Below are 144179 nucleotides of genomic sequence, written 5' to 3'. Positions count from 1 at the left end.
CATATTCATGACAAAAGTTTATTGGATTGTGGTGACTTGTAACTTGTATAGACTGTTAAATCTTAGAGTACAGTCCATATTCAAAAGCTCTTTTAATTAAGATTTTATGTAAACACATGATTTGACTATATTGGGTCTAGGTATTATGTAAACACAACCTCGGACAAACATACACATAACATATGCATATCTTGTTGATGAAGATTCTCAGTCATCCAGGTCATATTCGTTCAGAAGGCTGAGGCAAGGCATCTGGACTTGTAGAGTTTTCGTGGAAATGTTTCATGAGGACACCAGGGTCAACAATCTGCCCTTCTTGGACTGCACAGTCCACATTGAGGTGGACAGCAGCCTCAATGTGAGAGTGTACAGGAAACCCACACACACGGCCTAGTACCTGCTGTTTGAGTCACACCACCCACTGGAACACAAACTGGGAGTCAACAGGAGACAAAACTTCCGGGGACAAACACAGCAATGCGATATATGCAGTCCAGTGCAGTGAGGAATGCTCTGTCCTGTACATTGTTGAAACTAAACAACCACTCCACAGAAGAATGGCTCAGCACAGGAGAGCCACCTCCTCAGGACAAGACTCAGCTGTTCACCTCCACCTCAAAGAGAAACAACAATGTTCACATCGTAGACAGAGAGGACAGATGGTCTGAATGAGGAGTCAAGGAAGCCATCTATGTTAAGCTGGAAGAACCTTCCCTTAACAGAGCTGGTGGTCTCAGACATCATCTTTCTACCACATACAATGCAGTGATTCCATCCATTCCAGGAAGTTTCATTCCTAGTCACGTGTCTTAAATGCACACATTTTGTTTTTTAATCATAAGCTTAATTTATTTGTTACAGTCAGCATCATATTCCACATTGCTTCCCAGGTTTTTCCTTCTTTTTTCTGCGTTCTAGTGGCTCTGTTATGTTAAGTCTGTAGGTTGAACCCAGAAGCAGACTGCAAACAGATACAGGTTAGATGATATTTAATAAGGTTTCTCAGCACAACGAATGATCCCAAAATTAGAGTTATTACAAAAGAGTTTTAGGCAGGGTGGTGCGGACAGCTGGCTGGCTGGAGGAGCATCTTCTTCAGTGAAAGAGGTACTAGGACCAAAAGACAAAAACAAAGTCACTACAGATGAGCACAAGAAAAACACAGTGAGGAATCAGCAGCGAGAGAGTTACCAGTGACTGCTAACAAACCAGCATTGAAGTCCTTCCCAAACATTCAAAGGGCAAGGTGAGTTAGCGAGGTGCAGGTGCGCCAACCACCAGCCAGCAGGAAGCCATGCCCAGCCACCCTAAAAACAAAAGAACCTCCCACAAGGGGAGGAGGAAAAAAACACAAGGCACGAAGCACAGCACAAAAAGTACACAAATTCACCACACGTTCTTCCGGTCAGTCCAAACTAAAAACAAAGTTACTTCTGCTACTTCTAGCCAATGTTGCCACATCTGTAATGCCAAAGGTGAGAAGAAGCACCCGAGTGGAGGTCAATAGGGTAGTCGTATGGTCTGTGGTCTGGTCTTTACAAAACACAGGAGCTAGGTCATGATATTCCACAGGCACAGTAGAATGAGCTCCAGTTTATAGTGCAGGTGGGCCAGTCAATATTTGGATTGTGTCTCTTCAGCCAGGGAAGGCTGAGAACCAGACTGATTACCCTGACAGAGATTTAAAAGGCGTTTTTCTGCCTCTTGACCCTGAACAGCGTTGTAGCAGTGCCACATATGCATTATGTTTTTGATGTTGTTTTCAGGGGGGTATTGCCATATAAAAGATCTGCTGTATATTGGGAAGGGCCGATTAAGGCCAGGGGATGTTTTGTGTTTGATGTTCTGTATTGAGGGGCACGGCGGGTGAAAGGACGGCAGGGTGATGGGACGATTTTTTTCTTTTTCTTTGCGGTCAGCTGATAGGCTGAAAAAGGAAGAAGAGGAAGCGAGAGGGGGGCGCGGAGAGCGGCGTCGGAGACGACGAGGAAACGGGGAGACTATGAGGGACCCGTGAGTAAATTAAGGAATACTACGGACCGTAACGGGTGAGAGGATTCCTTTGTTATGGACCCTGACGGCGGACTCTTTCCTCTATTTTTCTATTTTCGTTTGTTGAACCCCGGACACGCTGGGGGAGAGAAACACCCGCGTGGAGCGGGGCTGGAGTGACTTTGTTTATCTGTCTGTTTGCCAGTGGACATTTGGTTTAGGACGGAGCGGACAATCATTTGTAAATATGGGTCGGGTTGTGGGGTTATTTGTGTTGTGATGGAAATATGATTTTTGAATGAATACAGCAGAAAACATCCCTCTAATGGGTCTGTGGTTTATGCAATGACAAAGTAGAAAGAGAGTATAGTACGGGAGAGCCTGATAACCCTGCTTAAAGGTAACAAAACTTTTATTGATTTTGGGAGGTTGTTACATATGGTGGCCCGTACGGGGACAGGCTCAAATGTATAGCTCGTTTTTTTTTGTACTCTGATTTTGTTTGTGCCACAGAAATTTGCTAACTATGGAGCGGTCTAACACTCATAGGACTGCATCTGATATAGAGACAGGGGCATGTGACCCAGGTTTCACTGCAGGGCCTTTTGTCACAAGAAGACATAGAGTATCTTCGACTGGGGACCTCACGTCTTTATTGAGTTCTTTGTATTTGAATGATGAATGTGATGATGATGCAGATGATGATAATGTTGCAGGGGGAGGGGGGATGGTAAAACAAACTAACAATGTGCTGGTTGACGCTAATACTGATGAGGATGCTGAAATGATTGTGACAGGAGGGGAAATAGATTCTGAGATAGAACAAAAGGTTACTCAAACCGAGTTTGGGGCAGCAGACAGCCTGGGGGGCCCTTTGCAAGACCAGCTAAATAAATTGGAGGCAGATTTTAGAGATTCCCTCACTAGTTCACTTAACCGTGAGAGCAGTTTCAGGGACTATGTCGACGCTAGCTTTGCTAAACTGGAAAAAGCCCTTATCGCCAGTGTAGAGAAGCTAGAAAGAGGCATGGTGAATAGTTTGTTACGCAGAGATGAGCAATGGAATGGGAAGTTAAAAAAACTAAGAACCGCTAGCCCACCGATAGCTCAGAGGTCCGTTGCCATCTCCACTGAGTTCAGTCCCATAGCTGTCTCCACCCCCGGCCATGCGCTTTCCCCTAGTCAATTGGGAGCAGCCTCATATTATTCCAAACCTCCTGTTTGCCTAGACTTTCCAACCTTCGGCACTAGCAGTGAGTCCTCGGAGGTCATTAACTTCATCGAGCAGTGTGAGAATTACCTGGAGCTGCGCCCTCTATCAAATCAGGAGCTGATGGGGACCCTGTCCGTCGTGTTAAAGGGACCTGCCCTCAGCTGGTGGAAGGCCATGAAAAGTCAGCTGTACGACTGGGGGTCCTTTAAGGATGCTTTCGCTGCCGCTTTCCTCCCTACTGATTATATGAGCGAGGTGGAAGAGAAGTTACGGTCTATGGTGCAACAGCCTGATCAATGCCTCAGAGACTTTGCCTATGATTATCAGGCCCTATGCCTGAAGTGGAAAAGAGACATGTCTGAGGAAGACATTGTGCGGCGCATTCTCAATAATATTAACCCCAGAGTTGCGGGATGTCTTCGGGGAACGGTCTCCACTGTCGCTCAGCTGGTGAGAATAGGCTCTATGGTGGAGAAGGACTGCTCGGGGGCGAGGGAGTATTGGCAGAGAGTCCAAGCTAACTCAGAAAAGCCATCAAGGAGAACGGTAGAGAAAAAGGGGGTGCAAAAAGGAACTGTGGGGGTTGCCGTGGTACAACCTAGACCAACACAGGAACCTAGTTTATTGCTCACTCCTGTCTCCATCAGAGAGGTGGATGGAGTTGCTGTAGTGGACACCGGCAGCACCTTCACACTTATGCGGGAAAGCTGGTGGCGGCAGCTTACTCATGCTGAGGAGCCGTTGCAACCTGCCGGGAGACCAAAGTTCGTGATGGCGGATGGCATGCTCACCCAGCTCTAGGTAGGAAGACTTTAGGCATAAGTTGGCATGGTAGGCAATGGACTGTTGAAGTCCATGTCATGGAGGACCGTCATCTTGCTTTTCAATTGATTCTAGGCCTAGATTTTCTTTTTCGGACTGGGGCAGTTCTTGACCTGGCTAGGAATAGGTATGGGTTGAGAACAGAGCATGGATATGAGTATTATTCATTTCTCTCTAGCCAAGAAGCTAAAAGGCATTGGGAAGGCACAAACGCCTCTACAGCCCCTACCCAGGTTAATCTGTATTATGCCCCACAACCAGGGGAGATGCCTCCATGCTGGGCAGAGTTATCTACATCAATAACTCCAGTCTGTAAGGACACCGATGGCCCGGCAGAGCTACAACAGCTTAAGGAGGATTGGCCAGCTGTTACTTCTGGGGTTCTGGGGAAGACCACGATGGAAAAACACACCATTTTCTTACAAGATGAGGTGCCGGTAAGAACTAGGGCATATAGGGTCTCCCCTATGAAAAAGCAAATTATTGAAGAGCAGGTGGCCAAGATGTTAAAGGAAGGCATAATAGAACCATCACAGTCGGCCTGGACATCACCTGTGGTCTTAGTTAAAAAACCTGATGGATCCTATAGGTTTTGTGTGGACTACAGACGGGTAAATGCCAAAACCTTACCTGATGCCTATCCTATGCCCATCATTCAAGACATCTTAGAGTCTCTAGACGGGGCCACCTGGTTCAGTTCCTTAGATTTGCAATCAGGTTATTGGCAGGTGGCCATGGCAGAACACAGTAAACCTCAGACAGCGTTCATCACTTCTCTAGGGCTCTTTCAGTTTAAGTGCATGCCGTTCGGGTTGAGGAATGCAGCTGCCACATTCCAGCGGTTGATGGAGAGGGTCTTGGGGCAACTGAGGGGAAAAATATGCTTTGTTTATATTGATGACATCATTGTATATTCCAAGACCCGTGAAGATCATCTCCGAGACCTGGCTGCTGTATTCCAGAGACTAAATTTGGCTAACTTGAGTCTTAATATGAAGAAATGCCACTTCTTTAAAAAGGAGATGAAGTTCCTGGGCCACATAGTCTCGGAAAGGGGAGTCGAGGTCAACCCGGAGAAAACCCAGGCAGTGGCCGACTTTCCAGTCCCAAAGGATTTAAAGGCCTTACAGCGGTTCCTGGGCCTGGCAGGGTGGTATCATAAATTTATTCCCCATTTTGCCGATATTGCGGCTCCTCTAAACAACCTCAAGAGGAAAGGGGTCACGTGGAATTGGACCAGCGAGTGCCAGGATGGTATGACTGCTTTAAAGAAAGCTCTGCGGTCTCCCCCAGTGTTAATCCAGCCGAATTTAGATTTGCCTTTCCAGGTTCACACAGATGCCAGTGACGTGGGTCTAGGGGCTGTCCTCACGCAGGTAACTCCCGAAGGAGAGCGGGTGGTCGCTTACGCCTCAAGGGGGCTCAGAGGTCCCGAGCGTAATTATTCAACCTCAGAGAAGGAGTGTCTCGCGGTAGTGTGGGCAGTGGAAAAGTGGCAGCATTATCTGGAGGGAAAGGAGTTTGTGGTGTTCACGGATCATGCCGCTCTGTCATGGGCCTTTAACTGCCCAAAAACAACATCCCGTCTTACCCGTTGGATATTACGGCTGCAACAGTTCCACTTCACAGTCTGCTACAGGAAGGGATGCTTTATCGCTGCCCCGGATGCTTTGTCCCGGATTTATGAGCCTATCTCAGAGCTACCCTCTCCTTGTCTAACTGTTACCACCAGGGGCCACTCAGGTCTGCCCACCACGCTTGCGGAGATTGCGAAGGAACAGGAGAAAGATCGAAAGGTACAGGAGTTAGGGGAATCTTACGATACATCTAAAGTTCCCCCGGGCCGCATCCGTTTTGTGCACCATCAAGGAGTGTTATACCGGAGAATCCCTCTAGGGGATCAAGGGGAGAAATTCCAGCTAGTGGTGCCTCAATCTCTGGTGCAAGAGTTCCTGCGATATTTTCATGACAATCCCTTGGGGGGGCATCTTGGGCAGTTGAAGACTCTCCTGAAAGTGCTGGAGGTGGCGTGGTGGCCAGGGGTCCGAAAGGAGGTGTTGGCACAAGTTAAGGCATGTGAGACCTGCCAGAAGTTTAAGGCTGCCAACTATAAGCCTTATGGGGTACTCCAGAACACTGCCCTTACGGCACCGGGAGAGATGATGGGCATTGACCTCATGGGACCATTCCCTAGGAGCAAGAAGGCCAACACATTTCTCTTGGTGGTCGTTGACTATTTCTCTAAGTGGGTGGAAATGTTTCCACTAAGAGACAGCAAAACAGAACGTCTCAGCAGGATTCTTAGAGAGGAAATCTTCACCCGCTGGGGGGTACTGAAGTTTCTGGTCTCTGACCGAGGACCCCAGTTTACTAGTAATCTCTTAGAAGACCTCTGTAGAACTTGGGGAGTGATACAGAAATTGACCACGAGTTACCACCCACAGACCAATCTGACGGAACGGGTTAACCGGACGATAAAGACTATGATAGCTTCCTTTGTGGGCCCACAGCATGACACATGGGACCAGTGGATACCAGAATTTCGCTTTGCCATTAACACCGCCCAACATGAAGTTACAGGTAAAACCCCTGCAGAGTTGGCACTGGGGCGAAATCTCCATGGACCCCTTCAAAGGCTTCTCGATAAACCACCGTCACCTGATCAGCGTTCCGCTTACAACCTAGTGGAAAGACAGCAGAGGTTGCTCGAAGAAGTAAAACGGAGAGTAGGGGTACACCAAGCTCGACAAGCTAAGTATTGTAATGCCCGCAGACAAGATGCGCACTTCCTGCCGGGAAACTTAGTCTGGGTTAGGTCCCATTCACTTTCCAAGGCCACGGATAAATTTGCAGCTAAGCTCGCGCCCAAGTGGGAAGGTCCAGCAAGGATTCTGAAAAGGTTAGGGCCAGTCAATTACAGAGTAGGTTGGGGTAACCCACAAACCAGAGAGGATACCATTAACATGGTCAACTTGAAAGCATATCATGGTGTCTTAACTTAGGAGCCTTTGGCTGGAGGGGGGGACTATGTAGCAGTGCCACATATGCATTATGTTTTTGATGTTGTTTTCAGGGGGGTATTGCCATATAAAAGATCTGCTGTATATTGGGAAGGGCCGATTAAGGCCAGGGGATGTTTTGTGTTTGATGTTCTGTATTGAGGGGCACGGCGGGTGAAAGGACGGCAGGGGGATGGGACGATTTTTTTCTTTTTCTTTGCGGTCAGCTGATGTCGGCTGAAAAAGGAAGAAGAGGAAGCGAGAGGGGGGGCGCGGAGAGCGGCGTCGGAGACGACGAGGAAACGGGGAGACTATGAGGGACCCGTGAGTAAATTAAGGAATACTACGGACCGTAACGGGTGAGAGGATTCCTTTGTTATGGACCCTGACGGCGGACTCTTTCCTCTATTTTTCTATTTTCGTTTGTTGAACCCCGGACACGCTGGGGGAGAGAAACACCCGCGTGGAGCGGGGCTGGAGTGACTTTGTTTATCTGTCTGTTTGCCAGTGGACATTTGGTTTAGGACGGAGCGGACAATCATTTGTAAATATGGGTCGGGTTGTGGGGTTATTTGTGTTGTGATGGAAATATGATTTTTGAATGAATACAGCAGAAAACATCCCTCTAATGGGTCTGTGGTTTATGCAATGACAAAGTAGAAAGAGAGTATAGTACGGGAGAGCCTGATAACCCTGCTTAAAGGTAACAAAACTTTTATTGATTTTGGGAGGTTGTTACAGCGTGATCAAAAACCTTACGCAGTTCTGACACAAAAATCTCGTAAGATTGTAAGGTTGGGGAGTTACTCTGCCACAGGGCCGTAGCCCACTGACTAGCCTTGCCACGTAGGAATTTAACAACATACCCAATCTTTGCTTTACTGGTACGATAAGAAGAAGGCTGTTGATCAAAAACAATTGAACATTGTAATGGGAAACGACCACACGAACCTAAATCACCACAATAAGGCTCAGGAGCAGGAACAAAGGGCTCACATGTGGTAGTGCTGGTTGGGCCTGTGGCCTGCACATGTGGGATGGATAGTTGCTCCTCACGTCCTTCGATTAGCATTTTCAGAAGGTTAACTTGGGTTCGTAGGCGAGTCATCTTGGTAGTCAAGCCACGAAAACTGTCAGATAGTTCCTGGATTTGGGTGTCGTGTCTTCTAAGCATTATCGCTTGAGCACTGAGGGCCTTGGCAAATGTGTCTGAGTTGGCTTGGTCCATGTCTTTGTTGGCTGGATGGTTCTGTTATGTTAAGTCTTAGGTTGAAACTTATACAGTGTAGATGATAGTCAATAACATTTCTCAGCACAAGGAATGATCCCAAAATTAGAGTCACTAGAGATGCACACAAGAAATGAGCACAAGAAAAACACAGTGAGTAAACTGAAACACAAGGAATCAGCGACAAGAGAGTCACCAGTGACTGCTAACAATCCAGCATGGAAGTGAGGTCCTTCCCGAACATTTGAAGGGTGAGGTAAGTTAGCGACACAGGTGCACTAACCACCAGCCAGCAGCAAGCCACGCCCAGCCACCCGGAAAAAAAGAACCTCCCACAACGGGAGGAGGAAAAAAACCACAAGGCACGAAGCACAGCACAAAGCACAAAAAGTACACACATTTCCCACACGTTACAGGCCCCTCTTTATATTGGCTGTGTGTAAAACCTAGTTCTTTTTCTCCAGATTATTATAATCACAGTTGTAGAACTCTTTAGGGCAAACTTTTAAAAATCATTTTGTTATCCAACTTGTATTCTTCTCATCACTATCCAAACTCTCTTGCGTCTCATGATCTTTCGCTGCCTGTTCTTCCCAACACCTCCTGAATTCCAGGCCACCTGAAGCTAGCATCCTCAATCCACATCTTCCACAGATAGCTACACTATATCTGTGTCCGACATTTGAGTCCTGTAAGAAACAACCACCTGCATTATATAAAGAGGAGACACTCCTGTAATATTTAATGGAACTTCTACCACTGACTTTGTTCAGCAAATCTGGACATTTAGAAAATGTTGACCTTTTTTAAATTGCATTCGCTGATCCCTACACAATAACAGTATACTTTATAGTACTGGTGTTGGAATGCAAGCTTTCCTCTGTACCTTATCTTCTGGTGGGTTACAAATGTGCTGTATATTAATACCCATAAATCCTTTCCATCTACTGAGGTGGAGTGAAGAGCAGAAAGTGTGACCTGGGTGATCTCAGAGAAATTGAAATGGATTTTTATATTTCCTTGTCTGTTTCACTCTGTTCTTTGGTTAAACTGTATCTGTCGGTTTTCAGTCTTTTTTGTGTGAGTGGTGGATTCAGGCTTCAGTGCTGTGTGTGATATGTTGCTTGTATTTCTGCTATTGTGTACTGTCTAACCCTACTTATTACCAGCCTGGTCTTGTTTCTGTTATTATTGAAGCTCACACTTGCCACACTTACCAACTGAGCCTAACACAGTACTAGTGTGGTGGACATGGTCCAGACATAAGCAATGTAAACAGGTGCCTCTTCTCTGGACTTTCAGAAACTTCCATGAGTTTTACAAATTCTTGCCTAAACATAGCTCAGTCACCATTATGCGTGTGAAATGATCTCCAAACTTTATTATATGCCCAACATATTAGCCAATCACATTTCTTAGCTGTTTAAATATATATGCATATGGTGTGAAACAAATATATATGAATCACTGTTTTAACACTGACGTCTTGTTTGATTTTGTCTTCATATAATTGTAGAGGACGTCAGGCAAGATGCTAAAAGCAGGGAAGGCAATTAAGATTTGGAGCAATGATGTTAAAATATTGACTCTACTCCAGTTATTTATTTTGAGACCTATCTCTAGCTTTCAAGATAGAAAATACACTATAGCAATTTGCTTTTAACCTGCAGTTTAATTAAAGCTCCTCACACTTGTTGTGTTTATCACAGTACTTTGGTTGTCTTTGACTTTGAGTTAAATTTGCCTGGTTCCAAACATAAGTTCACAAACAACAATAAACAACAGAAACAATAAGTTCACAGCAGCTGTCAAAGGAGATACTGTGTTCCTGAATATTACAGAACTAAAACTATACAAGCAACTTAACAATGAATAACGATGATGGCTAAGGGTGCGTGCTTTAGGTGATGACAGCAGCTATTGTCGTGACCTTCCCTGGTCACCCCGGATTGTCAGATTCCATCTCCTGTATTCAGAACATTGAGTGAAAGAAAATACCCTGGGTTTTGTAGTTTCACCTTTTGCAAAAGGGAGAACTCCCGTCCATAAGTGTTCTGCCCTTCCCCTGGACACAGGCTTGTTTTATTGAAAGTTGAGGTACATTTGCATAATAGATAAACAGTTCTTCAAGACCCTCGTAGGTATTCCCATATTGGGACATGTTGCCCCTTTATCTCCACCTACTAATTATCATAATTGGTCTAACATATTTATGACTATGAAACCCTTTGTCCCTTCTATGTTGGATGATTTATCTTAGTCCATGCCTCCTAGTGCTTCGGCCTTCACCGCATCAAAGAGTTCCTCCCTAACTCTCTGTAAGAGTTATAGATGTGTTTTTCTCTAAGTGTAAGCTTATATAATCAAATACAAACGTGGTCTGTATCATGTCATTGCGTAAATAACCTTGTATACTTCACACTATACAGGCTGAAGAGTTTCCTGTATTGATGGACCATCTCCATCACTGTGAGACATTCAACAAGAATTCACTGATACAGCAGACTGTGACTGGATACACAAACATACACATACACTCATACACATAAAACCTTGTACGGTTATTTTTGTGAGGACATACACAGGCTGAATCTTTCCCAAGCCCCTAACTTTTACCTTAATCAGTCAACTTAGTACACCATCACAGTTGGGAAGACCCTAAACAAATCCATGCTTCAATGCTGTTTGATAAAGGTACAACTAGAGCCATAAATGTCATAGCAGCCTCAATAAATACCTAATGTCAGGACATGGCTGTTGGGGCTGCTGGTTGTGCCTTGGGCTGTGTTTGTGTTTTCTTTCAGGTGTGCCAGGGACTCTTCTGTGGCTGCAGGATACATTAGAGCTGAGTGGATCTACCTGTACCACTTGCACCACCTGTCTCATATCTCCTGATCTCCTATCTGCATTTAAGGACAGTTCCTGCTGTCACTCGGCACCAGCTCTTCAGTAACCCTTATGTTGTAGTAGAGAACAAGCCCTTTTATTTCTCAAGACTTTTTGCATTGTAATTACTGATTTTGTCTCACAGCCTGCCGGCTCGGGTTCCTTTCCTTGTGGTTGCAGCTCCCCTCGGCACACACTTACCTGTTGGACCCTGGATCTCACTAGAGAACACCTGTAGTTGTTTGCTTTTTACCTTCTGATCACTGCCTGTAATAAACCTTTGTTAATCTGTGAGTCTGCATGTGGATCCTTCTTTGAAACGGCTACTCACCATAACACCTAATGGCAAAGTAATGGCAAATTAGCTAAAAATGTGACGACAAAATATATATAAAATATGATGAAATATCCCAAAACTTGAGGGCATGCAAAGGATAAAAGGGATCCCATTTTGCAGTAGGGTGGAGTGTGCACTTGCTCCTATCCTTTTAACCGTAACTCTAACCCTCATCCTCAAACAAAGTCTTAACCCTCAAAAAGCCATTTCAAAGGGTTTAAAAAGTGAGGACCAGCCAAAATGTCCTCACTTCAAACAATTAACTGGTTCCCACAAAGACAGCTGTACAAAAACACACACACTACGGGCTGAAGTTAAAAACAATATCCGGTGATCAACATCAGCAGAGACTCACATCTATATGTAAATCCACTCCCTGATTTGAGACTAAAGGGATTTCTCCTTGAATCTTTGATTAAACTTGTCACATGAAACTGAGTGAGAACCTATAGGTACTTGGTTAAAACTGCTGTTATTGCTGGCTGCAATGCCTGAGAAGACAAGCTTACTGCTGCACTTGTGATTTACTTTCTTTTTTATTGGTTTAAATTATTTTACACTGAGAATTATAAGAAATGAATGCTTATGGTCCAGTGCTGTTCCTGGCTATAATTATCTTTTTATTTAATTAGTCTTTTTAAGAGGAGAGTACCAGGAAGGGCCCACTCACTCTTGTTGTGCACTATTGCATAATGATCGATGTCTTAATTTTCCTTTTCCTGTTTCCTGTTTCCTTACAGCTCTCATATGCTGCAAAAATTTGTCAGCAAGTAAAATTTTCTTCCACTGCTTTGATCATCTTGATGAGCACAGAAATGAAATCAGGAAAAGAAACTTCTGCTCTGCTTGTGATTAGGATTAAAAACACCAAAGCTTCTGAAAAATAAAATGACTCCATGGGGGAAGCCAACCAATTCTATGAGAATCCACTAAACACATAAAATCCCATATCAGCAGCAGGCTACCATGTACTGTAGTGGCAGATGGGTTCTTCCTGCATTAGTGAGGAGCAGATGATGACATCTGTTACAAGGTCACTGTGGTAAAAACATATAAAGTCACAGAAGGTTGTGCTGGCTGTGCCCACACAAGCTTGTTATTTATCCCTGTAAGTTCAAGTTAATTTCTTCTTTAAATAGTAAAGATTGCTATAAACAAATAACAGCACGGTTGTGGTAGTTATCATGCTAATCTACTAGCTCGTGATACATATATTTCAATAACATGAGGTGGGATGGTCAGTCAGTGTAGTTTAGTTTCCCTCAGTCCAACACTAAAATTGATATTAATATTATAATATCAACTCATCAGCTTGTTATGTCCCAGGTCTAGGGGCACCCTGGATGATAGCTCCACTCACCTTCACTCTCCAAAAAGAAAAATGCCATCAAGGTTTGGTAATACTCATTTTACAAATATAAACTTAAATATGCCGCCAATCAAAGAGGAAACAAAAGAAAACAAACAAAACACAACATGTGGCTGATGTATCACCGTAAGGTAATTAGTCAAACAAAGTTCACAACAAGGCTACAAACCACACAAAGGCCCAGGAAGGAGAGAGCGCTGCTTCAGCTGCTGTTTATAAACGGCCTCCTTCCTCAGAGCTCCAATCCAGTGGCACCACAATTAAGAGTCTGGACCAATTGCTGGGCAACACCTGTTCCTATTTTCAGTGTCTCGCCTGCATACGCATGCATACATCCACACACATACACAGAGGGGGAGGGAGAGCTGCCAGCCCAGGTGTGAAAACCACAGTTGTTCATGCATGATCCGGCCATGAACAAAGCTTTTGGCTGTCATATTTTAATGGGAGGCTATTAAAATCAAAATTCTCTATTCCAGTTTAGACAGTCCAAACCAGGCAACAGGAGGTTAGGGTGAAACAACAATCAAAACACCAAAAATGTAGCCAGCAAAAAGTCAGATACAGGCCCAAAAACACAGGCGATCACATAAGAGACAAGACTGGAAGCTAGGCAGAAATGTAACAAAGACAATCTGGAAAGGAACAGGCAGGCTATATATTCATTAGGAACAGGTGTGAAGAGCTCAGTCCAGAACATACCTTTCAAAATAAAACTTGAAGTTAAAAAAAAGAATTGCACTTTTTGCTGATGATTTAGGTCATATTTAAAAATTCTAAAGGCTTCACAAACCTTTCGGAACCACTGGACATGTACTCCAAACTGTTCTCTCTGCAGCTCAGCCAGTCATCTCTGCTTTTATCTATTGCTTGACATGAGTCCATCACAAGCCCCCAGTGGACCTCATTTACACTTCACAGGCAGACCTCCTACAGAGAGCTGCTTTGCTGCGTGTGTGATGTGGTATAATCTGTTCTTTCTGAGTGCATGTCTTGTGATAAGGCTTTGACTGACACACTCTGTAATGAAAATGTGAACATTCTAAGATGTGCTCGACCCCTTGGCTAGCTGAGCATTGTAAATTCTGCAGTAAAGTCAGGATTGATATTTTAGCAGCATCTCAAATTAATTTCCCTCTGTCTCTCTGCACTTTATCCCCATTATCTCCACAGTTAAGCATGCCTCTCAGTGTACAGGAATCCAGTGCACAGTGCTTATGTCAGCAACATTAACCTAAATCTGGGAGCGGTGTCCACATTTGTTTTCACAGTGCTACCAATCCCAAACTGCTCTGATTAGCTATTCTGAAGTCATTTCTCACAGCCCCCTCAAGGAAATTCAGACCGTACATCAGCTGCAGGCAGAGCTGACTCTTGGCATAGGCGACATAGGCGGTTGACTAGGGCGCCATTCGCTGGAGGGGCGCTGCTGCAGGTAGAGAGTCTGTGAGATTTTGGAAACCAAAACGACTTCATTTCTGTATGGATGTGGCCTAAGACAGAAGGGCTGCAAGTACAGAAAAGCTGACATGGCTGTTTGTGATGTGCTGGCTGTCCCAGTGATGGTTAAAGCTGCTGGGTGGGAGACGACAGCCAGCCCATTTATCGCATCCTCATCCTCCACCTTGGGCAGATCCGACATGGCAGAGAGCCGTCACTGGCCTGAAGGGTGACAGAATTTGGAAAATTATCCCAACTATCCCAGAAATGTCCATCAGACAGACTACAAACTCTGGAGTAGAAGGATCCACCCCAGAATTACCATATACACCATATCAATAGAACAGCCCCCCGCCCCTTACTAATACTTTTGGAGATACTGCAACAAAATGAGAGGGACAAACAATAAGAAACTCAGTAGCACAATTTCTTAAGCATACCATATACATCAGGTTCTGAGCCTCTGTAAAGCGCTATACAAATAAAACTGAAATGCCCAAAACTACAAACCTAAAGAAAATAAGGATATAATCATTTCAGTCAGAGTCAGCGACCTGAAGGAGAAAGATTTATTAAGTACAAAGTTTGTGCATTGGCGTCCTAGACCCCGTCGTGAAGACCACATCCGAAAAGGGGGGAAACACAAGAGGAGAGGCCGCTGGATCAGAAGATCCCCCCGGGGTCTAGACCTGGTGGTGGTGGAGAGCTGGAGGGCAGGAGATAGGAGGCCTGAACTGACATGGACCTGGTGGAGCTTGGGGTGGAGGAGGGTTGCCGGGGTCGATCAGAAGACAGTTGAAGAAGAGACGAAGACTTTTAAATTTCGTGCTAAGCTGTGATTGGTCAGGAGAGGGATGGAAGGTGACAGCTGATTGATGAGGGAGGTGCTTTCTATTAAGCACCTGACTAAAGCTGTGTCTCATTTCAGGGTCTGCATCCTTCGGAGTGCGCATTTTAAGGCCGCTTACGTCACAAAGCTGCGCGAAGGCTGTCCCAATTCGCTAAAAGTCGAAGGGTCCTTCAAATGCGTCCTCCAAATGCGTCCTCCTTTTGCCTGAATTTGGAGGATGCATCGCTACCATCCTTTGTGGCCTTAAATATCCCACAATGCTTTGCGGGCCTACTTTTTGTCCAATAGTACGATGACGGACCAAGCGAGCGGCACCGGCAGGAGTGCCGAATTCACATTTAAATGTAAGTAAAGAGCAGTAGTTCCAGAGTTTTAAAATGCTAGTAGTGACAGCGGCATTAAAAAAATGAGTTTTTTTACAAACATGACGTCCTGTTGATACGAGGCGCTGTAAACTAAACGCTTTGATTGGATGTTGTTTCTGGACTGTTTACTGTAGTATAGTATAAAGCAGGGGTGTCAAAGTCAAATGGACGGCGGGCCAAATAAAATATTTTGCTACAAGTCGAGGGCCGGACTGTCTGAATGTTCATTGAAATCAAAATTTGACCTACTGAAAAACTAACAAATATATTATGATTAGATAAATAAAGCAATATGTTCTTATGACTCTGTCAGTAATTTTTAATTTTCAACAGGCTGGCACAAAAGACAAATATGTCAATACAAAAACACCTCATAACATGAACATTAAATGAACAAAGTGATATTATTCAAGGCACCATCAGCTATATTTTCTCATTTAGCAAAAGTGGGCTGAATTTAAGCAACTTCAAAGAAATAAATAATATCAGCAATTTTCTGCCATTCACTCCAAAAAAAATATATATTGCATTGAAATACAATAAAATAAAGTACAAAAATCTATGAACCAGAAACAAGACTTTCTTCAAGGAAAAGTCATAGGTGCAGTGAAAACAAATATTATTTAACTTTTAAATTTGAACAGAGTAAAACTCTAAATATGTTATTGCACAGTAATGTTCACTTTTTTGAGGCTGATGATACTTGGTGGTGTCTCATCTTTTGTACAAGCTCATCAATGTTCGGGGTCAGGCTCTGAGCTGAGGAAATCCTCAGAACTGAGTGAAGGTGTTCAGCAGTAAGTCGACTTCTGTGTGAGGTTTTGTTCAGCTTCATTAATGAAAAAAGTTGTTCACACAGGTATGTGCTGCCAAACATAGACAAGGTTTGAGCAGCCTGGGTGCGCAGCTGGGGCATCGTGTCGGGGAGGAAGCGTGCAAACTCAGCAGCGCCCACTGCTGCGTATTTTGCCTTCAGCGCATCATTGCATTGTAGTTCGATCAACTCCATTTGGAGGGTTGGCGGTGAGCTTTCTACGTCAACTGCAAATGGATTACTGAGCAGTGCAAACCTGCTTTTTTGTGCTTCAAAGTCCGCAAATCGGCGTCGGAATTCAGCGGCGAGTACACTAATTTTATCAGCAAACTCTGCACTCGGAAACACACTGGCAGAGAGCTGATCTTTCATGGTCTGACAGCTAGGAAAGTGGCTCAAGTTTTCTTTCCGCATTTGTGCCTCCCATAGAGTCAGTTTGGTTTGAAACGCCTTGACAGCACTGTACATATCAGAGATGACACGACCCCGACCCTGCAGCTGCAGGTTCATTGCATTCAGATGGCTCGTAATGTCACACAGAAAAGTCATTTCACACAAAAACCCTTCGTCTCTGAGTTGTGTTGTGTCTTTCCCTTTGCTGTCCAAGAACAGACAAATCTCCTCACGAAGCTCGAAACATCTGTGCAGCACCTTTCCCTGGCTTAACCACCGCACCTCAGTGTGATAGGGCAAATCACCATGCTCCGCCTCTAACTCGCTCAGAAATGCCTTGAACTGGCGGTGATTTAAACCTTTGGCTCTGATAAAGTTAACTGCGCGCGTGATGGTGCTCATTACATGTTCCATTTTCAAGGCATTACCACACAACGACTCCTGGTGAATGATACAGTGATAAGCTGTCAGCTCAACTGTGACGTTTTCCTGCTGCATCTTCTCCCGTATCTTTGCCACCAGTCCACTCCTATGTCCACACATCGCAGGTGCTCCATCTGTTGTCAAACCCACGAGTTTTTGCCAAGGCAGCTCCATCTCGTTCACACATCTTGAGACCTCTTCATACAAATCATGTCCTGTAGTTGTGCCATGCATAGCACATAACGCCAGCAACTCCTCTGTCACGTTTAGGCTAGAGTCCACTCCGCGGATGAAAATTGACAATTGGGCAATGTCAGAAATATCGGTGCTCTCATCCACAGCCAGGGAGTATGCGATGAAATCTTTTCCCTTTTTAACAAGCTGCTCTTTTAGATTTATAGACAACAGGTCTATTCGCTCAGCAATGGTATTTCTGCTCAGGCTGACGTTCAAAAAGAGCTGTCTTTTGTCCGGGCAAACTTCGTCACAAACTTTAAGCATACAGTCTTTTATGAAGTCCCCCTCTGTAAACGGCCGGGAAGATTTAGCGATCTCCTCTGCTAAAATAAAACTGGCCTTGACTGCAGCCTCGCTTTGTGATTTGGCTTTTCTGAACAGACCCTGGCGAGATTTGAGGCCTCGTTTTAATTCCTCCACCTTCTGTAGCCTTTGTTCCATGTCCATATTCTCGTTTTTGTCTGCGTGTTTTGTTTCATGATGTCGTCTCAGATTATACTCTTTCATCACCGCCACACTTTCTCCACACAGAAGGCACACGGGTTTTCCAGCGACGTCCGTGAACATGTACTCAGACTCCCACCTTGTTTGAAATCCCCATTTCTCAGTGTCCACCTTCCGTTTTGCCATTGTTGATGGGTAGGCTTTTTGCTGTTATGCTAATGACCCCTAATAATTAAGGAAATGAAGCTGCCTCCCGCTCGGTACATCACCGTTGCATTGTGGGAAATGTGGTAAATGTAGACCCGTGGGCCGGATCTAATAATAAATTAATATCATCACGCGGGCCAAATAAAACCCACTCGCGGGCCTGATTTGGCCCGCGGGCCTTGGCCTTGACATATGTGGTATAAAGTATAGTTCACGTGAGGAGCAATATTATGGTTATTATATCAAACGGTCATTCTGCCTGTTGTCATTTTGTTGTAGGAGGAGCAGAGAGAAACAGAAGAAACCTGACAATTGATAACGGAGGAGATGAGGCTGGAGGCCTGGTCAGCATATTTTAATGCAATTTCCCCATTGTGGGACTAATAAAGGTTTCTTAATATATATGATGCATTTTAAGGCCGCTGTCACTACCTGGATAAGTAACACCCTTCACAGGAAGATTTCCTTACAAGTATGCTGGGGAGACAGCATTAAGAGAGTGACACCCTGCATTTGGACATGCTGGCGAGGAAGAGAAGAGGGGAAGAGGACCCTCGCTATGTTACTGTCCATCCTGTCCTGCTCAAGGTTTCTTCCTCTTAAAGGGAGGTTTTCCTTGCAACAGTGCTCTTAAGAGGGTTCAGTCTCTGGGTCTCACGCTCGTTTCTGTGAAGTGCTTTGACAATTTCTGATTGTAAAATGTGCTGTATAAATAAAACTGAATTGAATTGAATTGAATCCTGGACAGAATCCTTCATCTTCTGCACAACACCATCACCAGGCAGAGAAGCATCTTTAGTGGCAGGCTTTTATCTTTGTCACACAGACTCAGGAAGTTGTTTGTCCCTAAGGCTATATGGAAGGACATTTTAGGCTAATGGACACACCGTTGGATAACACTACTTATTTGTTTTTGCACATTCAGCCAGGAGATCTGGGTTTTTGAGCTGTTGCTTTTGATATTTCTCACTGTTTTAGGTCTATGTTTTGGTTCCATATGGACTGACCATAAAACAATCTAGTCTACAGCTTGGGTAATAAACTGTTTAAATCACTAGTCTCCTTTTTTTGCATCTGCACTTGGTTTCAGTTTTGGGAATCACATGTCGCACGTTTCTAAGTGGATTTGTGTTAAAGCATGGCTTGCCACTGCAACCCTCCTACATGAACAGTACTTAATTTACAGTAAAATCTGAACCTACTCAATAGCTTTATCTAATCATGTGTGCCTGTCCTCTGGACACACATACATACACGTAGGAAGGAGCGATAAGCCTCTTCCAATGACAGATCCAGCCCATGTGATGGAGTCTTAATTTGAAAATCTTGAAAATATTCCAAATGGGAGCACATTAAAGCATAACCCACCAAACTGGGTCCGAAGAGTAATAAAAAAAACCTCTCAGCTGTCATGGTTTCAGCCAGGACTTTTTTATTTCCTGTTTTATTTTGTAGTCCCTGTTCTCCCTCTTGTTTCTGGTGTTTTGACTTCCTTCCTCGTGTGTGTTCCCTCCTGTTGATTACCTGCTCCGCCCCAATGTGCCTGACCTGTATTCTATTGTCTTTCCGCCCTCCTGTGTATAAAGTCTGTTTCCTCCCTCTTGTTGCCAGTTTGTTTTGGGAGTAATCCAAGTGTCCCAGCCTTTCTTCAGCCTGTTGGTTTCAGTGAGTAATTTGGTATTTCAGTGTTCAGCCCTGTGTTTGGATTCTCTAGTGTTTTGAACCTGCTTGGATTCTTGTCTATGGTTTTGCCTTTTGTTGTTTGTACCTTTGCACGCTGACTGATCACCCGTGTACCGAACCCTGGCTTTAAAAGCATTAAAGGAACTAAGTTTGTTTTCACCTCTGGCTAAGTCTGCATTTGTGTCCGCCATCTCACAATCCCTGACATCAGCAGACTGATGAGAAGTCATTTTCATTTTACATTGACATGTCAAAGTTATCCAGTCCTCACTAGGAAAAGGTCAACATTTCAGTCCTTAAAAATTTACCATGTGGATGCATTTCTCTGAACACATCTCTACATGTTCCTGGGGGCAGGGACTCGTCCTGATGGAAGCTGAAAACTGAGACCACCTGGCAGGAGCGGTTTTCCTTGTAAAATATGTTTAATGTTATAAATTTGATGTATGATCTCTAGCTAAAAAAAAGGAAGTTGTCAGTCCAAATGCAGAAAACACAACAAAATGTGAGCTTTTTTAAAATAAAACCTAAACTAACAAAGAACGAACAAAAAAATATAATAAATACACAGCAAGAGAGTGATGAGACAAGGGCAGAGGCAATTAGGGTGAAACCATAAAAATAAACAACCGAGACATTCTTCAATGACAACATAAAACCAAGGACTATAATGGAACACAATACAAAGGATGATGACAAATTCATTTTCTCCCCTCAAGAAAGAAATCACTTTCCATTAGGGACTCATATCCTCCCCACTGCAGTGTTCCAATGGGGACTGTATTTACAGTGCAGAATATAGACACAGAGCACAGTTTAATTATTATGATTCCTCGATCACACAGTTAAACACAGTGACATAGCAAACTATTGAACAACACTGAGGGTGAAGCAGCCATGCCCCTCTGCTCTTTAATCTCCTGGAAACTGAACTTCTCTAAACACGTTCGCTGAAAGCTGAAGAAGTTTCAGAGGTGCCGTCCAATGTCAAGAAACCGTGTTCACCAGAACTCTCTACATGAGGTCGGGCAGCAGAAACACTGGGAGTGACCAATACAACAGCCTGGAACATTCTTCAAAGGAAGGAATGAACTGACCAGTTGAACAACAGCAGAAGACCTGGACGAGCACAGAAGACAGCTGAAGTGGACGATGGCAGGATTCTGTCCCTGATGAAGAAGAACCCTTTCACAACATCTAGTCAATAACAGGAGGAGGTAGGCGTGTCTTTGTCGAAGTCTACAGTCAGACAGCTTCATGAATGTAAATACAGAGGCTACACAACACGCTGTAGACCACTGGTCGAGCTCAACAACAGAAAGTTCTGGAATAAGATTGCTTTTGACTGATGAAAGCAAGATGAACCAGAAGGACAGCAGAGAAACGTATGAAGAAGGAAAGGAACAGCTGATGGTCCAAAGGAGCACATCTTCAGAAACTGCATTAAGGAACTGTGGATATTATCAGTAAACTGCTGTTGTCATCTCGTAGCCACTCTGTAAAATCTGGACTAATCCTCCATGTTCTCTCAGCTATTACCAGAACAATCACAAAAACATGTGCTAAAGCATTTCATCGTTTGATGCTGAGATCAGACACAACAAATGGCAGTAACAAGCTGCCTCAGTGACACAAATCAAACCCCGAAATGCATCAAATTAAACTTTACTGCGACTTACATCAAAGAAAATGAACAGCACTGTACCTGCATTGACTGCACTCTGATTATATAGAAACTGGATAAGACCTTCAGTCTGATTACAATTGGTGGCAACAAGTTTAGTCAGCAGGAGGAGAAAGAGTGGCAGACAGACTGAATAAAGACAGCAAAGGGTGCGAGGCAAAGGAAGAAAGAGACAGAGCAACGGGGCAAAGACGCCATCAAAGAATGGTCGGTGGGAATGATTGAGAGCTGGGAGGATGTTTCTGGAAGCTTTTTAAGAATTAATCCAACACTGAGCAGTAAGCAGAGCACAAATCCATCTCACCCAGCCGCAGAGCTCCCTTTGCTGAAGCAGCTGACAAGGGAATATTATAAAGATGCAAATGTGGCCCATTTACTGAGGTGCAAGAGTGCAGATTGAAATTTTGGATGCGTATGCTTTCAATGTGCATCGAATCAGAGACATGGATGGGGAGACAGATGCACAGGTTTCGACACACACCACTGATTAAATACAAACACACTTCTATAATTGTGAGGACCTGTGCTGACACTTTGGATACCTTAGCTTCTTAATCAGATGCTTCATTTTTAGATTCTATTTTTATTTATCAAAACTTAGTTATAACATTATACGCTGAGAAAACTGTGACAGGCACTGTACTACTTTTGTTCGGAGTGAAATACAAAATAACCACAACATTTTTCAGGGCAGTTGTGAAACCTTAAGTGACTATGTGATAACTTTGTGGTATCTCTCCAGTCCCCACACTCCCTCTGACATTTATACTTAGTCCAGTTGTGGAACATACAGATTCAGGAGTTGTGTCCTGGTGAAGAATGGGACAACACTTTGCCCACACCTTGTCACCTCCCTCATTGAATCTTGATTTTCTTATAGCTGATCTGAAGGATCAGGGTCAATAGCCCTCATAATAGTGTGACCATTTACAGGGTAGTCCACTAGCAGCACTTTCTTTGCATGCTAGCAAAGACTGGAGACTGTGGCAGTTGCCAGTTAGGATTGTTATTTTGTGTCTTGTTGGAGGCAGTGGATCATTAACATTTATTGACTGCTTTGCAAAAGACTCAGAAGTCACTATGCTGAAAGCAAAAAGCATTAGGCTGCAATGAATCAAGACAAATAACAGTTTTGTACAGGAGGTGTAGCCCATGGGAATTTAGACTACCACTTCTTATAAAGCTACAACAAATCTAATACAGATTTCTGTCTTAATTACTGTGCAAGTGAGGAACATTCAAAGGTGAGAGATGTGCAAAAAATCTAAAAATAGACAAAACAGAGGCTGCCATAGATCATAAGTCATATAAGTATCTGCAAAAGAAAGGTATGACACCCAAGGAAGAAGTGTGCTGTAACTGTAACCAGTCACAGCCGGTATAAATGGGCCAGTGGGGCTAAGCACTCCCTACATTGTGAAATAAAGAGAAAGTTGTTATTTGGTTTGCAAGATCCCTTCCAGGCTGACCCTGAGAAGTCCCACCGCAGATTAGTAACTCAAGATAAAACTTTGAATATCAAAGAGTCATACATAGCGAATGAAGTTCAAAATGTATGAAACTTAAACTGGTTCTCACAAAGACAGTAATCCTTGAGCAAACACACCCAGCCCCACTTCAGGCTGCTCCGAATAGATTACCCCTCCTATATCCACAGGCTCGAGACATTAGCCATTAGCTCTCTGCAACCCAATACCAAACCCTAAAGCAATCCAAACATTGCAGCAAGTCTAAAAAGTATAGGAGTGCTGTGGGGAACAAAACATTTCCCCACAGGAACACTGCTTCAGTAAAGAGACCCCATATTTTCACAGTGTGCTCATTTTCTCAGGCGAGCACTCAATTCCACTGAAGCTTTGGGGTGTCGTCTGAATAAACTTTCATTAAAGGGTTTCAGAGAAATAGTGCCATTTCAGCTGTGCTGCTAAATAAGTGATGAAGATTTAAAGCAAGTCGCCTTCTCCGGTGCATTGTGTTGCCGTCCTCTTAGCGCTCTGATTGCTAAGCAACAAAGAAATTATACGAATCAAAAAATGGCAGTTACGGTAATTATTTCAGCTTTAAAGTGTTGCTGTCTTTTAGTGGCAGCTTAATGCCCCCATTAGAATTATAATTAGTGTGAGAAGCCATCCCACCACCAGAAGGTCACCGATTTGATTCTAGGAAGTATCCGCTGCCATTAAAGTATCTTCAAGCTAAAAGACTGTATACAACTCATTCTAATTGGAGGATCACATTGCAGACTGTCACCCTTCTTCCAGATTATTTTCCAGGTTTTATATACAGCCCCTAAAATGTCAGACCTCTAAATGCAGCTTGGCTCGAATCTTTAATTAATTAATGTAAAAATATATTACAAATATAAAATATTTAAATAAAGTCATATTTTTGTAAGTGTCTACAGAAAAATAATTATCTGTTATTATGTAACATTAGAACTAAAAGGAGTGGGTAGTTTGTGCAACCTTGAGGGGAAAAAGGTGGAGATTACACCACATGGCTGGGAGACGGAGGGCAGTAATTAATTAACCACTATGTGCCGCTCTAAAATGGAAAACACACACTTGGAGAATTGGTACCACTCTCTTAGAAGCCTTAGCCATAATGGCAAGGCATTCCCATGAAAAAACACCACATTTGGTTGACAATACATCCCCCACATATGACAAGTGGTAACATTTAAACCGGGGGTGTCCAAAAATGTTTCAGTGAGGGCCAGATTTGATAATGCAAAAGTATGTGATGACATTATGTTAGACAATGACAAAATGTGTATGCTGTCATTTAGTTACTTTATTTCACAGCAAATAAAGCGACAGCATTTGAGAATCCAGATAACCAGATCAAAACATACAAGTTATCTGAACTTACAGCATAAATTTACAACATTTCGGAACTATGTGTGATTGTGATAATTGAGTTATTGACACTACTGTGAAGGTGAGATCTGATCATATGTGGCAGGTCTGTCAGTTTCTCTGCAATTCTTATCCAGCAGCTGGTAAAAAGGCAGAGTACTTCACTTGTACAGCACAGACACTCAGGTTGCAGCATTAGCATTAGTTATATACATTAGCATGTTTAGTCTCATGGTGAATTGGTGTTGTGCACTTTCAGAGCCCTTTGCATTGTCGTAACCAATGCTCAAGCCTTAAGCTGGATCCATACTCCGCAAGACAAAGAACTTTTTCCCCCGTGCAGACGTTACGCCCACAAAATGACGTCATTTTTTGTCTCTGACCGCCCGCTGTTCCGCAGTCTTGTGCACAGGGTCCGGGCCGAACTTTGTCTTTCAAGGCTGTGCCGCAACCATGCTGTGATTGGTCGGAATTTATTGTGGGCGTGATGAAAGTGGAGAAGCGCAAGAGCCTCTCCAGGTATATAGGTAGGTGTATAAACAGCACTGATTCAACAGATTTAATTAATTCAACAATGGATGTTTTTGAGGAGCAGCTTGCTGAGGCAGTGAGGAGATACGAGCATCTCTACAATACATCGCTGAGGACCTACAAAGACACGCTGATGGCCAACAACTCCTGGAAGGAGATAGCAACGATACTTTGCACAGAAGAGAGTGTGTGTCGCAAAAAGTGGCGCTACCTGCGCGACAGATTTGCAAAGGCAAAACGCCGTGTGCAGAATAGTAAAAGTGGTGATCCCGGTGGCAAGAAATTCCCTGTAGTATACACGGCGTGCGCTGCAGTGGGCGGGCCGTATGAGGAGTTCTGCACACACACGTCTCGCGGAGTATGGTACCTCAGTGCGGAAAAGACCTTTTTTTTTATCTCTTACCACCCGTGGAGTGCGTTCTCCGCTCTTTGTCTCGCGGAGTATGGAACAGCCTTTACAGCACCGTTTGACACACCATGATGACACAGACAGCATGAGCCGACAGTGGTCAGCTCAGAACAGTTAAAAAAATAAGAATTACCTGTTGATTTTTTATGATTTTTTTTGTTTAGCTGGTGGGCTAAAACAAACACATTTTAAAACAGAAGCTGCAGGTCATATTGGCCAGACTTTGGACACCCCTGGTTTAAGCTGACAGAATATTCTGACATCAGTAGATCATGGGACCAATGCAGCCATAGAAGTCTACATTACGCTGGGGACAATTGGTTTCCAGATGGCAACGCAGTCTCCTTTGACATTCTGAGGGCTTAGGGTAAGGGCCTAGGCAAAGATGATGCTTTGTCTTAAAATGCACACATTTTACAAAGAAAACTTTTACCTTCCACCATCACAATTTTCAGCTAGCAATGCAACAAGTGCATGTCCCCATGAATACATAGAGATCCAGCCAGAAGAAATAGAATGTTCTATTTTTAAGCACTGAAATATTAACTTCATGTAACATGTTTCTGTATAGGATGTGCTATATAAAGCCTATCTAACCATGGTTTTCAGGAATTTGCATTTTTTTTCCCATAACAGCAAGTCAATTTCCAAGTTTAGAGGCAGGTTACGGTTCTTTGTGTTGGATGCTAGGAGCTGCTATCTAGTGTTTTCACTCTTTAGAAAGATACCAAAACTATCCTGTGAAAATCAGGAGCTACAGTTTCTGAGATAACTTCATTTCAGATGTGACTCTGAGCAGAAAAACAAGGTGTACCCCACTGTAAGTCTAAGAATCCCTAGAGCGAGCTTGGTGCTGCTGTGATAGTGTGGGGAAGCTTGTCTGAGTGTTTTACTGACTGTATTTCACCATCCAGTAGACCAGCGGTCCCCAACCTTTGTTGCACCACGGACCGGTATCATGTAAAACAATACTTTGACGGACCGGCACAGAAAAAAAAAAAAAAAAAAACAAACAAAGTGCATAAACAGACTCTTACTCTTATGCTTAATTAGTGGGAGCCTTTGAGCTTTCTCAGCAATGAGGCGGTCCCATCTGGGGATAATGGGAGACATGACACCCGAAGTGTGTTTCTTATGTCCAGTCCACTCCGTAATTTTGTTTTGGCCGTCATTAATTGCTTCAGTCGTTCTTGTTCATGTTTTCTTCCATGGCTCGTCTTTTAATGCAGGGTCCTCGGTCTCGCAGGCTTCGATGCCTCATTTGCGAGTCTGTCGCCACATCACTCAGAGCGGACTTGGTGTGTGAGAATCACCTGTTGCAATAAATCTGTATTTTAAATAGGACTCCTGATATAGTCTTTTAAATGCGGGTTTCTTTTTCTTTGAAGGGGTAGGCTCCTCTTCTTCTGTCTCCTCGTTAGGCCTTTTCCCCTTTCTGAAGAAGCTCTCCAAAGACGTTTGTTTTTTATTTATTTTTGCTGCTTGTGATCTGATCGATAGCTGAATGTATATTTGCCATAATCCTTATGTAGGAGAATTCCCTAATGTAATGCCAGGCTGATACCACTGGGAACTGCGCAAATATTACATGCTGTGGAGAAGTGTATGAGCTCCCTTGAGTAAGGAAACTGGAAAGCACATGAAATGTAAAGAAGGAAACCAGCTGCTCACCTCACTTCACACACTTTTTTCAAAACACACTCAGTTCTATCTCATTAGTAAAACCGTGCCTTTCTGTTCTGATCTGACCATTGTAGAGTTCAGCACCACGGATAGCTCTCTGTGGCTGCACTCAGCTGTGTCTCGTCCCTTACAAACACAGAAATGGACTGTATACCAATAAATAATACGTCTTGTCCTCCCTTTATCTTCAGCAGTTATTATTCTTGAATACTGTCTCTATTTTGTGTCCATCACTGTCAAAGCTACAGGAACAAGGTCATTTATTGTGAGAGATACAAAGATCTTAATTAGGCCGTTGGCAGTCGAGAAGCGTGCAGCAGACGTCAGCTGTCATCCAAACTCTGCTCTGGTGTCACTGAGATTGATAGTGATGGTGTAATTAATTTTTGATGCAGCTTACTTAGATGTAATGGCCTCTAGTGAAGTAGGCAAGTTTTTTTTGTTCATTTATGTCATACTAGACATTGAGCTCCAGATATTCATACAGACTAAAAGATAATTTTTGGATTAAAATACATTCATGTAAAGATATTTACTTTATAAATAGCAAGCTATTTTTAGAAAATGGTCACATTTAGCAGATTTTTTGATCTATTTCTTTCTTGGAAAAGTAAGCAGCAAATAAGGTCTTTGCAGTTTGTACACCTTCTTTTTTCATTATGCCATTTTTTATTTATGTAGATTAGCTGCTGTGGTTTGGATCATTGTTCTGTTGTATGACCCAGTTTCCACACAGCTTTAACTGTCAGACAGATGGACTCTAGAATACTCTGGTATACAGAGGAGTCTTTGACGGTGACAGTGTATGAGGTGGTTTTCACAAGATATGGAGGTGAGCATTAAGGCCGAAGTGAATAGTTAAGCACATTGGCAGTGGCTGTTTTTATAAACGTCATCATGATGATCGGCTATTCTTTAGCCATTAGAACTTACAGTATCAGTCAGTCAGACAAAGTTGTCTGTTTAAGTTGTAGTACCATTCCTCAGAATGGGTGGGGCTGTTTTTTTCTCATAAATACTTACCAGTAGAAACTGAATCTACATATAGTTACACATACTGGTATTTACACACTCAGGTATTTGTGGGATTACAAAACACAGTGTGTGTGACCTGCACTTCACCAGTGATGAGTAGTAACTCAAGATATGGTGAAAAGTGTTAAGTTAATGCAAACCTTACCAAACCTTAACCTTATATAGATGGATCTGTGGTTTTAAATCATTGTAACTCATACACTCATGTTTCCTGCCTTTTCTAGTTTTTACTTACTTTCTATTTCTGCATTGTATTACAACTTTGTGTATTATTTATTTGTGGTATTAGCAACATGCCGGGATGTGTTTGGAAGACATTCCGTCTGCCCTTTGTGTTTTCACAGTGTTCCGAGGAACAGTTTGGAGGGACACTGAGCTGCTGTGTTCTGTAAATAATAGATGCCGTTTCTGTTGTTTTCTTCTGAACTGCAGCCTGGAGATAGCTTTCATTGCTGCTCCATGCTCCCAGCAGCCTGTTTGCACCAGGACTCCTCTTTGGAAAAGTGAATCCCACAAATCTGTGGTCAGACGGACAGGACACAAAACGATGGTAGTTTTTCCAGCTCACAGGGTTTTATGCTGCGAGTTGTGTATTTTTATGAAGAGCAACACCTGAGTGTTTTGTCATTGGTTCAATTTATTGAGGTGTCGAATTTGTATTATTGCCACATAAGCAATTTTTCTAATAATTAAGTGATGTGCCCTCTAATTTTCAAAAATGTGATGTTGCTGGAGCAACAAACATAAAAAAGGGTGTGGCAAATAGTTTTTTCCTTGGGCTCCAGTATGCAAATCACACCAATCACAGCAGTGCATGCTGACATTGTGTCCCTGAAAGTAGATATATGACAGCCAAAAAATGATGAGTCGATTCCTCGCTTGATGAATCTGTCATTATTTACCTTCATACAGGCACACAATTTGGATCTGCCTGTGTCTGCTGTCATTTCCTGCCTTAGCATAAAAAACAGAGACCACTCAAGGATGCAGATGCTACAGCCATGTTCTAAAGCAGCGGTCCCCAACCTTTTTTGCACCATGGGCCGGTATCATGTAAAACAATATTTTTACGGACCGGCACAGAAAAAAATATATAAAATAAAAACAAAGTGCATAAACAGACAACTTACTCTTATGCTTAATTAGTGGGAGCCTAGGCGGTCCCATCTGGGGATAATGGGAGACAATGACACCCGAAGTGTGTTTCTTATGTCCAGTCCACTCCGTAATTTTGTCTTGGCCGTCATTAACTGCTTCTGTCCTTCTTGTTCACGTTTTCTTCTTTCAAAAAATTCCATGTCTTGTCTTTTAATGCAGGGTGCTCGGTCTTAAGTGCCAAAGCAGTTCTGAAGGCTTCGTTGCCTCATTTGTGAGTCTGTCGCCACATATCACTCAGAGCGGACTTGGTGTGTGAGAATCACCTGTTGCAATAAATCCGTATTTTAAATAGGACTCCTGATATAGTCTTTTAAACGCAGGTTTCTTTTTCTTTGAAGGGGTAGGCTCCTCTTCTTCTGTCTCCTCGTTAGGCCTTTTCCCCTTTCCAAAGAAGCTCTCCAAAGACGTTTGTTTTTTATTCATTTTTGCTTGTGGGCTTAATTTTGGGGTTCCGTATCCCGTGACCGAGACAAGCGTCTGGGCAGGTGCTTAAAGGCACAGGCGGATGAATCTGATCGATTTATAAATGAAACAGCTTTCAGACTCAGATAATGAATAATATATGTTTTGCTCAGTCTTTCTGTGCGGCCCGGTACCAAATGACCCACGGACCGGTACCGGTCCCCGGCCGGGTGGTTGGGGACCACTGTTCTTAAGTATCCACTTTTTTAATTCTATGATTTTATCTATGTATGATCATAGTGTCTTCAGTAATAAGTCCCCTCTTCCTTCTGTCATAGGATTTAATTATGTGAGCTGCAGCAGGCGCTGCTGATCACAGCAGACCTCTATAAAAGTTAAGATGTATGTATGTAGACATAAACAATGGTGTTAGAGAATCAACAATTTGACTATTTTGTTACACCAGTTTTATTCAAAGCTTGCCTCTTTTATTTTGTCTGTCTCTTGTCTGAAAATAATAGCAGTATTTCATAATATCACTAAGAGGGTTTTACACACACAACACTTCAGTTCTGTCTATCCTTTAAAAACAATCAGTGCTCCTGTGTGTGTGTCTCCTCTCAATGTTATATCTGGCAACATGTAATCCCACAGTGTGTCTCTGAAAGATTTATGTGACAGTGAGCGGTCAACCTGGAGATGTGACTGAGCTGTGTAGTGGTCATGTCAGAGCCACATTAGTCCTTTGTTAATGTGCATCTCCCCATCTTTTTGTCTATTTCTGTGTGTGCGTGTGTGTTTGTGTGTGTGTGTGCATGCGTCTACACACACACACATATTATGTTCACTCCTTAACCCATAATCTGTCTCCCTTTTCGCTCTCTCTCTCTCTCTCTCACACACACACACACACACATACACACATATTATGTTCACTCCTTAACCCAAAATCTCTCTCCTTATCTCTCTCACACACACACATGCCCTGCAACAACACAGACTCCTGCTATTTCTGCTATTTTTGGCCATAATTAATTCATGATGGTGTTTTATGTTTCTTAGTGATGGCTGCTGATCATGTGACCTGACAGCACCGGCTGTCATGACCTGGTGTTATTTATGGTTTTGTTTTCCTTGTTTTGGGTTTTTAGTTTAATCTGTGTTTAGTTATTGTTATTTTCCTGTAGTTCTGGTGTTTTGTTTCCTTGGGTTTGTGTTTGTGTCTAGTTGTCTAGTCTTGTTTTGTGTTTCTAGTTGTCTAGTCTTGTTTTGTGTTTCTAGTTGTCTAGTCTTGTTTTGTGTTTCCTGTTTAACTTTGGTAGTCCTGTCCTCCCTGTGTATTGTCTTGAGTTTTGCTCCTGGGTTTTCCCTCCTTGTCGATTACCAGCCCTGCCCTCATGTGTGTCACCTGTGCCTCGTTGTCTTCCCTGGTCCCTTTGTATATAGTCTGTGTCTTCCCCTTTGTCCTTGCTAGTTCGTCTCGTCTGTGTGGGCTTTGTGTCCGTCTGTGTCTCGTCCATGCCATGCCATGCTATGCTATGCTCCTATATGTGTGTGTTCATTTTAGTATGTACACATTTGCATGTTCATGTTACATGAGTATTTCAAAGAGGTCCACTTACTTACATAAGAGCAGAGAGAGAGAGAGAGAGAGAGAGAGAGAGAGAGAGAGAGCTGTATTTGAAGGATGGACAAGAAAAAAGAAAGTGAAAGGCAAATGCTATAAAAACGTAATGAAAGAGCTGCTATACCCCCAAACTGTGGGTGGTTTCATCAGTAAAACACCTGCTGTGCATTTGTTTCCACTCTGGAGAGTGTCTTTAAGAGAACGCCGCCTCTTTTTAGAAGGATTTGGAAAAAAAGAACTTTTGTTTGATATAACAGCAAATGCCTACTAAACAGAGTCCATGAAGGGACTTGGTGGGAATGATTATATTACAGTGACGATCATTTTAGTGATTTCCCCCCTTTTAAAAAGATAAGAGAAGAGATTGTAATTATAATTTCTTAAATGTAGTTATGCATGTGTGAAATGCACTGCAGAGTCAGATTATGTAGTTGTTTTTTAGGTAAAAAAAGGTGCATTTAAAAAAGCTAAAACTGGGTGATTTTACAATGACAGTAAGGAATTGCTGAGACCTTATCAGTCACATTCTCTATATGTTGTGTTACAAGCACCATCCGTCTATAAAACCAATGCCAGGTTATACAAACTGTTTTTATTGATCTTGCAAATTTTTCTGTTGTGTGGATGCAGAACAATATAAGGAGTAGAGAAGCGGAGAAGCAAGTCATGCTAAATTTAATAAATGCTTTTCAAAAATGTTCAGTTATACCTTAAAATATTAGTAACACTAAATATAGACATAAGTAGAAGATTTCCATTTTAAATTTTACACACTGACATATATAAACATGGTACCTATACTCTGCTTGCAAGCTGCCTGCTTACACAACTCCCCCACCTCAGCCTACTTACACTCTACTTCTTTACCTATATGTTACAGAGAGGTAGGTGGAGGGTCCACGTATCTTTTAGTGGATTTTTTCCTTCAAAGGCTGATATTACAAGTGCTTATTTGATTTTCATTTAAAGAAAAACAATCTAAATTGAAATACGAGGCATTGTACTTTCTTGTGGGTCTGAAGGGAGTTCCCGAAACTTTGATTTTCTTTCTCTACTTAGCGTAACAAAATACAAAATCGCGAAGAGGCAGACTAAAGATCCAAACACCAGCTCTGCAGCAAAGCCTGAAGTCCAAGCAGTGGTGGAAGAATGACCAAACAGCACGCCCACCATCAATGGTGACCACCAAAAAGAAAACGATCAAAAAGGAAAGATCAGTGAAAACTAGTTCAAAGCTAGTGACTCTTCAGAAACCCGGACTTTACCTACATCTGTGACATGCATGTCACATCTGGTCTGGCCCAGCTTTTCGTCAGCAGCACTCCTCATGGTTGCTGCTCCCCTGGTGTGCCTCCTTCCTCAGCAAGTGGCTGGATCTCCTCAAGAAGGACATTTTATTTTAACCTTTGAGCACAATTAAACTTTGTAATAAAATCTCCTTGTTTTTTGAGTCCGCATCTGGATCCACCTTTGTCTTACCTGAAACTCTAACATGACACGCACACAGACATACACACATAATTTAGACTTGTCATTTATTTATAACAATTATTATCTTTTGTTTTGTCTGTTTTGTTTTGCTTTGTTTCATTCTTGTTCAACGTGTTCTTCTAATAATTACAAAATCCTTCAACTTATTCATTAATGGTGTGTCCCATAATTATCAATGATAACACTTAAAAGGGAGAGTGCTGAACTGGCTCCTAGCCACATGAGGCCTACCATTACCATCAGAAGGAACCCAGGGCCCACTGCACCAGCATATGTCTTACAATGGGTCTGAGGATTTCATCGTGGAACCTAATGGCAGTCAGGGTACCTCTGGCTAGCACATGGAGAGCTGTGCAGCCTTCCAAAGAAATGCCTCCCCACACCATTACTCACCCACCGGCAAACCGGTCATGCTGGAGGATGTTGCAGGCAGCAGAACGTTCTCCACAGCTCCCAGACTGTCACGTCTGTCACATGTGCTCAGTGTGAACCTGCTCTCATCAGTGAGAGCACAGGGTGCCAATGGTGAATCTGCCAACCTCTGTGTTCTCTGGCAAATGCCAAATGATGGTGTTGGGCAGCAAGCACAATCCCCTCTTGTGGACGTGGGGCCCTCACAGCACCCTCATGGAGTCTGTTTCTGACAGTTTGAGCGGAAACATGCATATAAGTGGCCTGCTGGAGGTCATGCTACAGGGCTCTGGCAGTGCTCCTCCTGCTCCCCCTTGCACAAAGGAGGAGGTAGCGGTGTACTGGTGTACTGGCCTGTCTCCTGGTATCTCCTCCATGCTCTGGACACTGTGCTGACAGACACAGCAAACCTTCTTGCCACAGATTGCATTGATGTGCCATCCTGGATTAGCTGCACTACCTGTACCAAATCTGTGGGTTGTAGACACCGGTATTATGGTTTGGCAACTTAAAAAGCAACATCAGTGTTAGGCAGTTACCTGGGGAAAAAGAAGTTAATTGAAATGCTCTAACCCACTCTGGATGTTCTCCAGCAATCAGAAAATGCTCCACTCAAAATAATCCACTGGCTCTGGGAGAAGAAAAAAAAAACTTCTTTGGCTCCTCTTCTCATGGCACACTCCCCCATACTGGCTTTGTCTTCTTTACACCTCACAGGTGGAAGCAGTCAGTAATTAGCTAACTAGCATTAAAAAAGTTTAAAGTTTAACATACCTCTGAAGTTATGTAACCCAGCCTGACAGTAAACCATGACATTCAATGTCAAAGAGAGAAGAATTAAGGGGGTCACATCGTGCCATAAAAATGTTGGTGTTTTGTTTTTATTCATTATAATTTTTATTTGGATGCAATGGGTCTCCTGAATTTTCCATTCACACCCCTGAGGTGCAGAGTACAATCAGTGATAGTGTGAAGTGTCTGAGCTAGTGTGTTAAAAATGGAACCTCTCAGAAGTGTCATGTCTTCTTCAGAAACTCCATTTTGAAGGGTGAACTGGTTTTTCTATTTCCTTATTTTCTGGTAGTCACAGATTCAAAGCACGGTATGCTGCTGTTGACCTCAGAAATTCTGATGAACAGCAGGACTCAAGAACCCAAGAGGGAAATTATAACTTGAACCAGTTTCCTGGCAAAAATGAACAAAAAGTATTCTCTGAAGACTTTAGCACATGTAACTGGCTGTATAGTAGAAGAGCCTGACAGCTAATGGCTCATCCCCCCATACTGCTTTTATGAATTCAAGGAGTCACAAGTAACCTGCACTCTGAGATGTTCTATTAGGAATATATTGAACTGTTAGATCCTGCAGGTATAATAGAGCTAGTCCATTAAGGGCTTTATATGTAAGAAGGAGAAGTCTATTCTGAATTTTACCGGAAGCCAATGAAGAGAAACTAAAGCAAGAGAGATATGATCCCTTTTGCTGATTCCTGTCCGAACTCAAGCTGCTGCATTCAGGATCAGCTGCAGACTGTTGATGAAGTAATGTGGACATCCTGAGAATAGTGAGTTGCAGTAGTCCAGTCTAGAAGTAACAAAAGCATGGACAAGTTTTTCAGCATCACTCTGAGAGAAGTTGCTCCTGATCTTGACAATATTACGGAGGTGAAAGAAGGCAGTCTAAGGGTCCTGTTAATATGAGGAATCAACATGTCTTGATCAAAAATAACTCAGGGGTTCCTCACAGTCATACTGGAGGCCAAAGTAATGCCATCCAGAGAGAATGTTATCAGATAATCTAGTCTATTAGCTGAGATTGTTTGGGGCCAAAAACAATGACCTCAGTTTTGTCTGAGTTCAATAGTAAAAATTGGAGGTCATCCAGTCCTTTATGTCCTTCAGACATGCCTGTAGTCTGACTAATGGTTCTGTTTCTTCAGGCTTCATGGATAAAGCTGGGTATCATCAGCATAACAATCAAAGTTTATGCCGTGCTTCTGAATAATATTCCCTAGCCTTAGACCTTCATTTTTGAGGCCTAAAACAGTAACTTCTGTCTTGTCGGCATTGAGCTGGAGAAAGTTCTGGTACAGCCACCCATTGATTGATTTGTTGAGTACACTTAGTGAATGTAAAGGACTGTAGTTATGATGACACTGAAACATAAAGTTGTGTTGTCTGCATAGGTTTGATAAGAGATGTTGTGATGTTCTATGATCTGAGCTAGGGGTAGCATGTAGATGCTGAACAGAAGTGGTCCAAGAATGGACCCTTGAGGAACCCCGCATGTGATCCTAGTGTGGTCAGAATCATAGTTACCAATTGACACAAAGCTGCCCTACCATCTAAGATTTGAACTAGTTGACATCAGATGTATATCAATCGTATCACAACCTTATATAGCCTAATGCTGTATTTTTGTGTATTCATTCCAGTGGGAAATAAACAAAGGAGTGTTAAAAAAAACTATCATGTAATTATATTGTCATGTCCCTTTATGTCCCTGTGGAATAAGAAGACCTTTGTGATAGTCATCTACTCTAAAAGACTAAGACTAAATGTGTCAGTAAAGCAGACATGAGTAACACACAGGACATATAATGTTAAGTGCAAACATTTAGACACCCGGGGATGTTGGCTTTCTATAGTCTTAATTCTTCCAATTTGCAGTAGTCATGGTAACAGCAAGTGCACTACAGGGCCTCGATTTTAAAGGCAGTAAGCAGTTATTCAGCAGATACTTTATCACAGACACAACAAAGGTGCAAAGAAACAATTGATTAATGGAATCTGATTTAATATTGTGCGAGCAGTTTCCCACACTGCAGCAGGGCTCTGTGACTCCCCTGTTTTGGCAGAGCCAATTGGAGACCTTGATGGGAATGTTAGCCCCCAACAATGAAAACGTAACGTCTCCTCAATATGGTTTGGTCTTTTTTTTTAAATATTCTGTTTCTGGTTTTATTTTGTAGTTCTAACCTCCCTCTTGTTTCAGGTGTCTTGTCTTCCCCTCCTTGTGTGTGTTCCCTCTTTCCACTGATTACCTGCCTGCCCTAATGTGTTTCACTTGTGTCTGATTGTCTTCCCCGTGTAGTGTGTGTCTCTCGCTGCATTCCCTGCCAGAGCGTCTTGTAACTCACGAGGAATTCCAGTTCCTAGTTATTTCTTGTTACCGACCTTCGACTGTTTTTAGTTTCTCACCTAGCCCTATTTGTACTTTTGCCTGTTAGCTTCCCCAGTTTGACCCACTGCTCTGATTTTGACTCTGTCTTCACTTTATCCCTGTGTGCCTTTGCTTTGTTGGACTGACTATCCATGGACTGGACTACCCCAAAAAAAAAGAAATGCATGTATATAGGTCAACATTGTTTCACCCCAAATCAAGTAGGATGAGGCTGTATGCAAAGCAAAAGGAAGGAGACCAGTAAGCATCAGAGTTGTGGTAATAGTTTGAAACAATAAACATGTAGAGTACGATGTAGAAGTACATCAAGAGCATGACCTCAAGTGATAAAGCACTTAGTGAATACCTCAGGCACCAGAAACCATTCCACCAGCAGATAGAGAAAGTGATTTGATACAGAAAGATCCTACTAATCCTAGACAAAGCTAAACTGAGAGACAGCAGAGAGGCATCATGGCAGCAGAGCAAGCACAAGATCAATGGAGTGATCTACAACACCAGGCAGGACCACAGGTGCAGGCTGATGCTGGCAAGGAGAACATACATAGACCACCATAACAAGTGGTTAGCATAGTGAACAGGCTAGAGGTCTCCCAATCAAAGTGAGAAACCTAAGTTCCAGTGGGACTTCCAGATACAGACTGACAAAATGGTAATGGCTAAGAGTGACATGTCTTCTCTAAGAAACTGCACTGCACGTGTATCATTGGGGAGCAGGAATGAGTTGTGTTGCAAGGGAAACATATGCACAGAAGCTGGAAAGAGAGCTAGTTGTGCCTATTGGCAGCAGTGTTTTGTTAGCTGCCAAAAACATAGGGTATCAGTCTTTAGTACACTCAGCCAGTTAAGAGGGTTCAAACTTAAATACATGCAAGCATTGCTTGTCCCTGAAACAATGTATGGCCCATCTGCACTTTTTAAACACACCAACCAACTGGATGTTGTGATGGTGGACAAAGAAAAGATGGAGGCTGTATGAATAGACAAAGCAATCTCAAGTGACAGTAACATCAGGAAAAAGGACCATGAGAAAGGAGCTGTAGGAAGAACTACAGAAAATGTGGAAATTAAAGGCAACAGTGGTCCCTGTGGTAACTGGGTCACCACACTTAAACAATGAGTATGCCCAATGCCCAATGGGTCAATGGCATGTTTGGCAACCTCTACAAAAATGACCTAGAGGGATATTCTTCAGTCCTCTTGCAATTATGCAGGTATGACATAAGTGAGTGTTGTCCTAAGAAGAGTCCCAGTCATGTCATGTAAGGGTAATGTGCTATTTCATTTTGGCTGTCCTATATAATATATAATATTATATAATAATAATGAACTTCTAGGCTATATGTAAATATATGTATGTAAAGGCTAAGGGCTGTGTTACCCACTCATCGTCAAGGTCTGCAAGTGCCATATATTTACAAAGGTTAATTAATGCCTATTATTACAATTAGTAAATTAATCAAAGCCTGTCTATGACTATCATATCTAACCTATCATGGTATCATTTTCACAGAGCTGCTCTCAGTATTTGACATGGTAGAATGTGGCAACACCTCAGGTTTTGTTGTCAAGACCACTTTTATTTGATTGTGTATTACTTCCAGGTTTCGATTTCAGGTCACTGCAACAGGCCTGTAATCTTCTACTCTAACAGCCGCCATTCTTTGGTTCAAGGCTCTCCATTAGACACTAAAACCTGGCCGATGTGCATGGAGGCATTATAATGTTGGAACAGGAAAATATCCTCAAAATGTTGTCACAACAAGTTTGTTCAGGTGCTTTCATGTTAGAGTAGATGAGTGTACGGCTGAGGAAAACAGTTTGATTACATGTTTCGGAAAACATTATCACCTTGTGATACCAACAACCTTGTCTGGCTGTGGTGAGTTTAAAGAAAAGTGAGCAATGTGAGCAAAATGTGAGCATTACAAATGAAAACCTAATGCTAAGGCTTTGTCCACTTGGAGACAAGTTGAGGTGTATCTGCCATCCGGCATTTTCAAGTTTCCATGTTTACACCCAGAACACAACTTTTCTGAAATGCTGACATCACAGCCCCACCCCGACACCAACCACCGTCCCACCCCCCTTCTGTGTGGATGTAGCCTAATTCAACAGATGTACAAATATCATGCAATTGTGCAGATGTACAAAGCTTTGAAAGTCAGGCAGTGTTGACTGCATTCAGGGTAAAGAAAAATACAGAGTTGTCTAAAGATCAGACAGACAGGGAGGTTTTCAACTCTACCAGGTCAGGGGTGCAGGGGAATGAGATTCATACCTTGAATATTACCACAAATGAGCTGCACAAAAGAAAAATTAGATGGTGGTCATTATGAACTCCTCCTCATGGCTTTCTTTTCAGAGGTTTTATCCAGGTAATCAATCACACATGATTCTGTGAAGGCATTTGAGGGGTTGTTCATATGTAAATGAGTGTTCAAGGGAAGGAGCTCACAGCAAGGTTTAGATGATTGTTGAATGGCATGCCAGCATACAGGAGGTGATTTCATTTTGAAAATATTAAGTGATGTATTATGCTGGATGAAGCAGGTGTGGAAGAAAGGGCTCCATCAAAGCTGAGGTACCACATGTTTCCAATAGAGTTTTGCTCTCAGAGTGCAGGTTTGGTCATGGTTTCCAGAATCTCAAAAAGTAAGATGGGAGGCTAAGCCTTTAGTTATCAGGCAGTGCTGTGATACCAGCTCCTCGTTTTGAATCAGGAGGCAGAGACCTCCCTCTCTACCTTGAAATTAAGTTCAAAACCTTCCAGTTTGATAAAGCCTTCAGTTTGTCTGAGCCAGAGTCTAAAAGGTTCATCCATAACACAACCTCCTCGATATCACACTTTTATGCTATCATGAACACACACAGAGGCAGAAAGACTAATACACATACAAGGACTGAACTATCAAACTCATGTTCTACTTGTTACGAAGGGCCACATAGATTATGGGATCTAGTTATAGCTATAGTCATCATAGGATTAGCTAGAGGCATAGCTGGAGCATGGAGTTAGTGCCTACACTGCTCGAAGACACAAACATGACCTACTGAGCAGCCCTCCCCTGTGTCATTAACTGTGTTAATGGCATGAAGCATCTCCTCTTCTCCTCCTTTACCCTGCCTGCCATCAACAGCAGCAACCCCCAGTTTATGCTTGGTTCTGTTGAAGGGGAGGCATTACTTGCCATTGTCACCATAACTGCTTGCTGGGGGATCAGGCTCTGGGTTTCTCTAAAACACCTGGAGACATTTATTATTTATTTATTATAAAAACCACTAAAAATGATATTTTTTGTTCAAAGATATCTTGATGACTGTTTTAAAATGGGTCATCTTGACCTCTTACCTGACCCTAGAACCTTTATTGACTCCAACAGTAATAAATCACAATGGCACAGTAACTACAGTAAGGGAAAGTTGAGGCAGAAAGTGGGTCTGTTAACAGTGATGATGAGCCTGTCTCAGCACAGGGAACACCACGCTCCTGCACTTGAGGAGTTCAACTTGGCAAGTCAACTCAGGACTCCAGACCCCTGAGGACAGGAGGAGTATTTGTAATTGGAACAGCTCCATTTTTGCTGACAGCAGCAGCTCAGCCGGGTTCTGATTATTACACAGTACACCTCTGCTTTACCACACTATGAATACAAAGTTCCCCACAGAGGTCCAGGAGAAGACTAAGAAAAGCTACAGACCTCACTGGTGGTTGCACTTAAAACATATAGCACATTATATAGGACACAGTACCTCTTCATGATGATGATGATGTGTTTAGAAGGAGGCAAGGCTGCCAATCTAGACTCGATGGGGACTGATGAGCTCGACCTGGTTGGTGGATACAAAGAGTGTGATAATGATTGGGGTGAAAGAAGGTCATTGTAATTATGCACTTATGTGACAGCTGACAGGAGCAGAGAGGAGAGTATTTAAAATTTGACAGCAATGACATGATTGAACGGGTGGCTGAATCTGAATGGATGATGAGAGCACTATAATCATCTGATTAGATAGAAGCTGAGGGAGGGCCCATGTTGTAATCTGATTGGACAGGCTCTTACGATGTTCCAACATAAGACTGTGTGCTGGGTTCAACACTGTTGTTGGATTTGTCAGTGTTCGTCAAATAAAATGCTAATGTCACTTGTTCATGGCTACATTTTGTTCTTGTTTAAATTAGAAGATTAGTCCATGCTGCTCAGACCAAACAAAGGTGGATTGAGACCTGGCATTTTTGCTGGCCTATATAATAGTTAATATTATATAATAATAATGACCTTCTAGGCTATATGTATATGATACTGTATGTGTTAAAGGCTAAGGGCTGTGTTACCCACTCATCGTCAAGGTCTGCAAGTGCCATATATTTACAAAGGTTAATTAATGCCTATTATTACAATTAGTAAATTAATCAAAGCCTGTCTATGACTATCATATCTAACCTATCATGGTATCATTTTCACAGAGCTGCTCTCAGTATTTGACATGGTAGAATGTGGCAACACCTCAGGTTTTGTTGTCAAGACCACTTTTATTTGATTGTGTATTACTTCCAGGTTTCGATTTCAGGTCACTGCAACAGGCCTGTAATCTTCTACTCTAACAGCCGCCATTCTTTGGTTCAAGGCTCTCCATTAGACACTAAAACCTGGCTGATGTGCATGGAGGCATTATAATGTTGGAACAGGAAAATATCCTCAAAATGTTGTCACAACAAGTTTGTTCAGGTGCTTTCATGTTAGAGTAGATGAGTGTACGGCTGAGGAAAACAGTTTGATTACATGTTTCGGAAAACATTATCACCTTGTGATACCAACAACCTTGTCTGGCTGTGGTGAGTTTAAAGAAAAGTGAGCAATGTGAGCAAAATGTGAGCATTACAAATGAAAACCTAATGGATTGAGACCTGGCAGTTTGGTGCTTAGAAAAGGTAACATTGAGGTGTACTTATTGAGTTACTGAACCAGATCTGCTACTGGTCCCTTGATCTGGCCTTGATCAAATATTGGTTAGTTGGCAAAATACATTCTGGGATACTTGGCTAGTGTCTCTGCAATGGTGCTAGTGATGGTAGCCAAAGATGGTGACAGTTTTCCTGGTAAAAATGTGTTCATATATATTTGTGTGTATTTTAAGACAAACCATAATCTTTACCTAATCTCTTACTATGATTTAAATGCTATTGGCCAGTAGTTGAGCTTCCCCAAGAGAAAAATAAATCAGCTCAGGGGTACTCTGGACTCCTGGGTGAGGAAACACTGCTCTGCCTATAGATATATATAATGTAGTATTTGTATTGGTTGATGGAAGTCCATATCCTCTTGCAATTCAGTAGTTAATGTGACTAGAAGCACACTGTGAAAACAGAAACAAAACTAAGTGCACTATGGGTGTGTTTTTCTTTATTAAGTGGTGATTTTATTTGAAAGCTCTTTCCCAATAGACTGACTATGTCTTGCTTAGTTTTTGAGTTTCTTCCCAAAGATGAGGAGCAAACTGCAAATAATGACAGTGTTCTTGCATATTTTCATGTCCAGTGGTCTCAAGACCATTTCTGGCTGTTTTCATTCTGATTTTAGAGTCTCCAACAGTTCTAAGTCAGCATTTCAGCCTAAACTGGGCACAGAGGGCAGTTCTTTTAAGCCTCACATCATTTCGTAGCTCACTAAGAGAAAAAACATAAAAGGATTTAATTGGAAATGTTGGAAAACGTTGAAGATGGCTACAGCTTTGTAAGCAGTTTTTGAGTGTGATATTCCTCGGGGCCATGGGTGAAGTCATATTTATTTTTGGACTGTCACATTCTTAAGTTTCCACTTTCAGGCAAAGGTCAGACTCCACCTTAAATTGACTTCTGTTGACTGATTGATTGATTGATTGATTGATGCCCCAGGGGCTATGCGATAATGAGCTGTTAATGAACAAAAATTGAGAAAGAAAGAAATAAAAGCTGGCAAAGATTGAGAGCGGAAGAGTGTGGGCGACTGAGTTTGGGTCTGAGAATGAGATGAAATTAGTAAATGAGTGAAAAAGCCACAGATGAAATTTAAATGAGAGAAGATGGGAGATAATATCTGGATGAATGAGCAGAACAGAGGAAGTGTGAGCTGGAGCATCAGAATGGAACATGAAAAAAGATGTGCAATTTAACAAAACAACGCAAGCGGCAGCCTGAGACGAGTCAGTGATGTGCTTTATTTTGGGACTATATATGAACACAGGCTTTCAGTGCTGTCAAGTGAACATCACTTCAACATCACAATACAAAATGTTTTCTGACAGTGTGTGTGTGTGTAGGGGGCACTTATAGAGTGTGTGAAATGTGTATAACATGCAATTCCAGGAGGTTGGCTGATCCTAGAAAGCAAAGATGGAAATCGAGGGCAATTTTACCCACTTAAATGCCGGGATGAAGCAGGAGGGACCTTTCAATGTATCAAAAGTTATGCGCATGCATTATGTACTACAGAATTAAAGGCATGCGGCCATATTGTAGTCCAAACTATATATATGCTCATATGAGCATGGAAATTCTTATCTTATATATATATATAAGATAAGAATTTCCATGCTTCCATATATATATGAGCATGGAAATTCATCTTTTCATTTATTTACAGCACAATCCAATACGGCATGTTTCCCTGTTTGCACGCTGTGTGTGTCAGAGGAAAAATGTATGACTGAGTCAGTGGCTCAATATATAAGGCAACAGACATTGTAAAAGCTTTCATAGAGTGGCTGTGTCAAGTATTTGCCTGATGGTGGAGTGAGGGTGAAAGAGGATGTTAAATATATTAAGGTGTATTCATTTTGTCTTCAAATAGGCCTCTTTAAATTCCACAAATAATTTTTTCCCTCCACTCCACTTTTACCTCTATGGTCTCTGTCATCATCTAACATCTAGATGTTTTCACTACCCCTCTTCTCTTCTCTGTAGACTCTGACATGTAGCTCTTGGGGTTTTTTTTTCTAGCATACTATTCAGACCAGACCTTTGAGGTATTTATCATTCTCAATAACATTTTAAACTTCACTAAGAACTGCAGAGGCTGACCTATACTTACACTCTGCCATTAAATGAATTGCTGTGCAGCTCTGTCAGGCATGAACCCGTGAGTGTGTGGGACTGAGTGGCAGGGCGTAGCTGACAGAGCAGGCCGGGTCAATCTTTGCCTCCACCAACAATACATGAAAGATTAAACAGTATTTCTTCCACACTGCCACGAGCTTAAGGACATAATCAGCGTGATGGCCGTCCAGATGAAGTCACGGCTATTTCTCTGCTGCCTACTCACACACTGACTCATCATAATCAACATGTCTTTGACTCATCATATTAACATGGCTAGTTGGCTCGAGTCATAGTAATAACACTAAAAGCCAATGATTCAGTGATAAATGAGTGTGACAGCCTGTCCTCCAACCGCAGCACTTCCCTCTTCATCTTTCCATCGTTCATTCATTTGAAGCACTTGTCCTCTCCTCCTCCCCCTCCCCTGCCTCTCTCCTCCTCCACCTCCGCAGTCCTGCTTTTCCTTCCTCCACTCTATCACTTGCTTCTTTGTCGTGTTCTGTTCCCATCTCAGTCTCTTCCTCCCTCCTTCTCTGTTTCTCACTCTTCTATCGGCAGCTCTACTCACTTTGTAGCTTGCAAAGCAAAAACGTTGCCAAAGAAATATATTATAAAAAAAAACAAATCCTTGTCATCTTCTGTTCAAGTACAGTACAGTAGGTGTGACGTTCCCCTGCAGCTTCTCCCCTGCTGTCCACTTTGGAAAGAAAAAAATCACTTTTTTATGATATTTCTGAGAATTGTGGGATGGCTGAATCAATAGTGACCGGACACTCATAGACGCTGCCCTGGGCAGCTGCAAAAATGAGTCACACAACAAAATGCGTCATGGCAGACATCAATCACATCTGAACTCTGATCAATACATACACAAAATCAATGCAACTTTCTGTCACAGCCACACATTGAGCAAAAATTTTTAGTGCAGCCGTAGGCGGTTATATTGCAGGGTGCTATTATTTCCATCTGTTACAAAAGGCAGCGAGGTCCTCACATATACACGGCCATCCATTTTATCTAGGCAGTGTGAAACTGCCCAGTAACCTGCTGCTACTGTGTGGGAGTCAAACAGGACCATTTTCTTATGTTACTGTGGTCCTGTAGTTCTATGTGTATATCATGGTGTACTCACACTAAACATCTGATCTGTCATCTGATCAAAGCAGGTTTAAGATTAGGCGGAGGAACAACATATAACTTCTTTTACCATGCCATTTCTTAAATGGCTTTTATTTTTGGGTGCATGAAAAAGCCCCCATACATGGGGGCTGTGGGGTTTAATTAGGAAACATTAGTTCAAGAGGAAAAAAAAATCAATATTAAGTACCCTGTTTCTGCTTCCATAGGATTTAATTGTGTGAGCTGCAGCAGCTGCTGCTGATGATCAGTCCTTGATGAACTGATCATCATCAGCAGGTGTACAGACCTCTGTATAAACAGACGTTTTGACAGTTTGCTGCTCTGGAATATTCAGGTGTGTGTTAACACAATGACAAGAGAGGATGACAAAAAAGTTATAGTGAGGCAACTGTTGCTGCACATCAATCTGGAAAGACTTTGAAATCCATTTCAAACTATTTGGAGTTCAATGTTCTGTGAGAAAGATTATTCAGTGGAAAACATTCAAGACAGCTGTCAATCTTCACAGGAGTGAACGTCCCAGCTAGTTCGCCACAAGATCAGAGAAGTACAAAAAGAAAAAACCAAGAGCTACATGTCAAAGCTTACAGACCTCACTGATCATTTCAGATTGCAAAGACCTGCGATAGGGCTCCTTCACACAGTGTGGATGGAGCAGCCTGTGAAGGAGCTGCTCACTGCCGTGACAGTGCTGTGCATGGGGTGAGAGGTGTTCTCCGTCAGTGAGATTAGCTTTGCCAGCATCCTCCGATCTCCCACCTCCTCCACAGGATCAAGTGGGCTCCCCAGCACAGAGCTGGCTTTCCTTATTAGACTATTCAGTCTCTTACTGCGATCGAGGTGCTGCTGCTCCAGCAGACCACTTTGTAGAAGATGGCAGATGCCACTGAGAATCCTCAGCAGGTGAAGTCGGCTCTGGCCCTTGTTGTAAAGTGCAGCTGTGTTGTCAGACCAGTCCAGTATATTGTTCGGATAAACACCCAGTCCTACATGCACATTTTGCATGTGAGCAAAATGTATGGGGTATTGGGGTACCCTGTATATTTTACCTATTCCTCCCATTTCCCTTGCCACATCTTAGTTTTTGCAATCCATTGACAGTAACACGCAACACCTTACAGGCCTCAGGTTCAACCAGACAAAGAAGGAGAGCAAGCAACAGACCACACTGCCCTTTTTAAAGCCTGCCCCCCTGGAGGATTTGCCAGCTGCACACACAATGGGCCAATGAGCTGCACAACCAGAATGATCAGATGGAAATCAGGATCAAGTTCCCGGATAAGTCTTCTGCACTCCCTGTCATCCTCATCTGTCATGAGGCCCACCACTGCAGAGTTATCACAGAACTTCTGTAGATGGCAGTTGTGTGAGCGGTGATTGAAGTCTGTAGTGTAAAGTGTAAAAAGGAAGGGAGCAAGAACAATTCCTTCTAGAGCTCCTGTGCCCTGTGCCCTCACAAACTGTGGTCTACTGGTCAAGTAGTCCAGTATCCATGATGTGAGGTGGTGGTCCACCCCTGTCCGCACCAGTTTGTCCCCCAGGAGAGTGGGCTAGAGGGTGTTGAAGGCACTGGAGAAATCAAAGAACATGATTCTGAATAGAGACCTTTGTAGTAGGTAGGTGACAGCATCATCCACTCCAATGCCAGGCTGATAGCCAAACTGCAGGACGTCCATTTATGAGCTCACCAGGGGGCGCAGGCGGGAAAGAGCCAGCCTCTCCAGGGTCTTCATCAGATGGGACGTCAGTGCCACTGGCCTGTAGTTGTTTAGGTCCTTAGGCACCGGCACCACATATGATGTTTTCCACAGGAGTGGTACCTTTGCCAACCTCGAGCTTAGGTTGAACATGTGCTCTCTGTTCACACACAGCTGTTCTGCACAGGACTTCAGGAGCCTGGCACTGATGCCATCTGGACCTGCAGCTTACCTTGCCTTGATCTTTCTCAGCTCCCTATTTCAGCTGGCATCTTGAGATGGTCAGGGGGGCTGTGTGGGGGTTGGGCACTGGACAGAAGGTGCAGGTGCACTGTGTTGTTTAGCTGAGTGCCAGATGATGTGGGGGGGGGGGGGTTAAGGCGGTGGTGGGGCAGTCTCTGTCTATGGGTGGTTTCTTCAATCCCCTCGGATCGCAAGGTGTGCAAGGGCCCGCAATGCTGCTGCAGCTTTAATTATATCTTTGTCATTATATGCAATCAAATTAGATTGGATTCGGAATGTGAGAGGTTTTTTGGAGAAAAGACAGAATGACAGACTGTTCTGAATTTCAGTCATTATAATTTTACATTTCTTAATTGCCATCCAAACTGAGCATGGCAGATGATAACACACCGCCAAGCTTTAGAATAAATGCTGATCCAAACAGTGCTCCACAGTGTGCCTGATGCAGAGAGAAACCCAGATCTCTGTCAGGAACGAGCACCTCTTACACAACTGCTTAACTGTTTGAAATATTTGGCACTGAATAAGAACTGTCACTGAATCATCAGCATATCACACATTAAAGACATTAAAATCATAATCACACAAATGACTGTATGATCGATTAATTCATTTTCCATTCACACATAATATTTCCTGAGGACAATGTACGACAGGAATCTGACTCCAGCCTCATGAATCTCCACAGTACAAACTGCGACTGCCGCCAGCTGTCAGCTTCACTCGCACTCCACCTCTTTGCCTGTATTAGGAGTATAGATGGATTTGATGTTCCCCACATAGTGACAGCCAACGGCTGCATCTGAAGATGAACGATAGCACTTGATGTAGGGGAATAACATGTGACTATACATAAACACTTTTTTGCATATAGACCTGACAGCATTACAGTTGCTGCAGATTTGTTGGCTGCACATTCACAAGGTGAATCTCCTGTTTCACCACATCCTAAAGGTGCTCTGTTGGAGTGAGATCAGTGAACTCATTATCATGTTTGAGATGAGCTTTGTGACATGGTGTGTTATCCTGCTGGAAGTATCCATCAGAAGATGGTGCTCTGTGCTCATAAAGGGATGGACATGGTCAGCAACAATACTCAGGTAGACTGTGGTCTTCAAACCATCCTGCTAAGGGCCCTAAAGTGTGCTAAGAAAATCTCCCCAACACATTACAGCAGAGGCAGCCTGAACCACTGATACAATCCAGGATGGACCCATGCTTTCATGTTGTTTACATGGCACATAGGTCCTAATTATGTCATGTACATAAGGACATATTTATTAGAAATATTCCTCAAACGTATTTTACTGTGTTTTTGCATTTAAAGACAAACCAAATGACATTTTATTTAAATTCATTTTAATTTCTGTTTGAGCATAGAACGAGACTGTGGGTTTGCGCTGAATTTTTTAGTTGGCTTAAGGGACATTTCCTAACTTTGAGGCTAGCTTCCTATATCAAGCCATCACTCAAAACGCATTGCAGACGCTTCATCGCATAGTGAGAGCAGCTGAGAGGATCACCGGCGTCCCTCTCCCTCCAAGACCTCACCGACAGCCGTCTCACCCGAAAGGCCCTCCGCATCACAGGAGACCCCACCGACCCTCACACCGCTTCTTCGGTCTGCTGCCATCAGGAAAGAGACTGAAGCCTCCGGGCCAGGACCAGCAGACTGAGGGACAGCTTCATCCACCAGGCTGTCGGGAAGCTGAACTCTCTCCCTGCTGGGCCCCACTTTCTCCCCCTTCCCTGACCAACCTCACGCCAGACCACATCTGTGACCTGCTGGACCTCTGCCTGACCACCACTTACTTCCAGTACAATCGGAACTTTTACAGACAGAAGCACGGCTGTGCGATGGGAGTGGAGAGTGGAGAGAAGAGCCCTGAGCTCTTTTTCTGGAACCACCCCCACCCACTGGTTCAGATATGTGGATGACACCTGGGTCAAAATCAAGACCCATGAAGTGGAACGGTTCACAGAACACATCAACGCAGTGGATAACAACATCAAGTTCACTCGGGAGGACACCAAGGACAACAATCTGGCCTTCTTGGACTGCACAGTACATATTGAGGAGGACAGGAGCCTCAATGTGGAAGTGTACAGGAAACCCACACACACGGACCAGTACCTGTTGTTTCTAAGTTTTTTTTACCCAGACCCACCCACTGAGGTCTGCAACCACATATAAACCATGTTTCCCACCAAACAGTTAGAACTGATGAAGCTGCTTGGATGAGCAGCGAAACGTCTTCAAGAAAACTCTACAAGTCCAGACGCCTTGCTTCAATCTTCTCTACGTATGATGACCTGGATGACTGAGAATCTTCATCAACAAGACTTGTATGTTAACACTACAGCTGCTTTGCCTCACCGTCTGCTCCACATGTGAGAAATGTCTGTTTCTTTGGCTCCACTCACTGAGATTTCTACTCAGCTAATTAATTATTTGTTAACCCTTCTTATGGTTGTCAATTATTTCTGCCCAGAGTGCTACTCTGTTTCACATAAATATTTGTAGAACTAAAAATCAATCTGCAAAATTCAAACAGCACCATCTGTCATCTCTTGACAGAACAGCCCTCTCTTATTTCAACTCTTTGCCCACATGATCGTTCTTTTTGCAAATTAATGTGAACATTTACATCTATTTTATGAAAGGAAACAGTCAGCAGCATTACATAGAACACTTTTTACGGTTTCATGTTTTTTAGCACACAACAGGGAACCAACATTATCTCTACCTTTGAAACATCACAAACAAGTGTACTGAATTTGGAGCTTTTTATTAGAAACAACAACCCTTTTCTTCTTCTAATCATTTACAGGCTGCTAAAAACACAACAAAAACAATATGTACAGCGTGTAAAATATATTTACATTTCAAACACATCTAACGCATTTTAATTGGACAAAAGAATACCTTGATTCATCCGTCACAGCAAATTCAACATAACAAGTCATTTACTGCTTGTATTTTGAAGTTTTCTTGACCACGCTTCACTGTTTATGGTTGTTACTAGCTTATGAAAGATCTTGGTAAAACTGCTGTTCAAGTAAAAGTGAAATAATAAGATCTCCCCTGATGACAGGTTTTATTGCCCTATCTGACTTAATTGTTTGGTGCTAACAAGGAAACTGCGATTTGATTGGCCAGAGATGCACCGCTTCAATATGTACCATAAAGCTTCACTGGCAGATGCCTGACGGATCGTAGCCCAGCTGCTGTGGTCAGGGAAATGATGGAGTCATCTTTTTTATATCATAACACATGTGTCACATCATAAATGCTGTACGTACAGTATAGTGATATACATAACATGAAAGCAATGTTTCCCTTCAGGACATCTATCTTTCTTACAACTGACTGTATGAAGTTCTACAGTAACAACTGCTTGAGCCCACCTGAGGGCGAAACTGACTTTAAGCTACAGCAGTGGCAATGTCCAGTTTACAATGGCAGTAGGAGCCCTCTTTAGAGGGGTCCCACCTTAATCCACTTACTCGCACTGCTACAACTGCAAGTGAACTAGTCGGATACGTCCCCTGTGATTTTTTTTCCTAGGGCCCCAACAGACTCTAGAGGCACCTCTGATAAAATAATAATCATTTCTCTTCATGAGTTGTGTTGTTTTTTTTTGTTGTTGTTGCTCATTGTTCACAACATCTACAATTAATGTGATCTTCCACCTCAGAAATGACAATCCTCACATGCCGGTCACGTTGAGTGACACAGCCCTTCTAGTTGGGTCTTTCAGATCTCTTTTGTGCTGTTGCCCACAGAGACTGACTAGTTCAATAAGATACTTTTGTCTGTGTTTGTGGGCTGCTCACCTCAGAAGGTGGAGTAAGAGAAAAATTCTCAATTACTTTCAGTGGGAGGGAACATTCTGTCACAGCTAGACATGTAATCCGTTTGGTACGCTTCTTCTTTTCATTTCCCAACACATCAACTATTGTCTGTTTTCCCCAGATATATGATATGATGGTCATTCAGGTTTCCACCAGTGCACAACAATGTCAAATAGTTGTTGTCATCATCCCAAATAGTGTCAGTCAGTCTGTTGTATGGGTCCTCAGAGGTTTTTGGCTGCTGTTTTGGAAATATGTGCCCCTGTATATCGACTGACACCCCTCTCCATATTCTCTCTGACAGGAAATGGAGCTGAGCCACCATGGCACTGAACCCAGAACAAGCACAGTTCAGTGCTTCTCAAACTTTTCAGCTCATAGCCCCACAAAGTGAACTAATTCCATTAGTTACAAGACTAAAAGGCAGGGCTGTGCAGAGCCATGAAGTATGACAGCAAAAGGATGTATTTACTCATTTCAGCCTGGGCTACAGCTGGCCTCCTCTTTTTAAAGAACCTGTGTGCTTAATGTAAAAACTAAACTAAAAATGTAAAAACTGTTTTTGTGTCCTATTCCTCTCAGGCTGAACTTTAGTCATTTGTAACTTATAGAGTGAGTGAGATCTCCCACCAGTGATCAAAGCCATTTCATTTTAGAGAACTGGGTGAATCTACATCATCCCAGTTTTTTTTGTAAATCCAGCACAGAGCAGCTTTAATTAATGATTAAAAGAAAAAGGCTGCAAGTACACTATTCACATTTCCTCGGTAATAAGAGAATCTTCTGAACCCGACTAACTAGTAGCTACTCATCTTCACACAGATTCAAGTTAATGAGGATGCATGTTCAGCAGCACAGAGTGTGCAAAGGCTAACAAAGAGGACATAACTGCAGAACCTAAATGAACACCCTTTACTATTTTTGTCTGTACATTACAAATGCTGCCATAAATAGGACCAAGCCGCTCCCAGCTGTCTCAATATACGTAAAAGCTTATTCCTGTCATTGCACATATTTCATATTTCACACATTAACATTAAATTACTTGAATTGCGGCAGCTTTATACACCTTCTCAATGCTCTAGTGCACAGAGATAAACTTGTGCTTTAGAATCACCGCTCCACCAGTTTAAACAGCTGCTATGATCGGCTTTCTTTCTATCCAAACATGATTTCTTGTCAGGTCTTACATTAGAATAATAACCTAGGAGACTGCTACATTAGAGTCTGGAATCAAATAGAATTTCATAATAGCAGGAGGTGAAGAGGTAAATGTTATTACTTGTTTCTAACCATTTGACACCTCGGGTGTCATATAATTAGGACTGGAAGTGGTCAATCAAAAGAGGATTGATTGAAATCTGATTGAATTCATTTTTATGCAGATGATGTGTTTTTCTTTGCTCAGCTGTTTACAGTAGGCAGAATTTAATAGAAGAACAGATTTTGTTTGTTTGATCAAAATAAATACAGGAGGCTGAACCACCTTTAGACTGTTGATGTTCCAGCCGATGCCAGCGGGGGCAGGTCTTTGAACTAGTGAGTCAAGACATGGGCAAAGGCATGAGTGACACTTGGCCAAGCAGCTGTCAATACTAATTCCTTACAGCCTGTTACAAAAACAATGATATTTGTTTTTTTCCAGCATCTGTTTCTCTTCTGTTTGTCTTTTATGATACTGAAACTACTTCTTTAGGGACTTTTTTTTAATTATTATGGCTTTATTTTTGTGCTAATGTAATTTCATTGCCTTTTAATATTTTCTGACACATTAATCACAAAACAAAGCAACAGACTACAGAGACTAATAATAAATTAAGCAAGAACACACAAACAGCTCAGTGCTTTAGCATGATAAACTCCTGACAGCCACTTTATTTTGGCTCTTCCCTCCATCATGTTATGCACAATGAAGCTAAAATGGAGCCACAAACCAGGTGCATAGTTTGAAAAGAAACGTGTGTGCTTGAACAAAACCCTAGATGGAAAAGGCACAGGCATATTCAGAACATATCCCCTCTCTTTGTGGCTGAACTGCCATGCTAGAAGGGAAACCAATGGATCAATACCACATTATGATGTGAAAGGTTATTATAACAGCACGTTTTCATGGTATAACAACTTATTGACACTGTATAACAACATATACACTTATTATGTGACTACATTACTTTTGTTGTTTACAATATTGTATATTAAAACAACAACACTATTTATAATAATTGAATGTCTGTTATAACGTTAAACATTTCACATACACAAACATGATCATTTAAACCAATGAAACACACCAATGGGTTTAAAAATACACTTAGGTGAGACACACCACGATTTCTTTGAAATCTCAACAGTGATTTATCATAAAACGTTTAATGCTATAACAGGATGAATAGTATGTTGTTAATTAAGTTTGTATGTTGTAATAACATGAACAGACTTGTTGTAAAAAACATAATTATAATAAGAATCTGTTCACATTTTAACACGATAATGATCCATTTTTCACTTTCTAGTGTGGCAGTTCAGCACTTATGTGTGTGTGTGTGTGTGTGTGGTGAGTACACAGGAAAACGCGACACATAATATGAACATCATCTAAACTCATCAGAAGCAACAGAACAGCAACACATTTGGACTATCGACTTGTGTACATCATTTTTACATGTCAGTGGGTTTTGATCGTGTCTGTCCATTGAAGATATATATCATTAGAAGCAGTGAAAAACAGAATCACTGTGAAAACCTTGTACCATTTCGGGTGAACACATTTGGTGTTTTAGCCTATTTGGAGAGCTAAGCTCCAAGATTTCTCCATTTCTGTTTGTGAGAGTAGGTTTTACTTGGCTCAAATTGCAAATACAAGACACTGGCTAGTTAGACAATGTCCATTCGTGGCAGCAGCTGAGATTCAGTGTATAGCTCCAGATGCTTGTGTGACATATTGTTCAGACGGCAGCAACCATTTTGGAACTTTGCTGTAGGTTCAGAAATCATTCCGTTTTTCAGACAATGTGAGCCCACAGCAAAACATCTCCCTTAAACACATTTAGGCTTCTTCTGTGCATCCAATTATTCACAGCATCCTGCCTCTCCTTGCCTCAGCAAGCTTTGTACAAATTTGGGGAAATAACCAGTCTAGCAGCATGGTGGCAGGGTTCCATGTTCTAAGCCTCACTGGGTGTTTTCCCCTGGCTGTCATTGTGGCATATTGCTGACTGACAGACCAACAGCTTTACACGTCAGTGTCTGGCTTCTCCACCAGTTTCAGAGCCTCGTGCATGCCAGCTGCTGACAGCTTCCGATTGATGTTCCTGTAGCGGCACCGCAGGAGGTTGCTGTAGGTGGTCCTCAGATCACGGTTGAAAAATGCATAAATGAAAGGATTAATTAGGGAGTTGGCGTAGCCGAGCCACAGCAGAGTTCTTTCCAGCCAGAGTGGCACACAGCTGCACTCTACGCCGCAAACAAATGGCCTCGCAGTGGAGACCAAAAAAAACGGCAGCCAGCAGAAGGTGAAGGCGCCGACTACAATGCCCAGAGTGGCCGCGGCCTTCTGTTCCCTTTTGAAGATGGACTGGTTTTTCCTCTTCCGACGCTGGTGGTGCTCGCCCGTCTTCAGGAGGCGGGAGACACGAGTGCTGCACTCCTCCTCCACCTCTCGCTGGAGCTTCAACGCTGCCGCCACACAATCCAAACTCTCCTCCTCCTCTTCCTCCTCCTCCTCTTCTGCTTCCTCATCCTGCCCCACCTCTGTTCTCTCAACACTTCCTGTTTCTCCTGATTCTGCCGTTTGCTGAATTTTAGGCCCTCCTCTCCCCCCTCGCAGAGCCACCCCTGGACGATGCTCGCCGTCCCTGGGAAACCCGGTAATCGTGTGCTTAGCTGCGCTGAGTTTGGCGGCTCGGAAGATCCTATGATACATGATCAGCATCACTGACATGGGGATGTAGAATGCTACAGCTGTAGAGTAGACAGTGTATCCAAAGTCCTGACTGATGAGACAGACTCTGCCGTCGTTGACGTTTTGTGCCCAGCCAAACAGAGGGGGGAGGGTGATGGAGGCAGACAGCAGCCACACTGACAGGATCATCTTGGCCATACAGCAGCCGTTCTGCCGAACAGGATAGGTCAGAGGTTTTGTGATGCCCAAATACCTAAAGGAAAGAAAGAAATATTTTAACAATTCCTGGCCTTATTATCATCTCTCCCCCACCCCACACACAACACAAGGTGCCCTTCACTGAACCGCTTCACTACAGTCTGTGGTTGACATATGCAGCCCTCAGGTAGGTCATTTTATGAAAGAGAAGCTGAGGGTTACCATATGGGATCAGGAGACCTTTCAATGTTAGGTAAAGCTTCTACAGCAGATCCTTTATTAGTACCCAAAAAGAGAAACTTACAAAAATAAAAATTCAGTAAGTAGGTGACAATGCCCTAACCGTGTATGTGTTGCAGCCACAGGGGCCAGTTCCATTCTTGTCGGGGTTTAGTGCTAACCTTCTCTTCTTTCATAAACACATTGCCAAGGTTTATGAAGGTATTTATACTACAGTTATATTGTATTATAGTATGTATTTTGTGCAGTTATAAAAAAAAATACTTCGTTTCTGTGACAACTTTATCTCACCTGTCAATGCTGATTACGCACAGGGTCATGATGGACGCGGTGCAGCACATCACATCCATGGCGATAAAGACGTTACAAAAAAACTGCCCAAAAATCCACTGACCACCAATCAGGTCCGTGATACTGACGAAGGGCATTACGGCCAGAGCCACCGACAGGTCCGCCACGGCCAGAGAAACGATCAGATAGTTGGACGGCTGGCGCAGCTTCTTGACGAAGCACACGGAGATGACCACCAGTAAGTTTCCGCAGATGGTGGACAGCGTGAGCATGGTGAGCACACCGCCGATCAAGACCTTCTCCACCCTGCCGTAGCTCAGGATCTGCTCGCCACATCGTGTCCCGTTCGTCTCCATGACCTGCGGCTGACTAGATGTGGACGGAGAAGTCGCTGCCGCTGCTGCCGCTGCTGCTGCAGCCTCTGCGGCGCCCTGCGCAATCTTCAGCAGCCGGGGCGCAAGAGCTTCGGAGATCATCATCATGTTGGTGGAGCCCCCGGGATCTCCACCGCCGACTCTATCCTCTATCATAAGCGAAGACCTCATGTTGCCACTACCGAAAGTTCCGTTACTCGTTCCCACAACAACCATTCTGCTGCCTTCCGTTCCGTTTTATCCATGGACTTGGAGAGCTGTCCGGAGGTGGCATAGACGCGCACAGATGTGCTGGTGTTGGTGTGAAAAATGACTAATTCTTTTCCATACTCACCCTCAGGATAAAACTACTCTGGGATGCTCTTTTTCTCTTGATAAAGCCTCGGCGCCTTAATTCATCTATTTGGAGACATACTCGTCATTACGCACGTGGCGCGCCGCGGGCATACTCCTAAAATACCTGACCTATAAAATACCGATTTTATTTCCTGTTGTATGTAGACACCCTGGCTACCAACCGACTTCCCAGCCTGATGTTCAGAGAGACAAAACCTTACTCCTCATAACGCGCACATATATGTCACAAAAGTTGACGTGTGACGTAAAAAGACAAGCTCAATAGCCTATAGGCTGCCGATCACGCATTATAGATACTTGCACACAAATACAGACCAAAATCTCCTGTGCAATTCTGACGCTCATACTACTGAACAGGGACTGTCCCCGCAGGTCACCGTGCGTATTTGCGCAGAATGCAGAAATGTTTAATCGATTTCAAAGTTATTAACCTCCACTCTCACACACACAAATACACACAAAGACAAAATATAAGATTACATAGAATGTTAATGGACAGTCCAACTATTAGATGAAAGATGCCTCAATTATTTTGCTATTTACAATTCAGCTTAATGCGTAAAATTATGAGTGCTGTAACAAAAAGATTCCCGCCCCCTCCAAAGACTTCTGACATTTATGTTCCTGGAGGTGAGAACAAAGCACTCTGAAAGCCTTTTTCATGCTTCTCTAACCTAAAACCAAGCGCTGAACGGTAACTCCATGTGAGTGTACTTCTGATGTGGTAGGTAGCCTTGGATACTGGCGCCTCCAAGCGGCCACAAAACGTATCTGCATGCTGTCAGGCCTATGATAATGGATTTCCTATTATGTGCACCTATACCATATATGCATATAATAAGTTGTAACCTTGTTATGTGTTTGTAAAGGACTAATTTAGACATGTGGTTCTCAGATAGGAACCCACGTCCTGCAGAGGTCGCAAAGGAGTCTACATTTACTTTAATTAATGTGTTGTCTTATATAAAATCATACATACTTTTTGCACATTTGCACAACAGGGACATATTTATGTGTTGTTGTGAGCTAACCTCTTGAAAGTGGTTAACTTTTAACCCAAAGTGGAGCACTTACAAATTTGCTTTGTGCATTGAAACCGATGAATAAGAGGAAGGTCACAACACCCCAGTATAGAAGAAACACTGGTCCTGACTCAGTGTTAACATCATCATCCTTCATCATCATTATTTTCAATACTTTATAGTTAGTCATTAGGAAAAAGGGCGATCATCTCTGACGTGGAGGTTAACAAGGGAAAAACAAGATTCATTTAGCCAGTCATTGAGTTTAAGACTACCGCCTCTTCAATATGTGCCTCGTTTAAAATCGTTATTGCATTTTGACATATAATACAATTGCAGAAGACATATTTCAAAGACAAATCCCCAAACACAGAATCATGCAGAGAGGCCATCTAAAGCTCTGTTAAAGGTCGGGTAGGAGATTCTGATGCACTTTGTGTTAAATTAGTGTAACTTCTCTTTACAATCCAATAGCAACCGATTAGTTCGTCAGTTTCTCTTTAAAACGAAGAATATGAATCATCTGAAGCTATAAAACATAAAAACATCAGCCAGTCCTCCGGGTGGACCCTGTAGGAGTATTGGCTGGTTGTCACTCTCTTCCTGCTCTGTGCACCAGAGAGGTACGTGCATGATGGGCGAAGTCACAGACTGGTTGGAGGCGTGGCTTCAGGGTGAGCTCAAAGAGAAAGGGGCGTGAGTTTACTTTCCAAATCTGGCTGACTCACTGAGTTTTCAAAATCCCCTACCCTACCTTTAACAATAACAATACATTGAGTAAGTCGTTGCCCTGAACATCTGATGGCAGATTGAATATTATAGCATTTTAGAATCTAGTAAAGTCCATATCTTCGACATCTACCGTGAGGTTGGCCTTATCATAAACTGATGTTGCCACTGATTGTCTTTTTAAGTCTTTGTTGGACAAAGCATGTCAGTCCAATGTACCAAACCTGCCAGGCTTATGACCACGCTCATCTCTGTGCACTGTGGTTTCAGCCTCTGTGCACCTGCTGGGACAGTTTACTATCTGTGATCAATGCATTCATTTATAATCTTATTTTCCTTTTGTTGCCTTATTACTGTATTCTAATAGGCGCTGGCAGGTTGAGTCAATGAATAAATGAGTGAAAATAAACTGTTTACCAAGCACATTAGGCTGTATTTATAAGGCTCGTGTTCCCATTTTATTCCAAGCCCTTTTGTCAGATTAACAGGACTGCCAAGCAAACAGCTACAAAGTATTAAACGCTGATGAAAACCATTGTTAGGATAAAGTTGCAGCTTATTCAGAGTCTGCAGTTTGTTCACCTGCAGTATGCATGTGATTGTCAGAGTTTGAAGAAGGAATAACCACACACAGTTCAGTCCAATACCAGTGTTTTGAATGGGTTATAATAACAGAATCTAGAATACACAGTGGATCATAGCAAATGTATTAGCTGCATGTATTTGATGTTTTTATGCACGTTGTTTATAGGACAGTGAGTGAGCTGGTGAGCTACAGAGAACAGAAGGCAAAGGAAGGGAAGAAGAAGAGACCCCCACCACTGTGACGTATACTTTTAAACGTTTTGTCTCTTTTTCTGCCAATTTTACTTCATTATTATTTATACATTATTAAATGTGTCTTTAGAAAGAGAAGAAGAAGAAGAAGAAGAGGGGCTGAGCACGAGACACCACTTCCATGGTGAGTTAAGATTATTAAGATGACAAAGTTAACAAAGTTTTGTCTTTTAGAAAGCCAGAAGAAGTCAAGGCCGAAAGACAAGCGGTCAGCATGGAGAGCCCTCTTTTTTTAATTTAAAATACATTTATTTGATTCTAAATACTGTTTAGTATTTCTTTTTTATATTGTTGAACAGTGAAAATATATATGACTGCACACTTTAAAGACTTTTTAACTTGTGGCATGTTACAATACACGCCTGTTCTTTATTGTGCATAGGGCAGCAGCAGCATCACCGTCTGCTGTGTTTTAAACTCAATAAATGTAAAGTTTGGATTGACACAGGCTTTTTTCTTTAAGGGATTCATTTCACAACACAAAGTACAAGGTGCTCAGTTAATGATAATTGCTTAGATACACTAGAACAATAACTACTAATAATTAGCCTTTGCTAATAACCATCATTTTCTCTGTGTTTTAATGTTCCTATGTCTTTGTACCAGACCTTGTTGTCCAGTAGTGTGCTTTGATCAGTGGTTATCCAATCCAACAGCAGTCTCTGTTGGTACATGTTACATGTTTTCAACATGCATGAAGCATCTATTGTTTCCTTTATAGAGACATCTATAAACAATAATGTTTATAATGTATGTTATTTTCACTTTAGGCCAGTGCAGTTTGCCTCAACTCATTTCATTTCAGACTCGCAACCCTATGGTTGAGTCCTCTGACAGCCAGACACGACCGAAACGGAGACAGAGCTGAAGGTCCCCAAAGTCAGAAACAGGGAACAGCTAATACACTATAGGGGCCCTAGGCAAGAAGGTACCACACATATGAAAATATTAAGGAAACTTTGTAAAACACAATCAAAATATATCATAAAAATATAGAAATATGTACTCTGTACAACACAGTCAAAGCAAGTTATCAAAAACGCAGCTCGATGTTACACCGTGTGGGCGGGGCAACGCCTCGAAGGTGACCCTTCTATCATAACATCACCTTTTCATATCACCTCATCGTCATATGGGGCGTGGCCACATGGCTCAGCAGCGCCCCCTGGATTAAGATCTGAGTCCCTGTTTGACCTACACACATGAAACTCGGTACACGTATGTATCACCTCTAGACGAGAAAAAAAGTCTCTTGGAGGTACCCTCTAAAACACACAGGAAGTCGGCCATTACGAACTCCTCCTAGGAGATTGGTCCAATCCAGCTGAAACTGGTCTGCTTACTCTTAAGGCATTAGGGACCAAAAGTTGTTTGTGAGATTAAAATGATATTTTTTACTTCAGTTCAGTAAACGGCACAACTTGCCCCCAGTGTGGGGTAAATTGTGCCGTTGATAACTGAAGTAAAAAGATCTTTAATCTCACAAACAATAATGCTGTATAAAAGCAAGACAAATTCATTGTTTAGTTAAAGTTTAAACATCATCAGAGGCCAATTTCATTCAACAAGGCCTAGTGCCACATGAACACATGCTCCGAACAAACTTAACCCTCTGGGCACCCTTCGATTTTGGCTACGTTCGGACCCCTAGGGCCCAAATGTGTACCTCTCTTAAAAGTGCTATAACAATGCCATATATAAATATTTTTTTTTCATTTTTTTATTTCTTTTCAGCAATGCCAGACCTATCCATAGATATACAATTTTCTATATGTTTTATGTTTTTGTGTTATTTTTGTCATACAAATATGTAATTCATAAACAGAACAACTGAAAATATGCAAGATTTTTAAAAACTGAGGTGCCAGGTAAGTCACTTGATATGAGGAATTTACAGCCTTGACTAAGTCAATAATTGATAAAAAAATTGATTTTGATGCATTATTATTATTGCAGTAATAAGCCATTATTCAAAAAAACTCACACTCGGACCCCTAGGGCCCAAACGTGTACCTCTCTTAAAAGTGCTATAACAATGCCATATATAAATATTTTTTTTATTTTTTTTTTATTTCTTTTCAGCAATGCCAGACCTATCCATAGATATAAAGTTTTTTATGTATTTATTCTATTTATGTCATAAAATGGATGATTTTTTGGAAGAAAACAGAAAATACGAAATATTTTTAAAAGTAATAACAATGTCATTTAGAAATTCAAAAATCATTTTTTTAAATAACTACAGATTTAATTAGACATAGAACATTTATATATATATATTTTATATATATTATATAATCATATTAATGTGTTTTGCATGTGTTTTAAGGCAAACAGTGCAGATGACATTCATCATCTTCTGACCCGCTTCATCCTGCAGTGCGGGGTCACAGGGTTGGGGGGGTGGGGTGGTGATGGTGGGGGGGGGGGTGATGGTGGGGGGGGGGGGGTTCTGGAGCCTATCTCAGCTAACTTCGGGTGAGAGGCGGGGTACACCCTGCACAGGTCACCAGTCCATCGCAGGGCAACACAGACAAACAACCATTCACACTCACACTCACACCTACAGGCAGTTTAGAGTGACCAATTAACCTAACTTGTCTTTAGAATGTGGAGGAAGCCTGAGTACCCGGAGAGAACCCACGCAGGCACAGGGAGAACATGCAAATTCCACACAGAATCGCCACCCCAGTCAGAATGGAAGCAGGAACCTTCTTGCTGTCCTCTTGCAGTCCTCTGTGGCAGCACGGTGGTGCATCATGATGCATTTTGCAGACATGGGCCCCGCATTTGGCACAGTAGCTCCACACTGGAATGCATGTCCTCAGGAAAACAAAAGGTTAAAGGTGCTCTAGAGGCTGCTGATCATCCTGACCTCAGAGCAAAATGTGACAAATAGACACCTTTGTTCATTAGTGGGAGCATCACTTTGCAAGGGTGTAGTAGCATGGACGGACACCCTACACCCTTGTCACTTTACCATTTTTGGAACTCCAGTGAAATCTCCAGTTGCTGTCATCCATTTCCTCCGCTTGTTCTTCTTCCTCTTCCTCTTCCTCCTATTCTTCTTCCTCCTCTTGCTCTTCTTCTCCCTCTTCCTCCCCAGTGGTGCTGCCAAGGTCCTCCTCTGGACAAAATTCCTATGCGGATACTTCCTGGCTGTCAGAGGATGATGTGTTTTCATCAGTGGCCTTGGGGGACCTCAAAATGGCAGCAAGTGCCTCTTCAAAATTTAATCTCCTCTTCATGGTTGCTCGTGGTGGCATGACTGGCCAGATAAACTGTACAATGTTCTTCTAGACTTCAAAGATGCACCTACATAAACATGGTGCACACATCCAATAGGAGAACGGACCCTCTGTATGATCTATCTTTTCATCATTTGAATTTACGTGCACGCACACACGTGTACGCACACATGCACACACGCGTGCACACATGCACACACGTGCACACACACATGTGCACACATGCACACAATATATTCTCAGCAACACTAACACCACTTGTTTATCAACAGAGCTTGATTTTTTAGACTTTGATTTAACACACACACACACACACTCACACACACACTCACATGCACGATATGATTCTCTATTGTCTCTTTTATATCAAGCTGAACACACCAAAACCATTTTTATGAAGTTCAGTTATTTTATTTCCTTGCATTTTGCAAGGTAATAGAAGTAGGTCTTTATAAAAACTGTGAGGGAGCTGTGCCCCCCCCCCCCCCCCATTGTGGGTTAAGGGGTCATAACACCTAAAATGTGTTTTTTTTTTTTTTAAAGGAAAAGGTTCAGAACTATAAGGGATATGTGGGGAAAACATAATAATATGTCAAGATTAGAGTATATCAAAGATTTGCTGATATAATGGGAGTCAATTGGCCAAACGTGTACCTAAGGGTGCAGAACGTAACAAAAAAGTTTATCTCCCATTGTGTACAACTTGCGAAAGTGGGGACAATTGATTTTTGTAAATAATCATAAAAAAATATCCCTGGCCAAGTTTTGTACATTTAGCCTTTAAACTGACGGATATATTGAGAACCAAAATACAAAAAAAAAGCAAAATGTACACGTTTGGGCCCTAGGATGCCCAGAGGGTTACACTTCCAGAATCTTCACTGATTCAGCCTCCTGCTGGACATTCCACTTGTCAAAGCTGCATCCAGCATCCATCCAACTCTCCAACAGCTTATACTATCAATATCGAACATATCTGGCCTGCTTTTGGCCTCTGATCCAGCTGGCAGGCACATCAGTGTTATTTCTTTGTATTATATGACACCTGAGCCATGAACCACTGGCACAACCTAACCCAGGCCCTTTGGCACAAATTACCCCAAGCCTCCATTTGGAATAAAATGCCATTTGTCATGTTTTTGTTTCTAAAATAAATGAGAGTCCATCCTGCAGCATCAGAATAATGCTTCATCTATCTAAGTTATCCTGTTTACTTCTAACAAGCTGACTTCTTCTGACGTCATAGTGCTGCCATGCTAACAGGTGCCCCCTGCTGGGCCTCCGTGGGGACCAGGCTGTTACAGGAGGTGACTCCCAGCTCCTGCTCCACTGTGAGTCCTGCCACAGTTTAACACATCCCCGCCGAGGAGCCGTGGAAACACGCTGTTGCCAGGTTGGAGAGAAATCCGCCGTGAAGCGGAAGCTCTGTCCGGGTAATCTGAGGGATAGCAGGGACCAAATCTGGTCTCCGTGAGGAACACAAGTGTTAGCTGGACTTCAAAACACGGCCGTGATGAGGAATAATGAGGAGAAGTGAATAAAGGGCGTTCAGTCATGGATGTGTTCACCGTGATTATCCGTGCCGATGAATAACTGTCAGGCAGGCGACCGTTCCGTCCGGAGGCCGTCGCCGCTTCCTCCTTCACCGCGCAGGGCTGACGGCTGCCTGACATCACTGGCTGGTACTTGGGAATGAATCATCGCCTTTATCAGGGGGGTGTTCCGGGATGCTGTCACTGCACCTTTAACACAGCCAAGGCGAACCGGCACGTACCCAAACCCACCGACCCCGGCCGCGTCCCTGCGCCCTCCTGAGATCACAGCGCTGTTTGTCTTTCCAGCCGCCATGGAGGAAATACTGCGCAGGCTGCAGAAAGACGCGTCCGGCCACAAACACAAAGGCATCCGCGACGCCTGCGTCTACGCCTGCGGTGAGTGTACGACCGCCCGGGCTGCAGGGAGGGAGGGATGGAGGGGCAGGCTCACCTGCTAGCTTTGAGGATGTAGCAGGTGCCACACTAATCCCAGACTCCCGGAGACCTGAACCGATACAGTACCACCATGAAGCTCTGAGGATCCTTTATCTGTGGTGGTCAGTCCAGGTCCTGATGGTGGGTCCCTGCAGAGCTTCATCAGAACAGTCCAAGCTGCTTTTTGTCAGTGGGTTAGGCCCTGATCACCCACTGCGTGATTACAGTCTCATTATCAGTCAGGTATTTGCAGACTTTGATTGGTGGTATATGAAGGTTTCCGCATTAATAGACCACCCAAAATGTACAAATGTGTTACACTGACTACAGGGGACACCCAAACTCATTCATATTTCTTTAGGCTACATTGCTGACATGCTGTTTCTGTTTAATCTGATTTGCTTCTTTGTAAACTGTATGTTTGAGGGGCTTCTGTTTTATGCTTCCTCAGTCTCAGGCAGCTATCATGCACAACAAAAGGACTATTTATATGAGTTATGTGTAAGTTTAGAGCGCCACAGGGCTGTCAAGTCATGGTATCACATGTAGTAAATATAGCACGAACAGTCAAATCAGATCAAAGTTCTGCCCTGTGATCGGTGGACAACTGGAGTTAACCCGTTCCCATGAACCCTTGCCAGCCTCGTTACTGTCTGCTGCCACAGTTCACTGCTTGTTCCACAGGTTCTCTGATAAGCCTCACTGCGGGCTGTGCTCTGCCAGTTGGAAAATGTCCTGGAAAATGTATTGAGCACCTTTAGAAAAAGTGGAAAACCGTGACTGACGTCAGAGGGAACGCCATCAGCACTGATGGGCACAATGTGCCTGTCTGACCTTTTCGGTGGTGAGACAGTAAAGAGTGGGTTTAGGTTGTGCTGATGAAGGAAGCACTGTGTAACACACACATTGTCCAAGGGATGTGGACCAGACACAGCATCCACAAGTGTGGTCTGAATTATTCAGTTCAAGTCAGTTTTATTTATATAGTGCATTTTACAATCAGAACTGGTCTCACAGCGCTTTGATCAAAGTGCTTATGCTTATTTCTTCTACAGACTTCCTGACACGCCCATAACATGGGCAGTTTCATCAGTGCAGTTTATGACCACCTCTGTACAGGGCAAGGGCCAGACTGTTGTCCACTGGAGCTGGAGTCCTATCTGTAGCATGAGCGCCTGTGCACAGTGCAGGAAATTAGTGTTGTCAGCAAGTCTCTTATTTCAAGGTTCTGCTTGGGAACCTGTCGTTTTTCTGTCAGTTCACTGAGGTTAAGTCAACATGAGGATGCACTTCAACATATTCACTTACCACTGTATCAATACTGCATGATATTCAGCTGGAACTACGTAAAATGTATCAGAACTACAGCTGGAGACCAAATGGCCTTATCTATGAAAACGTGATTGTTTAAATTAAATATGACCCATCTTCTGTTATTAGAGCAAAGGAACATATTTCCAAACATACTTTATTATAACAAAAAATAAACTTAGAAGTGTAAAAACAACAAGATCTAAATGATGGGGAAGAGAAACCACAACCAAGACCCAGGTTTGCTTAGGTTTACTCATGATATAAGATGAGACACGCTGAATCCTCCCCAAAGCATTATACCGCCACCACCATGTCTGACTGTAGGAACGTGTTTCTTTCTCCAAAAAGACCACATCTCTGTGAGCCAAGAGCTCTAGGTTTGTTCCATCTGACACTTCCACTCTCTCTGGGTTTCTTTCCAGAACCTTCCACATGTTTCTCTTCCTGTCTCTGCCTTGTTCTGTTGGACTCTCAGAGCTCCCTGATAAAACCTCTCACAGTTCTTGAAGCTCTTTGATAGACTTGTAGATCTTCTCCTGCTGTAGACACCAACACATTCTCCACTCTAAACTAGTTTCTTTACTTTTGTGATGATGCTATCACAAGTGTTGACAGAGACAGATAGAAGACAAAATGTTACTTACTCAGCATGTGGGAAATACAAAGAATGATGATAATATTAATTTTATAATATCTTCATAATTTTGTCTCCACCAGTTGTTCCAGTGTCTTCCAGACTGTATGTTGTGTTGGAACTCTACAGATACACCTGGGTGTCCTTTATTTTTGTTCTTTATTCAGTTATTGTATCTCATGTTGCAAACATAGGTGTCTTTATTCCTATATCATATGACATATCAATCACCATGTCTCATTTGGTTTGTTTCATTAATCTACAGAAACACTTGAGTCCCAGAATGGATCTGCTAAGATTTCCCCCTCACAGCTTCGGTAAGTCTGGCTTTATATAACTAAACAAAAGGTTAAAAATGAGCATATTAATGTGCTCGTCTGGTTTTACTAACCGTATACTGTACAGCCTACAGCTTACTGCATGGACCTGTTAACTGTTATATTTTAAATAGTCCTGGCTTCCACACCTCTGTTGTACTCAAAGGGAATCATTTGAATGGATGTTGGTGATACAATCATTTCTTTGTTGATAATGCAAACGGTGGACCTTAGCACCCAGCTGTGCAGGCTTTGTGTCATTTTAAAAACATTCCTCTGAGTGAAGAATTATACTTAAAGTTATTTTTATTTTCCATCCAATATCTGAACCTGCTTCGTCCTGCAGTGCAGGGTCACGGGGGCTGGAGCCTGTCCCTGCGGGTGAGAGACAGGGTCCACCCTGGACAGGTCACCAGTCCATAATGGGGACACATACAGATAGACAACCATTCACACTCACACCTACACAATTTAGAGTGACCAGTTGACTTAACAAGCACGTCTTTAGAATGTGGGAGGAAGCCAGAGTACCCAGAGTGTTTTTAGTGATTTTTTTTTAAATGGTATAATTTTTGTCACACTATACCCCCAGTGTATATGTGTAGAGATAACCTTTGTTATGACTCTGTTGTCAGGCTTTTGTGTTTGTGTTGCTGCTTCTTGCATTTGTGTGGACCTTCACAGCCACAATACTTTCATACTGAACACTCATTAAATTATACTGAGCTAATGGCAGCCAGATGCTGTGCAGTCAGTAAGCTGTGAATAGACAAGAGTCTGAACATCTGATCATCCATGTGTCCATGTCATAAATTCTGGATGTTGCAGATCTATATGCCATAAATTATTCATGCAATAAACTGCTGTTTTATTAGAGATGATTAGATTCATTATTGATGATGATGTCTTCATGAAACAGTGGGATTGTGTGCAGCTGTGCTCCATTGTCCCAACAAAACAGATCTAACCTTCTATTACAAGATGGGCAATGGGCCACTGGAGGAAGATGAACAGTACAATCACACTGTTATTAGAGGGTGCTAGTTATGAGATACCTATTTGAAAGAACAAAGATAGTAATTGAAGTAAGCAGCATTTGTCTTTCTCTTTGCATCCTCATATATAGACTGAATTTATTTAGCATGTTGGCAACTAGCGTGCCCAGTGTGGCTCCCTGCAGGATTTTTGAAACTGTATAGTTTATGACAGATCAGAGCAGCCTGAGAGCACAGAGATGAAGCCTGCTATCCTGCCATCGGCAGCACACAGTGAGTCAGCCAAGCACAAATAATGATGGGAAGACAAGACAGTGTGAAGACAAAGAAAGAGTGAAGTCAGGAGAAGTAAACACAGTGGTGAGGTTACATAACAGCCCTGTCTTCAACTGCAAAGTGAAGGATTTGGTGGGAAACAGAATAATCATTATTAGCACTCTGTGTTGTCAACAGGTTTGGACCAATAAGGGTCATGTGAGGAACTGGCAGTTTATATGGGCAGGTTCTAGGTGTGACAAAACAAGAACGATTATTCATAAAGCTTTCTGTTTCCTAACAGTGCCTAACAGTGCCTTTTATGCCTGTAAGCTGACACTTTGCTGCTGCAATTGGGAAATTTCCCAGCTTGGGATGAATAAAGTATTTTCTATTCTATTCTATTCTATTCTATTCCATACAAAGATAGCAATCTGCTGGTCTGCTAACTGCTACCTGCTACCTTCAAACCTCCTCAGTGTGTTTTGTCTTCTGCACATTCTTACTGTATGATTTGGTGTTAGGACCAGTTAGCCTAGTTGGGAAACCAAATAGTTGTGGTGCATTATGTTACCAAATTATATATACTAGGAACCATGTTACCCCCAAAAGGATACACATGTTCAACCAGTGTGGGTTTTTGTTTTCATAGGAGCATTCACAACTCACAAGACATGGAGGAAACATCCTGCTCATTGTGTGCATAGTAAAAAACACTGGGTGGTGAATGGATCAGATTGTTTAGATTTTAGGATTTATTGATCCAGGCAAAAACAAGGATATGACTTTCTATCATATCTTGATATGTGCAGCTTCTGTGGGTTGATGAAATGTGAGGTCAAATGAGAAATGATCAGTGAGATTGTTTCCCCTCAGATGTGATTTCATATGCTGCACTTGAAGTACAATAAGTGTAGTATTACAAAGAAAGGGAAGAAGATCTGGAGTTTATGATGAAGGTCAAGACTGATACGTTCTAATTTTCTGCTGGCTTCCCTTTGTCCTCCACAATCTCATTTCCTGTGGAAGAACCTCTAGTTAACTCTAACATATTACTTTTTCCACAGTGTGCATGAGGTGTTTCTGTGTTTGGTTTCCAGCAGACATGGTGGTGAACATTAAGACCAAACACCTCCACTGTGGTCTCATGTGTCCATAGGACATTGTTCCTCGTGTTGTTCTTTGTTCAGATGCAGTTCAGTGAACCTCAGTCCTGCTTCCATGTGCTTTTTAGACAGAAGAGTCTTTCTCCTGGTAACCCTTCAAACAAACTTGTTCAGTCTTCTAACTGTGCTGTCACTCTAACATTTAACATGCTCACATGGAACTGTGTCTGACTGCTAGAGACAGTATTACTGCACTACAAGTTGCAACATTATCTTGATTTGTGTGTTTCCAGTGAGCGCTGCCTGCTGCCTCTACAGATGGCCCTGGAGTCTAAAAACACCAAACTGGGACAGCTTGCACTCACTGGGATGCAGGTGCCACCACAGAGATATTTTACTATTATCAGAATTCCTTTATTTATCCCCGAGGGGAAATTCCTTTTTGTTCCAGACAAATAGAAATCAAAGATAAATTGAAATATATAATAAATATCTAAATACCTATCTAGGTATTTAGATAAATAATAAGATAAATTATAGTAAATCCCTGAAAATGATACTATCATATTATTATACTATTAGAACGGTTTTATTTTTTGTAACCTTTCTTTTATTCCTCTTTCCTATAAATGCATTTCTCCACTCAGAAACTCCTTTGTGAGGACAGGTTTGTTGGTGGCGTTGGCATGGAAGTTGAGGTCTTGGAGAGACAGTTGCTGAGCCAGATGTTAGAGGCCATCAGAGTCACCCCAACCCTCCATGAAGACCTGCAGGTGGAAGTCATGAAGGTAATGACTGGATGTAAGATCATGTAGTTGTGCCCCTCAAATCTCCTAATCTGACATCCTACATATGTAATTCTTACTTTCTACTGTCTGCTAGATTTGCTAGTTTCCTTTGTTGTGGACTCCGAAACCTGCTTACACCTTTTTCTGAAAAATTCCAAATTCCAAATAAATATATGTTAAACATTCTGATAGTCCACAAGGTATAAAGTTTAATGTACAAATCAAAGCTTAAAATGTATAATATGTATCCTTTTCACCACATTAAAATATATATTTACACACATTGAACATTTACACAGCAACAATTTGTAATGTATCATAATTTACCTACTGGGACTGAAGTTAAGTGAGTAAGTTTGTATGCAGAATAAAAAGTGGTTTGTGTGGGCGATAGTTCAGTAGTCATAGCACACAGAGCTTCTGTTTTTGTCAATATTTAATATTGTACCACATATAATGGAAAATGCTATTGTTGCTTGTTGATATTGATGACAGTTTATTCACACTGAGTCTTGGTGCAGGTCCTGCTGTGCATCACCTACTCACCCAACTTTGACATTAATGGAGACTCCATCCTGCGCATTGCAGAGGTAGGTCAGCCTGCAGCCTCATCGTCACAGATATATATATATATATATATATAAAAAAAAAATAACTCATGTTTAACTTTCTTTCTACGTCACAACTGTATGCCACTTTGTGTTGGACTTTCACATAACATTCCAATAAAATATATTTATTTTTGTGGGAATAATGTGAGAAAATGTGGAAAAGTTCAAGGGGTATGAATACTTTTGCAAGCCACTGTGTATATATATATATATATATATATATATATATATATATATATATATATATATATATACATATATATATACATATATATACATTTTCTCACATTATTCCCACAAAAATAAATATATTTTATTGGAATGTTATGTGAAAGTCCAACACAAAGTGGCATACAGTTGTGACGTAGAAAGAAAGTTAAACATGAGTTATTTTTTTTTTACAAATAAAAAACTGAAAGGTGCAGTGTGCAAAAGTATTCAGCCCCCTTTTCTCTGAGTGCATCCAATTGCCTTCAGAAGTTGCCTGATGATTTCTGACTGATCGAATGTTGACCTAATGACTAGATACAGTCAACCTATGTGTAATTTAATCTCAGTCCAAATACAGCTGTGTGACGGCCTCTGTGGTTTGTTGAGAGAATATTGGGGCGCAAACAGCATCATGAAGTGCAAGGAACACACCAGACAGGTCAGGAATAAAGTTGTGGTGATATTTAAAGCAGGGTTAGGCTATACAAAGTTTTCCCAAGCTTTGAACATCTCACAGACCACTGTTCAGTCCATCATCGGCGAATGGAAGGAGTATGGCACAACTGCAAACCTACTGAGACATGGTCATCCACCTAAACTAACAGGCCAAACAAGGAGAGCACTGATCAGAGACACAGCCAAGAGGCCCATAGTGACTGTGGATGAACTGCAGAGATCTACAGCTAAGGTGGGGGAATCTGTCCATGGGACAACTATCAGTCATGCACTGCACAAATCTGGACTTAATTGAAGAGTGGCATTAAGAAAGCCATTGTTAAAGTAAACCATAAGAAGCCATGTGAGTGACCTAGCAATCATGTGGAAGAAGGTGCTCTGGTCAGATGAGACCAAAATTGAACTTTTTGGCCTAAATGCAAAACGCTATATGTGGCAGAAACCTAACACTGCACATCACTCTGAACACACCATACCCACTGTCAAACATGGTGGTGGCAGCATCATGCTCTGGGGCTGCTTCTCTTCAGCAGGGACAGGGAAGCAGGTCAGAGTTGATGGGAAGATGGATGGAGCCAAATACAGGGCAATCTTGGAGGAAAACCTGTTGGAGTCTGCAAAACACTTGATACTGGGGCGGAGATTCACCTTCCAACAGGACAACAACCCTAAACATAAAGCCAAAGCTACAGTGGAATGGTTTAAAATGAGACATATTAATGTGTTAGAATGACCCAGTCAAAGTCCAGACCTAAATACAATCGAGAATCTGTGGCAAGATCTGAAAACTGCTATTCACAAACGTTCTCCATCTAATTTGACTCAGTTTGAATTGTTTTGCAACGAAGAATGGGCAAAGATTTCAGTCTGTAGATGTGCAAAGCTGGTAGAGACATACCCCAAAAGACTTGCAGCTATAATTGCAGCAAAAGGGGGTTCCACAACGTATTGCCTCAGGGGGGCTGAATACTTTTACACACTACAGTTTTCAGTTTTTTAATTGTAAAAAAAATGAACTCATGTTTAATTTTCTTTCTGCTTCATAATTGTGTGCCACTTTGTGTTGGTCTTTCACATAACATTCCAATAAAATATATTTATGTTTGTGGTCATAATGTGAGAAAATGTGGAAAAGTTCAAGGGGTATGAATACTTTTGCAAGCCACTGTATATATGGTCTGTATGGTGATATCTCTGTTTATCCAACCTTTTTACCTCATGACGAAGCAAACCTGAGGCACAGAGTTGTCTTCATGGACACAGTATTGATTTAACTGTCCCTGATCTTTTTGTGGAACATCAGCTTGTTCTATTTTTAAGCTTTTCTTTGCGTGTCCCCACTTGCTCGTGTTTCATGCTGTAATCTTATTAATTATTCAGAAGCCTGAGAAGAATTTTCCCCTACACTCACAAACGTACACAGGCATGAAGACCAGCTGATGTTAGAAACAGAACAGGATCACCAGTCCTGTGCCATGCTGGACCTCACTTATTTTTCTGATTTTACCATCCACATTCCACATACCGTAGTTACATTTCTGACACTGATGAGAGAAGATAATGAGAGTAAAGGATATACTGCAACACATGTATCAGTCAGCCTTAGCAGCCATTTTCTATCGGTATGGCTTTAAAGGTGAACTTTTAAAGATCAACACCTTCTCATTCAATAGTTGTTTTACATTGTAGATTAATACTGAAGACATCAAATGTATGATGTAACATATACAGAATTATGTAGTCAACAAAAAGGGTTAGACAAACCAGAATATATTTTATACTTGAGGTCGTCACCTGAAGTGCTTTTCCAACAGTCTTGAAGGAGTTCCCAGAATTGTTGAGCTTTGGTCTGCTTTTCCTTCACTCTGCGCTCCAACTTATCCCAAACCCTCTCAGTCAGGTTTAGGTCAGGTGATTGTGGAGGCCAGGTCATCTGATGCAGCACTCCATCACTTTCCTACTTGGTCAAACAGTCTTTACACAGTCTGGAGGTGTGTTGGGGTCATTGTCCTGTTGAAAAATCATGGTCCAACTAAGCACAGACTAGATGGGATGGCATGTCACTGCATGGCTGTAGCAACATTGCTAGTGAACAGCCTCCATGCTTCACATGGAGAACCACACAGTGTAGAAACCATCTGTTGACCTTTTCTTCTTCTGAAAGGACACGGTGGAACCAAAAGTCTCACATTTGGACCCATCAGACCAAACTACAGGTTTCCAGGGGTCTACTGTCCATTCTCTGTGTCTCTTGGGTCTCTTCTTGTTCTTCTTCAGTAGTGGTGTCTTTGCAGCAGTTGGATCATGAAGGTCTGGTTCTCACAGGCTCCTCTGAACAGTTGATGTTGAGATGTGTCTGCTGCTTGAACTCTTTGCAGCATTTATGTGGACTCTGATCTGAGGTGCTGTTCATTTGTGGTTTCTGATGCTGGTGACTCTAATGAACTGATCCTCAGAGGAACACAGAGGATCTCTGCTGCAGAGGAAGAACTCTTGGTCTTTCTTGGAGGAAGAACTCTTGGTCTTTCTTGGAGGAAGAACTCTTGGTCTTTCTATCCTGGGGTTGACCTTCATTTCTTAAAATGATATACTGTTATTTCTCTTTATTTGGTTGAGGGGTTCTTGCCGTAATATGGATTTGAACAGTAGTTTAACAAGACTATCGCTGTGAGGAAATAGATTTAAGACCAATACAAACACTTGTAGAAATGAATCTCAGCATAATCTTCCATGCTGCTTGCTTTGCACAATACCTCTCTTCTTTCTACTGAGGACGCATTGCAAACAGCTTCTGTTTTGCCAGAAATACATCGAATACATCTGACATAAACCTGAATGCAAAATGAACATGTAATCTCCTAAATACTTGTCGAGTATTTTCTTGTGATGTTGCCTCCCTCAGCAGCAGCACCAGCTGCTCCTGTAGGCAGGTGAGGTTTGACGTCCATTAACAGCTCATAAGACCTGGTAAACATGCCGTGTTAATGGGCTCTGTGCTGCCAGGGCCCAGCCATCTGCTGTGTGTATTTCTCTGTCTTGGGTCATAACTCAGGGTACCTGTAAATGTTGTCAGCAACACTGCATTATCAGGAAGATCAGTAATGCAGGTGTGGGCCATGCTGAGAACTGCAGGTGTATCATTTATCTCTAATATGACATTAATGTATATGAAAACATAGAATAAAGCTTAAAACATGCCTCCAAAAGCCAATGCCCATAGACCTCCATCTTAAAATGGCCGACCTAGCATAGCAGAAATAAATGTTTATAGATCATTTTCTCATTTATAACAACTTTCCTGTAGATGAAGTTGCCTGTTTGAATTCTGTTAAGCCTTACAGTGATGCATAAATAAGGCCCTGACCTTAGCTTCACTAACACTGAACCTTCTTAAATTTCTCCCTGTATCAGCTATCAAGTGGCAACCTCCAGGGCAAAAAAAAAATAAAGACCATGCAGAAAAATTGCAGTTTACCTTGTAGCCTCTAAGCGCTAGATTTAAAAGTGAGTCAATCTCCATTGACTTCCATGTTAGAATGGTCATGGCTTCATGGTAGATAATTAAATCGGGCTTTAAGTAGTCTGGATCCACCCCATCAGTATCGCCTCCCTGAGATATTCTGGTAAAAAGAGATTTATCATGTTCCTGTCTTCTCCTCATGGCACACACATTACAAGAATCAGCTGTAATGTTCCAGGACCAGACGTCTCCATGCAGCATCAACCATGTCTTTACCCTTACTTATTATTTGATCACAAGGAGATTTTTTATTTTCAGGAGCTGGATCCCCTTAATTACTCTTTCACTCTTAACAATCTCACCAACCTCTTATTGACCTTCCCAATCTCCCCCCATGCCTCAGGCTTTCTTATTACTGCATTTTTAGAACTTAGTTTCCCACTCACAAAGGAAAAATCGTCAGGGTCCTGCACTGCCAAAGAGTATGAAGTATAGGGTATATAGAGTATATAGGTGTTGCAGGAAGGAGTGGAACATTCTTTTCAGCACTTGTCTGCTACTTACCTTCTTGTTCCTGTCATGTATCATCCCTGACCCTGACCTCAAGACCTCAAATGTGAACATAATTGGAGGATATTGCCTTTCTTTTGACTGCACATGAAGCCAGACCTGATTGTTCACAGGCCCTCTAGGCTCCTTAAACAAAATATGTTTACTGTGTGTGTGTCTGCATGTGCTCAGTTGCTGACTGCTGACTTACCTTTTTACTTGCAGTCAGACATCTAGAGTTGACCTTTTAATCTGGCAGGAAGATGCTTGACACACTGACAATACATCCCCCGTGCCCCCTGTCGCTCCCTAGTCTGGTAACCATAGTAACCGATGATGCCATGGAAACCTTCAATAATGAGTTTAGCGTCTCTCTATGATGTTTTCGTGGCACTCTGCGTCACAGCTTGTCTGTTAACTATGACTCACATCTGAAAGATCACACACTGACAGTAACTGTAGGTGTGTGTGTCTGTGTGTGTCTGTGTGTGTCTGTGTGCGTGGTTTGTTTAGGTGTGTATCGTGACTTATGTGTCCAGCTGTCATCAGCGCAGCATCAACACAGCCGTCAGAGCCACATTGAGCCAGATCCTGGGAGATCTGACACTGCAGCTGCGGCACAGACAGGAGGTGACACAAAACATGCACAATATACTGTAGATACATATAGCAACACAACGTGAGAATATTACACACATCATGCACGTCAGGAGACACATTTTTAGTTATCAGAGTTATCACTGGTGTACATCTTCTCCTTTGTGTTGCTACAAAAAGTGACGGACAGTAAACATGACACCTGCTGTGTTCTTGCCAGGGTGCAGATGACGATGAGGTGACTGCGCCACCACTGCAGAGAAGAGGTAAATCACAACCCGTGTTTTCTGCAGAGCTCATGAAATACCCACAGCACCTCTCACCATAGAGGAAAAATATACTTATTTGAGAGAAAATTTTGAAATATCCAAATCAAAAAAGTAGAATTCCTGCGTGTCTTTATCACGTCTCCAGAGCGACTATTCCCACCAGATGTTTTCTGAAGCTTATTGTATCTGTGCGTATGACACAAGTTTCCGTGAGATTCACAAGATCACGCAGTAATCTGCCTGTTTACCTGATGGTTAATGTGCTCTCTACATATATCAGGCTGGGTTACAGAGCTCATTGCTGAAACCTCGGTTTACTCCATCAACACACATACACACAGAGCAGCCTCTCACCTTCCACTCTGAGAACAGCTGCTGCTTCTCTCCCTGCCTCTTCCTTTCTGATGTTGTCCTTATATTAACATGTTTTATCATTCTCTACTTCCAAATTGAATCTCTTCTCGTACATGACCGTGGCTGTGGTTCTCTGGTGGTTACAATGTTAAATCCGGCTTAAATGGTACTGTCTCTGCCCGCTGTATAAAAGGGACTGGCGCTGCCATCTTAAAACAAATGTCTGTGCAGCAGAGGTGGAGAGGTTACTCCCAAACACTCCCCACCCCACCCCAGCTTCATTCATGCTCCAGTTCTTTGCCTGTATTTGAAATTTAGGTAGACTGTGACGCTGCCAATATGGTGGCAGTTGGAGCCTCCCACAGAGACTCAAAATGGCCAAACAGAGATCATAATAAAGTAAAGAACAGCTAGCTAACAAAACAGGGTCCATGTCCCATCCACTAACATGAAGAGGGTGGGGTTTATGACCTATACTGCAGCCAGCCACCAGGGGTTATCCAGATGTTTGGCCTAACTCTTGGGGAGCTGGTATGTTGCCAGTTTTCATACAGCCTCTGGTCTACACATTTTATTATGGCTGAAGACTGGATTATAATGCACAGCTGAGCCACCCCACCCCACCACAGGGTAAACCCTTCAGACAAACATGATCACCATTCTAGGTGCTACTGGCAGTGAGATGTTTCCATTAAGTTTATTCAAGTTTCATGCAGCAGCTTTATAACTGTCATACAGTACAATACTTTGTATTCACCAATCTGCAGGTAGTGAGTAACACCGTACAGTAGTTCTCCTGTGTCACTATCAACAGACAGACACGTCTGTAGGCAGCAAGCCAAACAGGTTCACTGTGAAGCTCTATTAGGAGGAAGGAGGAGGTGAGGCAGTCTCTTTACGTATGCATTGAATACGATGTGAATTAGCTTTGTTATGTGTGTTTGTAGATATCTCTCCTACCAGTCAGGCCCTGTGTGAAGATGTGGTGACAGTGCTGACAGTTTTCTGTGAAAAGCTGGAGTCGGTGGACAGGTAACACTTATTATTTCCTTATTGTTAGTGTGCATAATGCAATGGAATTCAAGGGTTAATTCATCACTATTTTTTCATCTTCTTCATAACGAACTGCTGATGTAGAAGCCTTGCCAGATCCTACAGCAGCAGCCCTTGAAATGAGATCTGAGTCCCTGTTTTATCTGTGTCTTTTGGATCCATTGCATGATGTAGCTGTTCAGACCTTCAAACAGGAAACTCAGTAGCTGTTTATCCAGTCTTCCCCAAACTGAAAACATTAATATGACAGTCCTAGCGCCACCTAGTGGGAACAGGAAGTCAATTTCTTGTGACTATTGCTGTCTGAATTGAAATATTTGGCTGATAATTCAGCCTGTGATCCTCCAGCTTCACTGCAGCATCACACATTTCTAAGGAGCTGCAGTGGGCACAGTGATAGTGTCAGCTATGTGCAGGTCACCAAATGGTAATAAGTGGTAATAAAAGCATAAACCCACAGACCCACAGAAGTGATCAGAAAAAACAGCTGTTTTGATCGGTACATTTCCATCCTCCAGTGATAACCAGCTCCTGCAGTTGCTCTACCTAGAGTGCATCCTCTCCATGCTCAGCAGCTGTCCTCCCACAATGCACCTGTCCAGAGGTTTTACTGACCTTGTATGGTAAGACAATACTTTATTGTTGGAATGAGCTGATTTACAGTTTGTAAATGTATCAACAATCCTAAAACTCAGTTATACTCCTCCTCACAGGAAGCAGCTGTGTCCGTCTCTGGTGGCGATCATGGGAAATCCTGTCAATGACAAAACCATCACGTCTCACCACGGATATATGGGGACGTCAGACCGAGATCGTCTCTCAGACAGACTCAGCCTAGGTAAATGCAGAGGTGGAACGAGTTTTCTAACTAAAACTACCATTATTATGATAAAAGTTGACTTTATTATTATATGACATTACAGATAAGTACCGGTCTAGAAAGGACATACATTGATTAGAAAGTAAATACTAAAATGAACTCAGACTAAAAGTTATTTAGTGTTTTCTCCATGGACTATTTATAGACTAAAGCTGAGCCTCTGCTATGGAGCCAGGAATCACCAGCAACTGCAATTATTACTTCAAATGAACAGTGTTCCAGTTCCTTTCAACAAATGGCTGTTTAGCTTCATTCCATGCTGGATGTCATAGACAGAGTACAGTCCTCTAATGCGTTTGACATATAATTGGATGTGACGTATAATACTAACCCTGATTATCATCACTTCAGGTAAAACATTCATATATTTAATAACTAGATACCAGCAGCATGCTAATGGCAACTAACATTAGCATGTCAGGTACCAATGGTTTTAGAAGTCTTTCAGACTGATGTGCAGCAGCTGCTTCTCTAACACCATAGTTTATGTCTTCCTCTCTTGTCATGGTGCTAACACACACCTGAATGGTCCAAACTGTCAAAACATCTGTTGTTACAGAGGTCTGTACACCTGCTGATGATCAATCCATCAAGGACTGATCATCAGCAGCACCTGCTGCAGCTCACCTAAGTAATACTATGGAAACAGGAACTACTTAGCAATGCCTCTGTGTTTATACACATTTAAAAAATAAAGGCTAATAAGTGCTAGTATCCATACTGTTTAAACTATGCTATTGCACCTAACTAATATTCAAAACTTCCCACCTTTGGAAATTGATTTACTATATTTATTATGATGTATTATGCCTTTGGGAAGGTGTTTACCATGTAAACGTATGCAGCTATTAGGACCTGTCATAAGGTACCATCAGCTGAAATTTAGTAGTGCTCTCTGTGAGGTACTGATTTTTTTTTTTTTGTTTTTGTGTTCTCCCAGGATTCCACCAGGAGGCAGATTCCAGCAGTGGCGGGGTATCCGATCAAGGCAGAGGGTCCGGTTGCTCCTCTAGCGCCCCAGCCAGGATCGCACCAGTAGTGCGGACGGTGTGTTACATTGCAGCAGAGCTGGTGCGTCTGGTGAGCTGTGTGGAATCCATGAAACCCGTGCTGCAGTCGCTCTACCATCGGATCCTGCTGTACCCGCCTCCTCAGCATCGCACTGAGGCCATCCGCATCATGAAGGAGGTGCGTATTGTTTCTCACAGAAGCAGTTTTCTGTATCATGACTATGCACACTGATGTGTATGTATGCTATAGATTCTGGGGAGTCCGCAGCGGCTGTATGACCTAGCCGGTCCCTGCATAGCTGAGCCTGAAACCAGGAAGCGTTCCTTCTCAAAGAGGAAGTCCCATCTGGATCTTCTAAAACTGTTTGTGACCCTTTTTTCTGCTTTACCTGTTGTTGTAAACATGTCAATATGTTAAAATATGAATGTTTCCTTTGGCAGAGTGATGGACGGAATGACAGAGGCGTGTATGAAGGGAGGCATCGAGGCATGTTACTCCTCCGTCTCCTGTGCGTGTGCTCTACTCAGTGCACTGGATGAACTGTCACAGGGTCGGGGCATCCAGTCTGATCAGGTGAGCAGCTAACAGAGTTCGTTCACTGGAAAACATCACAGGAAATCTAGAAGAAGATGGATAAACCTGCAATATGGTGGTTGTGTGCTCTAGGCTCGGCTTCTCCTCAGGCGACTAGATGATCTGAAAGACGGAACAGAGTCCACTCGAGAGTCCATGGAGATCAATGAGGCTGACTTCAGGTGGCAGAGACATATCCTGTCCTCAGAGCAGCCTCCATGGGACCCCAGCTCTTCTTCGTCTAACATGGCCACCACAGGCCCCACCGAGCGCAGCCCTGACATCAGCATCAGCATCACCACTGAAACGGGCCAAACCACCCTGGACTTGGAGGTTGGTGAACTCGGCCTGGGTCTGGGTCACACCACTCCAGAGGAGTGTGGGACCGACGCACACCTCCCCTCGCCATCATCCTGTGGAGGTCAGGAGCAGACCCGGTGTGAGCCGGAGCAAGGAGGCCAAAGGGAGGAGGGCGGGGGTGGGGTTGAAATGACAGAGGTTGGAGGAAGAGTAGTTAAAGAAAGAGGAGGAGATGGAGAGAGAGGAGGCGCTGTTCCTCCCGATGTGGTGCAGAGGAGTCATGCCCTTGTCTACCCCGACATCACCAACTTCCTGTCTGTGGAATCCAGAGCCAGGTCCCACCATGGGGGAGGGTCACGATACAGTGAGAGCAACTTCAGGTACATATCTTTGTATAAAACCTGAGTAGAATCTGTTGTTTGTTACATGTAACATTTAAAAATATGCCCATCTCTTTCAAATGATAATGAACCAATAATCCTGACTCCACCAGTATGGAAGAGCAGGACTTGTCACGGACAGAGTTTGACTCATGTGACCAGTATTCCATGGCTGCGGAGAAAGACTCGGGGCGCTCCGACGTATCAGACATCGGTTCCGACAACGTGTCGCTGGCCGACGAGGAGCAGCAGACACCTCGAGACTGCCCGGGTCACCGCTCCCTGCGCACCGCCGCCCTGTCCCTCAAGCTGCTCCGTAACCAGGAAGCCGACCAGCAGAGCGCCAGACTGTTTGTCCAGTCGCTGGCTGCGCTGCTGCCGCGGCTACTGGGATTGGCCTCTGCTGCGGAGGTGGACCTGTCATTGCAGAACTTCTCCTCCACCTTTTGTTCCGGACTACAAGCTGGTGAGAAAGGGAGCGCCACAGTGAGGGGGTGGTGGTGGTTGGGGGAGTTTGCTGTGTGAAGTGTTTGCTAAACCAACACAAAGTATTTGCTGAGGGAGGAGTGTAGCTGCCTCTTCCTGTGTAAATACTGTGCACTGCAGGGATTGTCAGAGACAGCAACCATTAGAATGGCTCAACAAAGATTTGCTCATTAGAGCAACATTCAAAGGTTTGGGGTCACTTGGAAATGTGTTTATTTAAAGAAAAAAATATTTTCAATGAAGACAACAAGTAATCAGACTACAGTCTAGACATGTTAATGGGGTAAAGGACTCTTCTAGTTAAAAGGCTGGTTTTAATGGAATATATACAAAGGTACAGAGCAGCCATCACTGTGTTCTAATGCTACATTGTGTTAGCTAATCGTGGTAAAAAGGCTAACTGATGATTAGAAAACTCCTGTGAACCTATGTTAGCACAGCTGAACTGTTATGCTGATCAAAAACCACATAACTGTCCTGTGACCCCAGACTTTTGAGCGGTAGTGTTCATGTATCTTGAATATGCTACTTCACTGTTTCAAAGCTGAAAATGTTTTACAAAGCCTTTTGCCTTCAAGGTATGATCTGTAATCCTTTAAAACCAGAGACTCCTGAGAGCTCGAACAGCAGCAGAGCAAACGATGACTCAAATGATACACATAACTGATTTATTGATTAAACCCAGAGTTTGTTTCATTTCAACCCCTGGCTCAGCTGACAGATTACTGCCTCCTCTCACCTCTACACCTTTCACATGTCCTTTTTCTCTGGCTTTCCCCCTCATGTTTTCAGGCCTATATATAATATTCATACTTTATGTTTTCAGGGGATGTCACTTTGAGGGTCTGTCATTGACACTTGTCTTCTCAGGTGGAATCCACTCCCCAGGTTTTGAGGCCGGAGACACTCTGAGCTGCCAGTCTCTGATGAACGCAGACGGTCTCTATCTGGTGTCATACTACGCTCTGCTGCTCAATCTGAAACTCTGCTGCTGTGACTACTACAGACGACGAGCACTCACACCCGTTCTCAGCCTGGTGAGTGTCCCTTCCTCTGTAAGGTTACGGGGACGGGAGTCTCCCAGTAGTGTTTAAATATTCTTAAATAGTTCTTTGCTGCAGCTGCCTCCAGCAAAACTAAAGCACAACTTCAGAGAGAACTGAAGCAAAGCATGGGGACTGCTCCCACGCTCCTACTGAAACAACAGTTTACAACATTATGTTTACATTTTTCTGAACCTTTGCACATGTCCACATAACCCATTGTTGGGTGGCTGTATTTTGTGGGTATATGAGCTATTGGAGCTCAAACCTCATACTGAAATTATATTGTGCACATATTGTATGTTCCTGTGATCTCTCTCTGGACACCACTACTCTGGCCTCCAGTACGACTGTGACATGTCGGTTATCTCTCATATTACACAGATCTCTACCACCTCCGCAGTAAGCTAAGATCAGGAGCATCCTCTCTGAGTGATGCTGAAAAGCTCACCCATGCTTTTGTTACTTCAAGACTGGAACCAGTTACCAATCTGGGTCCGAGAGGCAGGCACCGCCTCCTCCTTTAAGACCAGACTTAAGACCTTTCTGTTTAGTAAGGCGTACAGTCAGCCTTAAACTTAGTGTGTAGATACAGTCACATGTTGACATGGCCTCAGCCACAGGTATCACTGGACCAACACATTCTTAATTTTTAGCCACTACATATAACCCACCCAAACGTGTGTGACAATGGTTTGAATTCCCTCGAACTAGAGCAGAAAGTCGACATATCTCACATCTGACGTTCAGGGTGGATGTGTACAGAGCTTAGCGTTGTATTTATGAACCTGACTGTATTGGAGCTGATGTGTTTTGTCTTGCAGAAGGAGTTTGTGCGTCTGATCCAGAGCAGCGGGGTCCTCGTGGTTCTTTCTCAGGCCTGGATCGAGGAGCTTTACCACCAGGTGCTCGAGCGCAACCTGCTGGCTGAGGCCGGGTACCGGGGCTCTCTGGAAGACCAGTCATTGCCTCTAATCACCATGCTAACAGGTACACACACTGCTGTTTTTATCCTATGCTAAATTCCACACATGTTCCTACATTTTTGACCACTTCTTTCCATCTTTTTCCAGACATTGATGGGCTGGGCAGCAGTGCGATTGGAGGTCAGTTGATCAGGAGAGTGTCCAACCAATTACCTCTCAGCTGCGACAAGGCTAGCAGTGACATGGTGATGGCAGGTCAGTAGCATGATTTAACCTCCGAGACGTAACGGACAGTTTAACTCATTGAGTTAAACTGTTTCAACTTTCTGGCATTGACTTATTTTTTTTCTCCTCAACCAGAAATGATGTTTTTATTGCAGGTTTTAATTGAAAGTATCTAACCTGGCTGCACAGTACATCCTCTTGTGGAGCTGACAGTAAATAGTGTCGCAGGGAACACGGTATGAAGCAGAAGTTTAAAAATGAAAGTGTAGATGAGTCACATCATTGTGTCAGTGCACTGAAAAAATAAAACACAAAGAAGAGGAGGGTTGAAAAGAGGTTGATGGCTACAGACACAGAGGCCAGCTGCGCCCTTTCTGTCCCCCTGCAGGACTACGGATTGGCCAGTACTGCCATGTTAACAGCCTCTGAGTCACACCAGATGACATCTGGGCTTTTTTTTCTGTGTTTGTGTAAAATATCAGCTCCATGAATTACTCCGACCCCTTGCTGTGTAAACGCCGGCTGGCAGTGTGAAACAGCTGCTCTATAAGCCATCTTCTTTTCTCTGTGTGCTTCAGGCGCTGTGTTCTCACGCTTCATCCTCACCGGCGTGTGGAAGAACCTGATGGACGTGCTGTCTGCGCCGCTGACAGGTCGCATGGCTGGCAGCTCCAAGGGCCTGGCCTTCATCCTGGGAGCTGAGGGCGTCAAAGAACAGAGCCAGAGGGAGAGAGACACCATCTGTCTGAGTCTGGATGGCCTGCGCAAAGCTGCTGCGCTGAGCTGCGCCCTGGGTGGGTGGAACGTCTGTTAATAAGAAAAATGAGCTGCGTGGCTCACCCCTGTGGGAAATCGTATGTTTGCCCGCCCGCTTCCACACGGTGAGGTCAAAGGTCAGGTTCAGACTGTGAACATCAGCCCAGGAGCTGGAACAGATTCTAGTGTACATGGAATTAGAGAGATGTACGGTGTGACATTAGAAGCACTTATAATCAAATAATAAAAAACATTATTAAAGGTAGGGTAGGAGATTTTAAAACTCAGTGAGAGTCAGCCAGATTTCAAAGTAAACTCACGCCCCTTTCTCTCGGAGCTCACCCTGAAGCCACGCCTCCAATCACATGGACACATCACCTGAAGACGAGCTGCGGTCTGTGACTTCGGCCATCATGCACGTACCTCTCTGGTGCACAGAGCAGGAACGAGAGTGACAACAGCAATACTTTAGTGTTTTATAGCTTCAGATGATTCATATTCTTTCGGTTTAAGCGAAACTGCCGAACTAATCAGTTGCTATCGGATTGTAAAGAGAAGTTACACTAATTTAACACAAAGTGCATCAGAAGGAAACCTCCTACCCGACCTTTCATCAGCAAGATTCCTGGCTCCCAGCTGTGTTTTCTACAGGTAAGGAGCTGACATCGGCCTCAGCTCCTTACCTGTATAAAAGACACCTGTCCAGTGTCCACAGAAGCAATTAATCACACCAGATTTCAAACTCAGATGGAAGCAGATGATTGTCAGGTGTTTTCATCAGACCAGTCATTTAACTTCCACACTCTGTCAGCAGGTGTGTCTGATTGCTCTGGCTGATTGTCATTCAGAATTGTGCTCAGTCTGGGGTTGATTGACATCTGTATTACTCTGCACCTGTCAGAGAAATACTTTTTACGTTGAGGTATTATTTTGTCATAGTCAAGAAACCTGCTTGTTCAGCTTTTGATATGAATATGTACCACTACCTCATTTCACTGGTCACTACACAGGGGTGGGTTGAGATCAACATGGAGGACTGGCTGTTAGACTCGATGATCAGAATCGATGCTAGCTATGTTTTGGGAGATTATCAAGTCACAGATACAATCACAAGAAGTATGAGCTGACATTCGGTGAACTGTCCTCTAAATAAGTGCTGTGTGGAGAATTGCCAACATTTAGGAAAAGTCATCTGATTGAAGTGGGTTTTATTACTAGAACAATACGACCTCAGACTTTTCACTTTATTATTGATTCATCAAAATGAAACCAAAGACAGAAGGTGGATCTACTAGCTCTTGAACTGTGGTACTCAGTATTATAGTAATTATAGTAATACAAACTGTTCCTTCCTCTTTCTTTATGTTGAGGTTGCATTTGTCTAATTCTAAGTGATCAGTACACACTGACAGATGATTTCTTTAGTAAAAGAAAGTAAAAGAACCGAACTGTACATGAGCACAGAAGGCCTGATCAGTTCTGAACAAACACATTAACTGTGAGAGAGGACCACACACAAAGTTCCACAAACAACATAAACCTGTTAATATCCTGTTTATCAAAGCTTTTGAGGTGAACACTGAGAGACAACATTTTCAGTGTGTAGTGATGATGCTTAGGATGTAAAAATGAATGAAACCCACAGTGGTGCTGATACCGTGTGTGTGTCTTGTGTGTGTGTGTGTGTCTGTGTGTGTGTGTGTGTGTGTCTGTGTCTGTGTGTGGGTCTGTGTGTGTGTCTGTGTGTATCAGGTGTGGCTGCCAACTGTGCCTCAGCTTTAGCCCAGATGGCTGCAGCCTCCTGTGTGCAGGAAGAGAAGGAGGAGAGGGAGGTCAGTGAGCCGGGGGATGCCATCACACAAGGTGAGAGGCCTATTTAAGGCCGATGCTACCAAAAACATGTGTAATAAAATAAACGTAAAAATGAAATAATTTATATAAATGTGACAGACCTACAGCATTATTCAGTACCCAAAATGTTGAACCTATGACATTTTGTCATAGGTCATTTTATGACATTTTAAAATCCAAATATATAAAAAAAAAATCTATAAATCCTAGAATAAATAAATTAATACATATAAAAAAATAAGATAAATAAATAAATATACATAGAAGGCGAATGCCATGCTTTGTCACATAATAAATTAAGTATTGCTGTCAAAAATGGACCTTTAGTTACCCCTAGTGACAGCAGTCAGGAACTACAGGTTTGTACAAACTTTTGTACAGCCTCTGCTAAAGCTATATTAATATTAGAATTTAGCTTAAATGTAACTTTCTACGTTCATTTCAAACATATCTTCAGTGTAATGTAATCTGACTGCAGTGAAGCAGCGTGTTGAACAGCGCCTGGAGCAGATCAGTCGTCCTCAGGGAGTCCGCCTCCACACAGCTCATGTGTTGTGTATGGATGCCATCTTGAATGTGGGACTGGAGATGGGTAGCCACAATCACGACTGCTGGCCACATGTGTTCAGGTACACACCTGCGAGCATACGTACTGCCTTATATCATAGAGAATCTGTGGATTTTATCAGAGATTGTCCTCTCTCTCAGGGTGACAGAGTACATCAGCACACTGGAGCACACACACTTCAGTGATGGGTCCACACAGCCCTCCTCTCTGACCACCATCACTCAGCAGAGCCAGCAGACGGCCGGCGTTGACCTGGGGCTGGAGCTGAGCTGCGAGCCCAGTCCTGAGGCGGCCGAGCTAAGCCTGACCCAGCCGGTCATCCAGCCACTGTCCATCCAGGAGCTGCTGAAGGAGACCAACAGAGGCAGCCGAGGCCTGGACCTGAAGAGCGGTAGCCTGATGACCGGAACCTACGCCGCCAAGGCTGTGTGTACGCTGTCGACACAGGCGGACAGGTAGAAATGAGACCTTCATCTTCATACCTTAAAACAGGGTAACAGTCAGAAGTTTAGGACTACTCTGCTATGTAATGGTGTTTTCTACATGATACAGTACTGTAAAGAACAGTATAACACTGACTGCATGTGTACTCTGATCTGAGGGGCTGTTCATTTGTGGTTTCTGATGCTGGGGACTCTAATGAACTGATCCTCTGCAGCAGAGGTCTCTCTTGGTCTTTCTCTCCTGGGGTTGTCCTCATGAGAGCCACTTTTTTCATGACTGCACCTGAGGACACATTCAGAGTTCTCTGATCTGATCTTCATTTCTCAAAATTAGGATGGACTGTTTCTCTTACTTAGTTGAGTGGTTCTTGCCACAATATGGATTTGAACAGGTTGAACAGGACAACTCTCTCTGAACTGTACCAACCCTACCTCTGAACTGGTGTCACATTCAGAAGGACAAATTCAACAGATTAACTCATGACACAGAACACCTGTTCATTTCAAACCATTCCAGGCGACGACCTCATGGAACTACTACTTTAAAGATTCTACAATGTAGAACATTTCGTGATCAACAGGAGGTTGTAACTGCTGTGATCTACGATATTTACAGCCACAATGGTGGCAGCAGTGTGTCTGTGTGTTGCGTTTGTGCGTGTGTTGTGTGTGTGTGTGTGTGTGTGTGTGTGTGTGTGTGTGTGTGTGTGTGTGTGTGTGTGTGTGTGAGTGTGAGTGTGTGTGTGAGTGTGAGTGTGAGTGTGAGTGTGAGTGTGAGTGTGTGTGAGTGTGAGTGTGAGTGTGTGTGTGTGTGTGTGTGTGTGTCTGTGTGTCTGTGTGTCTGTGTGTGTGCGCACATGCGTGTGTGTCTGTGTGTGTGCGCGCGTGCATGCGTGTGTGTCTGTGTGTGTGTGTGTGTCTGTGTGTGTGTGTGTGTGTGTGTGGCTCCGACTTTAGGTCCAGGTCCAGGTTGTTGGTTTATGTGAATCCAGATATGTGTAATGCCAGAAGGACGTGCATGTTAAAATCTCAAGCTCACGCAGCTGCATTAAACATCGAGTGTGTGTCTAAGGATCATCTCTTATGTAACCACTTATCTAGGCTGCATTTAGGAGCGAATTTAAAAAAGTTCTCTCTGATCTTTTGGACCAGATGGACTGAACACATTTACAAGCTGATGGTGCCAAAGCATAGTAATACTGTACGGGGGTGTCCCAGAAACACTCCTCTTAAGGGCAACAGCACTGCGTTTCAGCATGGAACTGCTCCTCTGTTCCTGCTGTTTAAATAACCACATGATCTGGTCTCACTTCAACTTACTAGGCTCCTACCTCTGAACTCTCACAAACACATTTGTGTATATGATGTATTATTGTTGCTTTGAAGAACATCTGAAGGTTCAAAGTCAGGTGTATGTATTTTATTTAAATATTTTGAACTGCTTTCAGGTGGCTTTTGGAGTTCAGTGTCACAGATCACATGAATATACTGAAACAAGAACATGTGTTCATGTGTTTCAGGTTGTTTGAAGAAGCAGCCACCAAACTGAATCTGGTGGGTCTGGTCGGTTTCCTGCAGCAGCTGAGGAAAGCTTCCCAGTCTCAGCTGTTTGACTCTGTCACAGAGACTGGAGACTATTCACTGGCAATGCCAGGTATACACACACTACCGTTTCTAGCTGTCTTTGTGAGGACATGTATGATCCATCATGCATCCCCAGCCCTTTACCCTAACCTTACCCATCACATGGTTTACACTGCTTTACATTTAACCTTTCACACACAAGCACACACACACAGCTTTAAGTGTCTTCCCCAAGGACACATCAGCATACAGCCAGCACCACCCTGAGTCAGTGGACCGCCGGAGCTACAGATATTATAGTCCCCTGATCATAACCATAGATACAAGCGGCCTTAAAACATTGACTGTTCTATGGGAATCCTCTCTTGGCCTACAATATGACTATAACACAGATTTATGTCCCCACAATCTTCTTAACTAAAGTACACATCTCTGAGGACACTCTCCTCCTAACCTTCAGTCGTAAAGCAGTTTCTGGTTTTAAAGAAGTTACATGAGGATTTTAGTTCCAATACGGATGCTAAATATTATCATCAATGAATAACATAAAGACAGTAAATGAAACTCTACTCTTCCACCTGTAGGAGAGGCGAAGTCGACCCTGGACCGGCGCAGCACTCTGCATCTTTTCCGTCTCGGTGAGGCCATGCTGCGCATCGTCAGGAACAAGAACCGACCTCTGCTCCACATGATGAGGGCCTGGAGTGTGGTGGCGCCTCACCTGGTGGAGGTAGGGGATGGACAATTCTTTTAATGTCAGCCATATTGCTGCAGACAAATTGACCGGTTCTGTAATGTATCACTGTGATTGGTCAGGATATCTGACGTCTGGCACAGTGCATACGTGGATGATGCGCTGCAAACACAAAGCTTTCTGTGTCCCCTGTAGGCTGCATGTCACAAAGAGCGCCACGTATCCCAGAAGGCCGTTTCCTTTATCCATGATGTTCTCACAGAGGTGCTGACGAGCTGGGCGGAGCTTCCGCACTTTCACTTCAACGAGGCCCTGTTCAGGCCTTTCGAGCACATCATGCAGCTGGAGCTGTGTGATGAGGACGTACAGGACCAGGTACGGTTAGAAAAGGACATCGGTTCATTTTACCAACACACCAGATGTTTGAAGACGCTTCTCTGCCTACAGGTGATAACCTCAATAGGAGAGCTGGTAGAGATGTGCTCTCCACAGATCTTGTCAGGATGGAGGCCTCTTTTTAGCGCTCTGAGGACCGTCCACAGTAGCAAGACTGACACCAAAGACTACCTGCTGGGAGAATACTCTATGGGTAGATATGACAAGCCTTGTCCCACAGGAAAACACACTGTGGAGTTTATGGTCATAAAGCCACCCGTTTGTGATCTGTTTCCTTTTAGGGAAGTCCCAGGCACCAGTGTTCGACGTCTTCGAGGCTTTCATCAACACTGACAACATCCAAGTTTTTGCTAACGCTGCAACTGACTACATCATGTGCCTCATGAAGTTTGTTAAAGGATTAGGTATTCCTCACTGGCTTCTTTTTAATAAACTGTCACGGCTTTCAAGGATTTCATTGTTTTCTAGGATCAGGCAGTAAACTAGTGTTTCATCATAACCATACACAGTTTGTATTTAAGTCACATTTGAAGTCTAATGCTCTCCACAGTTATATTTGGACAGATCACCAGTCCATCACAGGGGCAACATACAGGCAAACCACCATTCACACTCACACTCACACCTAGGAGTCACCAATTGACCCATCAAGCACGTCTTTAGAATGTGAAGCTGGAGAAAACCCACGCAGGCACATGGAGAACTCCACACAGAAAGGCCCCAGAATCGAACAGGAACCTTCTTTAACTGTCAGACAGATGGACTCACATTAGTCTCTAGAACACTCTGGTATACAGAGGAGTTCATGGTCCACTCAATGACTGCAAGGTGTCCAGGTCCTGTGTCTGTAAAACAAGTCCAAACCATCAGTCCTCCACCACCGTGCTTGACAGTGTGTATGAGGTGTTTCTGTGTTTGGTTTCCAGCAGACATGGTGGTGAACATTAAGACCAAACACCTCCACTTTGGTCTCATGTGTCCATAGGACATTGTTCCACCAGTGTTGTTCTTTGTTCAGATGCAGTTCAGTGAACCTCAGTCCTGCTTCCATGTCAATGCTCCAGAGCAGCAAACTGCCAAAACGTCAGTTTTTATAGAGGTCTGTACACCTGCTGATGATCGGTTCATCACGGACTGATGATCAGCAGCACCTGCTGCAGCTCACAAGGGGGGTACTAACATTTGAACATGACGGTGTAAAATCATAGATCTTATACAAAGAATGTTCCTGTTTGGTTCTGGTGGGTTTTTTTGTTCCGTTTCGTGTATCTTAATTATTTTCTATGTAAATGTCTGACTGTGCAGGAGAGGTGGACTATAAGGAGATTGGAGACTGTGTCCATGTTTCAGGTTACAGCTCCACTGACCTCTGCCTGCCTGCTCTCGACTACCTCCGCAAATGTTCGCAGGTACCACCTCCTCCTACTGTGGTTGTTCTGCAGATATTTGTTCCCCTTTCCCTCCTAATGAAGTCTTATTTCAATTCATTGACAGCTGCTCGCCAAGATCTACAAGATGCCGTCCAAGCCAGTGTTTCTGGGGGCACGGCTTGCCAGCTTGCCTATGAGATCGCAGGAACGTTCGATCAGCAGTGAGGACGGGGTGGAATGTGTTCTCCAGGAGTTTGATGATGACACGGGTGAAGATGCTTTGCTCCTCTTTGTATTTTCATGAACGTTCTCTTAAACACAGCTTTAATGTCTAATCTGTGCTGCAGGGTTGATCCAGGTGTGGATTTTGTTATTGGAGCAGCTCACGGCAGCAGTGTCCAACTGCCCTCGACAGCACCAGCCTCCAACCCTGGAGCTGCTCTTCACTCTGCTCAGAGAGGTCACCACTGTGCCAGGTAAAGGCACGCCGGCGTTCTTTGCTGGAAGTTTATTTATTTATTTATTTGTACAAATAAGGAAAATTGGGTGTCCTCCCTCCAGGTCCAGGGTTTGCCATCTTCTCTGTCATCCAGCTCCTGCTTCCTGTGATGTCACTCTGGCTGCAGCGTAGCCATGGCGACCACGCCTACTGGGATGTGGCAGCCTCCAATTTTAAACACGCCATCGGTCTGTCATGTGAGCTGGTGGTGGAGCACGTCAACAGTTTCATACACTCGGGTGAGACACAGATGTGTGTTTCATATTCCTCGTCTGCTTCTCTATTTTGATTTTGTGAGTTTTAGTGATTTTTTTTTCGTTGTTTAAGTAGTCATGTGTGCTTCAGTGTCACCACATCGTGCTAATCAATCAGAAAATATAAGCTTCAAAAAGTTCTATTCAAAACACTTTAGTGCTCGTGCCTCAAGGAAAGACGAGCCCTGCATGTACAATGCAGTGTGTACTGTTTGAGCTGCTAATCTCTTGTTTTATTAAATGTCAAATGCTCCCCAACTCTCAGCGGAGTTGAGGAGGCTCAGCCTCAGTTTGTATTTTCTGTCGTGTATAAAGTGTGAAATGGAGTATGTAGCGAATCTCAGCCAGACACTGGTGTATGGAAAACATTTTATACATAAAAACATAAATGTGTTGCATTGCAGATATCGGGTATGAGTCACTCATCAACTTGATGCTGAAAGACCTGTTCAAGCTGCTGGTGGCCTGTGTGTCTGAACCAGCTGAGACCATCTCCAGAGTGGGCTGCTCCTGCATCAGGTGATGACCCTCTCAAAGTGACACCACAAGGATGAAGTAGAAGTTAGGAAGCCTCTCCCTGGTTGGGTTTATGTAGGGCTGAGTGTTTCATTGTTTTTCATCCATGTTTATGCATCTGTCAAATAATATTTGATCTGTCTGGCTCATAACCCAGGCAGCTGACCTAACAAAACTACATCCCACCTTTTATGATGTTAAAAGACCTGTTAGTCAGAGACTGTGTATTGCCCTGAAAACAGCCCATCATGCACCATCATGCACCATCATGCTGCTTGAAAGTGTGCACTGCAAAAGCACTAAATGTGTGTTAATCTATTGCTTAGTGTGATGTCACTGAGCGTGCATATGTGAGGAGTTTACACAGATTAACAGGAGGAACCAGGGCTCTGGAGTGCCGAAGGGAGGACAGGGTTTGAGAAGCAACAACTTTAATTACAGTTTTTTTGTTTTGTTTTTTGTTTTGGTCAAACTGTTCCTGTTTCCGGACCTTTCTTTGTTTCTGTCCTATGTAGGTATGTGCTGGTCACAGTGGGTCCAGTGTTTACAGAAGAAATGTGGAGGTTGGCCTGCTGCGCTCTGCAGGATGCTTTCTCAGCCACGCTGGAGCCTGTCAAGGTGCGAACACAAACACACATGCATACAGCACATCAGCAGGCCCAAAGAGGAAAACACTCACATTCCCAACAGGCCACTCCGATGTAACAAACCACATAATCCGTCCCAATCTGAAGCTGCTGGTTGGAACAGAAGTAATCTAAAAGCCTTCGCTGCTAATACTGTCAACATGCTGACATCCCACATAAGCTTGATAACCCCAGTTAACCTTCCACACTCACTGACAGAGACCGCTGCTGTGAGGAAGTGTCCGTGGCTCATGCTGATTTAACCCTCATGTGTTGTTCGGGACATTTTTGTCCTCTGAGAGAAATTTTTCTGTTTATTTTGGCCATAACTTTGTCAATATGTGGACAAATTGAATCATTTTTCCTCAATAAGCTTAATTTTACATAAATTTTGTTAATATGATTTTAAAATTTTTCATAGGTCAACGGTACACTGTGGGCAAATTTTACCCCCTAATGTGTTAACTTAACTAACTTTAACGGTTTAAAAATATATTAGATAAATATTTTTTTGAAATTTTTTTGCATTGGAACTGAAGTTAATTAAAAGGTCTATGCAAAAAAATTTCAAAAAAATATTTATCTAATATATTTTTAAAACCGTTAAAGTTAGGGGACGTTTTTGTCCCCGAACAACACATTAGGGTAGTGTTTGCGAACAATGCATGAGGGTTAAACCTCTCATCCCTCTGTTGGGAGGAGAAAGGAAAGACCATGCCACCTCCAAGCTGTCTTCCCTCAGAAGAACTCCAACCTCTGCTAGAAGCAATTTAGTATAATTCCTACACTCATTACAAATATTGCTAAAATCATTTTAAAGGTAATTTTTGAGACAATCCGCTCAGCCTGATGAGACATTTGTGTTAATTCATTAATGGTGGCACCTTCATGCTGTGTGTGGGAAGGTACCACCTGGGAGAGGACAGATTTAAAGCCTCAGCAGGAGTCCAAGCCCTGCTGCTCCATGTCAGCTGTGCAACAACTTCTAATGTGTGTGTGTGTGTGTGTGTGTGTGTGTCTGTGTGTGTGTGTCTGTGTGTGTGTGTCTGTGTGTGTGTCTGTGTGTGTGTGTCTGTGTGTGTGTGTGTGTCTGTGTGTGTGTGTGTATTTTTACAGCTATTTGTGTGAGAACCATGAGTGTTATACCTTTTAATGAGGACATTTTGTAAAGTGACTTGTCATTTCTGTGACTCTCAAATGGCCATTTGTAGGTTCAGACTTGCTTTGAGGATGATGTTAGAATCAGGGATAGTTAGTTAGGGTGGGGGCTTACAATGGTTAAGGCTATGGTAAGGGTCAGTAATCATCCTCATAAAGATAGCTGTACAAGCTTGTGCATGTGTGTGCATGCGTTGGTGAGTATGTGTGTTTGTGTGTTAGCAGAGGTGACATCGCCAGGCGTATTAGTAGATGCTGTGTGTTCCTGCAGCTGCCTGCCTGAGAACTGCTAAGCAGCTTTACAGCTTAGAGCTGTGTGTGTGTCTGTGTGTCTGTGTGTCTGTGTGTCAGAGAGAAAGATGAGGGTGTCGATGAATTTACCACCATTTTTTTAATTGTTTCTAGAAAATAGAACTTTGGGGTCAAAGATAAACACATACAGAGGATACGTCAGTTGAAGCCATTTCTCTCAGACGTGTTAGAAGGAAGATTCAATGAATTGATGATACATTTGAAAAACTGCATCAAAAGAGACGTTAAATCTCTACACTGCCTCTGGAGTTTTTGTGCTTAAAACCTGAGATTAATAGGCAGAATATCAACAATAGCTCAGCTTGCTGGCAGCACATGGACAAACATGCTGATTTTGTTTATGTAACAGCTTTCTGTGCTACATGTGGGAGTTATTGTCTTATGAAGCAAACCCTATTGATTTAGGTCTGTTTATATAACCGCTTCTGTTGAGTCCAACAAGTTGTGTGGCAGCATTCGATGCCCATGTGTAAAGATGTGCAGTGATACAGCTCTGACAGTACAACCAGACCCAGCAGCCACTGTCTTTGTGCAACTCCTTTGGTACTTTATGTTCAGGATGACACTGGAATCCTTAAAGGAGGATTGGTGTGTTGCAGCACACACACAGTAACAGGTTACACTTTGTCTTAACACTTAAAAAGATTAAAGAGATAAAAGAGTTTAGAGTTGAGAAAAATATCGTTAGTGTCTACAAAGATCTAGAAGTTTATCAAAGAGCTTCAGGTTTCAAGAACTGCTGAGAGTCAAACAGGATGTGGAAGGTTCGAGATGTGTCTAAAGAGCCGAGAACAGCTGCAGAGACGCTAGTGAAGGATTGAACCAAGTCTGGACCTGAAGAGTCAGAGAAGACCGTCACTAGAGTCCTGCACAGGAACGGACTGTCAGACCAAGAAGACCTGCAGCAAAGACACAAAGTCAGACTGAAGTGTGCTGGAGACTCTGAATATCTTAAGAAAACCTGAAGCAGCCGGCACCAAAACTGGGTCTTGGTCTCAGTTTTGTCTTCCAACATGAGAATGACCAGAAGCAGTGAGGTAGTGAAGGACTACCTCCAGAAGAGCAAAGTGAATGTTACTGACTCGACTGCTCAAAGCTCGGACCAGGGTCCATGCACAGAGGCCATCAAGTCTGGAGGAGCTTGAGAGATTCAAGAAGAATGGACTAGGATTCCTCAGGAGACATGACTCAAACTTGAATAATGAATATAATAAATAATAAATAATGTCGGCTTCGTGGATACAGTCAGACTGTTGGAAATGTTGTGGTCACAGTTCTTCATTAAATCAGACATTAGGATATTAAACAGGAGCTTTTCAAATATACCAGGACCAGAACCAGGGGCTGCATACCAACGCATGTCAGATAGAAGCTGTGGATGTTTGCACTTTGTATGGTGAAGGTCTGGAGGTTAAACTGCAGTTAACATGTAGCTTATGCTTTCAGACATATGAACACATGACCTTTAACTTGGTTCATAGAATAGTTTGGTATTTAACCAGCTCTCTCTCTCTGTGTCAGAACCTTCTGGCCTGTTTCCATAGTGGCTCAGACAGCTTCTCCGGAGACGCCTGCGAGGTGAAAGTGGCGGCTCCTTCTCATTCTCCTTCAGCCGAGGCAGAGTACTGGAGAATTAAAGCGATGGCTCAGCAGGTCGGTCTGACTCTTATGACTTTTAAGATTTTACATTGTGCGTTGTGGCCTGTTTGGGAGAGATGATCAGTGTCCTCCTTTGGGTCCTAGGTCTTTATGTTGGACACACAGTGCTCCCCAAAGACGCCCAACAACAAAGATGGCTTTGAGCACGCTCAGTCCTGCGTCCTCATCATCGAGCTGCCGTCCGACCAGCAGTCAAACGGACACACTCAGAAGAGGTGCGCACACAGTAACACAAACTAACCTAAAGCTGCACCCTGATCCCAAAATTCCTCCTGACTAACCTGAATCATGGTCTTTTGTGTCTCACTAACTCTCTCTGCTTGTCTCTCTGCTGCTGTGGTCACAGGAAAATTGGGTATGTAAACTGTATGTTCAGCCACTCAACAGCCACATGGCTGTGCCCGCTCGTGTAGACTCACACAGTGTGGACAACATGCAACTTGTAATTAATACACTGTGTATTTAGCAGATAGTTTGCTAAGCTGCTGACACAGTGGCTAATGTGTAGCTACTACTTTACATTCAAAGCTACTTTGAAAAGCTGTTATCCATGTGAGGTGGATCAAACAGGTAAAGGGACAGTTCATCTAAAAATCAAGAGTGACTGACTGCAGGAAAATCTATTCAGTGGAAAACAGTTCCTACATACAGGCACGGTCAAATGTACCCCTCTGTATTAATGCAATGTGTTTCTGTAAAAAATAAAATAATAAAAAGTCATCTGATAGTAGTGGGTCTTAGATTTAGGCTAATCAAAAACAACAAAAGCCTACGGGCCTGTTTAAGTCCTGTGGAAGCTGTAGGAGGGGACACAGCATAAAAAGAACTTTAGAAAGGACTTTAGATCTCAGCCATCACACAAAAGCAGCAAATCACATCACATTTTATTTGTCTCTACAGTTGTACATAGTCCAATGCATAGTGAAATGTTTGTGTATCCATTCGGGCGTATGTACGCATACACAACAGTAAGAAGAGCAAAGGAAGCACACGAGGCGCTGTAAACCAACCAGGCAGGTCAGAGATGAGGGAAAGTATGATTAATGTAATGACATGTTTATGGGCCCTGTCTCTGCAGATGTTATCACAAACATCACTGTTTATCTCAAAGCTGGGTCAAAGGTCATGTATTGGTTCATGCTTTGTTTGTTTTTGTTGTGATTCCACCGCCATGCAGGATCCCCTTCCGGACCATCGTGGTGAGTCTGCTCTCGCACCAGGTTCTGCTCCAAAACCTCTCCGACATCCTGCTGGAAGAGTTTGTCAAACAGCCCGACGGTCAGGAAAGGGTCACACCTGTGACCTCTGACCCCAGCAGACCTGCAGCAGGCTTCCTGCGCTACATCTCTATGACAAACCTGGCCATAATCCTGGACCTGCTGCTGGACTCTTACAGGTCACTGGAGCATCGCATGGATCTCTGATCCTGCTGGCTTGTTCCAAAGCTAACTGTTACTCTTACCTTTGCAGGACTGCACGGGACTTCGACACCCGGCCGGGTCTTAAGTACCTGCTGATGAAGGTGTCAGGCGTCTGTGGTGCCGCCAATCTTTATCGTCAGTCTGCCATGAGCTTCAACCTGTACTTCCAGGCCCTGCTGTGTGCCACGCTGAGCCAGGCTGACAGCATGACGGCACAGCAGGTATGATAAAACCACGGGACGAAGAAGTGACGCATCTATGGAGTGGCTAAAAGCGTGCAAGCGGAAAGATCTGATCAGAAGAGATCTGGTTTGACTGAGGAGGTCTAAAGAGTACAGTGGTCCAGTAGCTGGGCCATCAGACCCACATACACAGCTTTGGGTAAATGTATTGACAGATCAGCTGTTAGACGTTCAGTATCTTTCATTTATGTTTTATCAACGTTTGTTTAAAAACATCATGATAATGAGCCTTTTGTCATTATGTAGGTGTGATAAGGATGAAGCATGTGCTGAATGCTTCCTGCACAACAATGGACATAGATACATTAATGACTAGTAAAGTCCAGCTGCCTTTAATTAAAGCAGATCCTCACATTTTGATCCTGCTTCCCCGGCTGAAGGCAGACATGTTGCTGGTTGTTTTGCCACACAGTGGTCTGTTGTGTGACATCTGTACATGACCTCAGTTACCTCAGACCTCAGTTCATGACCTCAGTTACTCAAACTAGCATTCAAAGACTGTGTTTTTCAGGAATTATCACTACTTTATAGAGCCTTCCTAGTCTCACAGGAGCAGCCAGGTGCACAGAAAATCATCTTAAAATGAATTCTGATTCTGATGAGTTGCCTTCACCAGTTGTACTTTATCAGGTTTTTAACATTTTGTTCCAGATTTATTTCTGTATTTGTTTGTTTGCTAGGTGTAACAAGACATTTGGAGCAGGTAGTATGTTTATGTAGAATACAATAATATTTTAACATGCATTCATTTCTAATGATTTACATGCCACCTACTAAAGACATAGGAGTCGCATGTTAACCTTACCTTAACCTAACCTTAACCTAGAAACATTCTGATTGCTCAGCTCAGCTTCTGCTTTTTTTAATGTTTCACACTGTGTTCAGGTGAAGAGGATTCTGTATGAGGAAGAGGAGGGAAGCTCTGACTCCTCTCATCCTGAATCTGCCTCATCTGAGGATGAAGACATCTTTGAAGAAACAGCTCAGGTGATGCACAGACTCACACAGGGTACAGGTTCTGTCCTTCTCTGTCCTGTAACGAGGACAGTCCTCGGAGGCTTTCCTGAGCTTTGCACACTCCGATGTAGCAGGGTAAATGTCTGACTCGTGTATTTGTAATATCAAAAACCATCCAGGTCAGCCCTCCTCGCGGCCGGGACAAACGACATCCATGGCGAGCTCCGGTCCCATCACTCAGTGTGCAGCCACTGGGCAGCGCCGACTGGGCCTGGCTGGTCAAGCGGCTCTACAAGCTGTGTATGGATCTGTGTAACAGCTACATCCAGATGCACCGAGACCTGGAGAGCATGCTGGAGGAGACGGCGATGCTCAGAGGGGGAGGAGACCACATCTTCTTTCTGCCTCTCTTCCAGTCTGAAACATCCACCCCGACATCAGCAGGCGGGCTGTCTGCGAGGGGGACGCCCTCAGAGGAGGGTGGATACAGGTGTCAGACCACAGACATTAGTGCGTCACCTGGAGACACACCCACACCAAGTCCAGGGTTCAGGTCTGACTTCAGTTATTGTATTGCACCTTTCTGTGTATTGTGGTGCTCTATCATCAGACCTCTTCAATAGTTGAATTGTCTTTGTCGCTTCCCCTCACAGCTGCACAGGAAGTCTGCCACACCACTTTCGGACCGGAGGCGAGCGGAGGGACTCCAGCCTCACAGCCAGCTCAGGAGGAGGAGTGTCTGGCACCTCTGTACCAGGAAGGAGAAAGGAATGGTGGGAAAGCGCAGGAAACAAATTATACACCATCGCCACGGACAAAACGATCAGCAAACTGATGATGGAGTACAAGCGCAGGAAGCAGCAGCAGCAGCAGCCACAGCAGAGCCACGTCAATCTGTTCATGAAAGAGCAGGGCCGGGCAGCAGCAGGAGGCGGGGGTGGGGACAGGAGGGGCCCTGTGGAGCCACAGAGGCCCCCACAGAGGCCTCAGCAGCTAGTGGACCAGCAGGGACCACCTTTGAGGCACTCCGTCAGCGCAGGACCGGAGGTGCTGAGGCAGGAGAAGAGGCCGAGGTCAGGATCCACCATCAGCTCCCACAGCATCTCACTGAGAGACTCTGAGGCTCAGATCCAGGTGAAATGAGTGCCCACTTTAAATGCTGTTTATTACAATAAGGTGTAGTGATGTTTGAACTTGGCTGCATTCCAGGCCATGCAGCCTACATCCAGATCTCTGTTATTAAAACCGCCCCCTCTTTCTGCAGGCATGGACCAACATGGTCTTGACTCTTCTCAACCAGGTCCTTCTCCTGTCAGACTCCTCCTTTCTGGCCCTCCAGCCGGTTCTCTACCCCTGCCTCAGCCAGCTCTCCTGCCACGTGACTGACGGCCGCGTCCGCCAGGCGCTGCGCGAGTGGCTGGGCCGGGTCGGCAGACTCTATGACATCATTATGTGAGCGAAGACTTGGGAAAGCAGCGAACACCGTCAGTCAGTAAAGGATGTAAACAGAGTAAGCATCAGAGAAATGGCACGTGTTACTGTGTCCATGGGAACCAACAGGAAGGGGGGGCGGTTGTGATGAAGGATGGGCTCTGCTCCTGCTCCTGAGTCAAACAGCTGTTGCTGGATCATTCATTTCTCTTGACTTGTTTGCCTTTACATGTGTCTCTGAAATCCTAAGTGTGTCATCCTATGTGGGTGCAAATGGAAATGTGCATGTGCAGTTTAGGACAGGTTTTTACAGCTGTTCCTTTGAGATGCTTTAACATGTCATATACCACACAGCTTCCTGCAGCCAGCAGGACAGTGAGGCACAGTGCGCTGCTGGAAATGTCCCTACAGGTCATGGCAACATAGACCAAACTTTGATTAGTCCACATAATAGCATTGATTTTCCCCTACACACGTTTGGCTGCAAAACCGAGCACTCCTTGGATCAAATCCAAATCCAGTTTACTGGCCCTGGAGTCCATGGAGTCCATGGGTTTCTTGTGGTGTTGACACAGCAGATCGAGGCCCCACATGTGGTCAAAACCTCCACAGGGAGAAACATGAATCTGGCTCATCCCCGCCCACATGTGCTCAAACACCATAGTAATGAATGCAACCTGTTTTATTTATAGCTACTTTACTACATTTCTAACTCAGTGTGAAGACAGACAGTGACTCTGATTATATATGAATGGAGCCAGCTTTACATCCCCTGCCGTCGTATTATTGAATGTTTTTATTCAGGCTGCAACATGCAGTGTGTATTTGCCTGATGTGTTGTTTTTCCTATTTACGTATGTGTAATGTAAATTATTTAATGCATTATATTGAGACTATTGTATTTTCTGTGAGCACTGGATTTCATGTTTTACAGATGTACTCTATTTATTCTTTGCCATTTGGTTTGTATTGGTTAGTCCCCTCAGCCCATCCTCTGTAAGAACATCAACCGTTCTCTGCTCCTGTGTAAAAAGCTAAATGTGCACCGTGGTCCTTCTGTCTGTGAACATCCACAGCAGCAGAAAACACCTCAACAACACATCAGTGGGTGTTTGTTACTGAGCTCCATTCATTCTCCTGCACATGTTAGGGCAGATTAGGAGAGACTGGATGAATGGAAGCAGAGCGTGTTGAAGTAAATTCAGCATATTGAGGGCAGGCAGACGGGTGGAGGAGGCGGAGCATGTGAAGCTTCTAAGAAGATTTACTCCTTTCTCTTTTCCACCCATTTCATCAGCAGCTGTGGGCTTGTCTCTCATCTGCACTCATCCCTCTGTGGTTCATTCACTCCTTTGTGCCAGATGTCTCCCTCTCTGTGTCGACTGGAAGCCGGACGTGCAGCTCAGCACCACAGGCGGCAGGTTCACAGTGGCTCAGCCTCAGGCTGTAGCTTCAGTTTCCAGACTTCATCGGAGCTCTTCTCTCTCTGGATGACTCCTCTTTGTTGATCTGACAAAGCGCATTGCCAGCTGTGTGTGTTTGGTGCCTTTAACACATGAAGACTGAAGACGATCCTTATTGTGTCACTGGGTCTAATCCAAATAGATCCGTGGCCTCCAAATGTGTTCAGATGCTTCCAGTCTGTCCCTGCAGATGTATCAGTGCTCTACACTGTCATTATCATTACAGGGAGGGGCAGTCGGCTAGCTTCACCAGGGGAAACTGTTCTGTTGATTACAGCATGCTCCATGACCCGAAACTTAAGCGTGTGCTGATCATGTAGGAAGCGTTGTGTGTTACTGAGAAGCCAGAGCAGTCACTAGGAACAAACGTTGGCAGCAATCCCAACGTAAACTCTCTGTGATCGCGTTTTCCTTCTAGTCAGTTTAGACACAAATCAGATTTTAAACTTGCCACTTAATGTTGAAGTTAGAAAGCATCCCACAGTGGAAACCTGCAGCAGACTGACTACATGTTACTACGTCTGCAACATCTGGCAAAGAGTCTGGCAGGTCTCTCCTTATTCATAGAAATCCATCTTACAGGGTCGCTGCTGCATGTTCGACCTTCATTTCCAACGAACCAATAACCCACAAACGGTGTTAGTGCATCACGCTGCTCTGTCCACCCTGTCTCCATACTGTCCCTTTGAACTGTCCCTGTTTGTCCCCATTCCCTGTGGTTGGAGGGCGAGCAGCTGGACAGATGTTGTCGGCCATCAGTGTGATCAGCAGCAGCACAGTGAAAGGATTTAGTTGGTGTTAAGTCCACATTTATAAAAAGCAGTGGGCCAACGTGTCGGTGTCATGCAGCGATTCCTACCACACTGTACATTCAGTCAGTCCCTGTGAGGGTCCTGCTTCCTCTGGTTGTGTTGTGCTGTTTGATGAGCTCTGGAATGCCGACTGCCTGCATTTCTGACAAATAATGTACATGTATCAAATCACTGGAGATCAGGAGAATGATTGTGGCATGCTGAGGAACTTGATCTGCACTCTAAGCCGATTGGATGCACTTGGGTAGAACTCACTCCGGACATTGTCAGCGTTAAGTCTTTGTTGGAGCTCTTTTTGCTTTGGATTTGCCGGCAGCTCCTTCCTCTGTCCTTTTGTCGGGAAATTCTAATCGCGTTTGTATAATAATTCACTGTAAAATCATCCACAGGGATTACTGGGCCTGGCAGTGACCTGCTGTCGCTGCTCTTGGCTCGGACAGTCTCGAAAGCTAAGAACTTATGAAAACAGGTGTCACACATAAAACACATCACGGACTGTTATGTTGGGCTGCTCTTGTTTAATAAATGGATTTCTGGTGGATCCGTTTTGCAGACAGGTCAGACCACGGGCTGTCTAAGAGCAGAGGATGCAGAGCAGCTTTGACTGGGCCGTCCTGCTGGATGGACAGACGTGTGACCCAGACATTTGACACAGTTTCTGAAGTGGAGGGTCAGGACAGGGCATCATGGGAAGTCCAGCCACAGGAAATAACGTCCAATCAGATAAAAACTCACTTTAGTGACGGTCCTTTGCTTTGTGACATTGACGATGACGTCAGTGCTGAAAGTTTAAAACATGCTTTGTGATGGGGCCTGAGCATCGACCCGAACACACTGATCCGTGTGCCTTTTAGGGGGGGTGTGAAGAGTATCTGTTTGCTTCCTTTGCTGACCACTGCTGGATCCAGACCAGCGGTCGGCTGATGTTGTGACTGTGATTTCTAAGAGTGCGTCGATCTTTTTCTGCTTTTGATATGGAAGCACCTGTAGTACTCTCCTCCCGATGTTTGTAACCTGGCTTTCCTCCTTTCCCCTGAGCTCCGCTGTGTAGCTGTCTTGTTTCGAAGCTTTTGTCAGCAGGCCTGTGAGCTCTGTGTGCACAATAAAAAGCAGTTTGTCCCATACTGTGGTGGTCGTCATTGGTTATCTGTCATCATGTGTAAACTGTTTATGTCATAATGAGTCAAGACTGAGGACTACATCTCTGTGGTTCTGTTGTACAGTTGACACACAGGCCTGCAGCTGTTTAAACTAATTGAACTAGAGCAATGACACATGTCGCATGTTCAGAAGTTAGTCTCCTCTTTTCTGTTTTTTAATGCAAACCTTTTTTAATTTTAAGAAAATCATCTGATCATAGTGGGTCTTTGTAATCAGTAACTACAACTTACAACAAATGACAAAACAAACCAGGTAAATGTTAAGTTACCCCAGACTTCTCATGATGGCTTTGGCATCAATGAGTTGAAGTTATGGTTTCATCAGTCAGAACTTTGGTCCATTCTTCTTCACAACACTCAGTTCATTGGGGTTCTTGGAGTATTTACTTATGCACAGACCTCCTAAGGTCCGGTCTGACTGGTCCATTCCAAATCCTTGATTCTTTTATATGTAGATCATTGTTCTGTTGTATGACCCAAAAAACCCTGTAGTCCTGGATGGGGCCTCCATTGATCATAACATCTCAGAACTGCTAACTGTATCTGTGGAATCTGAGGGTAATTCAGCACATTCTTCAAACTTATTCTTAATCATTGAGATCAGGGTCACATGGTCTGTAAGACTGCTGGGTGCTGCATGTCAAAGTAACATCCAGCAGGCCCAGAACCCAGGGTTTCCCAGCAGACCACAGCAGCACACCATGCCTTTCCTTTAACTTTATTGGTGCTATGCTGGGTCTACCTCACAGGGAAGGCCAGAAAGGCCCACCGGGCTGTGAGCTGGGGGACGCTCTGACCCAGCTTGGTCCTTGTTAAAGCCTTCTGCTGGCCACCTTTCAGACCTCTGACATCAGCCTCGAGGAAAAAATGTCCACTGCTGCCTAACTAACCCTCCCACTGACCGGTGCCATGGTAACAGATAATCAGTGTTATTAGCTCCACCTGTTCGGGTTTAGAATGTCGTGGCTCATGGGTGCACACAGCTGTGCTGTACTGTTCTCCCTGCAGCTCTAGACCCTCCCATCAGGACCACTGACGTGTCCCTGCCGCTGGCCTCGTCCCAGCCCCCCTCCCCTTCGCAGAGCCATTACTTCAGTCTGATCCTGTCAGCGCAGCGGTCAGTGTCCCTCTGAGCGCTCAGCGGACTCCCCTCTGTGTCCACAGTTAACACAGTGTGTTCTTGGCCCCTGTGGCCCCCTGGCTCCAGCTAGGTTTCAGATCCTCCTGCACCATGCGGTCTCTACTGGAGAGCAGCTGGATGAAGTTTGGACCAGCTGGCCGGGACTCTCTGGACTGGACCCCTGGCTCCTCTGCTCTGCCGTCCACTGACGGACAGGCGTCTGTGAGTAAATGTGATTTCATTCAGTATTGTTTGTGTCCGGTCTGTCCTGTGCTTTTGATTTGATTCATTAATACAATTTGAATAAATAGAAAAACGAAAATAAAAAGAAGTGAAGAATGAACTTTCAGCAGCACTTTACAGGCCGTGTTATGAAAGTCAACATATATATATATATAAAATATATGACTATAATAGGCACAACAATGACTTTGTCCGGCATTGTTTTTATTTTTGTAATTTCTAAAAACATCTTACTTTTTAATCCTATGTTGAAAACTATACAGAAAAAAACCCGCATTTGATTTTTAAAAATATATATTTTTTATTTGAGTTCTCCATGTATTAGGAATTTAAAATGTACACATATAGGAGCAATATATCAGTGGTTTGATGATACAGATTAAACAATCACACAGAGCACTGTTATGACTGACGCTGCCCTCTGTTGGCCAGATGTGTCAGGGACACAGCTGTCCACTGTGTCCCTTTATTTATTTGCAAATGCTTTTAATAAGTGAAACCCAACATGTTACATACAATCTGTACTTAATTTTTTTATTTTGTGCATTCATTTGTATTAACATAGTCTGGCTTGTGTCTGTTTCACAGGGCCAGGGTTCAGGTGCAGCCATCAGCGCTGCATCCATCACCTACATCGTCATAGCAACCATCTCTTTCCTCCTCCTTCTGCTCAGCATCCTCGGCCTCTTCATCTGGCGCAGGAGGCGTGGCTTCAGCTTCAATGGCAAGCTGGGACTGGCCAATGTGATCGCGCTGGAGGACCTGCAGGACCCGGAGAGGAACTGTGAGCTGCTCTCCTCCCTGAGGCGCAGCTTCAGAGGGCAGCACCAGCGACCCAGCTGCAGTTCTGAACAAGACGTGACAGACGGCGTCTTCCTCATGGTCTACCTGCCCTCCCCGTATGAGCAGACCCTCACCAGGATTGCCAGAGTTGCCAGCATTAACAGCTCGAAGGACGTGGAACTGCTGCCGCCAAGTCCAGGGCCAGAGACGGGCAGCAGAGAGGAGGACGAAGGGATGATGGTGGACGACAATGCGATCATAGAAGAAGAAATCAAGGACTAAGTTAAAGCAGGATACAGGAGTGACGAGCCATGTGTTCACTTACCAAGACTCAACCGAACACTAAAGGATGTGGAACCAGGTCCGGTCTGTTGAGCTGAACACGGCCTGGGTTCCTGCTGAACACTGAACACTACAGGATGGCTTTGATCCCGTACAGAAGCATTAAAGACTGTCCACTAAGACTGAGGATTGCTTCTAGTGTTCACAGTGTGGACACGGCTACTGGTCTGCTTCTTTTGTCTGGACTTTGGACTGTACAACATGTACATCTGGATTTATAAGAAACCTGTTTTTTATTCTTATGGTGTATTGTTCTGTAACAGCTTTAGCCTCCTTTTATTTTCCTAAGCATGACCTGACCTCTGTTATCCGGGTCACTTTTTAGCAGCTGGAATCCTTTGGAAATGTTTTGTTGCTCCTCCAAGCAGGCCAGTTCCCCAAATAAACTCTTAAATAGAACCTTGGAGCAATGTGAGGATCAGATATAGTTCAACAGCCCTGAATTTTATAATATTCTCACTCATCTGTAATGTCTGGCAGTTGCAGTATATTGTTGTCGCATTGTTTGACTTGTTGACACAATAAAGTGGGAACGTGGTCCATTGGCTTGTTCTCCACTCAGTATGTATTTTGACACCTCACACCTGTGACACCTCACCAGGTGATCGGGCAGCTTGTTATAATGTAGCTACAGTGCACTGGTTTTCAATAAATGATGATACAGCTGACCAAGTGTGACACCAGCCGGCTGCAGACCGTGAATCACCTTTTTAATGGTATAAAAACAAAAGGAAACACAACTGAAACCTGATCAGCCAATCAGAGCAGGGTTTGCTTGCCACTAGCTGTAACTGCAGGACAACAGGTCGCCCTTCTTTGCTTTTTGTAACATAACACCAATGTATAAGATAATTTCCACAGGTCACCTGACAACAAGGCCACTTCCTGGAGCTGTCACCATGTGTCTATCCAGCACATTAGCAACAATGGTCTGGTCTAAGTTTAACGCTCCTCATCACCTGCAGAACCCACAACTACCACCAGACATGAATAAAACAACAAGAAGATCTGAGTAACGTGACAGAACCCCCTGAAGCATGTTACTGTCTGCAGTGACAGGAATGAACCCAAAACACCAGCGTTCTACTTCACAGCTGCGTGAGCTCGGAGCCGTTTCATTCCATTTACACATGTTTAGAGGACACGTTTGTTAGGACAAGTGGTGACTCTAAATCTTGTCTTATAAAAGTTTAAAAGTTAAAATAAAAACATGAGTCTCTGTGTTGTGCTCCAGAGGTGTCCCCTCACACTAAATATTTAGCGGTGGCTCGTACTGTCCTCAGAAGTAGCAGAAGGACTTATCACCCACAGCTCACACTGCCGGAACATGTCAGTCACACAAACCATCAAACCTCAATCAACCTCAAATCACTTTATCACAGTGTGTTTGTAAGCTACTGAAGTCAGTTAAAGCACAAACTTCACACCCATGTATGTGTCCTTATGGCCGTCCAGCACACATTCATTAGTGTAATGAGGTTTGTATTGTGTTGTTCCCACTTGCTGTCCATGTTGGAGGGTTACCGTAGTGTTTGTCTGCTCTGTCCTTTTGTGGATTTGCTTGATTTCTCCTGTGTAAAGGCACAGCTGACAAGCTGCTGGTGTGTATGAGCTGCTGTAAGGTGACAAACACAGCAGCTTCAGCCACTGTGTGGCTGTTGACCAGCTGATGTGGTGAAACGGTAGCTGTCTCCAAACCCTTCAGAGAATGAAGGCTGTTTCAGTAAGTATTTTATGTATGCCAGTGTATTTTTTAAATTGCTTTGATTCTTTTGTAAGTATAAGGAATTCAAATCTTTTTTTCCTCCCAAGTGGAACTTGTTTGGAAATGGCCCCTCCTTGTGGAATAACAGAATATTGCTGATAAAGAACTGATGAGTTTGTCTGCTAGTTCTCCTTTTGACAAAGGAAGGGGTGACTCCATGAAGATTAAACCCTCCAGACTAGAAACAGGCGAACAGACTGTGGCAGCAGTGCTTTGACATGGATGTGAAGGAAGGACTTTTTAATAAAATCATTTAACAGGAATAAGGGAGCGTTTGGCTTAGCTGCCTAGTGAACATTTTATATAATAGAAATATTGATGCACAGGCTTTGGGCCAGTGCTCACACCATGGCTTACACAGGTTTCATGCTGGCTTTGGGTTTCTTCTTTTTATAAAAATCAATCAGCTGTGCATTGGAAGCAGGAGCAGACCTATCCCACTCGTTCATCCATTCACTTAAGAAACAAAACCATTCATTTAACCAGCTCCAGTTGGTTTGGCTGAGAGTTCTGATAAGCTGTTGGACAATGGGGGGGAAGGTCCTGAGCACATGGGTCAGGGCTGGGCCAGGACCTAGACTTGAAGTCCATGCAGAGGATCCACAAATAGCCTGGGGGAGTTTTATTGTATGAAAAGTGTAATACCAATAACGTTGGATTTATTCAACAATATGCATAGTAGATCACTTTATTTGTCATTTTTCTATTACAAATGCCCAGCGTGCCACTGGCCAGCTGCTCCAGAGTAAATAAGATGTCAAGTATACAGCGCTCAGTATCTCTTGCAAGTTGCCACTGGATTTATCGAGTGTGTACTCGGTGGAATATATAACTGTAGTCTAATAGTAAAAAAGTCATATTGAAAAATCTATTTCATTCTATGGTTTAAAATGCTTTAAAAATTATTTTCTCTGCTGAAAACAATCCTGAGTTTAAATGTACCCTGCCCTCTGTGCATACAGTTTTATTTATTCTTACTATGCCTAAAATAAATCTATTCTTTTATCTTAGTTTAGGTACAAAGTCATGTGAAGGGAAGTCACAAAGTTAGAATTTCAGTGTAACCTCTGCTGTGCATCTGACCATAAACACATACTTTATTAACAACAGATAAAAGACACATCTAGCAAGGGAAAACAGGATACAGGATATCAACTGACTGCACGCAGATGGAAATAAAGGTGTGAGATATGAGAGTGGTAAAGACAACAGATCATTATATCAGTTAGACCCGAGCTGATCTTTTCTTTTTGCAGAGAGGAGACTGCACATTCCACTGCCTCAGTCCAGGAGTTCTGAAACAGAACACATCTGAAGTTTAAACTTGTGGAAGTAACATGCCACCACAGGAACTATTAGGTGCCAAGGTTTTCCTAGCTCAGCATGGAGCTGTTTTATTATAAAAAGGTTGGAAGTCAGACTGTCTGACTTGCCTGTTCTGTCTTTGTTGCAGAGCCTAAGCCACACAAGGCTTTGTGAAGGCACGGTTTTGCACTGTGTGGCCCATGAAATAATAGAAACATGTCTAAAAAGGCCATAGATCTGTAGTGTGAGGTTCAACAAGAAATGTGAGGTCTGGTTCTACAGACTATGGGACTAACTATACACAGACATGTCCTTTCATTAATGATGAATGTATATTTCCTATGCAAAGGTGGGAATAATACTCCTGTGTGTGCAGGTTCCCTGTGCTGCTTGTTTTCCCAGCAGTTTAAACGAGGCAGGAGTGACATCGGTGCAGTCTCTAAAAAATGATACTGAAGAACAAAATATCGCACTTACTGCTGCTCATTTGACCTCACATGAAGAACACTGCTCTCTGTGACAAGACCTGTGACGACACGATACACACAGAGCAGACTACAAATGAGCAAACAAACCAAAAGGCTTTGGTGATTAGAGACAGAGTGGAGGTCAAACGCACTTGTTCCTCGGTCACTGTAAATGGCACTGACTCCTTCGTCAAAAGTTAGGTTGACGTTGACACCTGGATCACAGGGAGCAGAAAGATGTTCACAATGTCTCAAACATAAGACATGAGAAAATGTGCTGGGTCCGTGGGCTCTTACCCTTTGGTGTGCTGATGGCTCGGTCATTTGCAGCTCCTTTACTTATCACTGGAAAAAAGTCACACAACACATGTAGGGTGGGGTCGCTCCAATGTTGGTAAAGTAAATAAGTCATGTATGTGTTTAGCTGTAGTCATACTGTATGCTGTGTAAGTGAACCCCAGGGAGCATAGTCTTCACTGTGCTAAGTAACTGATGGGAATCCTTAAATAAACTATAGGCTGAGATCAGTAATGATGGTCTGACTCTTTCCATTCAAAAAAAGACCAAACGACCTCCCTTTGATATCCTAAAGAGCATGTAATACCTGTTCCTTCCAGAACAATCGATTTAGACCGGAGTTCCTCGTGCCTGGGTCTGCGCACAGTCCTGATGAAATACAAACACAGATGCATTCTCACACACCGAAAGAAAAAACCTAACAAAACAACTGGAAAGAAACGACTGCCATCCAACTAAGTTTAACCTACACTTTAGTGGTAGATCACAGATCCCTGTTCACTCTGCAATATGTACTGTGACAGTGGTCAAATGACATTAAATGGCGCTGCACCTAATTTGGGAAAGTAAAGGAAAATGGTGAGTACCCTACCGGTCAGTGAGTGTATGTCTGGAAACCAGCGGGTTTGGACGAGGGGGCTGTGGTGTGGCAAAAAGACGCCTCATGTTGGCAGGAGAGCCCTGGGCTGAAACCTGATGAGAGAGCAGAGTCACAGTGACCCTTCAGTAAATGTAAGGCAGAACTGTGGGAAACACTGGAAGTAAAACAGATATGAAAACACATTCTGAACATGTGAGGCACTTTGGAAAATATGGAATATATCACCTGAGCAGTGGGCATCTTGTCTCCAGTCAAGCTGCAGCTGCTCATCTGCTCCTGCATCTTTCTGTCCGTCTCTGCCGTCTTCAGAGCGAACTCCACCTCAGCTGCTAGCTGCTCGTTTCCAGGGAATAACTCCTTTATCTCCTGGTAATTCTGCATTGCCATCTGTTGAAAAACCGTAGCCGTGTCACATTACAAAGTTCCTAACCTCGTTTTTAATGAGTTGCTTTCCTCATTTTTCTCCCCGTTTCTTTTAACAGCATGATCAAGTTCAGCTAAGGAGATGTCTTCTTAAGTAGTGTGACGAGTGGAAACTGTGGTCTAACTGAATTTTGCTGCTGAGCAGCCATGAGTCAGTGAATCATGGATCATTTGAATCATTGTGCAATGAGTCCAGACAAAATCAAGTCTGTAGAAAACATACAGACTTGATTTTTACAGACTATTTTTGCATCTTTTCAGGACGATATATTGCCAGAGACATCCAATGAAAGAAATGAATAAGCAGAGCAACAATATATCCACTGTCCCACCTGGAGGTAGGCCATCAGATCCCTGAGGACAGGAGAACGCTTTTGCTCCAGCAGGCACTTCAGGCTGATAATGAGAGGAACTGTGTTCTCCACGAAGGCCTTCTTCTGGACCTGTGGACGATAGGAAGAGCAAAACGGCACTGCATCTTTGAAAGGAAAACAGTAATACTGTGGAACACAGACTCATATTTTCTAATTATTACATTTGAACTATTTTCCCCCCATTGTGTAAATCATACAAATAAACAGAATGCTGTATACGTGTTTTTAGGGTAACCACTTACTTCTGATACCACCTTCTTCTGTGCAGCCTGTAGGACAACCTTAGCCAAGTTCTCCTCCTCTGGTTCCTCCCCTGCAGCGCTCCCTGCAGGACTAGACATGGCACGCAGCTTCATCTCCTTCAGACATAAAATGTTGAAGGTCTCTGACAGAATATCTTCACCATCTGCATCCAGAGGCAACTCCTCATCTGCAAAGCACGCTGGGATTGGAATGTTGAAACAAAGTCAGACTGAGAAGCTGTATCCTTCAAGAAGTCATGACAAAAAATAGAAATTCTACTCCTGAACCTAGACGTTTACCTAGTATTGTCTGGTTGATCTTGCTGGTGATATTGAAGCGCTGAGCATCTGTGAAGTTCTCCAACAGGAAGCGGTAAATCTCAAACCGCTGGTTGCGGTGCTGACTCCCCTTCAAGGTGAACCGAATCATGTCTCTGCAAAGATTTTTAATTAAAAGAATTAAGAAAAAAGTTGTTTTTTTTAAACAACAGAACCCGTTACCTACCTCTCATTCTGAGGGAACTTGTTGTTAGACTTGTGTTTGGTGTAGGAGTTGAAGTGGAAGATGCATTCAATGAAGTGCTGGCTGAACATCTCTGGGTTCTTCTTCAGCAGCAGATGGAGCAGGCAGTATTCACACAGTCTGACATGGGGGAAAAGTGCTTGAAACCAAGGCAACAATGTATGATCTGATGTACACTCAACTCTCAATCTTTATTTTACCAGGAAATTAAGGAGTTCAATATGCAAGCTCTAAAGCCTTTAAGTGCACTACATGGGTCACACTCATTTAGAGATGCCATGGCACCGACACCTCCAGTAAACAATCTTCAATTACCCAAAGATCCAAGTGATTTTATATATTTTGTTTTATTTTCAGAATCAGAATTTCAAAACAAAATATGTCAAATAAAGCCCATTTTACATACAAACATCTACATCCCACTTACATTTCGTTTTTAAGTAAGAGTCAGTACCATAAAGTCTAATTTTTAGTTTTTCACTTTTTGCAGTTTTACAATTTGTAAACAGCTTAAACTACATTTGTTTTACACTCAGCCGGTGATGATATTTTCAAATATCTCCATGCACAGTGTGACTTACTTGGCAATGGCAGGGTCTGGGTCTACCAGCACTATCATAAAGCGGAAGAACAGGGAGCCCTTCCATTTTACAAATTCCTCCTAGAACAATGAACATAGACATTTTCAAACCACAATTAGCCAAACAGCCAACATTCTGCTGGAAAACCTTCTGCACCTTTGGACTTCTTGGAGTGATGTGCAAATAAAAATATACACTACTGTTCAAAGGTTTGGGGTCACTTGGAAATCTCTTTATTAATTGTAAAAAATGTTTGTTTTTTTCCAATGAAGACAACATTAAAGTAATCAGACTACAGTCTAGACATGTTCATGTGGTAAAGGACTCTTCTAGAAAAGGCTGGTTTTAATGGAATATATACAAAGGTACAGAGGCCCTGCAGCAGCCATCACTGTGTTCTAATGGAACATTGTGTTAGCTAATCATGGTAAAACTGATGATAGACGGTCATCCACACGTTCACAGAGTTAAACTCACAGACCAGAGGTCTGCTACAGTCAGCTGCACTGATCTTCTATCTGTTGTCAGCTGTGCGCCCTCTGCCCTGAACATTATCAGCTTGTTAGGCCAGGTTCCCGGGGAGTATGGTACCTCCGTGCCGAAACGAACTTTTTTTTTACTCTTACCACCCGGGAGTGAGAAGCAAGTTCTTAGTTCTCGGGGAGTATGGATCCAGCTTTATGCTGATCAAAGAAGCTGTAAAACTGGCCTGGTGACCCCAAACTGCTGAACCGTAGTGTATATATTAAAAAAGCGGAATATTAAGGGGTATTATTCCATTAAAGACACCATATAACATGTAACAGTCACTCAGACACTGTGCATTCATGTCATGCTCTTTACTATGTAAAGGTTTATACAGTAGTATGTTCTCTAGGTAACAACTCAGGGATTTAAATGCTGTCTAGGCATTTAGATATTTATTATACATTTCTATTTTATTTCAATTATCCTTTCTTCTATGTGTCTGTAACAAACAAGAATTTCCCCTCGGGGATAAATAAAGTAATTTCTGATTCTGATTGTGATATACAAACACATGTTCCCTTCTATTTTTGTTCATATCCTACATATTCTGAGCACCCATGTTTTCTTATTTCTTACATTAAGTTGATGTTCTGCTGTTACTCAAATGCTAGTACTGATGCTCTGAAAGACGACATGTTTACATGTTGTGTTCACTGCTGCTAAAGTTCTTCTTCTTACTGCACTTTTTTGGTGACATCTCTGAGTCTGCTGACCCGAAGTTGGCTCTTTTTACTTTTAATACGTTTTTGCAGCTTTTTATGGTGCCCAGAGGGTGTCACATATGGTAATAGCAAACACTTGGTCATGTACAACCCTAACCCTCAGCCCAATTCAACATTCAGCACACCTGGGTAAGATCTGGCCAACTATAAGAACATTTAATACATCCAGGTTTTTTCTCTCAATGAAAACATAAAGAGAACAGAATTTAGGAAAATATTGCTGCATGAGGCCCAATGATCCAAAGCACAGCAGCTGATCTACACCAGAATGACTGAAGGTTTTAGAATGGACCAGTCAAAGTCCAGACCTCAGCCCAACTGAAACACTGTGGTGGGACCTTAAGAGGTCTGTGCATAAGTGAAAGTCCAAAAACCTCAACGAACAGAATCTCTGTTGTGAACCAAAATTCCTCCACAACGATGTGACAGACTGATAAAGTCCTACAGGAAACCTTACCTTACTTCAACTTATTGATGCTGAAGGTGGATCTACCAGATACTGAATCCTGAGGGTACCTATTGCCCCATGCTAACATACTAATCACCACTATCCTCAGATTTTTGATCATGTTTTTACACAAAGAACCCACCTGAAGAAGGTTGGTCAGCATGATGAGAGTTTGCTCCCTGATGACAGCCTCATGGTCTCGCAGACAGGCAGAGATGTTGGGAATGTAGTGATCTACTATGTTGGTGTAGCGTACACAAAGATCACACATTATCACCACCATGTTGTTGCGCACTGCAACCTCTTTTCCAACCTCCAACTCCCGGGCAAATACCGGCAGGTACTTCTGGACTAGCTCCTCATGCTGCAGACACAGTTTGCCTGAAACAGACAGAACCCGCCAAGAAAATTAAAAAAAAAAGCATGTTTCTCAGAAACTGAGAGACAGAAGGCAGACAAACTACATAGACAGTTTACCTAAAGTGATGACTCCATGGGCTCTGACTCTGGGAGGCATAGAGTTTGCTTTGAACTGGGACACAGGCAGTGAGGCTGGCAACTCCTCCTGGTACTCTGACCAACAACAAGCCAGGGATGTCACCATGATGAGGGTAAAGGAGACATGAGAGATTATTACTGCCAGTGGTGAAAGAAGACATCTAATCTGTGATTCATATGAACCTTTATCTTTCTGGGAATGGGGGCAAAGGCAACATTTGAATAATGAATTATTTATCATATTCATGAAGAAAGTTTGTTTATTATGAGAAAAAAACAAACATGAACTGTCCACGTTGTCACATAAGGTCTCTGAAGAGCGGATTTGAAGCTGGCTCCACCTGCTGTCTTGTTTTTTTTTAGCACTGCCCACAGGCCCAGTTTCGGAGCAGTTTGTCTCCTTGTGTTCTCCCAAAAATATTCAAGTTTCAAACACCTGGTTTATGGTGCTTCTCTTTCCATGGGCAAGCTAGGTTTTAGCCTGAATGTTTGCTTAATATACAGTAACTCTACATTGGACACATTTAAATATCCATAAGACAATAAACGCTTGGAACTAGTTTTCTGTGACACACCTGATAAAAAAATACTAAAGCTTATTGTATCTTTAGAAATACCTGCCAGGCTGTCAGAATGTGTTGTTAGCACAGATTCCACCAGCAGTACTGTCCTCTTTCCAACCTTGGAAGGACAGTGAAGAGATGCCACACCCAAAGTGTGGAGATGTCTAACCTGAAACATTTAAGTGACTTCATCACACTGACAAACAGATTACTGTGACATTCAAAGTATGTCCATCCATCCATCATCTGAACCCGCTTTGTCCTGCTGTGCAGGGTCATGGGGGGCTGGAGCCTATCCCAGCTATCGATGGGTGAGAGGCGGGATACACCCTGGACAGGTCACCAGTCCATCACAGGGCAACATACCCATTCACATACCCAACATACCCATTCACACTCACAGTATGTCCATTCTAGGCCAAATTAAATGTTAGCTGTGTTTTTGCTGTAGTTGTTAAAAGCACAATAAGGGCTTCGTTGTCCCTCTGAACAAGAGACATCATGTACAACAAGAGGACTACCATACTATTTCCCAAATATTTAGATAAGAAAAGATTTTACCCTCCCACACAACTACTATCTGGTGGTACAAACAGGAGGAGGAGCAGAAGGAGCATGGGTTTGGTCTCACCATCAGCTCCTCATTAAGGTTCTGGGTTCCGTCTTTACTCAGGATGATGTTGGCCAAATAAGCTTCGCAGACAGACACCAGCTCACCACAGTGCTGGTTTAGAAAAGCCTATAGAAAATGTTGTGTACAATTAGAGAAGCAAGTGAGCATTATAGCATATACATACATATATATATATATATATATATATATATATATATATATATATATATATATATATATATATATATATATATATATATATCAGCAGATAGAAGTAAAGATCTCCAACCTGAGTCTGTTTTAAGTCATCACAGCAGCCAAGCTGAGAAAGCATCTCAACACCAGCACTTATTACTTCCAGAGACAAAGTAAAAGTCTTCAACCAAGACATTAAATCAGCTAGAGAGAGAAAGAATAAACAGGTTAAAAGGAGAAGAACAAAATGAATACATACAACGTCAAAGCCTATATCTTTATGGTAAGTTGTTGCACATATACGTGTCATGTCTGCTATTCTTTAAAGAAGAAGACAAGGGGTTATTCTATCCTCAGCTACAATTTCTCATGAGAATCAAACTTACTTTAAAATGGTACCCTCTGACAGAAAATGGATGAACTATCCCATTAAAACCAATATTGTGGGTATCTTCTGGTTAAACCAAAGTGAAGTAACATAAATATAATGAGATAAAAGGAATCATGAAAACCATCTGAGGTTGTATTGTCCTCATTTTAAAAGCTGCTAAGGACAAATTATTGAATTATCTTCTGACACATAAAGACTTCACAACGCTATAAACAAGTTTTTTATACTTATTATGTTTTTTATCCAAACAAATGTAAGAAGAAACTGAGTTCTATTATAAATAATTAAATAAAAAGCCCACTTACTAACTATCCTTTCCTTCGTATCAGAGTTTAAATGCGGGGCAATGTGTCCCATAACAGACAGGATGTTACAGCAGGTCGTCACGTCGACTTCCTTTGAGCTAAGAAAATAAGACATAAATACAAACAATTTGGAGGTCACTGGATACAAAGTTGAAAATAAAATGTATAAACTAAAGTAAATTAATATTAGTCCCACCTGATCAATGTGTCCCAGGCATCCAGGATCTTTCCGTATGGCAGAGAGGGGCATGATGCCACAACCTTAGAGAGCAACAGCCAAGCTCCGGCAGCATGATTAGCGTCAATGTGTGTGATCAAGTTAGCAATGAAGGTTGCCGAAAACGTATTTTGTTTGGACCAGATGGTGAAGGCCCTACTGAAATATCGACTAGGAATCGAAAAAAGCAGTGGTGAGGTTTTCAGTATTCTAAATGACACATTACATCCAGGTAGAAAATGTAAAAAGTTGTCAACTGCATCATCCATTGTATTTACTGCTATCAGTAGTAGGACTCAGAGATTCTAAAGAAGTCTCTGTCACAAAGTTGATAACAAACTGCACTGCATCAGTTGAAACCCATCACAAATATACAATAAACCTCTACCTTCCCTGGGACCTGTCTCAGTCAAGATGGAGAAAAGGAAAAGTGGAAAAAACAGTCTGACAAATTTTTGCTTATTTCTGCAAGGATCAAAATTTTACTTTGCAAATTTGTAAGCATAAGTGTGTTGTAGATAGACCAACCTAAGGTTTTGGCACTCGTGACACAGTAGACCCAACAGCTCCCAGGCCAGCCTCTGATGGGCATCTAGGTGACGATTGGCTGAATACGGTTTGACTTGACTGATCATCACCTGGTCCAGAGCCTCCAGAGCCTTGTCTTGCACTGAGTTTTCAGAGTCTAAGGTAGCTGGAACCACACTCTGCAACCACACCTTCTGCACCACAGCGCTCTCTGGTTTAACCTTTTGTTATGGAAACAACAAAAACAACCTTCTGTCAAAGCCTCTTCTTCCAGTTAGATTAGATCCCCTGAAGAGAACGTTACATTTTACTTCTATTTCACAGTTATTGATATTTTACTAAAGATATATAATGTTTGTGACCATAGACAAAAATCAATGTTTTATCAATAGGCAGAAAAACAGAATGAACGGCTTTTTATTCCTTTTTTCCTTGATGAGCTATCATTAATCAGACATGAAAACAGGTCAGGGGTGAAAAAGGTGAGAAGGGTGCACGAAATATATGAGCGGGCTAAAATGATCACAAATCATATTAAAATAATTTTGATCGTATTCGATGAACACAAATTAAAACATTTATCAAATGTACTAAATTATGGGCAAACTAGTCAAGTCTAAACATACTGAATATCTAAGCCAGTTATGTGCCTTCCCATGCCTTGCCATAAAGAATATGGGGGAGCTTTTTGGGGGGGTCTGGGGCTCCTCCCCCAGAACATTTTTACCTTCCTCGATGCCATTTGCTGCATTCTGGTGGATTTTAACAGGTCGGTAAACACCTGTTTTACCTACAGCAGTAAACCCTTAGTTAACATGTCTTTGTGAGAAATCTCCTACTTTCTCGCTCTCGGAGCGCCTGTTCGGCAGCTCTCGCAGCCTGCTCTCGAGACATGGCCCGGGCAGAACTTTTCTCTCAGTGGTGTGGGAGAACAAACTGTGATTGGTCGGAACTTAGTGGGCGTGATGAATGTGGAGAAGCGCATGAGATTCTTCAGGTACGCAGAACACAGACAGAAGGAGAAGTACAACGACGATGGACAGTTTAGATGAGCAGCTGGCAAACAGCACGGCTTTAAGTAAGTCATTAATTAGCTCAGTTATTAATAACTGAGCTAATTAATGCTTAAGGCAGCCCAGCAAAGAGCGCCATACACCAGTGAGTCCACTGGAGGCTATGCGGGTAAAGTGCCTTGCCCAAGGACACACAACAGTGACTAGGGAGGACAACCTTCCAGTTATTGGACAACCGTGCTATACCACTGAGCCCCTGCCCACAAATATTTAATATTATTTAATATTTAGCTTTAATATCTGAACCCAAATAATTAGTTACAATAGTAACACTAATAAACTACTACTATGGGAATGCAACAGCAGACACACAAGGAAATACAAACATACACACACAGGTCACTGCTGATGGTGATATGGCACATGACTGTTCTAGTGTCATTACACACTCACATTGAGCAGCTCTCCCACACACTGCAGGGCCTTCTTCTTTACAGACACAGCTGGGTCTCTGCAGCGCTCAGAAAGAATTTCTAAGTTCTCCCAGGACATGGGAATTACTCCATGTTTCAGGAGACCCACCAAGGCCTGTGAGGGATAACAAAGGACAGATCTGTGAACTGAAATGATAAATTACTGATAAATAAGCATGAAGGTCAGTTCCAGCTACCTGCAGCGCACATTTCCTCACGTTAGTCTTTGGGTCTTTCACACGTCGTAGTAGATGAGCAAGGTTTTCTTTAGCTGCATTCATGTTGAATATAACTCTTTAAATTAGATGCTGAGAACATACAAATCTATACAAAACATCTCTAAATTACATGCTGTGGATTTTCTCACCCTCACAGCCAGAGCTGTAGCTGATCTCCACAGTCCTGAATGGCAGTGTGCGGTAGGTCTTTTGAGTGTTCTGGGAACCAAATGTTCCTGAAACAGTCATGTGTTAAAAAAAAAATCACAGTGTACCAGGCCTGGGTATTGTCTGTGAACATCAGCAGGCATCTTGTATATGGTATCAAGAGTTAAAGCAAACTGGTCTAGCTTGAGTTTCTTGATGATGATTCAGCTTTCAGTGAGATGTCAACAAATAGCCAGGAACAGAGGCAGAGCCATTTAAGTTAAAACCACATCACCAACAAATCATATTGGACCTGAAAAAGGAGGACTGGTGCATTTCTAGTAACAACCAACAAAAACAATAGTCTGTGAGCATTAAAATAAGACAAGACAAAAAAACAGTACCTTCTGTGACTTCACCTTCCAGCACTGTTTGGGTTCCAGCTAAAAGAAAGAAGAGCCATACCAGTTAGCAAATGTGTGTTCATAAAAAAATATTTGATGCCATCGTGTTCACCATTCATAGCTGGCAAGCTAACACGAAGCATTGATTCAATCAATCCGGATTGTCTCAATGTGCTTTAGAGCCTGACCCCCACCCCCTGGATCAGCGGCTGTAAAAAGAGTAATGTGGACATCCTGACAATAGTGGGTTGCAGTAGTCCAGCCTAGAAGTAACAAAAGCATGGACAGGTTTTTCAGCTTCGTCATCTGCTCCTAAAAAGCACAGATCTTGACTTGACTTCAAGATCTTGACTTTTAGAACTTTGGGATTTGATCGTTTAATTAAATTTAGTTAAATTTAGTTTTAATTCTAATGGTTTTCTTCTGTAAAATATCTTTACATCATCTGTGCTGCTCTGTGTGTGTTTCAACATACAACCAGCACACACTGAGAGTAGACCTGGACACAGGGGTAACCAGTAAATGACAGCAGAAGACTCTTACAGTGATGAAAATGTAACAGGAGCATATTTATAAAGGTAGATACTGTGCCAGTGGTCTCCAATTTATATTATTATTTATGAAGTCTATGTGGCCTTGCAAAAAAATAATTGCCCACCCCTGATGTAGAGGGTGAACAGGATCGTCCCGAGCACTGAACCCTGTGGAACACCATAATCAACCCTTGTATGCAAATGTGTAATAAAATGCTGTGATCCACAATGTCAAAGGCAGCACTGAGATCCAGCAGAACGAGTACAGAGACCAGTCCACGGTCTGATGCCATTAGGAGGTCATTAGTGACTTTAACCCGAACTGTTTCTGGTCTGTGGTGGGCTCTGAATCCAGACTGTAACACATCAAGCAGACTGTTCCTATGCAGGTGGTCCTTTAACTGACCTACAACCTCTCTTCCAAGTATCTTAGAAATAAAGGTGAGGTTGGAGATCAGTCTGTAGTTTCCTCAGATCCAGTGTCCAGATCGGGTCCAGTGAAGGTTTTCTAAGTATAGGAATGATCACAGCAGTTTTATAAGCCTGCGGTACATGCCCTGTTTCCAGAGACAGGTTGACCTGGCCTAACATGGAGTCTCCTATCAGAGGAATAAGATCCTCTAGGAGCCGAGATGGGACAGGGTCTTAAAAGCATGTTTTACTGATGCTGGTGGTCAGCTCAGGGAGGTCTATGGGCACGAAGCAGTCCAGAGTTGGGTTAGGATCTGTTTCTAGTTAGAAGCTGTTTTTTTCTTCATTATAAGTCATTTTATCTTTGAACAAGGGCAAGAAGTCTTCACTACTAAGAGCTGCAGGAATGCGAGGCCCAACAGAGCGGTGGCTCTGTAGCTGGGCTACAGTGTTAAAGAGAAGGTGCGGGTTGTTTATGTTTTGTTCTGTCAATAATGAGTAGTAAGCTGTCCTAGCTTTATGAATGGCCTTCTTATGTCAGTAAACAAAGGAACCTGCTGTATTTTTTGCCCTAATGCATAGCCCCTCTGGCCAGTTTGACACAGCAGCATTAAAATTGGCACACATATGTATCACCTCCAGACACACCAAAAAGTCTCTTGGACCCCCCCCCCCTCCAAACTGAGCAGGAAGTCCGCCATTTTGACTTTTGTGGCCATTTTTGGCGATTTGTTTATTCAATTGAGCTGAAATTCACTGTGTCCACTCAGGACACCATAGGGAATAGGCGAATTCCAAAACTCTTACAAAAGTGTTACGGTGTGGTGTGGGCGTGGCCTCAAAGTTGACCATCGCCATTACAAAAGACGTCCCTTTTTTCTGCACTACAACCAACACACATGCAATGTGGACAAAATCTTAGGGTTAGGGTTACCAGTACTGCTATAGACCCTGTCTGAACAGATATATATGCTAATATGATGATACGGTCATAGTGCCACCTACTGGCAGCAGGACATTTCTCTTGTAAACATGCTTTTGTTGTACATCTCTGGAGAGGAGAGGACAGGGGAGCATAGGAGATGAGAGCAGAGGAGAGGGGACAGCGATGGCCCCACGGATCGCAAGATGTGTGAGGGCCCGCAATGCTGCTTGCAGCTTTAATTTTTAAGACTTGTATAACAGTACCCCTTACATACATATACCCTCTATTTTAATACATCATCTCAATCAGGAGCATTGTTTTCTGAATTCCAACATCCACCTAAAACCCTATATTATCCGTACAGCTAATATGAGCTTCACACAGACTCTTGAGTGTATGTTTTCTTACTTGCAGAGAAGAGACCATGAACAGCCCTGGTGACGTTGAGTGAAGGCAGCTCCAAACACTGGGCCAAGCAAGCGAGGGCATGACCTTGGACAGTGGGTGATTCATCCATCCTCCGAGAAAACAGAAGGTCCTGAATCAGGAACTTGTGTGGCAGGAAGCAGGCGAGCTCCACATCCTGACAGTCCTCTGCACTCCTCTCTGGTTGCTCCAGTAAAACCATCACCACATCCACAGAAAACAGCCGGTGCACCATCTATACAGACCATCGGAGCAAACTGTAAACACTAAGTACGGTACTGAGATTTTTTATAATTGATTTTTATTTCTTCCGTTGAGGTTAAGGTTCAAATTACCCTTCCAAGTCTCAGTAATAACTTTAAGTTAACAGTTTTAAACCCAAGTGTGGTAGTTTCACCGGTCTGACAAGTACAGGACACTAAAGAGGTTCACAATAAAATGAGGTACCTTTGAGTGCTTTGAAAAGGCAAATAGCCACTTGATGAAGCAGGCATAGTCTGTACTTGTCATCTGAGATGTCAGCATGCCTACAGCCTGGGCTCCATGGCTTCGAAACTCACTCTTCTCCACCATCTACACATATATAAACAAATACACAATTTGACACATTATATCATAGCTATTACTCCACTGGCTCACTAAATAGCACTTAGAATCAACCATTCATTACCAAAGATTCACTTTGACAGCTGTTAACAGATAACACAGATTCCCTTCGAAGAAAGTGCATCCACCTGAGCAATCATTAGAGTATTACCTGAAAGCAGATGTGCTGCAGGAGGACTTGCAGGAAAGGCAATGCCAGTTCCTTTAACTCATCCACAATATGACTATAATCACAAAAACACAGAAATCACACATATGGTTCTGAAAAGTTCAGCTGTTAATATTTTGTATGACCTTACAGATGCACAGCATGTATGGAAGCAAGATAGCATTTCTGTACCAGTCAGTGTGTTAATATTACCCAATGCACAGCTCTCCATCTACTACAATCAAATGAGTTATATTTTTACATTTGTAATTATTTTGTATATAATTCTACAGTTTGGTTTAACATTTAAACATAACATAGGTATTTACCAAACAAAATGGATGGCCTGGTCACGGGTGGCAAGCACGGTCTGGCTGGGTACGAGAAGAGTAGGCTTCCCTCTGTTGCCTTTTTTCATCATCAGGATCACATAGAGAAGCTGGTGAAACACCCTCCGCAGAGACTAGACAGCAGACACAGAATTACCAAAATCACCTGTTAGACAAAGACAACTTCCCACACGTCTGGAGCAATGACAGATATACTTTACCATAGCGATCTTTACATTTTACAAGACCAAACTTGAAATTAAAACTGCAATAAATGTATTATCAGTCATTTCCTCCAATAAACAAAGACAATTCAATAGGTCAATAAACTATACAATACTCTATTGAGCTGAGTAAGGGCTCCTTCCTTCCTTCAAACAAAAACAATTCCACTTTGCTTGCAACTCAAAGAGAAAGTGTGTAACAAAATAATTATTTAAAAGTCTCACCAAATCAGTCCATGCAGATTTTCTCATAGCCTAGATGCACTCGAATTATTTATTAATAATAATATTCATCTTACTTCTTCCTGATCTCCATGTTTAGGTGAGCAAAGCAGCTGTAGACCATAAAATGCCATCGCAGGAACACTTTTCAGCTGTTTGACATCTCTGTATAAAAATTACACAACTATTAACTTTCATGCTCGGACACATTCCTCTAAATGATTAAAAACAAAAAAACTCACTGTACAGCAGCAAAGGTTAGCTCGCCAATGACTGGTTCAAAGTAAAGCAGCTTACTGAAGATCTGCAGAGTGATGAGAGAGAGTTCACCGCCTGACACATGAAGAGAGTGGTACGATGAGGGAATGACAATGAAAAGATGGTTACCTGCATGCAGTTGCTCGCACTCTGTGATCTGTCTTTGAGTGGGAATGTTTGTAGGAGTCTAAGGAGGCTTTGAACCAGAAGAGCCACAGCATCTCTGATCTTCGTCAAGTCCTGGCCTGAGAAATGTTGCTCCTCTTCCTCATCCTCTGCCTCATCCATTTCCATCTAAAGATAACATGAGCACTATGTTTTATAGCTGGTTTATTTGACACAGGATCATTTTCAAACATCAGTAATGTAAGTAAGGAAGCTAAACAGAAATGACATAAAGCATGTCAGTGTCCTTTAACGTTATTACCTTACAGAGATCATTTCTGATACTGGTATGTACCTCTGGAGTGCCTTTCCGCTGTGGTTTAGAGCGTTTGCCCTCTGTCTGAGAACTCCTCAGAGTGTCTTTCTTGCGTTTCTTTCCAAAGTCTTGAGGCCAACAGTGAGAGGTCATGTCTGAACATGTGTCCAAAAACACTTCATGGAAAACCTTGTTAGCGATGCTCCCTGAAAGCACATACCATTCAGATAAAGTTCGTAAACTACAATTAACAGATAAAACAATTAAATGAGAATCTGTTCTTTGTGACTTTGTAACTACAAAGAAACGTTTTGTAAATCTTCTTATGTGTATATTTTCTCACCTGGGATTCCCATGAGCAGCAGGTAGAGTGAAGCAGAATGGAGGCCGTTCACCCTCTGCTGAACACTGGCCCCTTTGGCTTTTCCCGTCAGGACAAAATAGGAAAGCACTGCAACCAGAGCCTTGATAGACACCCCGTTCTCCCACAAACTCGTCCAGATCTGCAGTGTAAAGGGAGTCAGGTTTCTGACATCAGACAGGTAAGTTTTTCTTCAAAATGCAAGGTATACAGGAAACATTTTAAAAAATTACTTTGACGCTAGTTTCCATACATTTACATTTTCTCTCTTTATTCTACAGTCTAATGAAAGAAGAGGTTATACAGGCACACCTTTCTTAGACCTGTAAAAGGTCTTCATCAAGATGGAAACACCATTTTATCCAATGGCTCATTTATATTCTAAAATTGTCACATGATTAGAAATACAAGTGTATGTGGTGAGCATACCTTGACCTGTAATAAGCATATCCTTATTAGCTTATCCTTCAGTTCAGGAGTTTCCAAAAGAAAATCTGTATGTAAAATGTACAGAAATCTCCACCACTCATCTGACGAGTGTTCATTTAAATGTGTTCTTCAATTACTTTGAATGCATTAAGGAATCTTACTTACAGTCATGCTCAAAGGTTTGTACACCCCACGAGTTTTGTATAGACATAATTTAAAAAAATCTCATAGTGGGTGTAGTGGGTCTTAGTATTTGGCAAATATAACTTCAGACAACATATAACTTGTTCACTGTGCCATTATTTATAAAAAAAAAGTCAAAAAGAAAAATAACGACTGTGTTCAACACAAATTTAAGAAGGATTTAATTAGTTGAGGTGCAGCAGGCAGTTTGCTGCTCGGAATCATTCAGGTGTGTGTTAACCAGTTTTTACTGTCAATGGTGTTAACACAATGACAAGAGAAAAAGACAAACAATGGTGTAAGAGAAGCAGCTGTTGCTGCACATCAATCTGAAAGACTTCTAAAGCCATTTCAAACTATTTGGAGTTCAGTGACTGACATACTTACTGAGCATGCTCAGAGTTAATGTGACAGCACAGTTAGAAGAAGACTGAACAAGTTAGTTTGAAGGGTTACCAGGAGAAAGACTCTTCTGTCTAAAAAGCACATGGAAGCAGGACAGGTTCACTGAACTGCATCTGAACAAAGAACAACACTGGTGGAACAATGTCCTATGGACACATGAAAGACATGAGACATGTTCGGTCTTAATGTTCACCACCATATCTGCTGGAAACCAAACACATTTCAGCAGAAACACCTCATACATGTTTTGCAGTCACAGGACCTGGACACCTTGCAGTCATTGAGTGGACCATGAACTTCTCTGTATGCTGAGAGTGCATAAGTAAATGCCCAAACGCTCAATGAAGAAAGCAATGTTGTGAAAATGAAACAAAATTCCTCCACTATGATCTGAGACACAGTGAGACAAGAAAAGTACTTATTATTATTGCTGCTAAAGCTGGATCTATAACCTAGTATTCCAAGACATTGGTCATAACTTACAACAAAGAAAACTAATCGGTTTACCTGTGGTGCGCCATTGCCGCCGTCAGACTGCCGTTGGTCAGCAGCAGAGGCCAATAAACACTGGTAAAGTGTTCTGAGGCCCCGGTCCGCTCTGGATGTGAGTTCTTCCTCTATAGCATCATCTAGTGGTTTCCTCTCTATGAACTCTAAATCCCACACTGCATCTACCCAAACTGGAAATCACACAAGCAAAGTCTTAACTTAACATAAACTGCACATCAAATACAGGCACATGTCTTTTCATTTGGAATGGGAACATCTTTCAGATTACTTACTGCATGCATGTAAGGATTTGTGCAAGGTTTTAAACATGTACAGCCCCCAATAAAAACAAAATGAGTGTGTTTTCCTACTATTTTTCCTACTATTTTTCATTAAAACAGTTACAAAATCCACTTAACTGACGTAAACAACTGGAAATATATGCATAATTGTTAAATACAACTTTATAAGACACTTAATGATTTCAAAGCGTTGTACACTAAAGTTTGATGCACGGAGGACACTTGTCCAGTTTGTCTACTCTAACCTATTTTCAAGGAAGCGTTTCTCTATAATAATCTGAAATGAAGTCGCCCTCTCCTCGTTCCGCTGTCTGACAACAGCAAACGAGAAAACGCTTCATTTGTATTGATGGTACAGTGCATGTTAGCAGGAGAGGGCAGAAAAACAAACAGGAACGGGACGCGTCATAACCCGGGAAACATAACTATTACTTCAAATACCCCGTTTTATGCAGTCAAAACATTTGAATATCACTCTAACGTATTCTAACAAAAACAGAAACCAGGCAGGTACAACATACAGAACATGTTTTACCTTCTGGGATCTCCTTTAACTTCAGAACCTGCAGCGCGTCCACCAACTCCATCTTCTGAGTGTATTTTGAATAAGCCCGCCTGAAGGTAGACTTCTACTCATGCGCAGTCGACATTTCTTCGGCGCCTTTTCCTTTTCCGGTTAATTCTTTCCGACTACCGCCACCTTCTGGTCGGGGTTTGTCATGTTAGCTCGCCTCCTACTTTCTGACAGTCCAGAAAGTTTATAAATCATCTTCTGCCAAGTCCAATTGATCAGTCTGTTAATTACTTAATTAGTTAATGTTTAAAGTGTCTTTCCGTCTATAAGACATTTTCATATCCTCCCTCGTTAGTAGCTTGCAAACTATATATTGTTTTTAGATTCAAACATTCGTAGAATATGACTTAGTTCCTGAAGATGATTGCCAAATAAATAAAGCAAATAATGACTATATAGTATATGTAATTATTTATTATTTATTTATGTATAAATTGACAGATTATTTTTAGATGTGCCTGCCCATCAACAATAGAGGTTCTTGTGTTTCTTGAAAAACTCTGAGATACTAAAGTCTCCATGATGATGCGCTTTGCTGTAGTTATACATTTTTTATTGATTCAAGGTTTATTAACGCAAACATGTATAAAAGTAAAAATGTGTATATTTATATATGTAAAGTCAATTAAATCCTCCATCAGGAATCCCTTGAACTTTGACCCCATTTCTCACTAATTTAAATACTGTGAAAAAAATATTTACAAACAAAATACAACAAATGGCCTTTATGAGCTGTTGATACTTTAGAATCACAGGTTGTCACATGAGCTTTCTTGTAAGTTTAGTAACGTGACATATTGTCCTCTGAGTCAGAAAAGCCAAAAGGTACAAAGGTTGTTATAGTATGAAATGTGTCTGGACACTCCGTGCTGTTATTAAAGTACATCTGACAATACGCGTGTTTACACAGTCTCTACAACAACGGAAGCTCTGAAGTGTAAAGCTGGTCAGAAAGAATACACACGTGACCGGAAACACCGTGTCCTTCAAAGTAAAAGCATCGCTGCTGGTCATAGGCAAAAGGTGCACCAGACGGGCGGTAGTGATTTATGTCGAAGTATTCGTCCGGAAAGTGAGTAATATGTGTAGGGGAACTAGCTGACTCGTCTTTGCCACGTTTCACTAAATGACGTAATCCTTCCTCTACGTCTTGACACTTCTCATTTGCAGTAACGACCACAGCCAGAGGAGATAGTTAGCCTAGTCTGGTCATCTGTCGGGTTGATCGAGCTCTGCGGTTACCTAACGCACTCCAGCTGTGAAACGATTATGTGTGTGTTTTAAAAGATTACGTGGTATTATTGCTTTCGTTTAACCAGTTGGCTAATGTTAGCTGTTTCCTGGTTGAAGTTGCAGCCATTTTGGATTTTTGCTAAGAAACAGCTAGCCGGGCCCGTCCGTGGGAGCAGAGTGAGCTAGCCGTCTTCCACTGTTTTCCAGCGAACCCGCGGTGTTTACCTGCGCTCAGTGAACACAAAGACATTTCAACAGAGGCCCTTACCGCACGACGAGGCGACATGAATCCAGAATAGTAAGTATGACACTTCATAACGTCGTGTTACATTTGAATCTTCAACCTAATGTTGCCTTTGTGTTAAGTTAGCGTTTGTAAATAATCATATGAGTTTAGTTTGACTATCAGCTGACCTATGTACACATGTGCTCAGCTGACATACAGGAGCATGAACTAGGAACATTCGTGTTCTCTTCAAACCAAACAGTCGCCAGTCTAACAGTGTTATTATATCTTATTAACTGACAGTGATTAAAGGACAAAGTTTACTGCCAGCTGTAACTTTCTTTGTTCTGCCAGCTGCTTACTGCGATACAGACAGTGCCAGGAGCGAGCCGGGCATTTTAATCAACTAATAATGAAGCTGTTAATGTTAGTGCTGAGTGTTTGTGGCCCTTCACCTGCTGATGGTTGAGACAGCGCGCTCATCTGTACGTTACACTAGTAGCACTTGTGTTTACGTTTCCTTGCTCTGTAAGAGTTTACAGTCAGGTGGGTTAGCAGGGCTGAAGCAGCCCTTCACAGCCTCTCGGTCATGTGGAAGTCACATGCCACAGGAAAAGGCCATGTTGAGTAATCAGTTACTTCAGCGGTCTCCCAGTCAGCTTTACATTACACCAACAGTCTTCACAGGAGTGGACTGTGTGGTTCCAGTGGTTCACACTGAACCTAAACAGACACATTTGATCTCTACACCTTCCAGCTGAAATATTTCTGAAGTATTCACATCTTCAGATACATCTAGACCAGGTTCAAGATGATCTGCTTTTAAATAATTGTCTGCTGTTTTCAGCTTTTGACAGTTTTTAAGCACTTCAATCGTATGCATTCCTGTCGTTTGTAACTGCCATCTTGGCATTATGCTATGTGTGATATCGTACTGGGAAGGAGACAGTCCAGGGTCACCCAGTTTTATCCACAGTTTTACAGTAAATTTCAACATTCCTGACTTAAAAAAGACAAACCTATGAATTAATTCAGATAAACATTTATCTGACAGATGTCTCTTGAAACGCCCCTGTACATGTTTATATTCTCCCAAAATAAGATCTGTGGTGGTCCATTGGACGGGATAGGACTTCACCTCTTTCTGCCCCAATTGACTTTCCTACAAAGTGTGGCTGTATTTAAAAACACACCCACCAGCATACAGCTGTAAAAGCTAACGATGATATGGGCTGCAGTGTTGGTGTGTACGTTTTAGAGTCAGTGCAAGTACAATACATCTGGTGCTTATACTGGATAATCTTAACCCTTACAACCCAGACACAGTTTGCATTTATTTAGTGTGTTTATGTTGAGTAGATAATCTTGTTTATTTGGTTAAAATGTCCTCTAACTGGGGTTTTTTGCTCTCCATTCAGTGACTATTTATTTAAGCTGCTCCTGATCGGTGACTCTGGAGTCGGGAAGTCTTGCCTTCTTCTTCGATTTGCAGTAAGTCGTTTTCTGTATAACATATAATATATCTCACTAATAAAGCTGTTATCCTTGAATCAAACTGAAACCTAATAAAAACACACTCTCTGTGTGATGCTGTAGCTGGTATAACATTTGCACAAAAATTTCAGTGTGCCAGCAAAACCCCCCAGACCCATAACTTGCAAAGCTTACAGGGAGTTAGAGTTCTCCTGTGTACAAGTTCCTGTCTTGATTCATATTTAAAGATGCTATCCCTCCAAAAGTACAGTTAACCTAAAAAAAATGTAAGCATCCCTCTCTCATCCGTCATCTTCATGATTTTGCCCATAGTGGTAGATGACTAGGACGTTATCGGATCTCCTCCTCCTCTGTTTTCTGGTGTGGCAAACCATATCAAGTACATCACAAACAGTACATGGAACCTGGCACTTTAGGCAGGGTGGAGCTTCTAAATGCTTGTTTCTTATTTTTTACTAAAACATAACAAATAGGTTTTTGCTCCTGCGTTACTGTGTGATCAGAAGTCACAGGACTTTTTACTCTCCTCGATAATAATCCCTAATCCTTGAACATCATTGCTTGGAGGTTTATAATTATTGTGCTGTAATTACTAATGAAGTTCAAAGTTTTTTGTGTGTAAGCTGTATTTATGAATGTGTCAACTCTACGTCAAGTGTCTGATGCACAAATTAAATATTACGACTGTATTCATGCCTTAATGCTGCAGCGGGATATGTGAGTCTAACCAACTCTGTTTTTTATTTTTCGTAGGATGACACGTACACAGAAAGTTACATTAGCACTATTGGTGTGGACTTCAAAATACGAACCATTGAACTAGATGGAAAGACCATTAAACTACAGATTGTAAGTAGCCTGTTTTTGACTTCGTGTCCCTTAGTAACAATTGACTGATTTTGGACAGTAAAAATGCCTTATTTGGACATACATGTGCAACTGGAATACAGAGGATGAGTCTGCCACTATGCTGCATATATATCCATCCATCTTCAAACCGTTTATGTGGGGCCGGGTTGCAGGGGCAGCAGTCTAAGCAGAGACACCCAGGCTTTCCTCTCACTGGACACTTCTTCAAGCTCTTCCGGGGGAATCCTGAGGTGATCCCAGGACAGGAACACCCTCCCAGGGAGTCGTCCACAGGGCATCCGAAACAGATGCCTGGGCCACCTCAGCTGGCTCGTCTCGAGTGACCAAGCGCCTCACCCTAACTCTATGGGAGCGCCCAGCCACCCTTCAAAGGAAACTCAATTCAGCCGCTTGTACTTGCAGTCTCATTCTTTCAGTCACTACCCAGAACTCATGACCATAGGTGTGAGTAGGAATGTAGACTGACTGGTAAATTGAGAGCTTAGGTTTTTAGCTCAGCTCCTTCTTCTCCACGACCTGTACAGCGACCGCATTACTGCAGAAGCTGCAGCAATTCGCTTATTAATCTCCCATTCCACTTGTCCCCAGATACACAAACTCCGCCACTTGGGCGGGAGCTCTCCTCTAACCTGGAGAAAACATGCCATCTTTTTCCGGTTGAGAACCATGGCCTCAGACTTGGGAGCTGCTGATTTTCATCCCAACTGCTTCACACTTGGCTGCAAACCACCCCAGTGCATGCTGGAGGCCCTGGTTCGATAAGGCCAATAGGACAACATCATCTGAAAAAAGTAAAGTGTGGTCCCCAAACCTGCCCTCCTCTGGCACTTCGCTGCATCTAGAAACTCTGTCCATAAAATTATGAACAGATCTGATTCAGGGACCGGACAACCCTTAATAGAGGCCATCGGTCCCTATACTCTTTAAGGCCTCTCCAAACTCTTCTTCTCCATGACCGCCCTAGCTGCAGCATGCTTGGCCTGCCGATACCTATCAGCTGCCTCAGGAGTCCCACAAGGTGATTAGTTGACAGCTCAGCCCTGCTCTTCACCCGTGTGTCACACAGCTGAAGGTCAGGGTGTCCTGGTGCCTGGTGACCAGGCTGCACCTGGGCCGTTCCCGTGCAGAAAGACCTGACCTGAGGTGGGGCCCCGGCTGCACCATACCAGGCGGTGTGATGGACCTTAATTTGTTGTTTAACATTTATTTACTTGACAAATACACACGTGGACAAAATTGTTGGTACCCCTCTTTTAAGGAAAGAAAAACAAACTACTGAAACAGGCCTGCACAAAAATAAGGTACCCGAGAAAAGACTGAAAATAATTTGACCACAGGGACATGTTAAACTAAGGTGTGTCCTCTAATCAGTATCACAGGTGTCTTCAAACTTGTAATCAGTCAGTCTGCCTGTTTAAAGGGTGACAAGTAGTCACTGTGTGTACCACACACTGTCTCAGGAGAAAATATCATAGACAAGCATGTTGAAGGTAAAGGCTATAAGACCGTCTCCAAGCAGCTTGATGTTCCTGTGACTACACTTGCACATATTATTCAGAGGTTTAAGCTCCATGGGACTGTAGCCAACCTCCTGGACGTGGCCGAAAGAGGAAAATCGATGACAGATTGAAGAGACGAATAATTCCAATGGTAACTAAAGAGCCCAGAACAACCTCCAAAGACATTAACGGTGAACTCCAAGGTCAAGGTACATCAGTGTCAGATCGCACCATCCGTCGCTGTTTGAGTCAAAGGACTTCATGGGAGACGACAGAGGACACCACTGCTGAAAGCACATCATAAAACAGTGAGACTGGAATTTGCCACAATGCATAGTGACAAAGCACAAAGCTTCTGGGAGAATGTCCTTTGGACAGATGAGAACTGGAGCTGTTTGGCAAGGTACATCAGCTCTATGTTCACAGGTGCAAAAATGAAGCATACCAAGAAAAGAACACCGTGTGCTGCCTAGTGTCAGAAAGCTTGGTGTCAGTCGCAGGTCTTCCAACAGGATAATGACCCAAAACACACAGCTAAAAACCCAAGAATGGCTAAGAGCAAAACACTGGACTGTTCTGAAGTGGCCTTCTATGAGCCCTGATCTAAATCCTATTGACCATCTGAGGAAGGAGCTGAAACATGCCATCTGGAGAAGGCCCCCTTCAAACCTCAGACAATTGGAGCAGGTTGCTCATGAAGAATGGGCCAAAATACCTGTCGCCAAGTGCAGAAGTGTCATTGACAGTTACAGAAGTGGTTTGATGCAGGGGTTGCCTCAAAAGGTTGTGCATCAAAATATTAAGTTAAGGGTACCATCATTGTTGTCCAGGCCTGTTTCATTAGTTTTTTTTTAGTTGAACAACAATTCAAAAGCAATGTCTGATTTACACTGGTTAATTTTCAGTACATTTTATTTATTATTACTTTTGTCAGTTTCAACTTGTTTTTGTGGCCATCGTGTGTTTTTCTTTCCTTAAAAGAGGGGTACCAGCACTTCCTATAGCTGCTGATCCAGCAGCTTTGATTTTCAAATGTGTGGAATGAATTTCTTTTTCTTTTGACAGTGGGATACAGCAGGCCAAGAGAGGTTTCGTACAATCACGTCCAGCTACTACAGAGGTGCTCATGGAATCATTGTAGTGTATGATGTCACAGACCAGGTCAGTCCTGCAGCACATTTCACACCCGCTAGATCTCATACTTTCATTCTTGTATAGATCAGCCAGATTTGCCTGGAACATTTTAATGTCTTAGCTAATTGTGCCATATTATTGAAATGAGTGATTGACCATAACAAGACAGTGTTGCTGTTAAGATCCTGATTGAGTTTATCTTCATGCAGGCTGTTGTGTCATGTGCGTAAAGGCACACATTTGTCTGGAGGTGCAGTTACATGACCAACATTGACAGAAATGATGTGTTTTCAGTACATTTGCATGATTGATTGTTATTGTTTGTTGAGGCTGTTTTCCCAGATTGGGATTTTTGCAAAATCATGTATTTTCTTATTTAATCTTTTGTACAAATTTAACACCTGTAAAACAGTCTTGTTTACACAGAGACTTAAAAAAAGTGAATACGACATGCATCATACTCATTGTGCAAGGGCCTGTGTATAACCGTTTTTATTTAATGACGGACTTGGTGTGTGAGGGCCTTTACTCTTGTGTGTCCTCTTAATGCCAATAGGTTTTCTAATTAAAAAAAAGTAGCAAAATGATCGTAGTTCTAAGCTTGATCTGTTTCTTGTTCAGGAGTCTTTCAACAATGTCAAACAGTGGCTGCAGGAAATTGACCGCTATGCTAGCGAAAATGTCAACAAGCTTTTGGTTGGAAACAAGTGTGACCTCACAACAAAGAAGGTGGTGGACTACACAACAGCAAAGGTATGGCTCTGGGTTCATTTCTATATTTATATAATGTCTTTTTTATAAGATTGTGTTAAGGCACTTTACAAAAAGAAAAGCCTGACCCCTAATCATGCTAGGATGTGGGTCTACCAGTCTACTACTGGGCATTTATGTTGATGAAGATTCTCAGTCATCCAGGTCATCATACGTAGAGAAGATTGAAGCAAGGCGTCTGGACTTGTAGAGTTTTCTAGAAGACGTTTCGCTAGAAAAAAACAAGTCCAGACGCCTTGCTTCAATCTTCTCTACGTACTGGGCATTTAGGTCTACTAGCAAAACATAAAATATGCTTCTTTTTTTCTGTATGTCATGCTCTACAGATTACAAGTTCTTATTCTTAACAGCAAAAAATGCAACATTATGCCTAAACCTGCCATATCTCTTGTCTGCTGTGTCCAGGAGTTTGCAGACTCTCTGGGAATCCCTTTTTTGGAAACAAGTGCTAAGAATGCCACCAATGTAGAGCAGGCCTTCATGACCATGGCTGCTGAAATCAAGAAGAGGATGGGTCCTGGGGCCACGGCTGGAGGAGGTGAAAAACCCAATGTGAAACTGACTCCAGGCACTACAGTCAAGTCTTCATCAGGCGGATGCTGCTGAGAGAGAAATCACCAAGCCGCCCTTCTTACTCTGCAGGCCTGCTAGCCTGGCTGCCATATCCCTCTAAACTTCACTGTGTCCCAGCAAAGCCCCACCACCATCAGACAGGACAGAGGACATGATCCATATGTATGTGAGATTGAGATGATGTTGCCTGTATTTGTACTGTACATAATGTAGCCGCACTACCAAAAACAATGAAAGCATTCTTCTTGTCATACAGTCCTGTTATTGATGACAAGTTGTACAGATAGGTGATCATTAGACTTGCCCCAATTCCCCATTACAACCCATCCAGACCTGTCACAGACCCATCTTTTATTTGGACCTCTGAATGCAGGTTTATGTGTGAGTGTGTCTTTCTATGCTTTTTGCAGCAGGGTTGGTTTGTAAATCAGTTTCATTTGAGGTTTTTGTCTCTATGGATGTTTTTTTTCTTATTTCTTTCAGCTTCACTGATTATTTTGTTGTCTTTTTCAGCATGTGTCTGTTTTAAAGTGTTTTTTTCCACCAACCTCCGCACAACAGTGTCTCATGTCTCCAGCATCCAAAGTCTTGCAGCAGTATGTGTACATAATTATTATGTATATATGCCTGTGTAAAATCCCTTTCCCTTTCTGTTATATTCAATACATTATTGAAAGTCTTGACTCTGCAATTTGTGGCTTCAGACAATTGTAAGTTTGTTGCTTAACATGTAACACTTAAAATAAATATTGTACTACCAGACTGTATGAAAGGGGAGGATGTTTTTGTGATTCTTGTTGAGAAACAGTGTCATTTATTTATCCTGTAGTCATTTGGCATGTCTGCTGTCAGATACGTGGCAAAATGTTGAAATCTCAGTACATAATTGCATATAAAAATATATATTGTTCTCAATAAAGGCAATTAAATCCAGTTTAAAGGGACCTTGAGGACCAGTGTTTACTGTGTGGACAGGAATGGTGCTAAACTGTACAGCTACAGTCAGAGGCTACCACAATAACCAAAGAAGCCCCACCCATCCAGCTACAATGACTACCAGACTGTAGTACTGACATCCACCATGATGAAGTCCAGAGCAGCTGGTTCTGCAGGACGTTGGCCTCCACAGCATCACTACTGACCATCAGCGGTACTGCAGTGGAGAGGGTGAGCAGCACCAAGTTCTTGAGAGTGCACATCTCTAAGGACCTCTCCTGGACAACAGGCATAACGCAGCTGGCCAGAAACGCCTCTACGCCCTGTGCAAACTGAGGAGAGCACATGTCCCACCTCCCATCATGTGCTCCTTCTACCAGGGCACCACTGAAAGTATCAATGGCTGCCTCACTGTGTGGTATGGAGGCTGCACCGCCTCCTGCCAGAAGACTCTGCAACGCATAGTGAATGCAGCCAGAAAGATCATCAGTGCCCCTATTTCACACCTACCTCACCCCATTAGCATTGTTGAGGATAACTCCCACCCAGACTCCAGCCTCCTGCCTCCAGGGAGGAGGTTCCAAAGCCTTCGGGCCTGCGCCACAGTGCTGTCAGATGGCTTCAACCACCGGACTGTCAGGATGCTGAACTCAATCCACCACCTCCCTCCTCTACCCCCTACCCCTGGAGCTTAACGCTTACTCTATTTTTTTAAACTTGTGTTAGTTTAATATATATTTTTTTTGTATTCTTATTTTTATCACAACACTAAGGTGAGAGAGAGGTTTAGGTTCATCTGTATGTTTCACACAGAGTGAACTGACAATAAAAGTCTTTGAATCTGCTTCTATGCCAGTAAACTCACCGTTGTCTCTCTGCACATTATATCATTATATCATTTCATTGTGTGCAGTAGTTAAAACTAGAAAAGGGCATTTCCTGAAGACAAGGCAAGTTTGACTGCTGCAGCTGAAGCTTTGCTTTGAATGCTGATGTGAAGGATTGCGCTGAATTGCTAGAGAATTCTGAATGCAATACAATTCTGAATTCCCCCATCCACCACAGAGATTAGAGTACCACTGCCAACTAGTGGTGCATCACAGTGTTGGGGAAAGTTTTATTTTCATTTCAGTAGAACAATTATATTTTCAAAAGCACAGAAATGTTAATAACAAACGATTATAGGATAGTACAGAAAGAACATAAGAAACAAGTCAGATTTAAATCTGATCACACAAGAGTTTTGAAGTGTTTAGAGGAAAATAGCAAAGCTGGACAATATGTTGAAACTAGCTGCAGTGATGTCAGCACAACAATGAACAGGTTCTAACAGCTCTTCATGTCCTCCTGATGGTGTGACTGACACACTATTTCATGGAGAGGAGTTCCATTAGTACTGATGGTTACTTTTGAACTTTGTCTCTTTCTTTTTATTATAAGAAAACAAAGTGAAACCAAACAGATGATGAGAACCCCTCCTACTGTCAGTCCAATGATGAGTCCTGTCCATCCTCCTGTGTCTGCTGCTGGACTCAGAGCTGGTCTGCTGTTCACAGCAGCTGTAAAGGACAAAAAATGTGAGTCAAGACTTGTTGATGTTTAAATGAACATGTGGACTGTTTGAATTGAACCTGATGCTGTCTGTCTGTACAGAATATTATATGTTACAGTTAGAACAGAAACCAGACAGTTCTCAGCAGACAGCAGCTTTAACTTACTCACCAGAGACTGTGAGGTCGCAGAAGGAAGTACCAGATCCAGAAGCCGTCCACACTACACACATATACAGACCAGAGTCTTCAGTCCTGAGACTGGACAGATGAAGTCTGATTTGTCCTTCTCTGAGGGCGTCTGTGTCACTCTGGACTCTTCCTGAAAAACCTTCACCCACAGACTCTGAGAGCTCAACGCCAGCATGGACCTGATACAGGACTGATACGTTCTGTTTGGTTAAATGGTGACAGTAGACATGAATGTCCTCAGTCTTAGTCTCAGTGTCTGTGGGGAACGTCCACTCCAGTGTGATGTCATGGTTCTCCTCTGCCTGATAGGATCTCTCACATTCACTTCAAATGCTGCTGCTAAGGAAGTGAGGATGAGGAGCAGCAGGATCATCTTCTCTCTGTGAGAGGACACAGAAGTGAAGAGTCATCATCAAAATATCCTGTTGTGTCTATCTTTGAAACTGTTCTCCAAACACCTTTATTGCTCAGAGTCGTACAGAGTCGAACAATTAAGCTGGATCCATACTCCGCGAGACAAAGACATTTTCCCCCCCTGCAGACGTTACGCCCACAAAATGACGTCATTTTTTGTCTCTGACCGCCCGCTGATCCGCACTCCTGTGCACAGGGTCCGGGCCGAACTTTGTCTTTCAAGGCTGTGCGGCAACCATGCTGTGATTGGTCGGAATTTATTGTGGGCGTGATGAAAGTGGAGAAGCAAGAGCCTCTCCAGGTATATAGGTAGGTGTATAAACAGCACTGATTCAACAGATTTAGATAAGACCATACCGGTTTTGCATGATGAGCAATAAAAGAAAGAAAGAAAGGCAAGTCAGGGTGATTTGTCACCAATAACTCCAGACAGCCATTCACACATACCAGATGGTGACTGTTACCATTCTATATACTCCTACATACCCGGGCATAACAGGCTCGTTAACAATGTCTGTATATCTTTGCTATTGTTACTTTTAATATCGCATCTTCACAGCTCATCACCGGACAGTTTGAAGTATCGCAGGCACATTGGAACACAGTAGATGTGCAAATGTGGTCATAAAGGCACAAACACTGAATCTTTGCTATTGTTACTTTTAATGTCGCATTTTCACAACTCATCGCCGGACATCTCACGCTGTTGCAGGCACCCTCTCTGTATAATGCCCTCTTGCCATGGCACAAGTCCTTGTGGTGTGTTAAAAAACTCAGTAAAGTCTTTCCTTATAGTTTAGTGGGCGGGCCGTATGAGGAGTTCTGCACACACACGTCTCGCGGAGTATGGTACCTCAGTGCGGAAAAGACCTTTTTTTTGTATCTCTTACCACCCGTGGAGCGCGTTCTCCGCTCTTTGTCTCGCGGAGTATGGATCCAGCTTTAAAGCTCTGAGCTGCGCTGTCGCTCCTACAACGGCCTGAGTAGGAGCTCCTACCTTTGATCTTTGAAAACAACTTCCTGTGTCTGCCTGTCACCACGGTAACAGCCCTACTGCCTGCCTGTATCCATGGCAACCTGAATGGTTTCAACTGCCCATAACTGCAGCGCTCTCTGTCCCCCTCCTAATGCGTTTCCAATGTAAAAACACCCTCTAAACATCTGCTGTTTTTGTCCAAGCCTTCAAACAAAAAATATGGACACCAAAATCATAAGATGTTGCTCTACAACACAGTATATTTTTTATGTCTATGATGTCAAACAGAAGTAAATGCTTATTTTCCCATTCTGGAATCAGATCTGCTAGTTGCAGCCTGTAACCCTTCTCCTCATGTCCATCGCAGATATGGGAAACAACAGATCATCAGCCAAATAATACCATCTACTGTAACTTTAAGTAGACAACAGCTTCCTCCCAGCACTTTAAGTTGAGTCTAACATCAATGTAACGTCACCAAGAGCTCCACCGTCTCTACAGTCCCTGGGTTTACACTTCTCTGGTCTCTCTATCATGCAGAATGGAGTTCGCCCCAATACGCCCAGATACAGACACGGCATGTACGTAAATGCCCATGACTCTTTCTCCCTCTCTCTCTCTTTGAATAAACGTGATGAAGTTGCACTTATCACTCACTACTGTTGGTACTCACCACGAATCTGACTGTATGAAAAAACCTGTTGTTAAGATGTTAGCCTCCTGCAGCTGTGTGTCTCCTTCTTCCTCTCTGATCCTTCTGTTCTCTTTGTTTAGTCCAGTAATCAAATGAGATTAGTCTCCTTTAGGACGCCTATTGCTTTGCACTTCAGGCAGGTTCGAAGATCAAAGGTATACCTTTGATCTTTGATCTTACCACGGTAACAGTTCTGCCTGTATCCATGGCAACCTGAATGGTTTCAACTGCCCATAACTGCAGCACTGTCTGTCCCCCTCCTAATGCGTTTCCAATGTAAAAACACCCTCTAAACATCTGCTGTTTTTGTCCAAACCGAAGCCTTCAGACAAAAAATATGGACACCGTCAGAATCATAAGATGTTGCTCTACAAAGCGGTGCAATTTTTATGTCTATGATGTCAAAGATGTGGGATTGTCAGCGAGTTAGAAAATATGGCAACTCTGTTTCTCTGTTTTTGGTTTTACATTATGTCTTAATGGCCGGCACTCTCCCTGAACAGCTGGCTATGAAGGCAAAAACGGTTTGGTGTTCAGTTTTAAGAGTGACACCGTCAGAAAGCTAACGAGTGTTCCTTCAAACTGATATAAAAATGATCCCAGTTAGACAGAAGGTGCAGGCCTGAGCGCAGTTTAGAGAGATTTTTTTTCTCCTCAGCATCTCTCTACTCTGAGTGATGACCACTCTGGCTCCCAACATTTCGTGAAATACACACAAATGTTAAAGGTAGGGTAGAAGATTTTGAAAACTCAGTGAGAGTCAGCCAGATTTTTCTCTCGGAGCCACCCCGAAGCCACACCTCCCAACCAGTCTGGGACTTCGGCCATCACGCACGTACCTCTCTGGTCCGCACAGAGCAGGAAGAGAGTGACAACCAGCCAATACTCCTACAGGGTCCACCCGGAGGATTGGCTGATGTTCTTAGGGTTTTATAGCTTCCAATAGATTAATCTTCTTCAAATTAGAAAATTCTGAATACAAGTTTGATAGAGCAGGATTTAAGGACCGTTTTAAGACTAAAATGGAGTCTGTGGCATTTGATTGTTGCCTAGCAACGGCAATCAAACTAATAATAGATATCTAAAAGTGTATAACTTTTTTCATTCACTGCATTCCATACCCTTGGAGGCATTAACTCATCTCAAGGACAATAAATGGTTCAGGCCACGTCAAGGTGCATGAGGTACACAAAGGGAGATCCTGGTGTTAAAGTCAGCGGGCTGTGCAGGCAGCTACTTGCTACTCGCAGCTAGTCGAAAGACCCCCGGCTGACCAACTACAAAAGGCAGCATCCGAGCAGGAGGGTGGAAATTGGTGGTTGAATAAGATTGGCGCAAGGGTTGATGCCCTATGCAGGCCAAAATGTTTCCTAAATTGCAGCCAAATCCAAATTGTGTCGGAAACCACAGGATTATGGCAATCTTTTGGGACTGCTGTGGGGAGCTGAGAGCAGATAATAGAGACAAGGGAGGTCTTGGAAGAGGAGAGTCTTGTAAAGAGTCACACTTCACCCAGTAAAGAAGTTTTGTGATATTACATGCCCAATAGTAGTGACGGAAGTTTGGAAGGGCGAGATCGCCCTCTGCTTTCGGGAGTTGCAAAATCGACCTCTTAAGGCGAGCTGGCTTATTATTCCAAATAAATGTATTGAGTTTTTTATCCAAATCAATGAAAAAAGATTTATTAATGATTATTGGGATATGTTGAAACAGATACAAGAATTTAGGAAGTATTACCATTTTTACCACTGATAAAGGAAGAGAGGCCCATCGACACATATCAGAAACACATTTTTCCTGTAGAAGTTGGAAATTTTTAACAAACATTGTTCTAAAAGATTTTGTGACAGACACCCCGAGATATCGAAACCCATCTACAGCTAATTTAAAGGGGGAGAAATTTTGAGGGAGCGCTTCAGCTAACTGGTTAATAGGAAAAATTTCGCTTTTCTCGAGATTAATTTTATACCCTGAAAGTTGGCCAAAGTTGTTTAAAATTGTTAGAATTGCCGGTAGTGAAGAAAGTGGTTCGGAAATGTATAATAACAAGTCATCTGCATACAGCGAGAGCTTGTGGGTAACACGACGACGTGTAATACCTTTGAAACAATTATCACTGCAGAGCCAGATGGCAAGGGGCTCAATAGCTAAGTTAAACAGAAGAGGGGAGAGTGGGCAGCCTTGGCGGGTTCCGCGCTGTAAGGAGAAAGGAGAGGAAACATGACCATTAGTAGTTATGGATGCAACAGGATGTGAATAAAGGAGCCGAATCCATGCAGTGAAGTTGGGGTGAAGGCCAAATTTGTCCATGGTAAAAAAAAGGTATTCCCACTCAACCCTATCAAAGGCCTTCTCTGCATCTAATGAAACAACAACTTCTGGCAAATTGGATGGAGTAGAGAAAAGAATGTTTAACAACCTCCTGGTACGTAGAGAAGATTGAAGCAAGGCGTCTGGACTTGTAGAGTTTTCTAGAAGACGTTTCGCTGCTCATCCAAGCAGCTTCATCAGTTCTAACTGTTTGGTGGGGAAACATGGTTTATATGTGGTTACAGACCTATGTGGGTGGGTCTGGGTAAAACTTTAAAAAACTTACAAACAATAGCACTAAATGTTTCCATACTTACCTGTGATGTTCTGGCTGACTGGGCCAGGTGTGTCTAACGACTGGCTAATGACTATGAAACTGCCGGAGGGGGACTGATTGACAGCCCTTTGTTCTTACTGTGAGTATGTGCAAACTTCCTGGGAATGGATGGAATCACTGCATTGTATGTGGTAGAAAGATGATGTCTGAGGCCACCACCTCTGTTAAGGGAAGGTTTTTCCAGCTTAACATAGATGCTTCCTTGACTCCTCTTTCATACCACCTTTCCTCCCTGTCTAAAATGTGAACGTTGTTGTCCTCAAAGGAGTGTCCTTTGTCTTTGAGGTGGAGGTGAACAGCTGAGTCTTGTCCTGAGGAGGTGGCTCTCCTGTGCTGAGCCATTCTTCTGTGGAGTGGTTGTTTAGTTTCTCCAATGTACAGATCAGAGCATTCCTCACTGCACTGGACTGCATATATCACATTGCTGTGTTTCTCCCTGGGAATCTTATCCTTCGGGTGAACCAGTCTCTGTCTCAGTGTTGTCATAGGTTTGAAATGGACCGGGATGTCATGGTTGTTGAAGATCCTGCGGAGTTTCTCTGATACTCCTGACACATATGGAATGGAGATGTTCTTTCTCCGCCGGTTGTTGTCCTTCTTCTTGTTGTTGGGGGGTCTTGTTTTTGTGGCTTTGATGAGTGCCCACTTCGGGTAGCCACATGTTTGCAGGGCCTTCCTGATGTGGTGTTGCTCCTTCTTCTTCCCCTCTGAGCTGGTGGGTACAGTTTGTGCTCTGTGCTGCAGGGTCCTGATGACTCCCAGTTTGTGTTCCAGTGGGTGGTGTGAATCAAACAACAGGTACTGGTCCGTGTGTGTGGGTTTCCTGTACACTTCCACATTGAGGCTCCTGTCCTCCTCAATATGTACTGTGCAGTCCAAGAAGGCCAGATTGTTGTCCTTGGTGTCCTCGCGAGTGAACTTGATGTTGTTATCCACTGCGTTGATGTGTTCTGTGAACCGTTCCACTTCGTTAGTCTTGATTTTGACCCAGGTGTCATCCACATATCTAAACCAGTGGGTGGGGGTGGTTCCAGGATAGGAACTCAGGGCTCTTCTCTCCACTTCTTCCATGTAGAGGTTGGCCACAATAGGAGACACAGGTGATCCCATCGCACAGCCGTGCTTCTGTCTGTAAAAGTTCCCATTGTACTGGAAATAAGTGGTGGTCAGGCAACGTCTTCTAGAAAACTCTACAAGTCCAGATGCCTTGCTTCAATCTTCTCTACGTATGATGACCTGGATGACTGAGAATCTTCATCAACAAACAAACCTCCTGGTATTAAAAGAGGAATGCCTTCCTAAAGTATAGGAAACTATAACAATGGATATAAACAGAATAAGATGGTGTGGTAGGGCCTGCTCTTCAACCTCTATGGTTTTTCTCAAGCAGTACACGCTATGGAGAATTGTGAAGATGCATTCTTTTTAGGGATCAGTGAAGAAAAAGAGAAAAATGTAATTGTGTGTTTGTGTGGACAGAATGGTAGTATAATGGAGGGCCTGGCTCTCTGGAAGAAGAATGTGGATAAGCGCTTCGAGGGAATAGAGGACTGTATGATCTGCTTCTCTGTTATCCACGGCTCCAACTACTACTGGCTTCCCAGATTATCAAGTCCTTCTGTTGGTAACGATGCAGGCGAACGATGACAACCCTTGGTGTCTCCCCAGCCGCGGGTTTAGCGGTGTGTGCTCGGTGAGCACGTTCTAGCTCCGGTGGGGAGGAGAAAAAGTCCGGTCTGAAAACTTCGGTCAGCATCTCGGCAAAGAAGGTGGTGGGCTGGGGGCCTTCAATGGACTCTGGCAAACCAACAATCCGGATGTTGTTACGGCGGCTACGTGACTCTAGGTCAAGAACTTTAGCCTAGAGTTTGGCATGGCTATCTGTTAGCTGTGCGTAGGTGGTTTCCAGTGTTAGCAGGCGTTCGTCTGCCAAAGTTGCATAAGACTCAAGAGAAGCACTTTTAAGGTTCTGTTCTGACACCTTAGCTTGAATGTGGTCCAGCTTAGCTTCAACTGTAGAAAAGGAGGACTTAAATTCCGCTACGATCACCTGCCGGTGTTCTTCAGTAGTGTCGTAACCGTGGCGGCCATATCGCTAGCAGCAGTATCTTTGGAGCCTCTCGCATTAGCATCGCTAGCCTCAGCCGTGTCAGCTTTAGCCTTCAGGTCTTTTTTACTGAGTCTGCTGGATTTGGAGGCCATGGCGTTAAAGAGTGTCTTTCCAACAACAGCAATGCCTGTCCGTGTCAAATATTATGCATGAACGGGGGTAACAAGAAAGTATATGGTGAAAGTTTGCAGGAGCGCAGATCAGTCGTGTCTACTCCATACCCCTCTCGACCGGAAGTCCGATTGGCTGATGTTTTTAGGGTTTTATAGCTTCCACAGATGATTCATATTCTTCGAATTAGAACATTCTGAATACAAGTTTGATAGAGCAGCATCTAATGAGCGTTTTAAGACTAAAATGGAGTCTGTGGCGTGAAATTTGTAGGAGGAGATCCATTTGGCAGATGACCCTCGTTGAAGGGCTCTCTCATAGACTTCAATGTTAAATGGCTTTTGAATTTTTATTAATATTTTGAAAACGAAACATATTTGAACAAATGTGAATACAAGTTTTATAGCCCCTGAAGAGCTGAAAAGAATGATGTTTGAATGGTTTCTGTAGCTGAAAGCATGTCAACGTTGAAGGTGGTTTTGAAGGCTCCTCCATAGAATCCCATGTTAAAAATGACGCAGAAATTGTTTTTTTTTTTAAAAAACTTGATGGCTAAATGGCTAAAATCGGTTAATGTATGCTGAAGATACGCTGCACCAAAAAACATATGGAAGAAGAAGAAGAAGACGAGAGAGGGTGAAGAACAAGAGTTTGATTGTTGCCTAGCAACGGCAATCAAACTAATAATAGATATCTAAAAATGTATAACTTTTTTCATTCACTGCATTCCATACCCTTGGAAGGACTAACTCATCTCAAGGACAATAAATGGTGCATGAGGTACGCAAAGGGAGATCCTGGGGTTAAAGTCAGCGGGCTGTGCAGGCAGCTACTCGCGGGAAATTTTAGATTAGCT

The 144179-nt window shown here is 43.0% G+C and overlaps 4 protein-coding genes and 1 non-coding gene across 7 annotated transcripts; 2 read left to right on the top strand and 3 right to left on the bottom strand.

The window, feature by feature from the left end:
- Positions 1–53419: 53419 nt before the first annotated feature.
- htr7a (5-hydroxytryptamine (serotonin) receptor 7a) lies at positions 53420–55407 on the bottom strand. The gene is made up of 2 exons (XM_028423595.1): positions 54818–55407; positions 53420–54341 (listed from the first exon to the last, which is right to left on the bottom strand). Exons 1-2 carry the CDS (start codon positions 55405–55407, stop codon positions 53420–53422), a joined length of 1512 nt encoding a protein of 503 aa, XP_028279396.1.
- On the bottom strand, positions 54595–54708 carry LOC114447842 (U6atac minor spliceosomal RNA). The gene has a single exon (XR_003671868.1). It is a non-coding gene; the product is annotated as a U6atac minor spliceosomal RNA (small nuclear RNA).
- Positions 55408–62684: 7277 nt separating the features above from the next.
- arfgef3 (ARFGEF family member 3) lies at positions 62685–102282 on the top strand. 3 transcript variants are annotated; one of them, XM_028423405.1, is made up of 42 exons: positions 62685–63315; positions 65568–65619; positions 68269–68350; positions 68623–68763; positions 69285–69353; positions 74563–74679; positions 74867–74912; positions 76217–76301; positions 76841–76945; positions 77036–77160; positions 78143–78390; positions 78463–78575; positions 78654–78786; positions 78880–79466; positions 79580–79932; positions 80823–80989; positions 81820–81985; positions 82069–82176; positions 82725–82940; positions 84655–84765; positions 85232–85382; positions 85462–85776; positions 87285–87418; positions 87933–88078; positions 88238–88417; positions 88490–88631; positions 88720–88842; positions 89789–89847; positions 89933–90077; positions 90156–90284; positions 90370–90546; positions 90966–91080; positions 91593–91695; positions 94695–94826; positions 94917–95047; positions 95179–95187; positions 96010–96228; positions 96303–96474; positions 97381–97482; positions 97632–98005; positions 98106–98586; positions 98717–102282. In XM_028423405.1, the coding sequence occupies exons 1-42, from the start codon at positions 63231–63233 to the stop codon at positions 98906–98908; spliced, it is 6840 nt and encodes a 2279-aa protein (XP_028279206.1). In that variant the 5' UTR covers positions 62685–63230; the 3' UTR covers positions 98909–102282. The 3 variants fall into 3 exon arrangements, with proteins under 3 accessions (XP_028279206.1, XP_028279203.1, XP_028279205.1); XM_028423402.1 differs by having other exon boundaries at positions 89744–89847; XM_028423404.1 differs by lacking the exon at positions 95179–95187 and having other exon boundaries at positions 89744–89847.
- Positions 102283–107644: 5362 nt separating this feature from the next.
- ncapd3 (non-SMC condensin II complex, subunit D3) lies at positions 107645–127853 on the bottom strand. The gene is made up of 36 exons (XM_028422664.1): positions 127808–127853; positions 125855–126091; positions 125036–125208; positions 123494–123653; positions 123190–123356; positions 122859–123023; positions 122714–122775; positions 122549–122636; positions 122026–122159; positions 121700–121772; positions 121390–121515; positions 120925–121177; positions 118648–118686; positions 118246–118332; positions 118076–118149; positions 117859–117993; positions 116393–116613; positions 115844–116035; positions 115648–115745; positions 115046–115155; positions 114775–114882; positions 114198–114312; positions 113560–113655; positions 113225–113463; positions 111385–111464; positions 110786–110923; positions 110581–110714; positions 110281–110480; positions 109997–110107; positions 109467–109628; positions 109233–109333; positions 108948–109009; positions 108641–108688; positions 108496–108558; positions 108354–108402; positions 107645–107866 (listed from the first exon to the last, which is right to left on the bottom strand). Exons 2-36 carry the CDS (start codon positions 125904–125906, stop codon positions 107797–107799), a joined length of 4185 nt encoding a protein of 1394 aa, XP_028278465.1. The 5' UTR covers positions 125907–126091; positions 127808–127853; the 3' UTR covers positions 107645–107796.
- LOC114446841 (ras-related protein ORAB-1-like) lies at positions 126994–134460 on the top strand. The gene is made up of 7 exons (XM_028422665.1): positions 126994–127164; positions 127244–127424; positions 128771–128843; positions 129600–129695; positions 132281–132376; positions 132971–133102; positions 133526–134460. The coding sequence occupies exons 2-7, from the start codon at positions 127411–127413 to the stop codon at positions 133724–133726; spliced, it is 612 nt and encodes a 203-aa protein (XP_028278466.1). The 5' UTR covers positions 126994–127164; positions 127244–127410; the 3' UTR covers positions 133727–134460.
- Positions 134461–144179: the final 9719 nt, after the last annotated feature.

Source organism: Parambassis ranga, chromosome 15, assembly GCF_900634625.1.
Source record: "Parambassis ranga chromosome 15, fParRan2.1, whole genome shotgun sequence".
Taxonomy (NCBI): domain Eukaryota; kingdom Metazoa; phylum Chordata; class Actinopteri; family Ambassidae; genus Parambassis; species Parambassis ranga.
Note: the sequence above shows the minus strand (reverse complement) of the source record. Positions and strands in the feature narration are given on the sequence as shown.

Coding starts and splice junctions, on each gene's coding strand:
- htr7a (XM_028423595.1), bottom strand. CDS start 55,407: ATGGTTGTTGTGGGAACGAGTAACGGAACTTTCGGTAGTGGCAACATG. Junction 54,342..54,817: donor TGCGTAATCAGCATTGACAG/GTGAGATAAAGT, acceptor TCTTTCCTTTAG/GTATTTGGGCATCACAAAAC.
- LOC114446841 (XM_028422665.1), top strand. Junction 128,844..129,599: donor GCCTTCTTCTTCGATTTGCA/GTAAGTCGTTTT, acceptor TATTTTTCGTAG/GATGACACGTACACAGAAAG. Junction 132,377..132,970: donor TGTATGATGTCACAGACCAG/GTCAGTCCTGCA, acceptor TTTCTTGTTCAG/GAGTCTTTCAACAATGTCAA.
- arfgef3 (XM_028423402.1), top strand. CDS start 63,231: ATGGAGGAAATACTGCGCAGGCTGCAGAAAGACGCGTCCGGCCACAAA. Junction 96,475..97,380: donor ACAGCATGACGGCACAGCAG/GTATGATAAAAC, acceptor CACTGTGTTCAG/GTGAAGAGGATTCTGTATGA. Junction 98,587..98,716: donor ACTCTGAGGCTCAGATCCAG/GTGAAATGAGTG, acceptor CTCTTTCTGCAG/GCATGGACCAACATGGTCTT.
- ncapd3 (XM_028422664.1), bottom strand. CDS start 125,906: ATGGAGTTGGTGGACGCGCTGCAGGTTCTGAAGTTAAAGGAGATCCCA. Junction 114,883..115,045: donor ATGACTTAAAACAGACTCAG/GTTGGAGATCTT, acceptor CATTTTCTATAG/GCTTTTCTAAACCAGCACTG. Junction 107,867..108,353: donor GTGAGGTCAAATGAGCAGCA/GTAAGTGCGATA, acceptor GTTCTGTTTCAG/AACTCCTGGACTGAGGCAGT.